We start from the raw sequence: 144179 nt of genomic DNA, 5'->3' as shown, positions 1-144179 counted from the left end.
GCCCATCCAGTTGATGCTGAACCATTTAAACAGCCTTGCCTCATGAACCTGCACCCGGAACACAACCGTCAATCTCTCACATCCATGTACCAACCAAACTTCTGTTAAACATTGAAATTGAAATGGCATCCACCACTTGCTCTGGCAGCTCGTTCCACACTGTAGTTTCCAAGATAACACCTAATTCCTGACATTTTTTCCACATTTGAACTGAAGATAAATCTGTTTTTTTTATTTATCCATCTATCTATTCAGCGATAAAGCGTGGAGTAGGAGTTCTGCGCCCTTCGAGCCACATCACCCCAGTAACCCTCGATAACTTCAATTAACCCCAACCTAACTGTGGGAAAAGTAACAATAACATATTAATCCTCCCGGTATGTCTTTGGACAGTGGGAGGAAAACGGAGAACCCGGGGAAAACCCATGTATTCCATGGGGAGGACGGACAGAGACACCTTACAGATGACACTGGAATTGAACTCTGAACTCCGACACCCCAAGCTCTAATAGAGATGTTACTATGGCAACCATCAATTTATCCCACTAATTGGTGAACAATGATGTCTGCAGACTCCCCCAACTCCCTGGAGAATGCCCCACCACTGAAATGATTCTGGAGTCGTTGAAACTCCTCCGGGTCGTATCCGGAATGGGGTCAGTGGGCAGATCAGTTCTGTAACCCAACTCCAGGAAGTTGTCACTCCTCCACCGGACTCCATGACGATACAGGACCGTAGAGCGGTCTCAGCAACTGTGGGGAGATGACTCAGGAAGATGGGTTTCCGCAGCCGTGCTCGGGCCCTCTGCCGACATTCAAGTTGATATTCTGAGACTCCCCAAAAATAACTGAGCCCTACTGATGTAAACTCTGACCGTACCGTTTAACCAGCCTGGGGTAACCGCAGAGCAGCGATACTTTGGAACGACCGTCTCGGGAATCTTCCATCCTCCAGAACTGAAACAACAATCAGAGAGTCCGTCACTGATCTGAGGGAGTTTATTCACTCAGAGAGACATGGGAAACAGCACACAACCTATCTGTACGTTTATTCTGGTCAATAGGCACCATCCCCCAAGCCAAACCTGGGAAACTTTCCCTATTGCATCTCGCCCTTGTCTCTGCGCCATGAATGTGGGATCCCCCTCACTCCTGTATCTACTCCACGTCTCAGTGTAGCCACGGATTATCCTGAACTCCCTTCAATTCCTCTTCGCCCACCCCTTATTCTCCTGTTTACATTCCCCACTTGTGTCCAGTTTCTCAGTGATTATCTCCTCACTTTACCTGTGAAATCTGTACCATCCCACTCCAAGATTTATATCATCCTTCCACGCTCCTCCAGTGCACTCAGTTTTGGTACATTCTGTGTTCCTCCAGGGCTGATTCAGGACAGTGTGGGTTGTACACGGATCACCGAGTGTGGAGTCCGTGACTGAGGGACAGAACAATGTTCACTGTTAGTGTACAACTCACGTTCCACATCCTCTTTCTCTGCCAACCACAACTATCTGCACTTCCGCCCCTGGGCACAAACAATGTTCTTTTTATTCATCAAAGGGACACAAGTTTCAGAGGCTGAGCCAGTGCTTAACTGCTCCACCAGAGTTGCCTTTCCGAAGGCGGTGGTGATTGTGAGCTGACTTCTTGACCTGTTGCTGTCCTGGATGTGTGAGGACACCCACAATGATGTTCGGGAGTTCCAAGGTTTTAATCCAGAGATGAAGATGAATGAGCTACATATTTCAAAATCAGGCCCATGTGTAATTTGGAGGAAAACGGCCAGAAGCTTACCCAACCCCCAGATGTCTATGGCCCTCTCCCAACATCTTTCCTCCCTTCAATCCTCCTCTCTTCATCCCACCCCATTCCTCTCTCCCATCCCTGCACTCAGTCACCTTCCACTTGCCCCAATTCCCTACTCCCTCATCCCCTTAATCCCCTTTCCCTCATCACATCTCCTCCACTCTCCCTCCACTCACATCTACAACTACACCCCTCAAACCCTTCCCTTCTCCTGCACTCTTCCCCATCTCATCCGCACCTTTAAAATCTTCACGTCATCCCCAATGAGAAGACAGGGCCGATCAGGCATGGGACCCGTGGGTGGGGGTATTTCCCTGTCACCTCATTATAGGAAGGATGTGGAAGGGTCAGAAGAGATTGATCAGGATGTTGTCCGGATTCGAGTGCACGTCTCTTGAGGAAAGACTGAGCGAGTATGTGTTTTTATCTCCGAGTGACGGAGGATGAGAGGTGACTCAATCAATTGTACAAAATTATAAGAGACATAGATCGAGTGAACAGCCAAAGACTTTTCCTCAGATTATAAATGACTCACACCAGGGGGTATAATTTTAACGAGAGTAGAGGAACGTACAGGGTGGACTTCCGAAATATTTTCATTTTTTATATATATACAGAGAGGTGGGTGCCAGTGGCGTTGGCAGTTTGATAAATTTGGAGCATTTAAGAAACTCGTCGATCGGCATGTAGACAATAGAAAAACTGAAAGATGTGCAGGAAAGGTCAGATTGATCTCAGAGTTTTATAAAAGTTCAGTATAGCACTGTGGGCCGGAGGGCCTGTACAGTTCTATGGAAATGTTGTATAACACAGGTCTGGCTGGACAACTTTACTTGGAACCGCGGCTGGGGCGAATACGAGGGAGATGATCACTGACCACGGCCAGGTCAGTTAATGGACAAATACAGCGAAATCTGTGTGTTGGTGACTCGGGACGTCCAAGAATTACCCCCAACACCCCACCCCCGCACTCCAGTGTCGATGGGGAATGATGACCTACCTGTACAGTACACAACATTGCAGCAGTGTGTGGGCTTCAGCAAGTACACAAAGTAACCAGAGCAGTTTTTCACCTTGATCTCCCGGCGCCACTTACACGTGTCTTCATCCCAGGGGAAGCAGACGGTCCTGGTCACCTCCCCCTCTTCCACTTTGGGATGGGAACCTGGAACGAGGTTAATAAACTCTGTAAAATGTACCCTGCCCCTCACTACAGTGGGGAATGTGAATCAGGACACACTGAGCTGCTGCCCTCTCCTTCTCCACCCCACCCTCCCAGCAGCAGCAACTTAATCTTCTGAATGAACATCCCATGAGGAATCTTGTCAAATGCCTGGGGGATGTCATAGAAACCTATCGAATACTGAAAGGCCTAGATAGAGTGGAAAATGAGACAATGTTTCCTATAGTGTGAGGGTTGAGGTCCAGGGGATTTCGCCTCTAAACACAAGAACCTCCCTTTGGAACACTGATGAGAATGATTTTCTTTAGTCAGAGGGTGTTGAATCTGTGGAATTAATTGCCACTGACCGCTGTAGAGGCCAAGTCATTTGTAAATGTAAAGCGGACGTTGAGAGGATTTTCTGATTCGTAAGAGTGGAGAATTTGTAGAATTCAATGCCACAGTAGGTAATGACTACCCAAGCTACTGTGTATATTTAACAGAGTAGCTTGATAGGTTTTTGATTTGTGAGGACATCAAAGGATATGAGAGGATGTCATGAGAATGGGATTGAAAGGGATAATAAATCAGCCATGATGGAATGGCGCTACAGACTCAATGGGCTGAATGGCCAAATTCTGCAACCTCTGTCTGATGAGTTTATAGTGTAATATCCATGAAGACAACATCCTCAGCTCTACCTTCATCAATCATCTCTGTCAACTCCTCAACAAACTGAAAGCGTCCATAATTCACGGCCTGCCCTGCAGAAAGAGATGCTGACTGTTCCTCATTCACCCACGGTCTTCCCACTGCTCACAAGTCCCATCCATAAGAATACTCTCCTCTGTCTTCCCTACCGCTGTCGTGAGACTTACTGATCTGAGAGTCACATAAAGCTACAACACAGAAACAGGTCCTTCCCCGCAGCAGCACATTAATCTTCTGAATGAACATCCCATGAGGATTCTTGTCAAATGGCTGGGGGATGTCATAGAAACCTATCGAATATTGAAAGGCCTAGATAGAGTGGAAAATGAGACGATGTTTCCTATAGTGTGAGGGTTGAGGACCAGGGGATTTCGCCTCTAAACACAAGAACCTCCCTTTGGAACACTGATGAGAATGATTTTCTTTAGTCAGAGGGTGTTGAATCTGTGGAATTAATTGCCACTGACAGCTGTAGAGACCAAGTCATTTGTAAATGTAAAGTGGACGTTGAGAGGATTTTCCGATTCGTAAGAGTGGAGAATTTGTAGAATTCAATGCCACAGTAGGTAATGACTACCCAAGCTACTGAGTATATTTAACAGAGTAGCTTGATAGGTTTTTGATTTGTGAGGACATCAAAGGATACGTGGGGAAGTCATGAGAATGGGATTGAACGAGCTAATAAATCAGCCATGATGGGATGCGGCTACAGACTCAATGGGCTGAATGGCCAAATTCTACACCTCTATCTGACGAGACTATGGTCTAATATCCATTCAGACAACATCCATAGCTCAACTTTCATCAATATCCTCTGTCAATTCCTCACAAAACTCAAAGTAAGTACAGAAGTCACGACCTGCCCTACAGAAATAGATGCTGACTATCCCTCATTCAGCCACGGTCTTCCCAATGCTCATAACACCTATCCATAAGAATCCTCTCCACCGCCTTCCCTACCAAAGAGGTGTGATTTCCTGGTCTGAGAGTCATTGAAAGCTACAGCACAGAAATTGGACCTTCTGCCTATCTAGTCTGTGCCAAACCATTTAAACAGCCTTGTCTCATCAACCTGCACCCAGACCATAGCCGTCACTCTCTCCCATACATCGCTCCCATCCAAACTTCTCTGAAACACTGAAATCAAAATGGCATCCACCACTTACGGAGGCAGCTCGATCCACACTGTAGTTTGCAGGATAACACCTAATTCCTGACATTTTCGACACATTTGAACTAAATGCCATCCATTTTATTTATTTATTTGTTTGTTTGTTTGTTTGTTTATTTGTTTGTTTGTCTGTCTGTCTATTTGGCTGTAATACCTGGAGTTGGACTCTAGGCCCTTCAAGTCACAACATCCCAGTAACCCCCGACAACTGTGATTAACCTTAAACTACCTATGGGAGTATTAACAATGACCCATTAATATACACATTACATCTTTGGACAGTGGGAGGAAACCGGAGAACCCGGGGAAAACCCATGCATTCCATGGGGAGGACGGACAGAGACTCCTTACAGATGACACTGGAATTGAACTCTGAACTCTGACACCCCGAGCTGTAATAGCAACGTGCTAGCCATTACTTTACAATGACAACCATTAATCTATCCCGTTAATCATTGAATGATGATGTCTACAGACTCCCCCAGCTCCTTGGAGATTGACCCTCCACTAAAATACGTCTAGGGTCGCTGAAACCCCTCCGATTCGAATCCAGAATGGGATCAGTGGGCAGATCAGTTCTGTAACCCAACTCCAGGAAGTTGTCACTCCTCCACCGGACTCCATGACGATACAGGACCGTAGAGCGGTCTGAGTGACTGTGGGGAGACCTCTCAGGGAGATGGGTTCTGTGTCCATGCTAGGGTCCTCTGAAGAGATTCAGGTCGTTATTGTGACCTTCCCCAAAAATAACCAAACACCACTGATGTACATTAACACTAGAGGGCTATGGGTAAGCCTAGGTAGTTCGAAGGTAAGGACATGTTCAGCACAGCTTTGTGGGCCAACGGGCCTGTACTGTGCTGAAGGTTTTCTGCTTCTATGATGTAAACTTTGACCCTACCGTTTAACCAGCCTGGGGTCACTGCGGAGCAGCGATACTTTGGAACGACCATCTCGGGAATCTTCCATCCTCCAGAACTGAAACAACAATCAGAGAGTCAGTCCCAGATCTGAGGGAGTTTATTCACTCAGAGAGACATGGGAAACTGTACTCACCCTATCTATACTCAGCCCCTGGGAAATCCTCCCTATTGCATTTCCCCATGACTCTACCCCGTGAATGTGGGACCTCCCCTCTATCTGTATTTACTCCCCATCTCAGTGTAGTCACTGATGATCCCGGTCTCCCTGCCTTTCCCATTCACACCGCCCTTGTTCCCCCGTTTACATTCCCCAGTGTGACATGTGATGAGGATGATAGGAGAATTCAGGGTGACTTGGATAGGCTGGGTGAGTGGGCAGATACTTGGCAGATGACGTTTAATGTGAATAAGTGTGAGGTTATCCACTTTGGGAGTAAGAACAGGAAGGTAGATTATTATCTGAACGGTGTAGAGTTAGGTAAGGGAGAAATACAAAGAGATCTAGGAGTCCTTGTTCATCAGTCACTGAAGGTGAATGAGCAAGTGCAGCAGGCAGAGAAGAAGGTTAATGGAATGTTAGCCTTTATTACAAAGGGAATTGAGTACAAGAGCAAGGAAATCCTCTTGCATTTGTACAGAGCCCTGGTGAGACCACACCTGGAGTATTGTGTGCAGTTTTGGTCTCCAGGGTTAAGGACGGACATCCTGGCTGTACAGGAAGTGCAGCGTAGATTCACGAGGTTAATTCCTGGGATGTCTGGACTGTCTTACGCAGAGAGGTTAGGGAGACTGGCCTTGTACACGCTGGAATTAAGGAGATTGAGAGGGGATCTGATTGAAACATATAAGATTATTAAGGGATTGGACAAGATAGAGGCAGGAAATATGTTCCAGATGCTGGGAGAGTCCAGTACCACAGGGCATGGTTTGAGAATAAGGGGTAGGTCATTTAGGACAGAGTTAAGGAAAAACTTCTTCTCCCAGAGAGTTGTGGGGGTCTGGAATGCACCTCCTCAGAAGGTAGTGGAGGCCAATTCTCTAGATGCTTTCAAGAAGGAGCTAAATAGGTATCTTAAGGATAGGGGAATCAAGGGATATGGGGACAAGGCAGGAACCGGGTACTGATAGTAGATGATCAGGCATGATCTCAGAATGGCGGTGCAGGCTCAAAGGGCCGAATGGTCTACTGCTGCACCTATTGTCTATTGTCTATTCCCCTTCTGTGTCCAGTTTCTCAGTGATTATCTCCTCACTTTACCTGTTAAATCTGTACCATCCCTCCTCAAGATTTATATCATCCTTCCACTCTCCACCGGTACACTCAGTTTTGTTACAGTCTGTGTTCCTCCAGGGCTGATCCAGGACGGTGTGGGTTGTACACGGATCACCGAATGCAGAGTCTGTGATTGAGGGACAGAACGATGGTCGGTGTTAATGTACAGCTCATGTTCCCGAACCTCTTTCTCTGCCAACCACAACCTCCATCTGCACTTCCAGTCCTGGGCTCAAATTATTTTCTTTTGATGCATGAAAGGGATGTGAGTTTCAGAGTATGAGCCTGTGTTTAACTGCCCCTCCAGAGGAGCCCTTGATGTTGGAGAGCTGATTCTTGAACTGCTGCAGTCCCTGATGTGTGGGGACACCCACAATGATGTTCCGGAGTGCCAGTATTTTGATCCAGTGACATTCAAGGAACAGCGAAGTATGATAATGTGTGGCTCACAGGGAAACTTCCAGAAACTTTCCCACCCCCAACTATGTCTCCATCTTAGAAACCATCTCCCCTCCTGTCCACTCTCCTCATCCAACACCACAGTCCATTCTCCCAACCCCAGACACCATATTGACCATCGATTGCACAACACTCCCCAGACACCAACTTGACCATCGATTGCACAACTCCCCAGACACCAACTTGACCATCTATTGTACAACACTCCCCAGACACCATCTTGACCGTCTATTGTACAACACTCCCCAGACACCAACTTGACCATCTATTGTACAACACACATCATAGACTGGAAAAGAAGAAATCTGATACAAGAGGAGAGAGTCCATGGGAAAGCGGCCAGTGAGTGAGTGGGCCAGTGAAGGAGTGGAGCTTTGAGGCGTTTACTCGAGAGGCTTTGATGAGAAGAGGCTGAGGACAAACGTTCCCATTTAGTCTTTACAATGCCTCCTGAGACGGTGATGTGCCTCTCCTGTGAGATGTGGCAGTCTTGGGGGAACTCCCCTCTCCCGCAAAGTCACATCTGCCAGAAGTACATGTGGCTGGGCAATTTGAAAGACCGTGTGAGGAATCTGGAGCAGCAGCTGGATGACCTTCGACTCATAAGGGAGAATGAGGCAGTCATAGATGAGAGCTACAGGGAGGTAGTCACACCTAGGCTGCCGGAAGCAGGTCGTTGGGTGTCAGTCAGAGGGGGGAAAGCAAAAGTGTGTAGACAGGTAGTGCAGAACACCCTTGTAGCCATTCCCCTGAATAATAAGTTTACCGTCCTTGATACTGTTGCTGGGGACGACCGACCAGGTGTGAGCCACGGTGGCAGGGCCTTTGGCACTGAGTCTGACCCTGTGGTGCAGAAGGATGGGACGGAGAAGAGGAGAGCTGTCGTCATTGGAAACTCTATAGTCAGGGGAGCAGAAAGGAGATTTTGTGGACGTGAGAAGGAAGTATGGTTTGTTGCCTCCCGGGTGCCAGGTTCCGGGATGTCTCTGACCGGGTGCATGACATCCTGGTACGAGAGGGAAAGCAACCAGAAGTCATGATACATTTTGGTACCAACGGCATAGGCATGAAGAGGGATGAGGGTCTGAAGTGTGAGTTTCGGGGACTAGCCAAAAAGCTGAAGAACAGGACCTCAAGGGTGGCATTCTCAGGATTGCTGCCAGTGCTACGTGATAGTGATGGTAAGAATTGGAGGAGATGGTAGTTGAATGCGTGGCTGTGGAGTTGGTGCAGGGGGCAGGGTTTTAGATGTTTGGATCATTGGGATCTCTTCTGAGGAAGGTGGGACCAGTACAGATTGGATGGGTTGCACCTGAACTCGAGGGGGAGCAAAATCCTTGCAGGTATGTTTGCTAACATGGTTTGGGAGTGCTTAAACTAATTTGCAAGGGCATGGGACCCGGAGCGATAGAGCAGTGAAAGAAGGGCCTGGAGTAAAGCCAGATCTAACATATAAGAGAGGCTTTGAGGAAAGAGAAGCAGAATAAAGGGTGTAAAGGTAGTAAGGTAGAAGGGCTAAAGTGTGTGTACTTCAATGCAAGAAGCATCAGGAACAAACGTGATGAACTGAGAGCTTGGATACATACATGGAATTATGATGTAGTGGACATTACTGAGACTTGGCTGGTACCAGGGCAGGAATGGATTCTCAATATTCCTGGATTTCGGTGCTTTAAAAGGGATAGAGAGGGGGGAAAAGGGGAGGAGGGGTGGCATTACTGGTCATGGATACTATTACAGCTACGGAAAGGGCCCCCTGGTAGCAGCAGAGATACCGAGCAGCAGATTGGGAGGCAGATTTTGGAAAGGCACAAAAATAACAGGGTTGTTATCATGGGTGACTTTAACTTCCCTAATATTGATTGGCATCTGATTAGTTCCAAGGGTTTGGATGGGGCAGAGTTTGTTAAGTATGTCCAGGATGGATTCCTGTCACAGTATGTTGACAGGCCGACTAGGGGGAATGCCATACTAGATCTAGTATTAAGTAAAGAACCGGGTCAGGTCACAGATCTGTCAGTGAGTGAGCATCTGGGGGACAGTGATCACCGCTCCCTGGCCTTTAGCATTATCATGGAAAAGGATAGAATCAGAGAGGACAGGAAAAATTTTAATTGGGGAAGGGCAAATTATGATGCTATAGGCTAGAACTTGCGGGTGTGAATTGGGATGATTTTTTTGAAGGGAAATGTCCTATGGACATGTGGTCGATGTTTAGGGATATCTTGCAGGCTGTTAGGGATAAATTTGTTCCAGTGAGGAAGATAAAGAATGGTAGGGTGAAGGAACCATGGGTGACGTGGGGTGGAAAATCTAGTCAGGTGGAAGAAGGCAGCATACATGAGGTTTAGGGAGCAAAGATCAGATGGGTTAATTGAAGAATATAGGGTAGCAAGAAAGGAGCTTAAGAAAGGGCTGAGGAGAGCAAGAAGGGGGCATGAGAAGGCCTTGGCCAGTAGGGTAAAGGAAAACCCCAAGGCATTCTTCAATTATGTGAAGAACAAAAGGATGACAGGAGTGAAGGTAGGACCGATTAGAGATAAAGGTGGGAAGATGTGCCTGGAGGCTGTGGAAGTGAGCGAAGTCCTCAATAAATACTTCGGTATTCACCAATGAGAGGAAACTAGGTGACAGTGAGGACAATATGAGTGAGGTTGATGTTCTGGAGCATGTTGATATTAAGGGAGAGGAGGTGTTGGAGTTGTTAGAATACATTAGGACGGATAAGTCCCCGGTGCCTGACGGAATATTCCCCAGGCTGCTCCACGAGGCGAGGGAAGAGATTGCTGAGCCTCTGGCTAGGATATTTATGTCCTCGTTATCCACGGGAAAAGTACCGGAGGATTGGAGGAAGGTGAATGTTGACTCCTTGTTCAAAAAAAGTAGTAGGGATAGTCCGGGTATTTATAGACCAGTGAGCCTTACGTCTGTGGTGGGAGAGCTGTTAGAAAAGATTCTTAGAGATAGGATCTATGGGCATTTAGAGAATCATGGTCTGATCAGGGACAGTCAACATGGCTTTGTGAAGGGCATATCGTGTCTAACAAGCCTGATAGAGTTCTTTGAGAAGGTAAACAGGTTTATAGATGAAGGTAGTGCAATATAAATGATCTACATGGATTTTAGTAAGGCATTTGACAAGGTTCCACACGCTAGGCTTATTCAGAAAATCAGAAGGCATGGAATCCAGGGACTTTTGGCCAGGTGGATTCAGAATTGGCTTGCCTGCAGAAGGCAAAGGGTTGTGGTGGAGGGAGTACGTTCAGATTGGAGGGTTGTGACTAGTTGTGTCCCACAAAGATCTGTTCTGGGACCTTTACTTTTCGTAATTTTTATTAACGACCTGGATGTGGGGGTAGAAGGGTGGGTTGGCAAGTTTGCAGACGACACAAAGGTTGGTGGTGTCGTAGATAGTGTAGGGAATTGTCGAAGATTGCAAAGAGACATTGATAGGATGCAGAAGTGGGCTGAGAAGTGGCAGATGGATTTCATCCCGGAGAAATTTGAGGTGGTGCACTTTGGAAGGACAAAGTCCAAGGCAGAGTACAAAGTAAATGGCAGGATAATTGGCAGTGTGGAGGAACAGAGGGATCAGGGGTACATGTTCCCCAGACAGGTAGATAGGTTAGTTAAGAAAGCTTATGGGGTGTTAGCTTTCATAAGTCGAGGGATAGAGTTTAAGAGTTGCGATGTAATGATGCAGCTCTGTAAAACTCTGGTTAGGCCACACTTGGAGTCCTGTGTCCAGTTCTGGTCGCCCCACTGTAGGAAGGATGTGGAAGCATTGGAAAAGGGTACAGAGGAGAATTACCAGGATGCTGCCTGGTTTAGAGAGTGTGGATTATGATCAGAGATTAAGGGAGCTAGAGCTTTACTCTTTGGAGAGAAGGATCAGAGGAGACATGATAGAGGCGTACAAGATATTAAGGGGAATAGATAGAGTGGACAGCCAGCGCCTCTTCCCCAGGACACCACTGCTCAGTACAAGAGGACATGGCTTTAAGGTAAGGGGAGGGAAGTTCAAAGGGGATATTAGAGGAAGGTCCATTTGGACCGTCGGGATCACTAATGTAGCGATGTGCTATACACAGTGCTGAAATAACAACACGCAGTCGGTAAGCCGTTTCGAGACTAGTTTATTCAAACTTCACGGCGCTGGCATTTAATCCCTAGCGCCCGCCCTCTCCAGGCGGAAATGACGTCAGAGGTGCATTACCAAAGTCTCTCCCCGCACGCTGGCTATTTGTGAGCCGGTTCGCCTGCGCAGAAAGTGGGTCGTCACAGAAGTTTGATAACTTTCCAAAGGATTGGGTGAATTAGCGGCACACAGTGAGGCAAAGTAGGGAGATCATGGACGGTATAGAGATTACAGAAGAAGAGTGGTTTGCTCTCTTTAAGCAAATTAGGCTGCACAAATGCCGAGGGCCTGACAAGCTATTCCTTTGGATCTTGTGAGATGCTGCAGAAGTAATTGCAGCGGCCCCACCAGAGACATTTAAAACATACTTAGCAACAGGTGAGATGCCAGCCAACTGGCAAATAGCAAATGCTGTTCTATTCATTAACAATGGATCTAAAAATAAACCAGGAAATTATAAGCCGGTGAGCGTGACATCAGTATTGGGTAAGTTATTGGAAGCTTTTCTAAGCAACCAGGAATGCAAATATTTGGATGGCAGGGACTGCTAGGGATAGTCCAAATGGCTTGCTCCGTGGTAGGTCAGGACAAACCAATCATACAGAATTTTTGACGAATTTACCATGAAAGATGTTGAGACCAAGACAGTAGATATTGTCTACATGGACCAAGCAGTTTCAGTTGCTTGGCTTTCAGGATGAGATAGTAAATTGGCTCTCCCACTAAAACAATGTCTCATTCAAATAGCGGTAGAAAATAGTTGCCTCTCTGGCTGGAGGCTTTTGACTAATGGTGTGCCACAGGGATCAGTGCTGGGTCTGTTGTTGTTTGCCATCTATATCAATGATCTGAATGATAATGTGGTAAACCAGATCAGCAAATTTGCGGATGACACCAAGATTCGGGGTATATTGGACAGAAAGGAAAGCTGTCAAAATTGACGCAAGATCTGAACCAGATAGAAAAAAAGATTTAAAACTGGCAGATGGATTTTAATGCAGACAAGTGTGAAGTGTTGCTTTTTGGTAGGACAGACATGGGTAGAACTTACACAGTGAGTGGTAGGGCACTGAGGAGTGCGGTCGATCAGCAGCATCTGGGAATACATAGAACAGTGCAGCACAGTACAGGCCCTTCGGACCACAATGTTATGCCAACCCTTAAACACTGCCTCCCATATATTCTCCCACCTTAAATTCCTCCATATACCTGTCTAGTAGTGTCTTAAACTTCACTAGTGTATCTGCCTCCACCACAGACTCAGGCAGTGCATTCCATGCACCACCCACTCTCTGAGTAAACAACCTTCCCACCTCTTACCTTAAAGCCATGTCCTCTTGTATTGACGAGTGGTGCCCCGGGGAAGAGGCATTGGCTGTCTACTCTATATATTCCTCTTAATATCTTGTATAACTCTATCATATTTCTTCTCATCCTCCTTCTCTCCAAAGAGTAAAGCCCTAGCTCCCTTAATCTCTGATCATAATGCATAATCTCTAAACCAGGCAGCATCCTGGTAAATCTCCTCTGTACCCTTTTCCAATGCTTCCACATCCTTCCTATAGCGAAGCGTCCAGAACTGGTCACAATACTCCAATTGTGACCGAACCAGAGTTTTATAGAGCTGCATCATTACATCGCGACTCTTAAACTCTATCTCTCAACTTATGAAAGCTAAGACCACATAAGCTTTCTTAACTACCCTATCTACCTGAGAGGCAACTTTCAGGGACCTGTGGACATGTACCACCAGATACCACTGCTCCTCCACACTACCAAGTATCCTGCCATTTACTTTGTACTCTGCCTTGTAGTTTGTCCTTTCAAAGTGTACCACCTCACACTTGTCCGGGTTGAACACCATCTGCCACTTCTCAGCCCACTTCTGCATCCTATCAATGTCTCTCTGCAATCTTCGACAATCCTCTACACTATCCACAACAACCAACCTTTGTGTCATCTGCAAACTTGCCAACCCACACTTCTACCCCTACATCTAGGTTGTTAATAAAAATCATGAAAAGTGGACATCCCAGAACCCATCCTTGTGGGACACCAGTAGTCACAACCCTCCAATCCGAATGTACTCCCTCCACCACGACCCTCTGCTGTCTGCAGGTAAGACAATTCTGAATCCACCTGGCCAAACTTCCCTGGATCCCATGCCTTCTGACTTTCTGAATATGCCTACCATGTGGAACCTTGTCAAGTGCCTTACTAAAATCCTCGCAGATCACATCCACCCTTATCTATATGCCTGGTCACCGCCGCAGCAACAATGCAAAGAGGGAATGCCCATGGTGGCGTGCATGGTTAAAGAGGGACACCATCTTCCTTTGGCACAGCTCCTTGAAGATGTCTTGGATACTACGGATGTCAGTACCCATGATGGAGCTGACTAACATTACAAGTTTCTGCAACACACAGGTTCCTGAGCAGTAGTACCACGCCCCCTTCCTCACCCCCATAACGAACGGTCAGTCAGAATGCCCACATTTGTAGAAATGTTTGAGTGTTTTAGTTGATAAACCAAATCTTAACTTCCACCAAATGTGATCTGTGTTTATGGTGTGAAAACCCCTCTGTTCTCAGTTTGTTTGCATCTGATGGCAAACAGGAGAAGAGAACAGGGCAGAATTAACCAGAGGGATGTTGCTATTGGAACTGTAATGGCGACAGAAGCAAGAGTGAATAATTTCTAATATTCTGCAGACAGACTGAATGTTCAGCCCGACAAGCTACATGGTATCACACGGACCATCACACCCCACCCCATACATTTTGTATCCTCCTCTCTCTCTCACTCACTCACTCTATCTGTACCGCCTATCACTTCCCAGCTTCTCACTTCACCCTCCCACTCACTTACCCTCCCCCTCGCCTGGCTCCACCTATCACCTCCCAGCTTCTCACTTCACCCTCCCACTCACTTACCCACCCCCTCGCCTGGCTCCACCTATCACCTCCCAGCTTCTCACTTCACCCTCCCACTCACTTACCAACCCCCTCGCCTGGCTCCACCTATCACCTCCCAGCTTCTCACTTCACCCTCCCATTCACACCCTCCCCCTCGCCTGGCTCCACCTATCACCTCCCAGCTTCTCACTTCATCCTCCCACTCACTTACCTTCCCCCTCGCCTGGCTCCACCTATCACCTCCCAGCTTCTCACTTCACCCTCCCACTCACTCACCTTCCCCCTCGCCTGGCTCCACCTATCACCTCCCAGCTTCTCACTTCACCCTCCCACTCACTTACCTTCCCCCTCGACTGACTCCACCTATCACCTCCCAGCTTCTCACTTCACCCTCCCACTCACTCACCTTCCCCCTCGCCTGGCTCCACCTATCACCTCCCAGCTTCTCACTTCACCCTCCCACTCACTCACCTTCCCCCTCACCTGGCTCCACCTATCATCTCCCAGCTTCTCACTTCACCCTCCCACTCACTCACCTTCCCCCTCGCCTGGCTCCACCTATCACCTCCCAGCTTCTCACTTCACCCTCCCATTCACACCCTCCCCCTCGCCTGGCTCCACCTATCACCTCCCAGCTTCTCACTTCACCCTCCCACTCACTTACCTTCCCCCTCGCCTGGCTCCACCTATCACCTCCCAGCTTCTCACTTCACCCTCGCACTCACTTACCCTCCCCCCCCCCCCGGCACCACCTATCACCTCCCAGCTTCTCACTTCACCCTCTCACTCACTTACCCTCTCCCTCGCCTGGCTCCACCTATCACCTCCCAGCTTCTCACTTCACCCTCCCACTCACTTACCCTCCCCCTCGCCTGGCTCCATCTATCACCTGCCAGCTTCTCACTTCACCCTCCCACTCACTTACCTTCCCCCTCGCCTGGCTCCACCTATCATCACCCAGCTCCTCAATTCACCCTCCCACTCACTTACCATCCCCCTCGCCTGGCTCCATCTATCACCTCCCAGCTTCTCACTTCACCCTCCCACTCACTTACCTTCCCCCTCGCCTGGCTGCACCTATCACCTCCCGGCTTCTCACTTCACCCTCCCACTCACTTACCTTCCCCCTCGCCTGTCTCCACCTATCACCTCCCAGCTTCTCACTTCACCCTCCCACTCACTTACCATCCCCCTCGCCTGGCTCCATCTATCACCTGCCAGCTTCTCACTTCACCCTCCCACTCACTTACCTTCCCCCTCGCCTGGCTCCACCTATCACCACCCAGCTCCTCAATTCACCCTCCCACTCACTTACCATCCCCCTCGCCTGGCTCCATCTATCACCTCCCAGCTTCTCACTTCACCCTCCCACTCACTTACCTTCCCCCTCGCCTGGCTCCACCTATCACCACCCAGCTACTCAATTCACCCTCCCACTCACTTACCCTCCCCCTCGCCTGGCTACACCTATCACCTCCCAGCTTCTCACTTCACCCTCCCACTCACTTACCTTCCCCCTCGCCTGACTCCAACTACCAACTCCCAGCCTGTGTTGCTTCTCTTCCCCCCACCCTTTCCAGTCCTGATGAAGGGTCTCAGCACAAAATGTCCTCTGTTCATTCCTCACCATGGATGCTGCCTGACCTGCTGAGTTTCTCAGCATTTTCTGTGGATTTTCGGCATCTGCAGAATCTCGTGTGTTTGTAACTGACATGGGCAGTAGGTAAGCACCTCTTTCACCTCAGATGGTTGAAGAAGCTTGGTGTGGGCCCCCAAATCCTAAGGGGCCCGATTGAGAGCATCCTGACTGGCTGCATCACTGCCTGGTACGGGAACTGTACTTCCCTCAATCGCAGGACTCTGCAGAGAGTGGTGTGGACAGCCCAGGGCATCTGTAGATGTAAACTTCCCACTATTCAGGACATTTACAATGACAGGTGTGTAAAAAGGGCCCGAAGGATCATTGGGGACCCGAGTCACCCCAACCACAAACTGTTCTATCTGCTACCATCCGGGAAATGGTACCACAGCATAAAAGCCAGGACCAACAGGCTCCGGGACAGTTTCTTCCACCAGGTCATCAGACTGATTAATTCACACTGATACAACTGTATTTCTATGTTCTATTGACTGTCCTGGTGTACATACTGTTTATTACAAATTACTATAAATTGTACATTGCCCCTTCAGACGGAGACGTAACGTAAAGATTTTTACTCCTCATGTATGTGAAGGATGTAAGAAATAAAGTCAATTCAATTCTCCTTCTCCCTCCCTCCACAGTCACTCTGTACCTCCATCTCCCCTCTGACTTTCATAAACTCCCTCTCCCCTCAGTCTCTCCCTACCTCCCTCACACCTCGATCTCTCCCTACCCCCTCCCTCCCCTCCTTCATCTAGCCGAGATCACTCTGCCACCCTCCCCCCCTTGGTCTCCCTCTCTCTATCTCCACCTCCCCCAGACACCACAACCTCACCCTCGCCTCCCTCATTTCTTCATCCTTTGGCTTCCTCCAACCTTCCTCTACCCTCAGTCTCTCCCTACCTGCTTCTCCCCTAGGACATCCCAACCTCCCCATCCCCTTAGTCTCTGTGTACATCTCTCTTCCCTCGGTCTCTCATTAACCACATCTCCCCTCGGTCCTTCCCTACCTCACTCTCCCCCTGGTTTCCCCCGTCCTCTACCCTCGGTCTCACCCCAACACCTCCCTTCCTTGGTCTCTCCTCATGTTCTCCCCTCAGTCTCTCCCTACATTATTCATGCCTCAGCCTCTCCCTACTACCCTCTCCCCTTGAACTCGCTGTACCTCCCTCTCCCCAACTCTATACGTTGCCTCCCTTCGATTTCTCCCTACCACCATCCCCTCTGGTCATTCCCTACCTTCCTCTCCCCTTGTCTCTTGCTAACCCTCTCCTTCTTGGTCTTACCCTACCTTCCTCTCCCGAGTCGCTCCCTACCTCCCTTTCCACTCACACTCCCTACTACCCTCCACCCTCAGTCTCCCCCTCCCCTCCGTGTCTTCCTACCATAGCCAACTCTCGGTTACACAGTAACTCCCTCTCGTCTCAATCTCTCCACCTACCCCTCTCCACCTCCATAACCACCAAACTCCTACTTCCCTCAATCTCTCCCTTCAGATTCCTCCAACCCCTTTCCCTCAGACTCTCCCTACCTCCCTCACCCTTCGGTCACTCGCTACCTTCCTCACCCCTCGGTCTCTGCCTCCCTCTCTATTCGGAATCTACACAATACCCCCTCCACTCGGTCTCCTCCTAACCCTTGGTCACTCTCCACCTGCCTTCCTCCTTCGGTCTCCCTCAGCCACCCTTTCCCTCAGTCTCTCCCTACCCACTCCTTCCACAGTCCCCCCAACCTCCCCCTCCACTCGATCTCTGCATACATCCCTCTCCCCTTGGTCACTTCCTACCTCCAACACCTCTGTCTTCCCCTTATTCACACTACCCTCAGGCTCTCCACTTGGCTTCTCCCTACCTCCCTCAGCTCTCAGTCTCCCTACCTCCTTCACCCATCAATCTCACCCTAACTCACTATACCCCTGGTGTTCCTCATGCTCTCTCCCGTTGGTGCCTCCCTCCCTTCCTCTCCCCAAGGTCTCACCATTAGGACACTCCCTACTTCCGTCTGTCCTCGTTCCTTCCTTATCTTGTACTCGCCTTGAACTCTCCCTTACTCCCTCTCCACACGGGGTCTCCCTCCCTCTTACCTCATACTCTCCTCACGTCCAATCACTCGGTCTCTTTCTCCCTCGCAATCTCTCCCCTTGGTCTCTCCCTCATGCTCTCTCAGTCTGGGGTGCATCTCCCTTCCTCTCCCCTCATCCTTCCTGAGTCCCTCTCCCCTCCGAGTCTCCTTTACCTTCCCCTCCCCTCGGACCTTCCCCACATATCCCACCTCCCCTCAGTCCTCCCCCGCCTCACCCTCTCCCCTCGGACCGTCCCTGCCTCACCCTCTCCCCTTGGCCGTCCCTACCTCTCCATCTCCCCTCCGTCCATCACCACCTCCCTCTCCCCTTTGGACTCTCGCCAGCTGCCTCTCCGCCCGGTCTCTTGGCACCTCCCCCCTCCCAGGTCTCTCCCTACATCCCGTTCCCCTCAGACTCTGACTACCTCACACTCTCCCCTCACTCTCACTAACTCCCTCTCCCCTCAGATCACTGGACCCGAAGTGCTCCCCAACACATACCTCGGTCACCTGACCTATCTCATTCCCTAACAGGAGATGAAACACTGCCCCTTCTCTAGTTGGTACCTCTATGTATTGCTGCAAAAAACTATCCTGCACATATTTTACAAACTCCAAACCATCCAGCCCTTTGACAGAATGGGCTTCCCAGTCTATGTGTGGAAAATTAAAATCTCCCACAATCACAACCTTGTGCTTACTACAAATATCTGCCATCTCCTTACAAATTTGCTCCTCCAATTCTCGTTCCTCATTAAGTGGTCTATAATACACCTCTATAAGAGTTACTACATCTTTCCTATTCCTCAATTCCATCGAAATAGCCTCCCTAGATAAGCCCTCTAATCTATCCTGCCAGAGCACCGCTGTAATATTTTCTCTGACAAGCAATGCAACACCTCCCCCTCTTGCCCCTCCAATTCAATCACACCTGAAGCATGAAATCCAGGAATATTTAGTTGCCAATCACATCCCTCCTGCAACCATGTTTCATTAATAGCCTCAACATCATATTTCCAGGCATCAATCCATGCTCTAAGCTCATCCACCTTTCTTACAATGCTCCTATCATTAAAATAGATGCGTTTAAGAAACTCTCCACCTCTTCCTCTCTGTTTATCCCTGAGAGTGCAAACAACTATATTATCATTTTCTTCCTTCTTCCTTACATCTTCGGTCTGAGTGCTCCCCTTCTCTATCACCTGCCTATCCTCCCTCACACTGTCTACTAGCTTTCTCTATTTGTGAACTAACCTCCTCTCCCCTAGTCTCTTCAAATTGATTCCCACTCCCCAACCATTCTAGTTTAAAGTCTCCCCAGTAGTCTTAGCAAATCTCCCCACCAGAATATATTGGTTCCCCTAGGATTCACGTGTAAACTGTCCTTTTTGTACAGGTCACACCTGCCCCAAAAGAGGTCCCAATGATCCAGAAACTTGAATCTCTGCCCCCTGCTCCAATCCCTCAGACACGAATTTATCCTACACCTCATTCCGTCCCTACTCTCTCTGTCATGTGGCACAGGCAGTAATCCTGAGATTACTACCTTTGCGGTCCTTCTTCTCAACTCCCTATATTTTCCCTTCAGGATCTCTTCCCTTTTCCTACCTATGTCATTGGTACCTATATGTACTGCGACCTCTGGCTCCTCACCCTCCCACTTCAGGATATCTTGGACGTGATCAGAAACATCCCCGGACCCCGGCACCAGGGAGGCAAACTGCCATCCGGGTCTCCTGATTACGTCCACAGAATCGCCTATCTGACCCCCTAACTATGTAGTCCCCTATTACTACAGCCTTCCTCTTCCTTTCCCTACCCTTCTGAGCTACAGGGCCAGACTCTGTACCTGCTTCCCCCAGGTAGGCTGTCCCCCCCCAACAGTACTCAAACAGAAGTACTTATTGTCAAGGGGTGCAGCCACAGGGGTACTCTCTAGCACCTGACTCTTCCCCTTCCCTCTCCTAACCGTGACCCACCTGTCTGCCTCCCGTGGCCCCGGTGTGACCACCTGCCTGTAACTCCTCTCTATCAACTCCTCACTCTCCCTGACCAGACGAAGGTGATCGAGCTGCAGCTCCAGTTCCCGAACACGGTCCCTTAGGAGCTGCAGCTCGGCGCACCTGGCGCAGATGTGGACGTCCGGGAGGCTAGGAGACTCCAGGACCTCCCACATCCGACACCGAGAACAACAAGCTGCCCTCACACTCATACTTCCCCTTTCCTCAAATAACAGGAAAAACTGAAACCTAAACCTATCTTGCCTCGCCCTTTTCCACTTAAGCCCTTAAGCCTTCACTCTGTTCCCGGCTCACTCCGCTGCCCGCTGTATAAGACTGTGTCCTTTTTAAATCTTCCCCGCTTCACTGCCCGACGTCACACGCCTGCGCAGTCCCGCCTCTCTTAACTCCGATGAGAAGAAGAAAAAATCAAAATGGCTGCCACCACACTCTCATTCTGATCCTCCAATTTCCTTCTCCAAAAATAAGTTTAACTTCGGTCTCTTCCCATCTCGCTCATCCCCTGGTCTCACCGTAACTCCCTCTCTACCAGGTTTCTCCTCACTTCATTCACCCCTCCTCCACTCCCTACCTCATTCCCTCCTCGGTCTCTGCTTACCTCACTGTCTCCAACTCACTCTGCCCTCAGGCTCTCCCCAAGTCATTTGCCCCTCACTCTGCCAAACCCCTTGTCCCCATGTTCTCTGTCTGTCTCCATCTCCCCTCGTCCCTCCCTACTATCCTCTGCCTCGGACTCTCCCTACCTTCCTTTTTCCTCATTCTCTCCCTACATTCCTCTACCCACTGTGTCTCATTACCTCCCTCGGTCTCTCACTACCACTGTCTCCCTTCGGAGCATCCCTACCCCGTCTCCCTTGGTCACTTTCTAACTCTCCCTCCACGGTCTCTCCCTACTACCATCCACCCCAGGTCTACTCCCGTCTCCCTCTCCTCTGGGTGTCATATACAGTGCTTTGAAAAAGTATTCAGTCCCCACAACTATTTTCATGTATTACCTACTCTGTTTCTAAATTTAAAATATATCGAAGTAGGATATTTTGAGCTAATCCATGAAACAGTGTGCATCGTGTCAAATCAAATCAAAATTCCAAATCTGGTCAACAATTTGCTGAAAATTAAAAACCAAAGTAGTGAGGCTGAAAAAGTATTCATCCTCAACTCACCCCATTTGCTGATGGAGAAAATTGGAGTATCATTTGAATAAATACCCCCTCTCCTGGTATAGGCCAACAGTATGGTAGATTTTCAACAGACCAAACCAAAATGAAGACTAAAGAGCATTCAAGACAAGTGATAATATGGAAGCACAAATCTGGGGAAGGGTACAAAACCATCTCAAAGGCACTGAACATTCCTCAGAACTCAGTGTTGTCCATCGTGAAACAGTGGAAAAAATACGAAACCACAGCCACACTGCCCAGGTCAGGCAATCCCTCTAAACTTAGTCACCGGAGAAGATTGGCACTTGTAAGAGAAGCTACTGCGACAACAACAGTCACTCTGAGTGAGCTGCAGGATTCAGTGGCTGCAACTGGAGATGAAGTTCATGGCTCCACAATCTTTAAAGCTTTCCACAAAACAAGTATTTATGGAAGAATGGCAAAGAAGCAGCCCGGCTAAAAAAAAATTATCCTTGCCTGTAAATACTGCAAAGAATCACAGAACAGAAACTGTAAAGGTGTGGAAGACGGTCTTGTGCTCGGATGAGACTAAAGTGAAATTTTTTGGCCTCAACACTAAGCACAAATCCAATATTCTGCATCAGCCAGGTAACCCAATCTGTACTGGAAAGTATGGTATCCCATCATGCTATGAAGATGATTTTCAGCAGCAGAGACCACAAATCTAGTCAGGATTGATGGGACGATGAATGCTGTTAAATACAGAGAGATCCTGGATAAAAACTTGCTAGCCTCTGCTAGAAAGCTTAAACTGGGAGAAGTTCATCTTTCAGCAGGACAACAAGCCAAATCACACTGCCTGAGAAACCATGGAGTGGCTTCAAATGAAGACAATTGATGTCCCTGAGTGGCCCAGTCAGAGTCCTGACCTTAACCCCATCAAACATCTCTGGCAAGACGTCAAGATTGCTGTCCACCAGCACTCCCAACTAACCTGGCACAGCTTGAGAAAATTTGCAAGGAGGAATGGACAAACCTTGCTCCGTCACATTGTGCAGTTAATAGAGACTTATCTAAAAAGACTACTGGCTGTAATAGCTGTGAGAGGTGGTTCAACTGAGCACTGAACAAAGGGGAATGAATGCTTTTGAACTGCTGACATTTCAGTTTTAGAATTTTTAGGTTTTTCATGCTTTACAACTTTCCCGGTTGTTTGGGCACTACTGTGAAAAAGGAGCATGTGATTCACAAATAAAAATTCTCAGTTAAATTGATCAAAATCACTGGTTGTCATATTTGATCACGGAAGTGATCAAAGGGTTGGGGGCTGAATATTTTTACTGAGGCAGTATTTCCACTGCCCCAACAAAGCAACCAGTATAATCAAAGACTCCAACCACCCCGTCTTCTCCCCCCTTCCATCAGGCAGAAGATACAAAAGCCCGAAAGCATGTATCACGAGACTGAAGGAGAGTTTCTTCCACGCTGTTATAAGAATCCCGAACACATCCCCAGTATGATAACATGGATTCTTGACGTCACAATCGTTTTTATTATGATCTTGCACCTCATTGTCTGCCTCCTCTACACTTCCTCATTGGCTGTGACACTTTATTCTGCATTATGTTACTGTTTGACCGTGTTCTACCTCAATACACTGTGTAATGATGTGATCTGTGTGAATGATATACAAGACAAGATTGTCACTCTATCTCGGTACACGTCAACAATAATAAACCAATTCCATTTCCGTTATTGTTTGACCTTGTTCCACCTCAATACACTGTGTCATGATGTGATCTGTGTGAATGATATACAAGACAAGATTGTCACTCTATCTCGGTACACGTCAACAATAATAAACCAATTCCATTTCCGTTATTGTTTGACCTTGTTCTACCTCAATACACTGTGTCATGATGTGATCTGTGTGAATGATGTACAAGACAAGATTGTCACTGTATCTCAGTACACGTCAACAATAATAAACCAATTCCAATTCTGTTATTGTTTGACCTTGTTCTACCTCAATACATTGTGTAATGATGTGATTTGGAGGTCTCAAGATGGCGCTTATGGAGTGAGACTGTTTTAGGCTTCGCTCCAATCCTTTTACTTTTTTCTGCCTACAAACACCCCCTAATTGACCTGTTTATACCTATTCTAAAGGGGTTCATACTTATTAAATCTTTTTCAACTGTTTGAATCATTTTCAACTCGTTAAAATGTCTAAATCACGAGAACCTAAGAAATCGAAACAGACGAAAGACCCGTTAACTTTGGAAGCAATGGCAAAACTTATGGACGATAGACTTGAAAAACTGGAGAATAAATTAACCCCAAAGATTTCTGCACTGGATGAAATTTTAAAGACAGTCGATGCAAAACTTCAATCACTTACACTGGATTCACAACAACAACAAGCAAGAATCTTAGTTCTTGAAGATGCCGCTCGCCAGAGAGATCGTAAAATTGAAATTCTGCAACAACAGCAAGCTTCGACTTTTCAACTGCTGGATCATTATAAATCTAAAATCACTGATCTTGAAAACCGCTCTGGAAGACAAAATCTCCAGATAATTGGGCTTCCGGAAAATGTTGAGAACTGTGATCTGACTGTATTTTTCTCTAAAATTTTAATGGACGTCTTCAGCTCAGAAGTACTGGATACCCCTCCAATAATCGACCGTGCACATCGCATTTCTCGTTTTCAACCAGCTTCAGGTACGAAACCACGACCAGTGATCCTCCGGATTCATTACCCTCATACCAACGAACGTTTGATTCGGGCTGCCCGGAAAAAGGATATGATCAGCTTTCAAAATTTTAAATTTCGTATTCTGGAAGACAATAGTCCCAAAGTTTTAAGGGCAAGAATGGCTTTTAAATCGGTTATGTCGGAAATTCATCAGAAAGGCTACAAACAAGCGCTGTTACTTCCAGCACAATTGAGAGTTACTCTCCAAGATGCAACTTATCGGCTGTTCAAATCTCCAGCGGATGTTCAAAGATTCCTTGAAGAATAGTATTTTTTTTTACTGCGAGTTGACTAATGTATTGTAATTTTACTATTTGTATTAAATTTTCTTTACTTTTCTTCATGCTAATAATTAGCCTATAGATTTGGATCTTTTATAATTTGATGATTTTTGTTTGATGGCTAACAGTGTATTTCTTACACACGGTAAAGGTCTGTTTTTGGTTTATTCTGAGTCCGTTCTTTTTATATTATTATTTTGTTAGTTTTGAAAGTAACTCATTAGGTTCTTATTTTAAGTTCATATACATTTTTTAAATATTTTTAACGCTTAAGTATTAAGGTTTTTTTAATTAAAAACTTTTCTAGGATGTCGTTTCTTTTCCCCAAAAGACCTTAGTGTTTGGATATGTCACATCCGTTTGGATGTGTCTGAATAACTTTAATGACTTTCTTTTAAAATACTAATACAATATTATCCATTTATGGGTTTTAACGTTTTAATTTTTTTCTTTTTTTCTTTTAATCCTTTTGTTTTATATATATATATAACACTAATTTTATAGTTTAATCTTTGTTATATTAACCCTTTCTTAAAATATGGGTTTTGTATCTTTTTTAAAAACTTTTTTATTTGAGTTGCAGTCTTGAGACATGGGGGTAAAATTAGTTTTATATTGCCTGCTTGCCTCTTTTTGGCTTTTTTTCTGGGGTTTTGAGGGTCGAGGGAGGGGGACTTTTCTTTTTGCTTGCTTCACGCTTAGTTTTACTTCATGGGCTGACTTTCGTCCTTGAACTTACTTCCCTCTTCCGGATTCATGAGGTCATCTTTTGTTTAACCTTACATGTTAATTGTAATAAATATTGTCAATATGGATAAGATTATTAATTTTGTTTCTTGGAATACTAATGGTTTAAATCATCCGATCAAACGGAAAAAAATATTCAAAGTATTCCACAGAATGAATGCTAATATTATCTTTCTACAAGAGACTCATGTGAGGAAGGTGGATAGTCAACGTTTTTTTAGGTTTTGGAAAGCCCAACAGTATCACTCGAATTCCCAAGCCAAAGTAAGAGGCGTTTCCATTTTTATAGATTCTTCAACCTCTTTTATTCACTATGAAACAATTTCGGACCCAGAAGGTAGATTTTTGCTTATTACTGGTTCACTTTTTAATCAAAAACTTGTTTTAGTTAATGTTTATGCTCCGAATACTGATTGTCCTGAATTTTTAAAGTGTTTATTTACATCCTTTCCTAATTTAAATGAGTACATGTTGATAATGGGTGGGTATTTTAACTGTTGCTTCAACCCTTCGATGGATAGATCTTAGCCCACCAAAGCTCTTCCGAATAAATCGGCCTCTCTTTTTAATTCCTTTATGGTTGATTCTGGAATCTCCGAAATTTGGCATTTTTTACATCCCAATGACAAATAATTTTCATACTTTTCCCATGTTTATCATAATTATTCAAGAAATGACTACTTCTTTATTGATCATCATTTACTTACAGATGTTATTGATTGTAAATATGATTCTATTACCATTTCTGATCATGCACCTTTGAAGTTATCTATTAAGACAATGGATTCATCTTCTAATGCTAAATCTTGGAGGTTCAACTCTATTTTATTGCAGGACCCAGACTTTCTTAATTTTATTAAACAACAAATTGATTTGTTTTTCTCAACAAATTTTACAGAAGAGATCTCTAGTGGAACATTATGGGACACTTTTAAAGCATTTATTCGTGGACAGATTATTTCATACTCTGTTGGAGTTAGGAAGTGAACTAATTCGGAAATATTAACATTGGTTGATAAAATTAAAGCAATTGATAAGATTTATTCAGTGACCCCTAGCAAAGAACTTTATAAAGAAAGGGTTGAACTTCAAATGGAGCATAGTCTGTTATTATCCTCTTCGACTGAAAATCTGTTAATTAAATCTGGAATCCAGTTTTATATACATGGAGATAAATCTGGTAAATTATTGGCTAATCAATTGAAAACTGCTTCGGTTAAACGACAAATTACTAAGATTCGTAAACGAGGTGGTGCTTTGACGATTGATCATAAAGAGATAAATAAAGCTTTTTAAGATTTTATAATTCTTTTCATCAATCAGAATTTGTTGAGGATTCTTCTATAATGGATGAATTTTTCAGAAAATTGAATTTCCCAAAATTAACTACAGAAGATAGTGTACTTCTAGACGCACCTATTACGGAAACTGAAATAAAAGAGGATATTTTTTCAATGAATTCAGGTAAAGGCCCTGGTCCGGATGGTTATACTGCAGAATTTTTTAAATCCTTTTCCTCTATACTCTCTCCTTGGCTTTGTAAAATTTTTAAAGATGTGTTAACTGTAGGTAAATCGCCACAATATTTTTATGATACTTCTATTTCTCTAATTCTTAAAAAAGATAAAGACCCCACTGAATGTGCATCCTATCGGCCTATATCTTTGCTGAATACAGACTTTAAGATTTTTAGTAAAATTTTGGCCACTAGACTTGAAAATTTATTACGTCAAATTATCTCTGAAGATCAGACTGGATTTATTAAAAATCATTATTCATCTTTTAACATCAGAAAATTGATTAATATTATTTATATTCCTTCATCCAAAATACTAGAATGTGTCATTTCTTTAAATGCTGAAAAAGCATTTGATAGAGTTGAATGGCCATATTTATTTAATACGTTGCAGCATTTTAATTTTAGTTCGAAATTTATATCATGGATTAAGTTAATATATTATAAACCTTTGGCTTCGGTTTTCACCAATAATCAAAGATCTTTTTTTCAGTTATTCCGTGGTACGAGGCAAGGCTGTCCTTTAAGTCCTTTACTATTTGACATTGCTTTGGAACCTTTAGCTATCGCCATTCGTGAATCACCTAATATTTTGGGTATTACCCGTGGGGAAGGGACTTATAAGTTATCATTATATGCTGATGACTTGTTACTATTCATATCTGACTCTGAGAGATCTACTCCTGCTATTTCGTCCTTGCTAGTTCAGTTTAGTAGCTTTTCTGGTTACAAACTGAATTTTAATAAGAGTGAATTATTTCCATTAAATATGCAAGTTCCAATTTATCAACACTTAATATTTAAAGTTGTCATATATCATTTTACTTATTTGGGTTTTAAAATTACCAAGAAACATAAGGATTTATTTAAAGTTAATTTTTTACCTTTAATTGACCAAATTAAGCAACTTGTTACCAGGTGGTCTCCATTATCTTTGTCATTGGTTGGTCGAATTAATGCTATTAAGATGATAGTGTTACCCAAAAGTTTATATTTATTCCAAGCACTACCAATTTTTATTCCTAAATCTTTTTTTGATATTATTGATTCTAAAATATCTTCGTATCTGTGGCAGAGTAAAAACCCTAGACTAAGCAAAATATATTTACAGAAGCCTAAGAAGGAGGATGGTTTGGCTTGCCAAACCTGAGATTTTACTATTCGGCAGTCAATATTCGATATTTAATATTTTGAACACAAGAATCGATTATAGCATCTTGCCCACAATGGGTAAATTTGGAATGTAAAATTGTACAAGACTTTTCATTGTTTTCAATTTTAGGATCTTCACTTCCTTTTTCTTTATCTAAATTGAATAAACAAATAACTAATCCCATAGTTAAACATACATTGCGAATATGGTTTCAATTTCGTAAATTTTTTGGCTTGAATAAGTTTATCTTATCAAGCCCTATAGTATCTAACATTTTTTTTTGGACCCTCTTTTATGGATCAAACCTTTGTATTATGGAAAACAAAAGGTATAACATGTTTTTGTGATCTACTTTTAGATAATAGTTTTATGTCCTTTGAACAGCTATCTAATAAATATAATTTACCTAAAACTCATTTTTTTAGATATTTGCAAGTTAGAAATTTCTTGAGACTTCCGGTAAGATGGCGATTGTTTAGCTGCTCCGAACTTTTGTTCCGTTACTGTCGCTATCTTTGCACTAAATGTCTCCATTTTTTTAAACCTTAGTTAGAAATTTCTTGAATAATATGTTACAGAAATTATGTCCAATGGACATTGCGGAAAAAAAGTAGATCTGGATCCTTGCCTGAAGGGTTTAGTAGCCACCATTTATAATATGATCATGAAAATACAACCAGGGGTATCAGAAAAAATTAAGAAGGAATGGGAAAAAGAACTTCATTGTCTTATACCCACTGAGCAGTGGGAGAAAATTTTACAATTAGTCAATTCCTCTTCTATTTGTGCTGAACATGCCCTAATACAATTTAAGGTTATACATAGGGCTCACATGTCCAAGGATAAACTTGTTCGATTTTACTCTCATGTTAATCCAACCTGTGACAGATGTCATTCTGAAGTAGCTTCATTGACCCACATGTTTTGGTCTTGCCCTTGTTTGCAAAATTATTGGAAAGATATTTTCGGTACTATTTCAACAGTTCTAAATATCAAATTGCAACCGCATCCTATTACAGCAATTTTTGGTTTACCAATGGTGGATAATAGTTGTTTATCCCCCTCAGCTCGACGGATGATTGCATTTGTTACATTAATGGCTAGAAGATCTATCCTATTGAACTGGAAAGAAATTAATCCTCCAACTACATTTCAGTGGTTTTCTCAAACTATCTCTTGTTTGAGCTTAGAAAAAATTAGAAGTGTTGTCTTTGATTCTTCAGTTAAATTTGAAGAAACTTGGAGACCATTTATCCAACATTTTCATATCAGTTAAACTGACTTTTCCTAAACCCTGTTTCTATTATCCTTAATTATTTGGATGGAGGTGCGGAGTTATTGACGCTACTGTGTATATTTGACATAATGCAATGGCCCATGTTGGTTAGGTTTTTTTTTTCTTCTTTTTTGGGGATTTTTTTTCTTCTTATTTACTCCCTTTTTTCGTAATTACTATGAGTTTGGGAGGTTATTATATATGGATTTTCATCTATATGAATGTATACTTAACCTATTAATTATGTACTTTCAAACTCTCTGTATTCATGTTTCATTTATGTTTGTTTAAAATTAATAAAAAGATTTAAAAAGAAAGAACGATGTGATTTGTGTGAACGATATACAAGACAAGATTGTCAATGTATCTCGGTACACGTCAACAATAATAAACCAATTCCTATTCTTTTATTGTTTGACGTTGTTCTACCTCAATACACTATGTAATGATGTGATCTGTGTGAACGATATACAAGACAAGATTGTCACTGTATCTCAGTACGCGCTTCACTTTTAATCTGCATTTTGTCATTGTTTAAAAAAAACAGCCCCATATACCTCCGTTAAACTCAGAGTTATGTCATCCATTACTGAAGGTATTAATAAGATTGAAAGAGTGCTGAAAATTTACAAGGACATTGCTGGGATTGGAGGATTTGAGTTATAGGAAAGGTTGAACAGGGTAGGACTTCATCCCCGGAAAGTAGGAAATGGAGGGGAGATTTGACAGAGGTATACAAAATTATGAGGGGCATAGATAGCGTAAATGCAAGCAGGCATTATGGCTACTCTCAGAAGCTCCAAAAGAAATCCGGACCCGGGCAATGGGAAGCTCAAGAAAGCTGACGAATTCTCAGAGGAACCCCCCTGGGTAAAGAGACTAGAATCTCAAATCAGCAATATCAGCATTGAGATAACTCAACTAAAAGAGAAATTTGAAGGAAAATTTGACTCTCTTAGCCTTGATCTTAAAGAAGTTAGTCGAAATGCTGCGGACCATTATTCTCCTTTGGAAAAAGCCCAACAACAGATCGTTGATCTCGAAGCTCAATCACGTCGGAACAATATTCGAATTGTTGGATTCAAAGAGAAATCAGAATCGGCCAACACACTGGATTATTTCGCAAAAATGTTTCAGTCTTTGTTTCCAGAGGTTTGTTTACAGCCTTCAGATATCGAAATTGCTCACAGAATCGGCAATTTAAAATTTTTGGATCAAGGTAAAAACAGACATATTGTTGTGTGTATTCTCCATTTCAGAGACAAAGACCGTATTATTAAGCTTGCGAGAGAAAAAAATACTTTTTCGGTATCAGAATTCAAACGTACGCTTTTTTGAAGATTTTCCACGTGAAATTGTTAAGAAGCGTATTGGATTTGCATCTGTTATGAAATCAGCGTATGAAAAAAAGCTCTTTCTACTGCTTCGGTATCCAGCAAAATTAAGGCTCTTTGTCAAAAAGTCTGGCTTTCATTTTTTGATGATCCAGTCGAAGCACTGAGTTTTATTTATTCTTTATCCGATGCATCCGATGACGAGTCTGAAGCCTGAAGCTTGAATGATTTATGGCTTGATTGTCTCGTGGTGTAAAGTGTGATGAGATTGGAAGATTTGATGGTTACAGTGGTCTTTACCTTAAAATACATTTTTATTTCTGAAAAAGACTGGTTTGGATGGCTTCAATTTCAGAAGATTTAGAGGGAGAACTATTGATAGACTGTAATAAGTTTGAACCATTTAGATTTTTTTTCTGCAGCATTTAAATGAATTAATTGTTTTTTTGTTTCAAATGCTTTTATAAAGATTACTTTAAAGTAATTATTTGGATTTCTTTATGTTTTAAAGATAGATCGGGCAATTTAAAGATGCTGATTGCTTTTCTTCTGTGCAAATGTTTCAAGAATTGTTTTGGATGTGTTTTTCTTCCCTTATCTAATGTTATGAGGGTTACTTTCAATTGAAGGTTGTTTTGTTTTAAAAGAAAAACACTTTACTTCCAAGTTAATTATATTGAGATATATGTCGACTGTAATGAGTTTTATGTTCGGTAGAGGGAGGCAGAGATTATTTTTCTCTTTCTTGTTTTACTTAGGTAGGCAGAGCTTGGATTTGCATCTATGCTTTTCTTGGGGCTTGCGTCGATTGATATCGACTTGTTTCTGGGCTTTGTAGTTTTGGTGGGATTTTTTTCCCCATTATGGAATCCCGGAGCATACGCCAATTATTTTTATTGTTGTTCATCTCCGCCATTTTCGACTACCCTATCCTGACATGCGTCTAACTATTGTTTTTAGATACAAAGCTCCATGATGATATCTAAACAGCTAAATGTTTTAACTTGAAATGTTTGCGGTTGGAATCATCCTATTAAGCATAAGAAAACATTTGAAGTTATTAACCAATTCCAGCCTGATATAATCTTTGCTCAGGAGACGCATATCGGGTTATGTGATAAAAATCGATTTTTTAAATTTTGGAAGGGTCTTCAGTTTCACACAAACTCCCAGAGTAAAACTGGGGGTGTATCTATTTTTATTGATTCTAATATTCCTTTTAATCAGGAGGATATTATCGCTGATATTAATGGTAGATTTTTGACTGTTAAGGGAATAATTTGTGATAGGAAAAAGGTTTTTGTTAATATTTATGGACCAAATGTTGATGACTCCTAATTTTTTAAAGCTGTTTTTGCTCTATTACCTGATTTAAATGAATATATGCTATTAATGGGTGGTGATTTTAATACTTGCTTAAATCCTTTGATGGGTAAGTGATCATCCAAATATCAACTCCCTAATCGTTCTGCATCACTTATTAATTCCTTTTTACCTTTGTAATCGATTACGGTTTAATTGAGATCTGGAGGCGTATGCACACTAGTGATAGAGAATACTCTTTTTTTCTCACATGGTCATAATAAATATTCAAGAATCGACTATTTTATAGTTGACTCTCGACTTCTATTCAATGTTCAGGAATGTGAGCATGATGCAATCGTTATCTCTGATCATGCTCCTTTAAACGTAATATTTGAACTGAAAGATGTTGTTTCTACCAGGCCATTTTGGCGTTTTCCGGAACATTTATTTCGAAGTTCAGAATTTGTTGAGTTCATCGAAGCTCAGATAAAAGTGTATTTTTCTCTTTAATAATACAGGAAACGTCTCTAAGTTAGTAATTTGGGATACATTAAAGGCTTATCTATATGGTCAAATTATTTCGTATATAGCTAAACTGAAGAAACAAACAAGAATGGAATTAGATAAAATCTCTAAACAAATTAAAAAACTAGATAGCTAGATATAACTAGATATAAAGTCAATTTTATATTTTTGGGGATAAGAATAATAAGCTCTTAGCTTCTCAATTAAGAGCAGCTAGAGCTAAAAGACAAATCTTAAAGATTCGTTAAAATAATGGAGATATAGCAGGTAATCATGAGGACATTAATAATACTTTTCAAGATTTTTACTCTGATCTTTATAGATCTCCATTTCCTGCAGATTCCTCTAAAATGAAGGCTTTTTTACATAAGATTAAATTTCCACAAATTTCTCTTGAAGATCAACAGATGCTTGATGCTCCAATTACCGAGCATGAAATTCAGAAAGCTATTTTATCAATGCAATCAGATAAAGCTCCTGGACTTGATGGTTATTCAGTGGGATTTTACAAACAATCTGAAAGATTACTATCTCTGTATCTTTTGGAAATATGTCATGAATCCTTTGAGAAAGTTAATTTACCTTCTTTTTATGAAGCATCTATTTCCTTATTTCTTAAAAAAGATAAAGATCCTGTTGAATGTTCATCATATAAACCTATTTCGCTATTAAATGTGGATGCAAAAATTCTCTCTAAAATAATGACTAATCGCTTGGAAATTTTATTAACTAAAATCATTTCTATGGATCAAAAGGGGTTTATTAAAGGCTGTTATTCTTTCTCTAATGTTAGGAGATTGAAGAACATTATATTTCATCATTATCTAAGCAACCTCAATGTATTATCTCTCTCAATGAAGAAAAGGCATTTAATAGAGTTGAGTGGCCATATTTGTTTAAAGTATTAGAAACATTTTATTTTGGTAATAATTTCAATAGATGGATTCAAATGCTTTATAAGAATCTGATTGCCACGGTCATTACTAATAACTGCAGGCCTTGTTTTTTCTCACTTTCTCGTGGCACTAGACAGGGATTTCCATTAAGTTCTTTATTATTTAATCTTGTATTGGAGCCTTTAGCTATAACACTACGTGAAGCTAAAAATATTCATGGTATCTCTATGAATGGAACCATACATAAGATTTCTCTTTATGCAGGTGACCTTTTGGTTTTTATTTCAAATCTTGAGGAACCAATTCCTAATTCTTTGGGAATACTAAAAGATTTTGGTAAATTTTCAGGATATAAACTTAACTTGAATAAAAGTGAATTGTTTCCATTAAATATCTATGTTAGTATATATAATGATATTCCTTTAAGAATTGTTAATACATTTAGATATTTGGGTATTATAATTACTAAAAAATATAAAGAACTCTATAAAGTGAATATAGTTCCTTTAATGAACTCCATGAAACAACTATTTTCTAGATGGAATCCATTTATTTTTTCTTTAAAAGGTCGTATTCATGCTGTGAAAATGATGATTTTACCTAGACTTTTATATATTTTCCAAAATATACCTATCTTTTTAACTAAAAAAAATTTCAATCAAATTGACTCTCTTATTTCTTCTTTTATTTGGAACAATAAGAGAACAAGAATTAGTAAGTATCATTTACAAAAATTTAAAAAAGATGGTGGACTTGCACTTTCTAATTTATGACTGTATTATGGGCTGTGAATATTAAACAATTATGTTTTTGGTTATATTGGCTTGATAAGAACCAAAAACCATTATGGGAATTAAAAGCTGTTAAACAATTTTATTTAACTTCAATTTTAGGAGCTCCATTACCTTTACAGCTCTCTGAAATTCCAAATTTAAATCTCTATCCAGTTATTAAACAATTCCTATGGATTTGGTTTCAGTTTTGTAATTTTTTAAAATTTTAAACAATTTACGTTGTCTAGCTTTTTTTGTATCGAAACTTTTCATTTAAACCTTCAACAAGTGACCCCATTTTTCCTCTATGGAAAAATAAAGGAATCCATTCTTATACAGATTTATTTTGTGATGGTCGATTGATGACTTTTGAGGAGTTAATTAATAACTTTTCTCTCACTCATACACATTTTTTGCAATATTTTCAGGTTAGACATTTTTTCCAACAATATTTACCTAAGTTTCCATATTTACAAGAATCTGATTTGTTGGATACCATTTTGAAATTGAATCCCTTAGTGAAAGGTTCCATTAGCAGAATTCATCATTTATTTTTGTTACAAAAAGAGAACCTATCACTAAAGATTAAACAAGATTGGGAGAGAGAACTTAATATGACCTTTGTTAATGAAGATTGGCTTCGCGTTTTGAAAAACGTAAATTCTTCTTCTGTATGTGCCAACCATTGTTTAATTCAATTTAAGATTGTTCACCATTATTACTTAACAAAGGAGGGACTATCTAAAACATTTCCTCGTATAGACAACTATTGCAATAGATGTAAAACTGAAGTAGCTACTTTGTCACATATGTTCTGGTCATGTTCTTCATTAAAATCGTTTTGGAAATCTTTATTTTCTACAATTTCTAAAGCTTTGAAAATTAATTTACAACCTAGTAGATTGACTGTTCTATTTGGAATAGTTCTGCATTATATTCAGGGTATCTCATCTTCAGATCAACATGTAATTACATTTGTTACATTTCTGGCCAGAAGGGCTATTTTATTAAAATGGAAGAATGTTTCTTCCCCTACATTAATTGAATTGTTTTCTCAAGTAATGCTATGTCTTAGTTTCGAAAAAATTAGGAGAACTTTTGACCCTCAATTTGATTTTGAGAGAAGATGGGGTTCTTTTGCCAAATATTATCATTTAATTTGAATTAAGTTATATGGTTTCCTTCCAATTTTATTTGTTATAGTTATGAAATGGCGGTTGATGACTTTTTAAAAATATATTTAGATGATGGTCGAACGTATTGCTCCAGGGGGTTGATTCCTAATGGTTTTTTTGTGTAGTTAGTGGGGTATTTTCTTAGTTAGATGGGGTTTTTTTTCCATCTTTTTCCTATATATTTTTTTTTCCATTTTTATATTTTACGATCAGTTTTTCTTCAGCTTTATTAATTGTATACATATTAATCTGTTGAAGTTTTGTATCATTTTATAGCTGTTGAAGATTACATACCAATAAAAAGATTCTAAAAATGAAAATGAGACGTGTCCGATAGTGGAGGAGTCTCGGACCAGAGGACACAGCCTCAAAATACAACGATGTCCCTTTAGAACAGAGATAAGCAGGAATTTCTTTAGCCAGAGGGTGGTGAATCAGTGAAATTGATTACCACAGACGACTGTGGGGTCACGTCATTGGGGATACACTCAGTGGCCACTTTACGAAGTCCACTCGCACACTTGTCCATTAATACAAGACCAATATCTAATTAGCCAATTACAATCTATACATAATGAAGTAGACATTGAGGGCACATAGTGACACTGATTTCATTAGCAACACAAACTTGTAACCCTATGGGTTTCCTCTGGGTGCTTTGGTTTCGGTTTCCTCCCACAGTCTAAAGACATACCAGTTAGTAGTTTAATTGGTCTTTATAAATTTTCCCTGTGAACAGCAACACACACAAAATGCTGGATGAACTCAGCAGGTCAGGCAGCACAGATGGAAAAGAATAAACAGTCAACATTTCAGGCGGTGACCCTTCATCAGGTCTGGATAAAAGTACTGGGGAAAAGAAGATGGATTTCTCCTCTTTCTTTCATATCTTGATGAAGGGACTTGGCTCGAAAGATCGACTGTTCACTCTTTTGCATAGATGCTGCCGGGCTTGCTGAGTTCCTGCAGCATTTTGTGTGTGTTGCTATTCACAGGCAATTTATAAAGACCAATTAACTGACTAACTGGTACATCTTTGGACTGTGGGAGGAAACCGGATCACCCAGAGGAAACCCACAGAGGGTGGTACGTGTGCAGAATGAGCTGCCACTGGAAGTCATTGAGGCAGGTACGATAATGACATTTAACAGGCACCTCTGCCCCACTGTAATGCTTGCCTCTGTAACGTCATCCAGCTCCGCCCCTGACCCAGTCCGTCTCTCATTCACACCTTCAGCCACCTCCCACTCCTGCACTCTGCTCTCCACAAACTCTGCTGGCTGTGTCTGAAATTGTCCCGAGACCTCTTCACCCACCACGATTCACTAATCTGGTTAAGTAACATACAACCCAACTTTGCTTTCACATCCCAACATAGTTTCAGCACTTACTCCCAGTGTAATCTCCTCCAGCCTCTCAACACTCCCTCCAGTCCCAGCCTCTCGGTGTGTAATCACTGCATTTCCAGCCGTGCCTTCTCCTCAGTCTTCAAGCCTGAAATTCTCTGCTGAAACCTCTCTGCCTCCCCATCTCCCTCCACACCCTACTGTTGTTTTACCAAACCTGGTATCTGGACATTTCTGATCACCAGCTCTAATGCCGTGTGTCCCGGTGTCAAATTGGATTCATAATGTTCCCGAGGTCCCTTCAGTACTTTTCACCCATTAAATACAGGCTGTCTCTGCTCGTCTACAGAAACAATAAATAACATCTACTTCCTCTTACTGTACACAGCACGCAGTTTGTCCCTACAAGACATTACTCACCCAGAAAACCCAGGAACAGCAGCACAACCCTCAGTTCAGCCGGTGACATTCTGGAAATGAAAGATTGGAATTAACTCAGTGAGAAATGACACACTGGGGCTGAGGACAAGGTGTAAATGGGGATGGGAACTGAGGATCGAAAGGGATATCCATCTATAGTGGGATAGATTCATCACTCCCTCACTAAGACCCCACGGACAGAGGTGAGCCCTCCCTCTCTCCGTCACTGTCCCCACATACAGTAAGTTCCCCCACTCTTCCTCACTGGGATCACACATACAGTGAGATCTCCCTCTCTCCCTCACAGGGATTACAAAGTGAGATCTCCGTGACTGAGACCCCGGACAGAGCTGAGAAACCCCTTCCTGAAACCTCACAGATGGATGAGACAGAGGAGCTCCATCTACCTTCATTTATTTACACACTCCCTCTCTCTCTCTCTCTCTCTCTGCAACAGCCACACACAAACACAGAACACAAGACAAATTTTCAGGTGCAATCAGTTTCTACTGGGAATGTCTACTCACGTGTGACTCCCGATGAGGTGTTGCTGTGTGAACTGGAGGGAGATGGGACCACCTACAACCTCCTCACTCTCTGCTGTGAGTGGCGTCAGACGCAGTAACAGGCCAACGACTACCTTCCGCACCGGCTTCTCGAAGCAATGAAACCAGAGCTGGGCGGTGGAACAGTTGATGTATGATTGGAAAAAGTATGCAAAGCAAACAAACAAAATCTAGCCTGAGGCTCTGAAATGAAAAGCCTATTGTTCCCAGTCAGTGAGTTTCCTCTAACAATCATGGCTTCAGTGATGGGTCAGTATTGAGCAGAGGAACAGGAATGGACAGAAGTGCTAAAGAGAAAATATTCACAGGATTACTGTAGCCAGGGATATTGGTCCCCCTTGGGTTCAGATGTAACCCGTTTCCCTTCAACTGCTCTCCACTGTACAGGTTTAGGGTTTCCTGAAATGGATTCTCCTTTGCCAGTCCTGAAGGTGGGTTGGCCTGAAATGTGAATTCTTTCTTACTTTAGATAGATATTGCCTGACCTGTTGAGTTCCTCCAGCATTTCAGACTGTAAGACATCAGAGTAGAATTAGGCCATTTGTCCCATCAAGTCTGCTCCACCGTTCAATCATGGCTATTCCATTTTTTTACCCCTCCTGGGCCCCACTCCCCAGCCTTCCTCCTGTAACCTTTGATGCCATGTCCAATCAAGAACCAATCAAGTTGTACCTTAAATACACTCAACAACCTGGCCTCCACAGCTGTCTGTGGTAATAATTTCCACAAATTAACCACCTTCTAGCTAAAGAAATTTATCTGCATCTCCACTTGCAATGAAGAACCCTCAATCCTAAGGTTATGCCCTCGTGTCCTGGCCTCCCTCACCATGGGAAACATCCTTTCTACATCTAGTCTGTTCAGGCCTTTCAACATTTGAAAGCTTTCAACGAGATCCCCCTTCATCCTTCTAAATTCCCAGAGCTATCAAATGTTCCTCATACAATAACCCTCTCATAAGAACATAAGAGATAGGAGCAGGAGTAGGCCAATTGGCCCCTCAAGCCTGCTCCGCCATTCAACAAGATCATGGCTGATCCAATCTTAACTCTAGTTTTCACCGAATCCCACAAGGCAACAGTGCCAACCAACAGGGCACCATGCCGCCCATTTTATTTTATTATTCATCCCGCCCAAACCCATGTGATCACCCGGGGGGGAAAAAAAACCGAGTTGCCAATTGAGGAGAAAAAATCTGGAAAATTCCTCTCCGACCCATCCAGGCTATCGAAAACTGGTCCAGAAGATCACATGGCTGATCTAAACCTAGCCTCATGTCCACTTACCTGCTCGCTCACTGTATCCCCTAATGCCATTTTTATCCAGGAAAATGTCTATCTCCGTTTTGAATTTATTGAGTGTAGTAGCCTCCACAGCTCTCTGGGGCAGTAAATTCCACAGCCCCACTACCCTCTGAGTGAAGAAATTTCACCGTATCTCAGTCCTGGAACGTCATCCCCTTATTTTAAGATTATGCCCCCTAGTCCTAGTTTCACCCATCATTGGGAACATTCTCCTCGCATCCACCCGATCAAGCCCCTTCACAATTTTATATGTTTCAGTAAGATCGCCTCTCATTCTTCGGAACTCCAATGAGTAGAGTCCCAATCTTCTCAACCTCTCATCATACATCAACCCACCCATCCCCGGAATTAACCTAGTGAACCTTCTCTGCACTGCCTCGAGAGCCAGTATGTCCTTTCTTAAATATGGACACCAGAACTGCACGCAGTACTCCAGGTGTGGTCTCACCAATACCCGGTACAACTGCAGTAAGACCTCCCTGTTCTTATACTCCATCCCCCTAGCAATAAAATCCAGCATTCCATTGGCCTTCTTGACCACCTGCTGCACTTGCATACTAACTTTTTGTGTTTCCTGCACCAGGACCCCCAGATCCCTTTGCACAGAAGCACTTTCCAGTTTCTCTCCATTTAGATAATAACTTGCTCTATTATTTTTCCTGCCAAAGTGCAAGACCTCACACTTGTCAGTATTATATTTCATCTGCCAAATGTCTGCCCAATCACTCAGCCTATCTATGTCCCCCTGCAGGGTTTCAATGTCCACCGCACTCATTACACTCCCTCCCATCTTTGTGTCATCAGCAAACTTCGATACGTTGCACTTAGTCCCTTTCTCCAAATCATTAATATAGATTGTAAAGAGTTGGGGTCCCAACACCGACCCCTGCGGAACACCAGTAGTCACCAACTGCCAGTCTGAGAATAAACCATTTATCCCAACTCTCTGTTTTCTGTTAGAAAGCCAATCCTCCACCCATGCCAGAATATTATCCCCAATCCCATGATTTTTTACTTTAAGTAATAATCTTTGGTGTGGCACCTTGTCAAATGCCTTTTGGAAGTCCAAATACACCACATCCACTGGTTCCCCTTTATCTATGTCCTCAATGTTATGTCCTCAAAGAACTCCAACAAATTTGTCAAACATGACTTCCCTTTTGTAAAGCCATGCTGACTTTGTCCTATTAAGCTATGTTTATCCAAATGCCCTGTTACTGTTTCCTTAATTATCGATTCCAACATTTTGCCAGCCACAGATGTTAGGCTAACTGGCCTATAATTCACAGCCTTCTGTCTATTGCCCTTTTTAAATAAAGGAGTTACATTAGCATTTTTCCAATCTGCCGGGTCCATTGCCGAGTCCAGCGAGTTTTGAAAAATTATCACTAATGCATCCACAATCCCGACCGCCACTTCCCTTAAGACCCTAGGATGCAAGCCATCTGGTCCAGGAGATTTATCCACTTTCAGTCCCATTAATTTATCAAGTACCATTTCCTTGGTGATTTGAATCGTAGTTAGCTTCTCTCCCCCTAGAGCCCCTGTTTATCCTCATTCCCTGAATCATCCCTGACAAACTCCCCTGAACCCTCTGCAATGCCAGTACATCTTTTCTTCATTGAGGAGCCAAAAACTGTTCAGAATACTCAAGGTGAGGCCTCACCAGTGCCTTATAAATCCTCAGCATCACATCCCTGCTCTTGCATTCTAGACTTCTTGAAATAAATGTTAACAGTGCATTTGCCTTCCTCACCACTGACTCTACCTGTAAATTAACCTTTAGGGTATTTTTCACAAGGACCCACATTTCTCTTTGCTTCTCAGGCTTTTGAATTCTTGCCCTTTTAGAAAATAGTCTGCACATTTATTTCTAATACCAAAGTGCATGACCATGCATTTTCCAACAATGTATTTAATTTGCCACTCTCTTGCCCATTCTCTTAATCTACCTAAGTACTTCTGCATCCTATCTGTTTCAAGAACTTACCCGCCCCTCCACCAATCTTCGTATCATCTGCAAACTTGCCAACAAAGCCATTTATTCCATCATTAAAATCATTGATGTACAGCATAAAAAGAAGTGCTCCCAACACCGACCCCTGTGGAACACCACCAGTCGCTGGCATCCAACCAGTAAAGGATCCTTTTATTCCCAGGCGCTGCCTCCGACCAATGCTCGAACTACGCCAGTAAATTTACTAATGTCTCCACAATCTCTTCCGCTACCTCTTTCAGAACCCTACTGTGTAGTTCATCTGGTCCGGGTGACTTATGTGTCCTTGGATCTGTCAGCTTTTCGAGCACCTTCTGCCTTGTAACTGCACAATTCTCTTCCCTCACACCCTTCAACATCTGGCACACCGCTAGTGTATTCCACAGTGACAACTGATGGAAAATACTCATATAATTCACCTGCCATCTCCTTGTCCCCAGTTATTATTTCTCTGGCCTCATTTTCTAGTGACACTATATCCACTCTCATCTCTCTTTTCATTTAGACGTGTTTGAAAAAGCTTTTACTTGCCGCTTCCATATTCTTAGCTAGCATGCTTTCACATTCCATCTTTTCCCTCCTGATGATTCTTTTAGTTGCTTTCTGTAGTGTGTTAAAAGCTTCCCAATCCTCTGTCTTCTCATTAATTTTTGCTTTGACTTCCCATGTCAGCATCAATTGTTCTATTTTGCCATATCAGTATTTTTTCGTTTTTGGAATGCATCTATCCTGCAATTTCCTCATTTTTCCCAGAAACTCTCACCTTTGCTGCTCTGCTGTCATCACTGCCAGCATCTCCTTCCAATTTACATTGGCCAACTCCTCTTTCATACCACTATAGTTTCCTTTACTCCACAAAAACACTGCTTTCATTTTTCTTTTATTCTTTCTCTCCATCAAATTTCCAGCTGAATTCAATCATTTTATGATCACTGCCTCCTCAGGGTTCTTTTACCTTAAGCTCCTGGTCACCTCCAATTCATTAACATAACACCCAATCCAGTGTAGCTGATCCCTGGTAGGCTCAATGACAAACGGCTCTAAACAGCCATCTCGGAGGCATTCAACAAACTCACTCTCTGGAGATCCATTTCCAACCTGATTTTCACAATCGACCTGCATGCTGAAATCTCTCATGGCTAATCTAACACTGCCCATTTGACATGCCGCTTTCTATTTCCTGTTGTAATCTGTGGTTAACATCCCAGCTACCGTCGGGAGGCATGAATATAACTGCCATCAGTGTCCTTTTACACTTGCAGTTTCTTCACTCAACCCACAAGGATTCAACATCTTCTGATCCTATGTCACATCTTTCTACTGATTTGATGCCATTCTTTACCAGCAGAGCCACACCACCCCCTCTGCCTACCTTCCTATCCCTCCAATGTCTTGGACATTCAGCTCCCACCCACAACCATCCTTTAGCCATGATTCAGTGATGGCCACAACATCATACTTGACAATCTGTAAAAGTTCAACAAGACCATCCACCTTATTTCTTACACTCCCTGCATTGAGATATAACACTTTGAGGACTGCATTTGCTACCTTTTTGATTTTGCATCCCTCACGCACTGATACTCACCCTGCTGGCTGCAATTATGTCCCTTCATCTGCCTGTCCTCCTGACAGTCTGACTGCACACCATCTTTGTTTTTTTTAAACCATCCATCATATCCTGAGTCCCTTCATTCCGGCTCCCACTCTGCTGCTAAATTAGTTTAAACCCTCCCCAAAAGTCTAACAAACCTGCTCACAAAAATATTGGTTCCCCTCAGGTTCAGGTGCAACCCGTCACATTTAAAGAGGTCATATCTCCCCCAGAAGAGAACCCAATGATACAAGAACCTGAGGCCCTGTCCCCTGTACCAGCTTCTCAAATGCGTAATAATCTATCAAATCATCCTGTTTCTACCCTCACTGGTGCATGGCACAGGGACCAATCTAGAAATTACTATCTGGGAGGTCCTGCTTCCTAGCTTTCTACCTAGCTCTCTAAATTATCTTTTCAAGACGTCTTTGCTTTACCTCCTTATGTCACTGGTACCAATATGTACAAAGACATCTGGCTGCTCTCCTTCCCTCTCCAAAATGTTGTGGACGCAGTCCGAGACATTCCTGGCATCTGGGAGACAACATACCATTCAAGTGTCTCATTCAGGTCCACAGAACCTCGTTTCCGTTCCCGTCGATTGAGCCTCCTATCACTACCCTCTCTTCCCCTTTCCCTTCTGCACGACGGACCCATGTTCAATGCCAGTATCCCAGTCTCTGTGGCATTCCCCGGGAGGTCATCCCCCACAACAGTATCCAAACAATATACTAATTATCAAGGGAAAAGCTAACAGCCTATTCACATTTCTATTTCTCCTTAGAGTCACCCAGCTACTCACCTCCTGCAAACTCGAGGTAACTACGTCCCTCTAACTCGGATCGATTATCTCCTCACTCTCCCGTACAAGCTGAAGGTCATCCAGCTGCTGCTCCAGATCCCTAACACTGTCTTCAAGGAGCTGCAGGCGGATGCACTTCACGCAGATGTAGTTCCCCAGGAGACTCTGGGTTTCCCAGGACTCCAACATCCAGCATGAAGAACACACAACGGCCATTTACTACACTAGGTACAGTAAAGGAAAACAAAAATGGAACCTTAATGGAAGCTGACTCAGAGCCAATGACTGTTGATGTAGAAAACTGAAGAATCATCTGTTTTCCATCAATTCATAAGAATAAATACCCCATCTCTCAGTAAGTTCCAAATATCTGGAAGATTTTCAACAGACAAAACCAAAATGAAGACAAAAGTGCATTCAAGACAAGTCAGGGAAATGATAATAGAGAACCACAGATCATGGGAAGGGTACAAGACCATCCCAATGGCACTGAACATACATTGGAGCTCAGGACAGTCTATCTTGAAACTGCAGCTACGATGCAGAAGTCTGGCTGCCCCCTGAGAACTCATAAGAGAGGCTCCTGTCAAGTCAACAAAAACAAAGTTCAAAGTACATTTACTGTCAAAGTATGTATATTTTATACAGCCTTGAGATTTGTCTCCATACAGGCAGCCACAGAACAAGAAACCCAAAAGAAGCCAGAACAAAAAGACAAACCAATGCTCAAGACAGAGAGAGGGAAAAAAACACAAATCATATAAACAGTAAATATAAACAATAAAACAGTGAGCCCATGGACACGAAGCCCAGAGACGGCCCACAGCCTCAGCATCAATGCAGCGGAGAGCAGAGGAAATGTCGCAAAGCAGCGAACAGAACCAGCCGACCCTCGCCTTCTGTCCCAATACCCTGCCTTTTCAAAACATCTGGCCCCGTGTTTAAATCGTCCAATCTCCGGGTCGTGACCCACACTAGGACCCGGACTCTGTTACACCGATACCATAAGATATAGGAGCAGAGTTAGGCAGTTTGGCCCATCGAGGTTACGCTGCCATTTCATCATGGCTGATTCAAGTTTCCTCTCAGACCTAATCTCGTGCCTTCTCCCCACATCCCTTCACCAATCAAGAATCTATCAAACTCTGCTTCAAATATACATAAAGATTTGGCCTCCACAACTGCCTGTGACAAAGAATTCCACAGATTCATCACTCTCTGGCTGAAGAAATTCCTCCTCATCTCCGTTCTAAAAGGACACCCTGTATTCTGAGGCTGTCTCCTCTGGTTTTAGACTCTCCCATCAGAAAGAACATCCCCTCCATATCCACTCTATCAAGGCCTTTCACCATTTGTTAGGTTTCAATGAGGTCAACATTCATTCTTCTGAATTCGAAGGAATACAGTTCCAGAGCCATCAAACACTCTTCATACAACAAGCCATTCAATCCTGGAATCATTTTCTTCAACTTCCTTTGAACTATGAACCTCCTTTGAACCCTCTCCAATTTCAGCACTTCCTTTCTAAAATAAGGAGTCCAAAACTTGTCACAATACTCCAATTGAAGCCTCACCTGTGCTGTATAAAGTCTCAACATTACATCCTTACTTTTATATTCTAGTCCTAATATTGTCTTTGCCTGTTTCATCACAGAATCAAATTGCAAATTAACTTTTATGGAATCCTACACAAGGACTCCCAAGTCCCTTTACTCCTCTGTTTTTGGATTTACTGTTCATTGAGAAAATAGTCAATCCTTTCATTTCTTCTACGAAAGTGCATGATCATTCACTTCCCGACATAGTATTCCACCTGCCATGTGTCCAAGTCCTTCTGTAGCCTTTCCACATCCTCAAAACTACCTGCCCCTCCATCTATCTTCACATCACCTGCAAACTTTGCAACAAAGCCATCCATTCCATCATCCAAATCAATGACATAAAATGTTTAAAGACTCGATCCAAACACAGATCCCTGTGGAACACCTCTGCTCATTGAAACGACATGTACTTGACATTTCGAATAGGCCATGCACTCAGATTGATCAGATCTCCCTCTTAATTTAGGTGGACGGGCTCCGAAACTCCTCCACTCCAGCTTTTCTCCACTCAGCGCATCTTGACCTCACTCCAACTATTCCTCCTCGAACATGACTCGACCTCCCTCCAAATCCGTCTCGCACCCACACACCTCAACCCTCGAGTCAGCCTTGCCTTTGCTCACCTCTTCATTATTTATGGTGATCGTTTGCCACAATGTTCCACAGAAAAAGTGTTACTAATAAAGTATTTAGTTGTATGTCTCGCTTTATGAACCACAGGTAAGCTGTTGCACGTCTTCAGTAGAGCCATCTTAAACTGAAGCCACCCTGTCACTCTGAGTGAGCTGCAGAACTCAGTGGCTGCAACTGGAGATGAAATTCATGGATCCACAATCTCTAAAGCCTTCCACAAAAACAATAATTATGGAAGAGCGACAAGGGAGAAGCCTTGGCTAAAAAAAAACATATCCTTGCCTGCAAAGCTAATAGAGACTTATCCTTAAAGAATATTGCCAATATTACCAGCTGTGAGAGATGGTTCAACTAAGTACAGGGCAAAGTGGGATGTATACTTTTAATCTGCAGACAATTCAGTTTTAGAATTATTATTATACCACGTTTTACAATTGTATGTTTTTCAGCTCCACTGTGAAAATATGAGCATGTGATTCACAAATAAAAATTCTCAGTTAAATTGATCAAAATCCCTGGCTGCAACATTCATTTGTGTGAACAAGATGTTGGGGGCTGAATACCTTTTCAAGGCACTGTAGAAAGACAGATAGATAAATAAATAATACTGAGAACATGAGATGTAGAGTCATTGAAAGTGACTCCATAGGTTGTGGAATCAGGTTAGTATTGAGGTGAGTGAAGTTATCCTCACTGGACCAGCAGCCTGATGTTTGAAATTTAATAATAGTTCCTGAACCTGGTGATGTGAGACCCAAGGCTCCTGTACCTCCTGCCCAATGGAAGCAGTGAGAAGAGAGCACGGTCTGGATGGGGGTCACTGATGATGGATGCAGCTTTCTTGTGTCAATGCTCCTTGTAGATGTGGCCAATGGTGGGGAGAGCTTTTCCTATAATGGACTGGGTGTACCCACCTCCTTTAACAGGCTTTTCCATTCATGTGTACTGGTGTGGGACTGGGACAAATCAACCTTGAAGGGCTGATGCAGAATGCGCTCCACGTTACATTTATAGAAGATTGAATGTTTTAGTTGAGAAACCAAATATCCTTAACTTTCACCAAATATGACCAGTGTCTATGATGGGAAAACCCCTCTGTTCTCAGTGTGTTGGCATCCGGTGGCTAACGGGAGAACAGAACAGGGCAGAATTAACCAGAGGGATGTTCCTATCGGAACTGTAATGGCCACAGAAGCGGAGTGAATAATTTGGAAAGTTTTGCAGAGAAACGGAATATTCAGCCCCACAAACTACATGAGCATCTCTCTGACCCTCTCTCACACCCCCCCCCCCCTCCACCTTTCTGTCTCACTCTCTCTGTAGCAGCTCATCACATTATTCCAGGAACTACTCCCAGTTCTGTCTGTGGGTGAATTTGCATCTGTGGCTTTCAACACGTGATACCTGCGTGAGTGAAATCAAACAGTTCTTTGTTCTCAATCTGCGAGGCTTTGTTCTTTTAACTTCCTGCTGTTTCCCTTCTGCCCTTCATAAAGAGTGGAATGACATTTACAATTTTCCATTTCTCCAAAACCAGTCCAGAATCTAGTGATTGTTGAAAGATCACTACTAATGCCTCCACAATCATTTCAGCAACCTCTTTCAGAACTCTGGGGGGTAGTACATCTGGTCCAGGTGACTTATCTACTTTCCGACCTTCTTAGTAATAGCAACTGCACTCACTTCTGTTCTCTACACTCAAATTTCTACTATAACAATGGCATCTTTCACAGTAAAGACAAATACAAAATATTTATTAAGTTTGTCCGCCTTTCTTAATTCTGCAATGAACTCTCCAGTGTTATTTTCCACTCTTGTCACTATTTTACTTTTCGCATACCTGAAAAAGCTTTTGTTTTCTTCTTTTATATCAGGGGTGTCAAACTCATTTTAGGTCACGGGCCGGATTGAGCAAAATGCAGCTTCATGTGGGCCGGATCAGTCGGACGCGTGTGAACGCAGCTTTCGTTGCCTCCGTTTTTTCAGCCTGCTCTCATATGTCTCAGTCTCTGCTATAACTACAAAGTGTTTCACTTTACAAATTCTGTTTCTTATGAAGAAGACTGCCGAGCAAGACTGCCGAATAAACACTAAAAACCCTGAAAACCTGGTACCTGAATAAACTCAGCATTAGCCATATCATACGCCATAGGCGCTTTGATTACTGGGGCCAGCTTTAATAGTAATTAGATATTATCTCGCGGGCCAAAGATAATTCCACCACGGGCCGGATTTGGCCTGCGGGCCTTGAGTTTGACATATATGTTTTATATTATTGGTTAAGTAACCTTCACATTTCATCTTTTCTTGTCATTGCCTTCACTCAGTTTTTATAAAATCCTCTAGATTCTCAATAATCATTGCTCTATTGTGTGCTCTTGCTTTTGATTTTATCCGGTCTTTGACTTCCCTTTTCAGCCACATTTGCCTCACCCTCCCTTGACAATATTTCTTCATCTTTGGTATTTATCTATCCTGCAACTTCTGAATTACTCCCAGAAACTCCAGCCATTGCTGCTCTGCCAACACCCCTGATGATGTCCCATTCCAATCAACTTTGGCCAGCTCCTCTCTCATGCTGTCAGGAGGGGCCGGTTGGACCCAAACGCAGGACGCAGACACTGAAGTACTAGGGGGAGGACAGGATGGGGATGCCATGGCACTAAAGGGTAGAGCTGGGGTTCAGGTAGATAGAGTTCTGGCAGGCAGAGCGGAGCGGGCTCCCGAAGTTCGAGTTCAGGTAGACAGGTCCCCGGGTTTCAGGCAGGTAGACAGGTCCCCGGGGTTCAGGCAGGTAGGTAGACAGGTCCCCGGGGTTCAGGCAGGCAGGTAGACAGGTCCCCGGGTTTCAGGCAGGCAGGTAGACAGGTCCCCCGGGGTTCAGGCAGGCAGGTAGACAGGTCCCCGGGGTTCAGGCAGGTAGGTAGACAGGTCCTCGGGGTTCAGGCAGGCAGGTAGACAGGTCCCCGGGTTTCAGGCAGGTAGACAGGTCCCCGGGGTTCAGGTAGGCAGGTAGACAGGTCCCCCGGGGTTCAGGCAGGCAGGTAGACAGGTCCCCGGGGTTCAGGCAGGCAGGTAGACAGGTCCCCGGGTTTCAGGCAGGTAGACAGGTCCCCGGGGTTCAGGTAGGCAGGTAGACAGGTCCCCCGGGGTTCAGGCAGGCAGGTAGACAGGTCCCCCGGGGTTCAGGCAGGCAGGCTAGATAAGCTGGCGGAGGCCTGGGCAAGGCGCAAACCCCTAGGCCGGTGCGGGGCACTATCCCAGGGTTCGGGCGGAAGAGAAGGACGGGGCAGAACCACTGCCGGGCAGCGACAGGTCGGCCGGATCAGCCCGATGGAGGCAAGGGGCAGGAACGGGCATAGGTCCAGGGTGACCAACACAACAGTCATGACAACGGGAAATTCGGAAACAGCCGGCAGAAAAACAAACGAGCGGAGAAGTGGGACCAGCGCATGGGAACAAAGTTGGGGGAGCGGACCAACCTGGTAGTACTGGCACGGGGCAGAGAAGCATGATGAGGAGAAGATCTGAGCCCGGGCGGAATCACAGAATACAGAGAAGAGTTCGGAGCCGGCGGAGAAACAGGAAACAGAACAAAACGACCACCCGCCTGGTCCCAGTCCCAAGGCCCCTTATACACACCTGCAGCTCAATGAGTTACAGGTGTGCCTCCTTGAACCAGGAGGGTCCGAACTAGATCACGGGTGACGGGAGGGACAACTGCAGGACCCGGAGTCCGGAGCCCCCGGACCGGATCAAAACCCGGAACGCTGTTCCGGACCGGACCCTGACACATGCCTCTGTAGGTCCCTTTATCCCACTGTAATACCGATACATCTGATTTTTGCTTCTCCCTCTCAAACTGCAGGGTGAATTCTATCATATCATGATCGCTGCCTCATTACACAACACCAAATCCAGAGGTCTTTTCCCTGGTGGGTTCAACCACGAGCTGCTTTAAAAAGCCATCTCGTAGGCATTCTACGAATTCCTTCTTTTGTGATCCAGCACCAACATGATTTTCCCAATCTACCTGCAAATTGAAATCCCCATGGTTATCATTACATTGTCCTTTTTACATGCCTTTCCTATCTCCTGTTGCAATTTGTACTCTACATCCTTGTTACTGTTCTGAGGCCTGGACATATTTCCCATCAGAGTCTTTGTACCCCTGCAGTTTCTGAATTTTACCCGCAAGGACTCTACATCTTCCTAATCGTATGCCAACTCTCTCTCAGAATTCAATTCCCACCCCACTCCCTCTGCTTCTCCTCCTGTCCATTCAAAAGAACATGTATCCTTGCAAGATAAGCTCTCAACCGAACTTCTTTCCACCATGACTCAGTGATGCCCACCATGTCATACCTGCGTTACAAGATTGTCAACATTTTTCATTCAGTGTGAGCATTCAAAGACAACACTCTCAGTACTGTATTCAGTTTTACCCCCATGTTACCATCAGTTAAATTTATATCCCTTGCTAAGCATTTTGTCTTTTTATTTATTCTGGAAACTTTTGTAACCTCTCCTGCGCTCTCCTTCCCTTTTTATTTTATCCTCACTCTTCCAATGTTGAAATGTTGAACCTAATATTTAGTTCAAAAGACAAACTTCACCCAATCCCACTGCAATTTTGACTGGTCATCTGCCTAAATTCCACCACCATGTTGGTTTTGGTACCAGAGGTGAAAATTCACTAGACCTGGTTTACACGAACATACCAGGAGCATATAAAGCTGTTCCCCAACCCCACACTGGGCTCTCAGATCATTAACACCAAGTACACCGCAGATGCTGGGGTCAAAGCAACATGTAGAACACGCTGGAGGAACTCAGCAGGTCGGGCAACATCCGTGCAAACAAGCAGTCAACATTTCGGGCCGAGACCCTTCATCAGGACTGGGTCTCGGGCCAAAACATTGACAGTTCATTTCCACGGATGCTGCCTGACCTGCTGAGTTCCTCCAGCGTGTTGTACGTGTTGCTCTCGGATCATTGTCTGTTATGCCAATTCCAGCATACAAACCACTGTTCAAACTGGCCAAACCAGTTCTGAGGGGGCAATCTCAGCATTGCAGGACTGCTTTGAAACACAAACTGGAGAATGTTCAGAAAGGCTTAACATCGAGGAATGTGTGGATTCTGTGACCAGCCACACAGAGAAGTGTACTGAGAACGTTACCATGACAAAACAGCGCAAACCATGTCATACAGTTTGCGGACGACACAACAGCAGTTGTGTCCTCATCAAACAAAATGACGAGTTGGAGTACAGAGAGGAAGAGGAGAGGTGGACTGGTGTGAGGACAACCACCCCAGTCTGAATGTGGAGAAGACCAAGGAAATGATTGTGGACTTTGGGAAAGTGAAGATGAACCATCCCCCTCTGTGTATACATGGCTCCTCTGTAGGGAGCGTCAAGTGAACCAAGTTCCTGTGAGTTCACATCATGGATAACCTCACCTGCTCCCTCAATATCACCTCCCTGAATAAGAAGGTACAGCAGCACCTCCACTTCAGGCTGTCTCTGCACTCTGGCAGTGTGCTTTAGGTCTTCTAAAAAGACTATTGGCCATAATATCTGTGAGAAGTGGTTCAGTTAAGCACTGAGCAAAGGGGATGAATAGTTTTGAACTAATTACATTTCAGTTTTTGAATTTTTAGTTTTTCCATGCTTTACAATTTGCCTGTTTTTGAGCTCCACTGTGAAAAAAGGAACATGTGATTCACAAATAAAAATTCTCAGTTAAATTGATGAAAATCCCAAGTTGTATTTCACATTAAGGTGATCAAGGTGTTGGGGCTGAATACCTTTTCCAGGCACTGTAGAAAGACAGTTAGATAAATAAATAATACTGAGAACATGAGATGTAGAGTTCTTGAAAGTGAGTCCATAGGTTGTGGGATTTAGGTGAGTGAAGTTATCCTCACTGGTTCAGCAGCCTGATGATTGAAGGATAGTAACTGTCCTTGACCTGGTGGTGGGAGACCCAAGGCTCCTGTACCTCCTGCCCAATGGAAGCAGTGAGAAGAGAGCATGGTCTGGATGGGGATCACTGATGATGGATGCAGCTTTCTTGTGTCAATTCTCCTTGTCGATGTGCTCAATGGTGAGGAGGCCTGTTTCTGTGTTGTCTGTGTGACTCCCTCTCTCACTTCGTCTCTCATCTCCACTGTCTTTCACTTGCTCACTCCCCCCATTCCCCCCAACACCTCAGAATGTACTAATGTCTTGTGATTCAACCTGTGACCTTTCACCAATTGTGACCTGTGTCTATGATGTGAAAACCCCTCTGTTCTCAGTCTGTTTGCATCCGGTGGCAAACAGGAGAACAGAACAGGGCAGAATTAGCCACAGGGATGTTCCTATTGGAACTGTAATGGCCACAGAAGCAGAGTGAATAATTTGAAATGTTTTTCAGAGAAACTGAATATTGAGCCCCACAAACTACATGGCATCTCTCTGACCCTCTCCCCGGCCTCTCCACTCTGTCTTTCTGAACCACCTCTCCACCTTGTTCCAGGAACACCTCTCATTTCCCTCTGTGGGTGAATTTGCATCTGTGGCTTTCAACATGTGATAACTGCGTGACTGAAATGAACAACCCTTTGTTCTCAATCTGCCTGTTTCCGGTTGCAAATGTGGTGGCAGAACGAAACAGGATTAAAGCATGCACTATTATTATTCAAAATCTAGTAGCTGCAGAGTCACATTAAATTATTTAGGAGGAATCTATAAAAACAGGTCACTTGAAACAAAAACTCCTCTTTAAATCCACTGAGTGATTTGACCTCCACAACCGTCTGTGGAAACAAATTCTAATGGTCACTCACTGGCTAAAGAAATTCCTCTTCATCTCTTTTCTAAAAGGACGCCCCTCTATTCTGAGGTGGTGGCCCTCTGTCCTACCCAGAAGCATCAAATGCTCCTGATACGATAACTGTTTCAGACACCGGATAATTCTCATGAAGCTCCTCTGGACCCTCTCCAATGCCAGTGAAGACTTTTTTAGATAAGGGACACAAGACTACTCAATACTCCAAATGCACCTGACAAATGCCTTCTCAAGCCTCAGCATTTCTTCCTTGCTTTTATATTCTAATCTTCCTCACACTGTATCCTCTCTGCCACTTCCTTGTTAATTCCCATTTGCACATGTCCTTGGGCACACAGCCTGCTTCCTTAACTCTACCTCCCCCTCCTCCTACCTTTATATCATCTTCAAAGCTATCAATTCTGTCATCCAACTTATTGACATACAGAATAATGTGGGAAAAAAACTCACTCCCAACACCGACCACTGTGAAACACAGCTAGTCACTGGCAGCCAAATAGAAAAGAGCCCCTTTATTTCCATTCTTTGCTTCCTGCCTGTCAGGCATTCTTCTATCCATGTTCCTACCTTTCTTACAATACCATGGGCTTTTATCTTGTGAAGCAGCCTCATATGTGGCACCTGGTCAAAGGCCTTCCGAATATTGAAGTAAACAATATCCACAAACTCTCCTTTGTCTATCCTGCCTGTTATTTCCTCATAGAATCCCAACAGATTTGTCAGGCAAGATTTCCCCTAAAGAAAACCATGCTGACTATGGTCTATTTAATCATGTGCCTCCAAATCTTCATCCGTAATAACAGACATCTTCCATTCCCGAATCTAGTAATTGTTGAAGATCACTACTCATGCCTCCAGAATTATTTTGTTGCTTCTTTCAGAACCATAGGGTGTTGTCCATCTTGTCCAACTGATTTATCTATTTTCAGACCTTTCAGCTACCCAAACACCTTCCCCTTAGTAATGGCAACTGCACTCACTTCTGCCCCGACACTTGAATTTCTGGCAGACTGATGAAGTCTTTCACAGTGAAGACCAACAAAAAATACTTAGCAAGTTTTTCCACCTTTCTTTATTCCCAATTATGACCTCTCTGGTGTAATTTTGCACTATTTCCTGTATTTCACTGTTTGTATATATGAAAAAGCTTTTGGTATTCTCTTTTATATTATTCGCTAATTAACCTTCATATTTTTTCTTTTCTCCTTCCTTTTTTATTGCCTTTACTTGGATTTTGAAATCCTCCAGCTTCCAAGTCATTATTGCTTTGTTGTAGGTCCTCTCTTTAGATTTTCTCCTGTCTTTGACTTCCCCTTTTCAGCCACAGTTGCCTCTTCATCCCTTTACAAAACTACTTCATCTTTGATATTTATCTGTCCAGCGCCTTCTGAACTACTCCCAGAAACTCCAGCTATTGCTACAATGCAATCATCCCTGCTAATGTCTCCTTCCAATCAACTTTGGCCAGCTCCTCTCTTATGCCTCTGTAGTTCCCTTTACTCCACTGTAATACTGACACATCTGATTTTAGCCTCTCCCTCTCAGACTGCAGGGAGAATTCTTAATTTCCAGTCCTGATGAAGGGTCTCAGCATGAAATGTCGACTGTTCACTCTTTTCCACAGATGCTGCCTGACCTGCTGAGTTCCTCCAGCATTTTGTGTGTGTTGCTTTGGATTTCCAGCATCTGCAGATTGTCTCGTGTTTGTGAGTCTTCTCTTGCTCCTATTTCTATGTTCTGACATTGTACAAGATGTTGGTGAGGCCAGATTTGGAATACTATGCTCAGGTTTAGTCACACTGCGACAGGAACAATATCATGAAGCTGGACGGAGTGCAGAGGAGATTTACCAGGATGTTGCCAGGACTCGTGGGACAGAGTTATGGACAGAGGGTGAGCAGGTTGGGACTTTTTGTTTTGTCCCCACTGGAGTGTAGGAGAATGAGTGGTCATCTTATAGAGGTGTAGACAATCATGAGGGACATACACTCAGTGGTGGAGGGGTCTCGGGAGGTAATTCTAGAGCAGAGGGTCATGGTGGACAGTGTTGTAGAGATTAATTCAGGATAATAGGGGCAGGGATGGGACAGCAGTGATATCTCAGTGGGGAGTGAGACCAGAGGAAATGTTCACCCTCCCAGTCTCAGCTCCATCTCTCACCTCAGCCTGGTTTCCATCTGTTGTTCAATGTTCCCCTGTGGCTCCTCACCAGACGTTGCCTCTGCCTCTGACACAGAGAATCCATCGCTCTCAGTCTGACACCTTCCTGTAACAGACCCGTCATCAGTGGACTCTGACCATTGGGACTCTGCCCACCTCAGACTCGTCCCTCACCTTCGGGAGCTCCCTCTCAACACACCGTCCCTCACCCTCGGGAGCTCCCTCTCAACACACTATCCCTCACCCTCGGGAGCTCCCTCTCAACACACCGTCCCTCACCCTCGGGGGCTCCCTCTCAACACACCGTCCCTCACCCTCGGGAGCTCCTTCTCAACACACGATCTCTCACCCCCAGCAGCCCCCTCGCACAGACTACCCCGCTACCTCAGGAGCTCCCTCAGGTCCGTCCCTCACACCAGACCGTACCAGTACCTCAGAAGCTCCCTCAAACCCAGCCATCTCTCACCCTACAGAGATCTCTCAAGTCAGATGGTCCCTCGACTTCAGGAGCTCCCTCACATTCGATACAACATGTATCCTTGCAAGATAAGCTCTCAACCAATCTTCTTTCCAACTTGACTCAGTGATGCCCATGATGTCATACCTGCAAATGTCTGTGTTACAAGATTGTCAACATTATTCACTCATTGTGAGCATTCAAAGACAACACTTTCAGTACTGTATTCAGTATACCCCCATATTACCATCAGTTACAAACTTCAGCCGATCCCACTGCAGTTTTGACCGGTCATCTGCCTAAATTCCACCAGCATGTTGGTTTTCATGTCAGAGGTGAAAATACACTAGACCTGGTTTACACTAACATACCAGGAGCATATAAAGCTGTTCCCCTGCCCCACACTGGGCTCTCAGATCACTTGTCTGTTACGCTAATTCCAGCATACAAACCACTGATGAAACTGGCCAAACCAGTTCTGAGGGAGCAATCTCAGCATTGCAGGACTGCTTTGAAACACAAACTGGAGAATGTTCAGAAAGGCTTAACATCGAGGAATATGTGGACCAGCCACACAGAGAAGTGTACTGAGAACGTTACCATCACAAAGCAGCTCAAACCATGTCATACAGTTTGCGGACGACACAACAGCAGTTGTGTCCTCATCAAACAAAATGACGAGTCGGAGTACAGCGAGCAAGTGGAGAGGGTGGTGGACTGGTGTGAGAACAACAACCCCAGTCTGAATTTGGGGAAGACCAAGGAAATGATTGTGGACTTTGGGAAAGTGAAGATGAACCATCCACCTCTGTGTATACATGGCTCCTCTGTAGGGAGAGTCAAGGGCACCAAGTTCCTGTGAGTTCACATCACGGATAACCTCACCTGCTCCCTCAATATCACCTCCCTGAATAAGAAGGCAAAGCAGCACCTCCACTTCAGGCTGTCTCTGTGCTCTGACAGTGTGCTTCAGGTTGTTGTCCTGCTAAAAGATGAACTTCCTGCCCAGTTTAAGCTTTCTGGCAGAGGCTAACAGGTTTCTATCCAGGATCTCTCTATATTTAGCAGCATTCATCTTCCCATGAAGTGGCTTCAAATAAAAAAAAAATAGAAGGGGAGGTAAGGGGATTAGGAAGGGTTCCCCTGTGGCCATTGCCCTCAGTAACAAGTACACCTCTTTGGATCCTACTTGGGGGATGACCCACTGGGTCTTGGCAACACCAGCCCGGTTTGTGGATAATACCAAGATTGGTGAAATTGTGGATAGTGTGGAAGACGTGCAGAGAATACAGTGTGATATAGATCAGTTACAGATATGGGCTGAGAAATGGCAGATGGAGCTTAACCCAGATAAATGTGAGGTGTTGCACCTTGAAAGGAACAATACAAGGAGACAGTTCATTGTTGAGGACAAGATCCTTAGCAGTGTTGCTGAGCAGAGAGATCTTTGGATTCAAGTTCAGAGCTCCTGGAAAGTGGCTACACAGTTCAATAAGGTGGTTAAGAAGGCTTATGGAATGCTTGCTCTTATTAGTCGAGGCATTGAGTTCCAAAGTCAAGAGGTTATGTTGCAACTTTATAAAACTCTGGTTGGGCCACATCTGGACTGTTGCAAACCGTTCTGGTCACATCACTACAGGACAGATGTTGAGGCTTTGGAGAGGGTACAGAAGAGGTTTGCCAGGATGCTCCCCGGTTCAGAGGGCACGAAAGGTTGGATAAACTTGGGTAGTTGTCTCTGGAGGGGAGGAGGCTGAGGGAACATCTGATAGAGGTTTATAATATTATGAGAGGCACAAATAGAGTGGACACAGAGTATCTGTTTCCCAGGTTTGAAATGTCTAATACAGGTATGTATTGAAGGTGAGAGGAGTTAGATTCAAAGGGGATGTGAGGGGTAAGTTTTTTACTCAGAGAGACAAGGATGACTGGAATGTGCTGCCTGGTGTGGTGGTAGAGTCAAATACACGAGAGGCTTTTAAGAGATGTTTAGATAGACACATGGATGTGTGGAAGATGTTGGGATATGGACATTCTGTAGGTTGGAGGGATTAGTCTGTCTGATTTGCTTTGTAGCTGGATCGGCACAACATTACGGAATGAAGGAGCTGTCCTGTGCTTTACTGTTCTATGTCTGTGTCCTTGAGTGCCCAGTTAGAGCCCTGATCTTAACTTGATAGAACGTCTGTGGCAAGACTTCAGTAAAACTGTGCACCGCCACTGTCCAACTAATCTGGCACAGCTTGAACAAATCTGCAGGGGTTAATGGGCAAACCCTCCTCCATCACGTTGTGCAAAGCGAATGAAGACTTATCTAAAAAGACTATTGGCCATAATAGCTGTGAGAGGTGGTTCAGTTAAGCACTGAGCAAAGGGGATGAATATTTTCGAACTAGTTACATTACAGTTTTTGAATTTTTAGTTTTTCCATGCTTTACAATTTTCCCTGTTTTTTCAGCTCCACTGTGAAAAAAGGCACACGTGATTCAGAAATAAGAATTCTCAGTTAAATTGATCAACATCCCTGGTTGCATTTCACATTAAGGTGATCAAGGTGTTGGGGCTGAATACCTTTTCAATGCACTGTAGAAAGACATAGATAAAAAAATAATACTGAGAACATGAGATGTAGAGTTCTTGAAAGTGAGTCCATAGGTTGTGGATTCAGGTTAGTATTGAGGTGAGTGAAGTTATCCTCACTGGACCAACAGGCTGATGGTTGAAGGGCAATAACTGTCCTTGACCTGGTGATGTGAGACAGATGTCTCCTGTACCTCCTGCCCAATGGAAGCAGTGACAAAACATCATTGCCTGGATGGTGCTGATCCTTGATGGATGCAGCTTTCTTGTGTCAACTGTAGATGTGCTCAATGGTGGGGAGGCCTGTTTCTGTGTTGTCTGACTGTGACTTTCTCTCTCTCTGTTCATCTCTCACCTCCACTCTTTCACTTGCTCACTCTCCCCATTCCCCCAAACACCTCACATTGTACTGAAATCTTGTGTTTCAACCTGTGACCTTTCACCAAATGTGACCTGTGTCTATGATGTGAAAACCCCTCTGTTCTCAGTCTGTTTGCATCCGGTGGCAAACAGGAGAACAGAACAGGGCAGAATTAACCAGAGGGATGTTCCTATTGGAACTGTAATGGCCACAGAAGCAAGAGTGAACAATTTGAATGATTTGCAGAGAAACTGAATATTCAGCCCCATAAACTGCATGGGCATCTCTCTGATCCTCTCCCCAGCTCCACCTCTCTGCCTTTCTGTACCACCTTTCCACCCTGTTCCAGGAACACCTCTCATTCCCTCTGTGGGTGAATTTGCATCTGTGAGTGAAATGAACAGCCCTTTGTTCTCAATCTGTGTGTTTCCTGTTGCAAATGTAGTGGCAGAACGAAACAGGATTAAAGCCTTCTGCACTACTATTCAAAATCTAGTAGCTGCAGAGTCACATTAAATTATTTTGGAGGAATCTGTAAAAACAGGTCACTTGGAACAAAAGCTTCCGAACTACTCCCAGAAACTCCAGCCATTGCTGCTCTGCCATCATCCCTACTAATGTCCAATTCCAATCAACTTTGATCAACTCCTCTCTCATTCCTCTGTCGTTCCCTTTACTCCACTGTAATACTGATACATCTGATTTTAGCCTCTCCCTCTCAGACTGCAGGGAGAATTCTTTATTTCCAGTCCTGATGAAGGGTCTCGGCCTGCTCCCCTCCCCCTTTCTTTCTCCCTAGACCTCCCGTCCCATGATCCTTTCCCTTCTCCAGCTCTGTTTCCCTTTAACCAATCACGTTTCCAGCTCTTAGCTTCATCTCACCCCCTCCGGTGTTCTCCTATCATTTCACATTTCCCCCTCCCCCCTCCTACTTTCAAATCTCTTACTATCTTTCCTTTCAGTTAGTCCTGACGAAGGGTCTCGGCCCGAAACATTGGCTGTACTTCTTCCTATAGACGCTGCCTGACCTGCTGAGTTCCTCCAGCATTTTGTGTGTGTTGCTTTGGATTTCCAGCATCTGCAGATTGTCACGTGTTTGTGAGTCTTCTCCTGCTCCTATTTCTATGTTCTGACATTGTACAAGATGTTGGTGAGGCCAGATTTGGAATACTATGCTCAGGTTTAGTCACACTGCGACAGGAACTATATCATGAAGCTGGACGGAGTGCAGAGGAGATTTACCAGGATGTTGCCAGGATTCGTGGGACGGAGTTATGGACAGAGGGTGAGCAGGTTGGGACTTTTTGTTTTGTCCCCACTGGAGTGTAGGAGAATAAGTGGTCACCTTATAGAGGTGTAGACAATCACGAGGGACATACACTCAGTGGTGGAGGGGTCTCGGGAGGTAATTCTAGAGCAGAGGGTCATGGTGGACAGTGTTGTAGAGATTAATTCAGGATAATAGGGGCAGGGATGGGACAGCAGTGATATCTCAGTGGGGAGTGAGACCAGAGGAAATGTTCACCCTCCCAGTCTCAGCTCCATCTCTCACCTCAGCCTGGTTTCCATCTGTTGTTCAATGTTCCCCTGTGGCTCCTCACCAGACGTTGCCTCTGCCTCTGACACGGAGAGTCCATTGCTCTCAGTCTGACACCTTCCTGTAACAGACCCGTCATCAGTGAACTCTGACCATTGGGACTCTGCCCACCTCAACTCGTCCCTCACCCTCGGGAGCTCCCTCTCAACACACCGTCCCTCACCCTCGGGAGCTCCCTCTCAACACACCATCCCTCACCCTCGGGAGCTCCCTCTCAACACACCGTCCCTCACCCTCGGGAGCTCCCTCTCAACACACCATCCCTCACCCTCGGGAGCTCCCTCTCAACACACCGTCCCTCACCCCCAGGAGCTCCCTCTCAACACACCGTCCCTCACCCTCGGAAACTCCCTCTCAACACACCGTCCTTCACCCTTGGGAGCTCCCTCTCAATACACCGTCCCTCACCCCCAGGAGCTCCCTCTCAACACACCGTCCCTCACCCCCAGGAGCTCCCTCTCAACACACCGTCCCTCACCCTCGGGAGCTCCCTCTCAACACACCGTCCCTCACCCTCGGGGGCTCCCTCTCAACACACCGTCCCTCACCCTCGGGAGCTCCCTCTCAACACACCGTCCCTCACCCTCGGGAGCTCCCTCTCAACACACGATCTCTCAACCCCAGGAGCCCCCTCGCACAGTCTACCCTGCTACCTCAGGAGCTCCCTCAGGTCCGTCCCTCACACCAGACCGTACCAGTACCTCAGAAGCTCCCTCAAAACGAGCCATCTCTCACCCTACAGAGATCTCTCAAGTCGGATGGTCCCTCGACTTCAGGAGCTCCCTCACATTCGATACAACATGTATCCTTGCAAGATAAGCTCTCAACCAATCTTCTTTCCAACTTGACTCAGTGATGCCCATGATGTCATACCTGCAAATGTCTGTGTTACAAGATTGTCAACATTATTCACTCATTGTGAGCATTCAAAGACAACACTTTCAGTACTGTATTCAGTATACCCCCATATTACCATCAGTTACAAACTTCAGCCGATCCCACTGCAGTTTTGACCGATCATCTGCCTAAATTCCACCATCTTGTTGGTTTTCATGTCAGAGGTGAAAATACACTAGACCTGGTTTACACTAACATACCAGGAGCATATAAAGCTGTTCCCCTGCCCCACACTGGGCTCTCAGATCACTTGTCTGTTACGCTAATTCCAGCATACAAACCACTGATCAAACTGGCCAAACCAGTTCTGAGGGAGCAATCTCAGCATTGCAGGACTGCTTTGAAACACAAACTGGAGAACGTTCAGAAAGGCTTAACATTGAGGAATGTGTGGATTCTGTGACCAGCCACACAGAGAAGTGTACTGAGAACGTTACCATCACAAAACAGCTCAAACCATGTCATACAGTTTGCGGACGACACAACAGCAGTTGTGTCCTCATCAAACAAAATGACGAGTCGGAGTACAGAGAGCAAGTGGAGAGGGTGGTGGAGTGGTGTGAGAACAACAACCCCAGTCTGAATTTGGGGAAGACCAAGGAAATGATTGTGGACTTTGGGAAAGTGAAGATGAACCATCCACCTCTGTGTATACATGGCTCCTCTGTAGGGAGAGTCAAGGGCACCAAGTTCCTGTGAGTTCACATCACGGATAACCTCACCTGCTCCCTCAATATCACCTCCCTGAATAAGAAGGCACAGCAGCACCTCCACTTCAGACCAGCTCTGTGCTCTGACAGTGTGCTTCAGGTTGTTGTCCTGCTAAAAGATGAACTTCCTGCCCAGTTTAAGCTTTCTGGCAGAGGCTAACAGGTTTCTATCCAGGATCTCTCTATATTTAGCAGCATTCATCTTCCCATGAAGTGGCTTCAAATTAAAAAAAAAATAGAAGGGGAGGTAAGGGGATTAGGAAGGGTTCCCCTGTGGCCATTGCCCTCAGTAACAAGTACACCTCTTTGGATCCTACTTGGGGGATGACCCACTGGGTCTTGGCAACACCAGCCCGGTTTGTGGATGATATGAAGATTGGTGAAATTGTGGATAGTGTGGAAGATGTGCAGAGAATACAGTGTGATATAGATCAGTTACAGATATGGGCTGAGAATTGGCAGATGGAGTTAACCGAGATAAATGTGAGGTGTTGCACCTTGAAAGGAAAAATACAAGGAGACAGTTCATTGTTGAGGACAAGATCCTTAGCAGTGTTGCTGAGCAGAGAGATCTTTGGACTCAAGTTCATAGCTCCTTGAAAGTGGTTACACAGTTCAATAAGGTGGTTAAGAAGGCTTATGGAATGCTTGCTCTTATTAGTCGAGGCATTGAGTTCCAAAGTCAAGAGGTTATGTTGCAACTTTATAAAACTCTGGTTCGGCCACATCTGGACTGTTGGAAACCGTTCTGGTCACATCACTACAGGACAGATGTTGAGGCTTTGGAGAGGGTACAGAAGAGGTTTGCCAGGATGCTCCCCGGTTCAGAGGGCACGAAAGGTTGGATAAACTTGGGTAGTTGTCTCTGGAGGGGAGGAGGCTGAGGGAACATCTGATAGAGGTTTATAATATTATGAGAGGCACAAATAGAGTGGACACAGAGTATCTGTTTCCCAGGTTTGAAATGTCTAATACAGGTATGTATTGAAGGTGAGAGGAGTTAGATTCAAAGGGGATGTGAGGGGTAAGTTTTTTACTCAGAGAGACAAGGATGACTGGAATGTGCTGCCTGGTGTGGTGGTAGAGTCAAATACACGAGAGGCTTTTAAGAGATGTTTAGATAGACACATGGATGTGTGGAAGATGTTGGGATATGGACATTCTGTAGGTTGGAGGGATTAGTCTGTCTGATTTGCTTTGTAGCTGGATCGGCACAACATTACGGAATGAAGGAGCTGTCCTGTGCTTTACTGTTCTATGTCTGTGTCCTTGAGTGCCCAGTTAGAGCCCTGATCTTAACTTGATAGAACGTCTGTGGCAAGACTTCAGTAAAACTGTGCACCGCCACTGTCCAACTAATCTGGCACAGCTTGAACAAATCTGCAGGGGTTAATGGGCAAACCCTCCTCCATCACGTTGTGCAAAGCGAATGAAGACTTATCTAAAAAGACTATTGGCCATAATAGCTGTGAGAGGTGGTTCAGTTAAGCACTGAGCAAAGGGGATGAATATTTTCGAACTAGTTACATTACAGTTTTTGAATTTTTAGTTTTTCCATGCTTTACAATTTTCCCTGTTTTTTCAGCTCCACTGTGAAAAAAGGCACACGTGATTCAGAAATAAGAATTCTCAGTTAAATTGATCAACATCCCTGGTTGCATTTCACATTAAGGTGATCAAGGTGTTGGGGCTGAATACCTTTTCAATGCACTGTAGAAAGACATAGATAAAAAAATAATACTGAGAACATGAGATGTAGAGTTCTTGAAAGTGAGTCCATAGGTTGTGGATTCAGGTTAGTATTGAGGTGAGTGAAGTTATCCTCACTGGACCAACAGGCTGATGGTTGAAGGGCAATAACTGTCCTTGACCTGGTGATGTGAGACAGATGTCTCCTGTACCTCCTGCCCAATGGAAGCAGTGACAAAACATCATTGCCTGGATGGTGCTGATCCTTGATGGATGCAGCTTTCTTGTGTCAACTGTAGATGTGCTCAATGGTGGGGAGGCCTGTTTCTGTGTTGTCTGACTGTGACTTTCTCTCTCTCTGTTCATCTCTCACCTCCACTCTTTCACTTGCTCACTCTCCCCATTCCCCCAAACACCTCACATTGTACTGAAATCTTGTGTTTCAACCTGTGACCTTTCACCAAATGTGACCTGTGTCTATGATGTGAAAACCCCTCTGTTCTCAGTCTGTTTGCATCCGGTGGCAAACAGGAGAACAGAACAGGGCAGAATTAACCAGAGGGATGTTCCTATTGGAACTGTAATGGCCACAGAAGCAAGAGTGAACAATTTGAATGATTTGCAGAGAAACTGAATATTCAGCCCCATAAACTGCATGGGCATCTCTCTGATCCTCTCCCCAGCTCCACCTCTCTGCCTTTCTGTACCACCTTTCCACCCTGTTCCAGGAACACCTCTCATTCCCTCTGTGGGTGAATTTGCATCTGTGAGTGAAATGAACAGCCCTTTGTTCTCAATCTGTGTGTTTCCTGTTGCAAATGTAGTGGCAGAACGAAACAGGATTAAAGCCTTCTGCACTACTATTCAAAATCTAGTAGCTGCAGAGTCACATTAAATTATTTTGGAGGAATCTGTAAAAACAGGTCACTTGGAACAAAAGCTTCCGAACTACTCCCAGAAACTCCAGCCATTGCTGCTCTGCCATCATCCCTACTATTGTCCAATTCCAATCAACTTTGATCAACTCCTCTCTCATTCCTCTGTCGTTCCCTTTACTCCACTGTAATACTGATACATCTGATTTTAGCCTCTCCCTCTCAGACTGCAGGGAGAATTCTTTATTTCCAGTCCTGATGAAGGGTCTCGGCCTGCTCCCCTCCCCCTTTCTTTCTCCCTAGACCTCCCGTCCCATGATCCTTTCCCTTCTCCAGCTCTGTTTCCCTTTTGCCAATCACGTTTCCAGCTCTTAGCTTTATCTCACCCCCTCCGGTGTTCTCCTATCATTTCACATTTCTCCCTCCCCCTCCTACTTTCAAATCTCTTACTATCTTTCCTTTCAGTTAGTCCTGACGAAGGGTCTCGGCCCGAAACATTGGCTGTACTTCTTCCTATAGACGCTGCCTGACCTGCTGAGTTCCTCCAGCATTTTGTGTGTGTTGCTTTGGATTTCCAGCATCTGCAGATTGTCACGTGTTTGTGAGTCTTCTCCTGCTCCTATTTCTATGTTCTGACATTGTACAAGATGTTGGTGAGGCCAGATTTGGAATACTATGCTCAGGTTTAGTCACACTGCGACAGGAACTATATCATGAAGCTGGACGGAGTGCAGAGGAGATTTACCAGGATGTTGCCAGGATTCGTGGGACGGAGTTATGGACAGAGGGTGAGCAGGTTGGGACTTTTTGTTTTGTCCCCACTGGAGTGTAGGAGAATAAGTGGTCACCTTATAGAGGTGTAGACAATCATGAGGGACATACACTCAGTGGTGGAGGGGTCTCGGGAGGTAATTCTAGAGCAGAGGGTCATGGTGGACAGTGTTGTAGAGATTAATTCAGGATAATAGGGGCAGGGATGGGACAGCAGTGATATCTCAGTGGGGAGTGAGACCAGAGGAAATGTTCACCCTCCCAGTCTCAGCTCCATCTCTCACCTCAGCCTGGTTTCCATCTGTTGTTCAATGTTCCCCTGTGGCTCCTCACCAGACGTTGCCTCTGCCTCTGACACGGAGAGTCCATTGCTCTCAGTCTGACACCTTCCTGTAACAGACCCGTCATCAGTGAACTCTGACCATTGGGACTCTGCCCACCTCAACTCGTCCCTCACCCTCGGGAGCTCCCTCTCAACACACCGTCCCTCACCCTCGGGAGCTCCCTCTCAACACACCATCCCTCACCCTCGGGAGCTCCCTCTCAACACACCGTCCCTCACCCTCGGGAGCTCCCTCTCAACACACCATCCCTCACCCTCGGGAGCTCCCTCTCAACACACCGTCCCTCACCCCCAGGAGCTCCCTCTCAACACACCGTCCCTCACCCTCGGAAACTCCCTCTCAACACACCGTCCTTCACCCTTGGGAGCTCCCTCTCAATACACCGTCCCTCACCCCCAGGAGCTCCCTCTCAACACACCGTCCCTCACCCCCAGGAGCTCCCTCTCAACACACCGTCCCTCACCCTCGGGAGCTCCCTCTCAACACACCGTCCCTCACCCTCGGGGGCTCCCTCTCAACACACCGTCCCTCACCCTCGGGAGCTCCCTCTCAACACACCGTCCCTCACCCTCGGGAGCTCCCTCTCAACACACGATCTCTCAACCCCAGGAGCCCCCTCGCACAGTCTACCCTGCTACCTCAGGAGCTCCCTCAGGTCCGTCCCTCACACCAGACCGTACCAGTACCTCAGAAGCTCCCTCAAAACGAGCCATCTCTCACCCTACAGAGATCTCTCAAGTCGGATGGTCCCTCGACTTCAGGAGCTCCCTCACATTCGATACAACATGTATCCTTGCAAGATAAGCTCTCAACCAATCTTCTTTCCAACTTGACTCAGTGATGCCCATGATGTCATACCTGCAAATGTCTGTGTTACAAGATTGTCAACATTATTCACTCATTGTGAGCATTCAAAGACAACACTTTCAGTACTGTATTCAGTATACCCCCATATTACCATCAGTTACAAACTTCAGCCGATCCCACTGCAGTTTTGACCGATCATCTGCCTAAATTCCACCATCTTGTTGGTTTTCATGTCAGAGGTGAAAATACACTAGACCTGGTTTACACTAACATACCAGGAGCATATAAAGCTGTTCCCCTGCCCCACACTGGGCTCTCAGATCACTTGTCTGTTACGCTAATTCCAGCATACAAACCACTGATCAAACTGGCCAAACCAGTTCTGAGGGAGCAATCTCAGCATTGCAGGACTGCTTTGAAACACAAACTGGAGAACGTTCAGAAAGGCTTAACATTGAGGAATGTGTGGATTTGTGACCAGCCACACAGAGAAGTGTACTGAGAACGTTACCATCACAAAACAGCTCAAACCATGTCATACAGTTTGCGGACGACACAACAGCAGTTGTGTCCTCATCAAACAAAATGACGAGTCGGAGTACAGAGAGCAAGTGGAGAGGGTGGTGGAGTGGTGTGAGAACAACAACCCCAGTCTGAATTTGGGGAAGACCAAGGAAATGATTGTGGACTTTGGGAAAGTGAAGATGAACCATCCACCTCTGTGTATACATGGCTCCTCTGTAGGGAGAGTCAAGGGCACCAAGTTCCTGTGAGTTCACATCATGGATACCCTCATCTGCTCCCTCAATATCACCTCCCTGAATAAGAAGGCACAGCAGCACCTCCACTTCAGACCAGCTCTGTGCTCTGACAGTGTGCTTCAGGTTGTTGTCCTGCTAAAAGATGAACTTCCTGCCCAGTTTAAGCTTTCTGGCAGAGGCTAACAGGTTTCTATCCAGGATCTCTCTATATTTAGCAGCATTCATCTTCCCATGAAGTGGCTTCAAATTAAAAAAAAAATAGAAGGGGAGGTAAGGGGATTAGGAAGGGTTCCCCTGTGGCCATTGCCCTCAGTAACAAGTACACCTCTTTGGATCCTACTTGGGGGATGACCCACTGGGTCTTGGCAACACCAGCCCGGTTTGTGGATGATATGAAGATTGGTGAAATTGTGGATAGTGTGGAAGACGTGCAGAGAATACAGTGTGATATAGATCAGTTACAGATATGGGCTGAGAAATGGCAGATGGAGTTAACCGAGATAAATGTGAGGTGTTGCACCTTGAAAGGAAAAATACAAGGAGACAGTTCATTGTTGAGGACAAGATCCTTAGCAGTGTTGCTGAGCAGAGAGATCTTTGGACTCAAGTTCATAGCTCCTTGAAAGTGGCTACACAGTTCAATAAGGTGGTTAAGAAGGCTTATGGAATGCTTGCTCTTATTAGTCGAGGCATTGAGTTCCAAAGTCAAGAGGTTATGTTGCAACTTTATAAAACTCCGGTTGGGCCACATCTGGACTGTTGCAAACCGTTCTGGTCACATCACTACAGGACAAATGTTGAGGCTTTGGAGAGGGTACAGAAGAGGTTTGCCAGGATGCTCCCCGGTTCAGAGGGCACGAAAGGTTGGATAAACTTGGGTAGTTGTCTCTGGAGCGGAGGAGGCTGAGGGAACATCTGATAGAGGTTTATAATATTATGAGAGGCACAGATAGAGTGGACAGAGAGTATCTGTTTCCCAGGGTTGAAATGTCTAATACAGGTATGTATTGAAGGTGAGAGGAATTAGGTTCAAAGGGGATGTGAGGGGTAAGTTTTTTACTCAGAGAGACAAGGATGACTGGAATGTGCTGCCTGGTGTGGTGGTAGAGTCAAATACACGAGAGGCTTTTAAGAGATGTTTAGATAGACACATGGATGTGTGGAAAATGTTGGGATTTGTAGGTTGGAGGGATTAGTCTGTCTGATTTGCTTTGTAGCTGGATCGGCACAACATTACGGAATGAAGGAGCTGTCCTGTGCTTTACTGTTCTATGTCTGTGTCCTTGAGTGCCCAGTTAGAGCCCTGATCTTAACTTGATAGAACGTCTGTGGCAAGACTTCAGTAAAACTGTGCACCGCCACTGTCCAACTAATCTGGCACAGCTTGAACAAATCTGCAGGGGTTAATGGGCAAACCCTCCTCCATCACGTTGTGCAAAGCGAATGAAGACTTATCTAAAAAGACTATTGGCCATAATAGCTGTGAGAGGTGGTTCAGTTAAGCACGGAGCAAAGGGGATGAATATTTTCGAACTAGTTACATTACAGTTTTTGAATTTTTAGTTTTTCCATGCTTTACAATTTTCCCTGTTTTTTCAGCTCCACTGTGAAAAAAGGCACATGTGATTCAGAAATAAGAATTCTCAGTTAAATTGATCAACATCCCTGGTTGCATTTCACATTAAGGTGATCAAGGTGTTGGGGCTGAATACCTTTTCAATGCACTGTAGAAAGACATAGATAAAAAAATAATACTGAGAACATGAGATGTAGAGTTCTTGAAAGTGAGTCCATAGGTTGTGGATTCAGGTTAGTATTGAGGTGAGTGAAGTTATCCTCACTGGACCAACAGGCTGATGGTTGAAGGGCAATAACTGTCCTTGACCTGGTGATGTGAGACAGATGTCTCCTGTACCTCCTGTCCAATGGAAGCAGTGAGAAGACATCATTGCCTGGATGGTGCTGATCCTTGATGATGGATGCAGCTTTCTTGTGTCAACTGTCGATGTGCTCAATGGTGGGGAGGCCTGTTTCTGTGTTGTCTGACTGTGACTTTCTCTCTCTCTGTTCATCTCTCACCTCCACTCTTTCACTTGCTCACTCTCCCCATTCCCCCAAACACCTCACATTGTACTGAAATCTTGTGTTTCAACCTGTGACCTTTCACCAAATGTGACCTGTGTCTATGATGTGACAACCCCTCTGTTCTCAGTCTGTTCACATCCGGTGGCAAACAGGAGAACAGAACAGGGCAGAATTAACCAGAGGGATGTTCCTATTGGAACTGTAATGGCCACAGAAGCAAGAGTGAACAATTTGAATGATTTGCAGAGAAACTGAATATTCAGCCCCATAAACTGCATGGGCATCTCTCTGATCCTCTCCCCGGCTCCACCTCTCTGCCTTTCTGTACCACCTTTCCACCCTGTTCCAGGAACACCTCTCATTCCCTCTGTGGGTGAATTTGCATCTGTGAGTGAAATGAACAGCCCTTTGTTCTCAATCTGTGTGTTTCCTTTTGCAAATGTAGTGGCAGAACGAAACAGGATTAAAGCCTTCTGTACTACTATTCAAAATCTAGTAGCTGCAGAGTCACATTAAATTATTTCGGAGGAATCTGTAAAAACAGGTCATTTGGAACAAAAGCTTCCAAACTACTCCCAGAAACTCCAGCCATTGCTGATCTGCCATCATCCCTACTATTGTCCACTTCCAAATAACTTTGGCCAGCTCCTCTCTCATGCCTCTGTAGTTCCCTTAACTCCACTGTAATACTGATACATCTGATTTTAGCCTCTCCCTCTCAGACTGCAGGGAGAATTCTTTATTTCCAGTCCTGATGAAGGGTCTCGGCCTGCTCCCCTCCCCCTTTCTTTCTCCCCAGACCTCCCGTCCCATGATCCTTCCCCTTCTCCAGCTCTGTTTCCCTTTTGCCAATCACGTTTCCAGCTCTTAGCTTCATCTCACCCCCTCTTCTCCTATCATTTCACATTTCTCCCTCCCCCTCCTACTTTCAAATCTCTTACTATCTTTCCTTTCAGTTAGTCCTGACGAAGGGTCTCGGCCCGAAACGTTGGCTGTACTTCTTCCTATAGACGCTGCTGGACCTGCTGAGTTCCTCCAGCATTTTGTGTGTGTTGCTTTGGATTTCCAGCATCTGCGGATTGTCTCGTGTTTGTGAGTCTTCTCCTGCTCCTGTTTCTATGTTCTGACATTATTTGTTGTACAAGATGATGGTGAGGCCAGATTTGGAATACTATGCTCAGGTTTAGTCACACTGGGACAGGAACAATGTCATGAAGCTGGACGGAGTGCAGAGGAGATTTACCAGGGTGTTGCCAAGACTCGTGGGACTGAGTTATGCACAGAGGGTGAGCAGGTTGGGACTTTTTTTTTTGTCCCCACTGGAGTGTAGGAGAATGAGTGGTCATCTTATAGAGGGGTAGACAATCATGAGGGACATACACTCAGTGGTGGAGGGGTCTCGGGAGGTAATTCTAGAGCAGAGGGTCATGGTGGACAGGGTTGTAGAGATTAATTCAGGATAATAGGGGCAGGGATGGGACAGCAGTGATATCTCAGTGGGGAGTGAGACCAGAGGAAATGTTCACCCTCCCAGTCTCAGCTCCATCTCTCACCTCAGCCTGGTTTCCATCTGTTGTTCAATGTTCCCCTGTGGCTCCTCACCAGACGTTCCCTCTGCCTCTGACACGGAGAGTCCATCGCTGTCAGTCTGACACCTTCCTGTAACAGACCCGTCATCAGTGAACTCTGACCATTGGGACTCTGCCCACCTCAACTCGTCCCTCACCCTCGGGAGCTCCCTCTCAACACACCATCCCTCACCCTCGGGAGCTCCCTCTCAACACACCGTCCCTCACCCCTCGGGAGCTCCCTCTCAACACACCACCCCTCACCCTCGGGAGCTCCCTCTCAGCACACCGTCCCTCACGCTCGGGAGCTCCCTCTCAACACACCGTCCCTCACCCCTCGGGAACTCCCTCTCAACACACCACCCCTCACCCTCGGGAGCTCCCTCTCAACACACCGTCCCTCACCCTCGGGAGCTCCCTCTCAACACACCGTCCCTCACCCTGAGGAGCTACCGCTCAACACTCTGTCCCTCAACCCCAGGAGCCCCTCGCACTGACTACCCCGCTACCTCAGGAGCTTCCTCAGGTCCGTCCCTCACACCTGGCCATCTCTCACCCTATGGAGATCCATCAAGTCGGATGGTCCTTCGACCTCAGGAGCTCACTCGGATCCATCGCTCACTACAATCCCTCCCTCTACCTCAGGAGATCCTTCAGCCCATCCCTGGAGTTGCTTCAGCTGAGACCTTACACTTCCCTCAGACCCAACTCTACCTCAGGAGCTAATCAGACCATCACTCAGTGTAAGAGATCCCTTGGTCTGAGGCCCACCTCAGCTTCAGCTCATCCCTCAGCCTCAAACACTCCATCACCAAGACCATCCTCACCCTCAGACACCCTTCACCGACACCATTCTCACTGTGACCCTCCCCACTCTCAGAACCTCCCTCATCGAGACCCGCCTCACCCCAAAACCTCCATCACCTACAGACCCTCCACACCTCCAGTAAATCCAAACACACTTGGACACCCTCACCAAAACACTCCTCACCCACTGACCCTCCCTCACCCTCAGAAGCTCCAAACAGACACTCCGAGATGCATAGACGGAGCTAGAGCCTCGGGCAGTTTAATTGACTAATGACGGAGTGAGGGAGTCGGGGATAGCAGGATTGGTGACCAATAAAGAAGCGAGGAAGGTGGGGCTCACGCTGTGGGCAAACATATCGACCAGAGGAGGGGGGAGGAGCTCGTGAGGAGATGGTTTACCTGAACAATGACGTATCCTGGGGGTGGGCAGAGTTACCTGAGCAGTGATGTAAGGCGAGGTGCGCGCGGCGAGCAGGCGAATTGACCAATGACAGAGCGGGAGGTTCGGAGAGATTAAGTGATCTGTGAACTCAGCCCAGTGTCCAACACTGACACATTGCTGGTGTGGGGGGGATTTATCCCGTGAACTGTCCCTCTCTCACCCTCTCTGTCCATTATATCCCTGTGAACTCAGCCCAGTGTCCAACACTGACACATTGCTGGTGTGGGGGGATTTATCCTGTGAACTGTCCCTCTCTCACCCTCTCTGTCCATTATATTCCTGTGAACTCAACCCAGTGTCCAACACTGACATTGCTGGTGTGGGGGGATTTATCCTGTGAACTGTCCCTCTCTCACCCTCTCTGTCCATTATATTCCTGTGAACTCAGCCCAGTGTCCGACACTGACACATTGCTGGTGTGGGGGATTTATCCTGTGAACTGTCCCTCTCTCACCCTCTCTGTCCATTATATTCCTGTGAACTCAGCTCAGTGTCCGACACTGACACATTGCTGGTGTGGGGGGGATTTATCCCGTGAACTGTCCCTCTCTCACCCTCTCTGTCCATTATATTCCTGTGAAATCAACCCAGTGTCCAACACTGACATTGCTGGTGTGGGGGGATTTATCCTGTGAACAGTCCCTCTCTCACCCTCTCTGTCCATTATATTCCTGTGAACTCAGCCCAGTGTCCGACACTGACACATTGCTGGTGTGGGGGATTTATCCTGTGAACTGTCCCTCTCTCACCCTCTCTGTCCATTATATTCCTGTGAACTCAGCTCAGTGTCCGACACTGACACATTGCTGGTGTGGGGGGATTTATCCTGTGAACTGTCCCTCTCTCACCCTCTCTGTCCATTATATTCCTGTGAACTCAGCTCAGTGTCCGACACTGACACATTGCTGGTGTGGGGGGACTTATCCTGTGAACTGTCCCTCTCTCACTCTCTCTGTCCATTATATTCCTGTAAACTCAGCCCAGTGTCCAACACTGACACATTGCTGGTGTGGGGTTATTTATCCTGTGAACTGTCCCTCTCTCACCCTCTCTGTCCATTATATTCCTGTGAACTCAGCCCAGTGTCGGACACTGACACATTGCTGGTGTGGGGGATTTATCCTGTGAACTGTCCCTCTCTCACTCTTTCTGTCCATTATATTCCTGTGAACTCAGCTCAGTGTCCGACACTGACACATTGCTGGTGTGGGGGGATTTATCCTGTGAACTGTCCCTCTCTCACTCTCTCTGTCCATTATATTCCTGTAAACTCAGCCCAGTGTCCAACACTGACACATTGCTGGTGTGGGGGGATTTATCCTGTGAAATGTCCCTGTCTCACCCTCTCTGTCCATTATATTCCTGTGAACTCAGCCCAGTGTCCAACACTGACATATTGCTGGTGTGGGGTTATTTATGCTGTGAACTGTCCCTCTCTCACCCTCTCTGTCCATTATATTCCTGTGAACTCAGCCCAGTGTCCGACACTGACACATTGCTGGTGTGAGGGGATTATCCTGTGAACTGTCCCTCTCTCACCCTCTCTGTCCATTATATTCCTGTGAACTCAGCCCAGTGTCCAACACTGACATTGCTGGTGTGAGGGGATTTATCCTGTGAACTGTCCCTCTCTCACCCTCTCTGTCCATTATATTCCTGTGAACTCAGCCCAGTGTCCGACACTGACACATTGCTGGTGTGGAGGGATTTATCCTGTGAACTGTCCCTCTCTCACTCTCTCTGTCCATTATATTCCTGTGAACTCAACCCAGTGTCCAACACTGACACATTGCTGGTGTGGGGGGATTTATCCTGTGAACTGTCCCTCTCTCACCCTCTCTGTCCATTATATTCCTGTAAACTCAGCCCAGTGTCCAACACTGACACATTGCTGGTGTGAGGGGATTTATCCTGTGAACTGTCCCTCTCTCACCCTCTCTGTCCATTATATTCCTGTGAACTCAGCCCAGTGTCCAACACTGACACATTGCTGGTGTGGGGTGATTATCCTATGAATTGTCCCGCTGTCACGCTCTATCCTTCTCCTCTGCCCCCACCCCCAACATCTCTCAGACTCGTTCCACTGACCCTTCTCTTTGTTTCCAGTTGCAGATTAATTTGCATTGGTGAACTAACAACGGAGTTTACCCGTCCCTCTGGAGTAAAGATCCTTTGTTCTCAGTCTGTGTACTCCTGACAGACACAGGACAGGAGGATGCAACAGAGTTATGGACAAGAAAGTCTGCAGATGCTGGAAATTCAGAGTAAAACACACCAAGGCACGCGCACGCACACACACACGCACGCACGCACGCACGCACACACGCACGCACGCACGCACGCACACACACGTGCTCAGGCAGCATCAATGCAGGGGAAAACACAGCCAATGTTTTGGGCTGAGACCCTTCATCTGGACTGGGAAGGAAGGGGGAGGAAGCCAGAATAAGAAGGTGGGGTGGGGGTGTGGGGGAGAGGAGGGGGAGTACATGCAGGCAGGTGATGGGTGAGTCCATGTGAGGGGGAATGTAGAGAGAAGCTGGGAGCTGATATGTGGAAAAGGTGAAGGTTCTGAAGGAGGAGGAATCTGCTGAAGGAGAGTCAATCTCTACGTGTACAGCCTCACCAGCCGGCCCTAATTAGCAATCAGCCACGGCATTATTTTTCCCCTTGAAATGTTGCATATCAGTTGTGAACTCTGATCTGTTGGCCGGTTGGTGCTGCTGCCTTGCCTACCAAGGATCTGATGTTTTGTGCATGAGGAGTTAGTGGTGAATGGAAACTGTGAAATCGCAACCATCCAGAAGAAAACAAAAATGGTGAACAGCAGATCACCCACACTAAACTCATCAGTGGAAGAAACATCTTCCAGCTTCAACATTTTCTCTATCGGCCTCTTCTTCCAACCTCCAGGTACCGGGGAGTACCCAGAGTTGAATGACTGGGCAGTCATCTCTCCTCTTTGTGGAGAGAGTTTCTCCCCGGCTTGTCTGACAGGGACACTGGACATTACCGTCACCGGGAAGAGGTGTACCAGGGGTTTCCCCTGCCTCAGGGTTTTCTCCCGTTCCCATGTTCCAGACACTCACTGTCATCACGTTCACCTGTACAACCGAGGCCTCCTGCACTTCAGACTCCACCAGTACCCCAGCAGGTAAGCCTGACTCCTCTTCGTGGTCTTCCGGAGCATCCACCGAGAGGGCCTTGGCCTCGGGGATTCCTGGAAATCTGGGGTTTCCCATCACTCTTGCTACTTCCCCAGGCTGTTAACTCGAATGGTTTTGGCTGAGTGAACCACACAGTCCCTCGTTTACGCTCATCATCCAGCCCAGTGCGGCCACGCACTTCCTCAAAAACAACTTGGAACATCGTGTGAAAGGACAATGTTTTCAGAAAGCTCCCCCCAACTTCCCCCTTGCAGACTCCCACTGGCCTCCTCACAAAAGGAGTATTCAACCCCATGAGTAATGAAGCTCCGTCCCTCTGGACCTGGTCCGGGCAAACCAGTACGAATGTATCAAGGACCTCAGCTACTCCCACATCTGCCTCCGAAAACTCCAGCTTCAATGACAAGTAACCATCGTACGGACAGTCATCCGTACTAAAACCCCAGATCTCCAGCGCACTGAGTGGCGTCAATGGTAAATGCGTCAAATACCGGTTGTGAAACAAACCGTACGGCAGAGTAACCTGAGAGCCGGTGGCAAGTGTGGCTCCAGCATAAATACCCTCTATCCGTAGCGATACACTGGAGCTTGGCCCCACTAAGCCTTCAGGAATAGGGATTTAGCTTTAGGAGGTTCCTTGATATATTGCTGGGAACGTGTTGCCCCCTGAGATGCCAGGCCATTCCCTCACTGGGTCTCTGCTTAGGTACCCGGGGGCTCACTCTCCGAGGGGTTTCCCGTCATTCACACTCCCGCCTGAAGTGTCCCTCTTCACCACAGTTATAACAGACAACACCGGCCGCTCCCCTTCTTGCGGCACCCCGGCCACTAGCAGCCCTCTGCGTGGTCCGTCCCCTTAGGGGTTCCGTCTCCCCATCAGCTCTATCATACGGGGGAAAGGGGTGCACCCTCTAATGACAACCGGGACATCTCAGTCCTAAACTCTGCCACTCCCCGGGTGGGCTATCAGTGGTCACCTCAGCCAAGGGGACCTCTACTGAGGTCTGTAACAACCGGGACATCTCAGTCCTAAACTCTGCCACGAGCTCCTTCACCACTCCCCGGGTGGGCTATCAGTGGTCACCTCAGCCAAGGGGACCACTACTGAGGTCTGTAACAACCGGGACATCTCAGTCCTAAACTCTGCCACGAGCTCCTTCACCACTCCCTGGGTGGGCTATCAGTGGTCACCTCAGCCAAGGGAACCACTACTGAGGTCTGTAACAACCGGGACATCTCAGTCCTAAACTCTGCCATGAGCTCCTTCACCACTCCCCGGGTGGGCTATCAGTGGTCACCTCAGCCAAGGGGACCACTACTGAGGTCTGTACCCTGCGGACGGAGGCCTCCCACGTCAACATCACATTCTCCTCCTCTCTTACTTCTCTGATCAGCTCGACAAACGAGGGAGGGGAGGGTCACGTCTTACGACACAGTCGGAGACCCCAAGTGATCAGGTCTGGCGAATGGGCACCTTTCACCACTTGGTCCATTCTTAACTGATTCACCTCAGCCGTTTGAATGGCCCACTACTCCGCAAGCAATTTATCTGCCTCTCCAGCCCAAAGTGTAGGCAGAAAGTTTCTCCCCCTTCTCCTGAAACATGCTCTGAAACCCCGTAATGAGATCCATTGGGCTTCCCATCGCGCCAAACACCTTTTCTAGCGTTTGCATGTGGGCCGCAGAGGTAGCAAAGGGGTTCTGTGTCTTTACATATCTCACTTCAACAGCCGGCCCCGTCAAACTTTCAACCAGTCGCTGTCTTTTTCATCATCAGGGCACTGCCACTCAAACTCCTCTTCACCTTTAGGGGTGGGGCTTCGTTCCCGAGAACAGGCTGAGCCTCCGATAGCTGGGTCTTTGAACCTGGGCATTCTGCCATTTATTCCACAGGGAGGTAAGGGCCGCTACCAACTCAGAATGCTCAGCCCTCGCTGGAGGACTCATTGGACCTTCTACATCAGACCACTCCTTCCCCTCGCTCCGCAGAAACGAGAGCAACTTGTCTTCAAAGTCTCTGTCACCAGCTACAGAAAACTCGGCTTCTGATTCCGCACACTCACCTTCAGTTCCCTCCTCCCGGGAAGTAGGGACAACCTCTGGTCCCCCTGTCCCAGCGCCCCAATAGTACCAGGCAGTTCTACTGCCGTTATGTCAGTGCTGGTCTGGACTAGAACAAAGTCTTTGCCGCCATTTTATCAAACCTCCGCTCCATCCCTGCAGCATCCATAACCACGTATCGTAATCACTTTTCCAGACTATAGCTTAACACAGACTTAAACACACAACCCACTGGATCAACGCTCAGGGCAACACTGCATCCAATGAAATCGATCCCGGACAATACCCCACAATGGAACACCCCGGTATCCTTGGCTGCATAAGTCTAGGGAAGACGACCTCCAGCCCCACCAAACTCGTGAGATTGAGGCGTGCTTGATCCCACCTCAAACCTCGGTTTGTGTGGATGCTGTGTCAGTTGCTACCCTGTCACAAATTAATGCCACAAAACAACAGACAGTACACTGCATACGATTAAAGGAATTCTATTCCTGAATCTTAACTGAAGGGTTCGTAAAGAATAACAAAAAGAAAAGGGCCCATTCTAATCAAACAGTCAAATATGCACAAGTTGGAGCTCACCTTGAACTTCTCTGTCAGTCACGCGCTGGGCCCTCAGTTCACGTGAAAGCCCACACCACCTTCTGAATGTCACTCCAATCCATCTCGCTCGATATAGAGAGAGTGCAGAGGAGATTTACAAGGATGGGAGGGAGTACTTTATGAGAATAGGTTGAGTATACTGGGCCTTTTCTCCTTGGAGTGACGGAGGATGAGAGGTGACCAGATAGAGGTGTATTAGATGATGAGGGGAATTGGTCGAGTGGATAGCCAGAGGCTTTTTCCCAGGGCTGAAATGGCTAACACGGGGGCATAGTTTTAAGGTGCTTGGAAGTAGGTACCGAGGGGATGTCAGGATTAAGTTTTTCACACAGAGACTGGTGGGTGCATGGAATGCACTGCCAGCGACGGTGGTGGAGGTAATGGAGGTTGGTCTTTTAAGAGCCTCTTAGACAGGTACATAGAGCTTATAAAAATAGAGGGCTATGTGCTAGGGAAATTCGAGGCAGTCTCTACAGTAGGTTACGTGGTCAGCACAACATTGTGGGCCGAAGGGCCTGTAATGTGCTGTAAATTTCTATGTTCTATGTTCAAACCGATCGTATGCTATAACCGGTTCTCCGAAGTATCTTCTCTCTTTTCATCTCCTCTCGAACAGAAGCCCAAGACCAACCTTATTGTCCCTCAGCAAGAAAACCTCCCGCTGACTGGATGGCACACATTCCACATCGTCCCTCATCTTCAACAATAACCCAGACAGGCCGAAAGCAGAACAGACCCTCTTACAGAGCGGTGAAACGAATTACCTACAGCATCACAGTAAAGATGTGAACCAGGGCATTACAATAGGAAGGGTGAGGAAACTTTAGAGAGGGTACAGAGGAGATTTACCAGGATGCTGCCTGGATTAGAAAGCATTTCTTCTGAGGAAAGGTTGAGGGAGCGAGGGCTTTTCTCTCTGGAGTGAAGGAGGACGAGAGGTGAATTGCTAAAGTGAATAAGATGAGAAGAGGCACAGATCGAGTGGACAGCCAAAGATACTTTTCCCAGGGCAGAAATGGACAACACATGGGGGCAGAATTTTAAAGTGACTGGAGGAAAGTATAAGGGGGAAGGTAAGTTTTTCTTTACACACAGAGTGGTTGGTGTACGGAACACCCTGCCAGGGGTGGTGGTAGAGGCAAATACATTAGGGACATTTAAGAAACTCTTAGATAAGCACATAGGAGATGGAAAGGTGCAGGACTTGTCAGAAGGAAGGGTTAGATTGATCCTGGAGTAAGTTAAACAGTTGGCAGATGGGGGCGCTGAAGGGGCTGTACTTTGCTGTACTGTTCTTCTGTTTATTCTATACTTTTGTATTTTTGTTCATGATGTATAAATTGGTGGAGTTGCGGACAATAAAGATGTCCATCAGAGGACACACCGGGATATGGATAATCTTGGGAATGAAAGGGGTACCGTATGAGGAGTGTTTCGTGGTTCTGGTCTCTCACTGGCTGGAGTTTAGAAGAATGGGGGGGGGGATCTAATTGAAATCAATCAAATATTGAAAGACCTAGATCGAGTGGACATGAAGAGGATGTTTCTTATAGTCGGGGAGTCTAGGACCAGAGGCCACAGCCTCAGAACAGATAGATATCTCTTTGGGACAGATACGAGGACGATTTTATTTATCCAAAGGGTGGTGAATCTGGAGAATTCATTGCGATAGATGCCTGTGGAGGGCAAGTCATTTGGTTTATTTAAAGTGGAGGCTGATAGGTTCTTGATTAGTAAGGTTACGAGGAGAAGGCAGGAGAATGGGGATGCGAGGCATAACAAATCAGCCATGATGCAATGGGAGAGCAGAACTGATGGGTCGAATGGCCTAATTCTGCTCCTATGCTTTCTGGTAACCTTAGACTACCCTCACTGTCACCAATATCACCACTGTCATCTGTGCAGGTTGGTCTCCTTTGTCAGCAAGTTATCTGGCAACATGTGTATGAATGTTGTGTCTTCCTTCTTCTTTCTTTGTCAATCTTTTTATTGATTTAAAATGAGCATAGATACAGACAGGAGGAGTATGATCTCAAATATGTATATCGATAATAATACAGAAAGAGAAATAGACATTATCAAAATCATACATAGTGATAAGCTAGTATGTAATATATAATAAAAAAGACAACTAATTCTCTTATCAGTTCATGAAGAAAGAAAAGAAAACTTTAAATTATTGATTGAAAAAGGAAAAAAAAACACTACACTAAACATAAAAGATAAAAAAAGGGACTGGGCAGTCCATTCTGAGGATACGACCAAAAAAAAAAGGAAGAAAGACTTTCTGATCAAATCTAAAACTTCAAAAAATAAATTGGAAGAGTATTAAATCAAATCAAATGAAAATATTGAATAGAAGGTCTCCAGATTTGCTCAAATTTAAAGGATGTATCAAATGTCCGACTTCTTATTTTCTCTAAACTTAAACAGGACATAATGGAGGAAAGCCAATAAAAGACAGCAGGTGGATTTAGAATCCTTCCAATTCATTAAAATGGCTCTCCTAGCCCATAAAGTTGAAAAAGCTATCATACGTTGAGTGGAAACAGAAATATTTCCTGCTTCTGATGGGATAATCTCAAAGATTGCCATAAGTACATTAGGTTGCAGGTCCAGATCCAAGACTTTTGATAACGTTTTTAAAACATCTTTCCAAAAACTGTCTAGCTTTATACAAGACCAACACATATGAGTTAAAGTGGCCACCTGAATATTACATCTGTCACAAATAGGATTGATGTTGGAAAAAATACGTGCTAGTTTATCCTTTGACATATGGGCCCGATTCACTACCTTGAACTGTACCAAAGAATGGTGGGCACAAATAGATGAGTTATTAACCAAATAAAAAAATTTACTCCAATGATTATCTGAAAATGACTCGAGACTTCGAGATTTCAATTCCCAAGAATGTTTAATTTTATCGTTAGATATAATTCGTAAATTCAATAGCCGTTTATAAATTATAGCTATCAGCCCTTATTGAAGTAGTTTAAGCTGAAGGTGAACATCTGTCATATCAGGTGGATAAGCAGAGGGATAATTTGGCAGCAGGCCACATAAAAAAATTCCTAATTTGTAAATATCTAAAGAAGTGTACTTTAGATAAATCATATTTATCCACTAACTGAGAAAACGACATTAAACAATCACCTAAAAACAAATCTGAAAAAGTTATTCCCTTGGTTTTCCAAATAAAAAAGGCCTTATCCAAAGTTGACAGTTTAAAAAATAATTAAATGTCTTCATTGTATTAATTTTAATAACTGATCAATGTAGAAGTAAAACAGTGGTACATCCTCCAGTAACACAATATCATTGGATGCATAAGAAATACAGAAATAATTGGAGCCACATTACAGGAACACAAATGGGTCTTTCATTACTTGGATTAAAGCCATTATTACATTGAACTGAGAAATAATTCAAATCGGTAACTAACAGAAGACTAACTTGTTTGTTAATAAGCTACAGAGATGACAGAACAACCAGATACATGCTCATGCAGATATTTCACTGACATTTAGATTTCCCACCATCTTCCCACACACCCCACAACAACCACCACCTCGTGCCCCACTCCACACCCCACGAACACCTCACACACATCACCACCGTCCATCAGCCTGTGATACGTTGGAAGACCACAATCTGACACCTGCCTTCTCACTTCCCTCCCCCATTGTCGTGTTCACTCTTGGACAGGACGTGCTTGCAGGGGAGCTGTTCGATCAACATCTCACGCACCTGTGGACAGGGGTGTCAATGGTGAAGAAACACAGTTAGACCGCACTGTGTGGGGATCAGGACAACAGAGAGTCCCTCCCCTCATCACCTACAGAATCCATCACTTACCACCAGGAGATTCTCTTCTCCTCCACACCAAGAACTACACCAGGAAAACTCCATTCCTTCCAAATCAGACAATTCCCATTCGTGTAAAATAACCATCCGCCCCTCACCCCCACCCACAGGAATCATTTTCCCCCACACCAGGGGAACCCTCTTCCTCACAAACATGCAAATCGGTTTGTCTGGACAGTGTGGGAAATCGCCCCCACCCGCTCCCCCAGCACGTCGAGTGGAATCCCGTTCACTCCCTCCCCAGCAGCCAGACCAGGTGAGGGGAGCAGCTTAAGGAAAAGCTGTTTCTGGTTAACCCAGTTGCCTCAACAAAAGGCATAAAAGTTCAATGTTCAAAGTAAATTTATTCTCAAAGTAGGTATATGTCACCATATACAAACCTGAGATTCATTTTCTTGATGCAATTTAGAGTCAAACAGCAAAATACAACAGAATTAATGAAAAACTACACACAGACTGACAATGAACTGTAAATGATATTCTGTTCAAATAAAAAACGTAAATAAATAATACTGAGACACGATGGGCCAAATGGCCATTTCTGCTCCTATGTCTTACAGTGTTATGGCAAACAACCAGAGGTCACTGTACAATCTGTTACCAACGACATACAGTTTGTAGAAGAAGGGATGAGATCCTGTGGAATGAGCAGAGGGTGTTGGGTAAGTAGGAGGATCTCGAGGGTAATGATCTCCGGTTTACTCTGCCAGTGAGGACTGAAACAGAACGGTAGGTCAGATGACTTTGTGGCTCTGCGGCGTGTACACTCGGTAGGGATTCAGGTTCCTGGATCTCTTCTGGGACAGACACAAACTGTACAAGAGAACGGGTTGAACTTGGACCCAAGAGAAACCAATATCTTTGCAGGGAAACTAACACAGAAGGTCTAAACTAGACTGGTGGGGTGGGTCTCTGAATAACCGGTGGTCATGGGGTAAATGCCCAGAAATGGAAAAGCCTGTGAAAAGTGTTGAATACAGCCTGGTCCATTAAAGGAAAAGCTCTCCCCGTCTTCGAGCACATCTACAGGAAGCACTGCCACAAGAAAGCAGCATCCACCATCAAGGAGCCCCACAATCCAGGCCAGGCCGCTTCTCGCTGCTGCCACCGGTAAGGAGTTACAGGAGCGTTTTGTCCCATACCACCAGTTTCAGGAACAGTTATTACTCTACAACCATTAGGCTCCGGAACCATAAGACATTGGAGCAAAGTTGGGAATTTTAGTCCCTTGAGTCTGCTTTGCCATTCCATCATGGCTGATTTATTGTCCCTCTCAACCCCATTCTCCTGCCTTCTTTCCATTACCTTTGATGTTCTGCTTCGTCAAGAACCTATCAACCTCCTCCGTAAATATACTCAATGACTTAGCCTCCACAGATTCACCACCCTCTGGCTAAAGACATTTTTCCTGTTCCCTGTTCAGAACGGATGACCTCAATTTTGAGGCTGTGCTCTCTTGTCCTACACTCCCCACAATAGGAAACATCCTCTCCACATCCACTTTCTCTGGGCTTTTCAATATTCGATAGGTTTCAATGAGATTCTCCCCTCATTCTTCTAAACACCAGTGAGTATAGGTCTGGAGACATCAAACATGCCTCAAAGTGTTAACCCTTTCATTCCTAATATCAATCTTGTGAACCGCTTCTGGGTCCTCTCCAATGGTAGTACACCTTTTGTATAGTCTAAGTGTAGTCTGACCAATGTCTTATAAAACCTCAGCATTACATCCTTGCTTTTGCATTCTTGTCCTCTTGAAATGAATTCTAACATTGCATTTGCCTTCCTTACCACCGACTCAACTTGCAAGTTAACCTCTGGGGAATCCTGCAGGAGGTTTCCCAAGTCACTGAGTTTTCAGTTTCCTCCCTGTTTAATAAATAGTCCATGCTTTTATTCCTTCTGCCAATGTGCATGACCGTGCACTTCCCTACATTATATCCACAAATCTCAGATTCCCCCTTAAATCTGGGAAATAATACCCACTGCATCCCACAAACAATGGACTCACTTTCAGGGACTCACTCTTCACCTCATGTTCCTGATATTTATTTATTATTGTTATTATTTCTTCTTTTTACATTTGCACAGTTTGTTGAGTTCTGCACTATGGTTGAACACCCTGGTTGGGCAGACTTTCACTGATTCTGTTATTATCCCATAGATTTATTGAGTATGCCCATAAGAAGACAAATCTCAGGGGGTGACAGAGACGTACAGTACTTTGATCATAAATTTACTTTGAACTTTGAAACTCAGTGACGTCTGGGAACAGAGCAAGGATAAATGGTGAAGGGCACACTTTGTAAATGTGGAGCAGTGACAGGGAGTTGGGGGAGATTAATCCCAGGAATGAAAGGGTTAACTTATGAGGAGTGTTTGAGGTCTCTGGGCTGGAGTTCAGAAGATGGGGGGTGGGGGGGGGTGAAATCTCACTGATACTACCGGATATTGAAAGGCCTGGATGGGGCGGATGTGTAAAGGGTTTTGATGTGAGTGAGGGACTCCCGGATCCAAGGACACACCTCTCAGGAAAGGGACGTCTCTCTGAAACTGAGATAAGGAGGGATATCTTGAGCCGAAGGGTGGTGAGTTTGTGGAATTTTTTGCCACAGTTGGTGGTGGAGCCAAGTCACTTGGTGTATTTATGACAGAGATCGATAGCTTCTTCATCAATAAGAGGGTTAGGGTTATGGAGAGAAAGCGTGAGAAAGGGGTTGAGGGGAGACGTGATGGGGTCAAAGGCCTAATTCTGCTCTTATCTCTTACGTTGGGTGGTGATGGAAAACAGAGAGTTGCCGGTGACTCAGGTGTTACCGTTTCTGGGTTGAGTCATTCACCGTTTATCGGGAAGGGACAGTCACTGCTCATTGAACAGGAATGACCAAAGCCACATGAACCACAATCTCCAGCCTGGGAATAAATGTGGACTACATCTCTCACCTGACGGAGGTAGGCCTCTCGCTCCTCGGGGTTTCCCAGGTTGTTCTTCCCAATGATGAACACTTGGGCACTGTTGATCATCTCCTCACACTCGTCCTTTGACGGGAGCCCCTTCACTGGAAGATTGAGAGAAGTCCTCAGTCAGACCTTTGCCGGAGCAGGTCCAGAGGCAGCAAACCCCCAGTGTGAGGGTGGTGGTGGGGGTGAGGTCGGTGAAACAGGCTCATCTACTCCAGAGAATGCAAGACCATGACATCTGTACAAACCTCAGGTGAGGGAGAGGGGGTAGGGGATGGAGTGGAGTGGGGAGGAGCTGGGGTAAGCTGACTTTGGCAGCGGGTGAACAGGGAGGTAGACTGTCCGGGTCTAATGCTGAGCATCAGTGACCCTCGGAGATGAGACGCACAGACTGTCAGAGAGGGAAGGTGGAGTGGAGTGAGGTAGGTGTGGAATGAGGAGCTGTACACACCTGTACACAAAGGTGGGGCCGAGAGATTTACACAAACTACGTGAAGGGTTTAAGGAGGCCTCTCCCAACACTGACTGTATTTGCTCCTGAATATTGCGGGTGGTGTCACAGGGTGTGACTGGGATCCAAATTGGACTGAAGACAACCCCACCCTCCCCTCTATCAAACAAGACCTGATACCTGAGCATGTTTCTTCCTCTGGGCCAGAGGGCGGCTTCTGGCTAGTCCCTTTGGAATTCGGCGGATCTGAAAATTAAATGAAGAAATTAAAAGCGGTTGGTAGAGTGTAATCGTCAAATTTGGATGTCAGACTGGGACAGGAGGTGGGGGAGAGGGGTTAACTCAATGACCCTGACACACTCAGTTCCCTCCACTGACTCTCCCTCCTGAACATCAGTCATTGTCCTCAGCCCGAGTCAGAATGAAGTTCAGGGATTGAACAGGGAGAGGAACATTCCCTTCGACAATCTCCTCCACTGACACCAGATCGTGTGGTGGACAAACCCAGCCCAGGTTCTCCAGTCACTGCTTCCTGGATTCCCACGAGTTCAAACCTCTAACCCCACACAGTCTGTCCGTGTCATTCACTCCTCCCTCTTTAGTCAACCCTCTTCTTTCATATCACTTCCCATCCCTCACTCTTTACCATCCATCCCTCCTGTCTGAGACACGCAAATCCCTCCACTCAAATCTACCCCACTCCACAGACACAACTCTCGCCATTCACTCCATCTTTCTCCTGCTAGACACTCCATCCCTCCCTCTCCCAGACACCACCACACCGTCTCCTCAGTTCATCTGCTACTCACCCAGTACATCCCACTTTCCTCTATTACTCTGTCCAACAACTGGGGTCCACTATCCCTCCACCTTCCCTCTCCATCCTGTCACAGTTCCTGCCTCTCCTCTCTCATTCCTCACCAGTTTCTTCCCACTGATCTGTCAGTCTTCCCCTCTGACCTCTTTCAGAACATCTCTCTGACTGTTACTCCATCACTCTCTGCTCAATGATCGCTTCTCACTCTGTCCACAAGCCAGAGTTCCTCACAACCCCCCCCCCCCCCACCCACAGTCCATCAAACCCAACCCCAACCCTGAGGAAGGGTCCCGGCCCGAAACGTCGACTGTTTACTCTTCCCCATAGATGCTGCCTGACCTGCTGTTCCTCCAGCATTTTGAGTGTGTTGCCCCGATCCTGAACCTATTCATCAACCCACGATACAACATTTTCACAAAGACTCATCAAACCTCCACCATTCTCCGATGCCCAAGTCCCCCAACACCCTCTGATGCCCAAACACTTCAAATACCACCCAATAACCTGACGTATCATAGCCCTGCCCAATCTCTACACAACGTCCCACATTCAGCAGGTGTCCAGTGTATTCCCACCCTCTATCTGGGCTACGGTTCTCCAGACATCCATTCCGATCCCCACACAATGACCAGTCTCCAATCGCTTGGCCACCTCATCCCAACTCCACCCATCTGACCAGTCCAGTGTCAGCCAGTGATTCCCTGAACCCCACTGATCCCTGTCACATCCTCGCTGCCTTTCTTAAACAACGGAACAACATTCCCCACTTTCCAGGCACCAGTGGAGAGTGAAGAAACAAATATTCCCACAGTGTTTCCTTCAATCATCCCCACCACTGATTCCTGATCTGCACTGTCCAGCTGTGGACCTGTGAATCTTCAGCATCACCATCTTCTTCCATCTCTTCCCCCTTTCTCATCCCTCATTCTCCCTTCCAGTCTGCATTTCTCCTCCACTCAGCCCTCTCTCCCACCCACTTTGCCATACATTTCTCCCACTTCCATCTCTCCAATAACCATTCCACCCCTCCTCTCCCTGCCACATTCCCCTCTATTTCATTGTTTGCACTCCCTCCTGCCCTCCCCTTCCTTCCCAACTATCCCTCTTTCCCTTACAGTCACCATGGCTAATGATGAAGCAAATGCCTCCACAAGGGCTTCTGTTTATTTCTTCCCCACCCTGCTACAAAGTCCAAGCCTGGCCCCTGGGGATTTATCCAAGTCAATATGCTCTGAGGCTGCAAATACACTGGCCTACTGGACCAGCCTCCAGACAAGGAAACGTGTACCATTTCCTGAGGCTGTGAACGCTACTCTAATCAGAAGCAGGGTTTGAACTGACCGCATCGTTTACATCCACTGTACCGCACACCTAACAAGTGAACCAGGCTGGGAAACAGCATCTTCCCCCAGGCTGTTAGACCTTTTAACACCCCACTGCCATCCAGCACACATGTACACCCTGTCTAAATGCCCTGCCGCCTCAAACCCCCAAACTCCCTAATTCACAGATACACTCTCATCCTACACAGGTCACTTTTCATCTTTAACATATTGATATTGCTGTTTGTTCTAATATCACAGTGTCAGTAACAATATAGTGTTTTACATAAACATTCACCTCTTTACCTTCAGGACATGAAACTCAGGGTCAGAGCTGGATTGCAACTGTGTGTACTGTGTATGGATATACAGGACTGTGTAGAGGAATTCAGCACACATATATATCTCAGGTGCCCAAGACTTTTACAAAGCACTGTATTTGTCAATGCCAGGCAGAGAGTGAGTTTGTAAATCTGACGGGAGCACAGGATGGTGGGGCTGGAGTGCCATGGTAGAGGTGTGGGACAGGTGGCACAGGAGCAGTGTTGAGGCGGGTGGAGGGTGTAGATCTGTGGGTGAAGACACACACAGCCACAAAACACCAGGCAAGGTCGAATTCCAAACAATTGGTTTATTAATCCAAACAGCATGTCAATTTGGTGCTTCCCTCCCATGTCCCTTGTCTTTCTCCCTAATTATGATTCCCCTCTTACTGTATTTTACAGTGTGAGATTGAATCCATACAGACAGAAGAATTCACACCTGGGCTCGTGTCTCCTGCTGGGACAGAGGATAATTTCTGGGTGTGTTCTCCAGACACTGACCCATCGGTCTGTTTCCCTGTGGAACTACCTGTGTGTAGAATAGAGGAACAGAGAGAGTGAGAGAGTGGAGACACTGAAGCAATCATCATGAGTCAGAGGAACAGAGGAATAGGTGTGTGTAGAAACCAACATCACACAGGGTCTCTCCACTGTCTCTCCCAATTCCCTGTCACACCTGATCATTCCCTTCAGTGGGAGTTGGGATGAAGTTCAGGGATCAACATGGGGATCAGGGTTTCCTTCAGTGATCCCCACCACTGATTCCTGACCTGCACTGTCCAGCTGTGGGTCTGTACACTTCCAGTATCACTCCATCTGTTTCCTGTTAGATACTCCGTCTCTCTCCCCCCCCCATTCACCACCACACTGTCTTTTCAGTCTCCGGCTGCTACTCACACAGTACATCCCACTTTCATCTAGTGGGTCCACCATCCCTCCACCTTCCCTCCCCATCCTGTCACAGTTCCTGCCTCTCCTCTCTCATTCCTCACCAGTCTCTTCCCTCTGATCTGTCAGTGTTTCTCTCTGACCTCTCAGAACATCTCTTTGACACTTACTCCATCACTCTCTTCTCAATCATCCCTCTCACTCTGTCTAAAAGTCACAGTGGCTCACTACCTCACCCACATCCATCAAACTCAACCCAGTCCTGACCCTATTCATCACCCCATGATACAACCTTTTCACAAAGACCCATCGAATCTCCAATATTCTCTGATGACCAAGTCCCCCAATGCCTTCTGCCCAAAAACTTCAAAACCCAATACGAGGAGGAGAAAATGGCGGTGTGACGCAGTGAGCACGGCCTCTCTGGAGATGGATATCCATTACTTATTAAGTAGGGATCCGTGCACAATCCTGATTTGATGGATGCAGACGTGCGAGCAACATCTGGAGAAATTTCTGAAATGCCCGCTTCGCTGCCGCTGCTACTGTGTGGTCCGGAATCTGCGGAGGAAAAGGCCTCCGAGACCTCGGCTTTGCTTGTTTCGGCATCCGGGACGAGGTAGAAGGTGCTCAGCAGGGGATGGCGCTCAGGAGGCTGTATCGGAGGGGCTGGTCGGAGGCTTGAAGTTTTCAGATGGACTCAGAGTCTGCTGTCATCAGTTGTCAGTGCCTGGAAGTTTATGGCAGGGAGAGTTTCTCCCTTTTGCTGCCGATATCGGGACTATTGGAGTCGATTGGGACGAGACTTTTTCTTAAACTATGCCCATGGTCTGCTCTTTATCAAATTATGGTATTGCTTTGCACTGCTGTAACTATATGCTATAATTACATTAATTATGGCACCCTGCCCTACCCGTCTCCCATCCAGCCTCACTTCCACTCCTATTAGCCCTCCTTCCTGTCCACTTCTCCATTAACACTCCCTGTTTCCACCCTTCCATTCACCATTCTCCCTCCCCTCCTCTCCCTGATACACTGTCCTCCATTTCCTTGTTTACACTCTCTTCTGCCCTCCCCTGCCTCCTCACCTTCCTCCTCCCCTTCTAGTCACCATTTCCCAATGACCATAAAACCATATGGTACAGGAGCAGAATTAGGCCATTTGGCCAATAATTTTCCTCCTCCTGCCTCTCTCCCTTCTTGGAGTGACAGTGGAGTGGAGGACAGCTTTTCCTTCTTCCAGAACCACGCCAGAATCAACTGATTTTTGAAAGATCATTACTAATAACTCCACAATCTCTCCAGCCACCTCGTTCAGAACTCTGGGCTATATATGATCTGGTTCTGGTGAATTATCTGCCCTCAAACCTTTTACTTTCCCAAGAACCTTCTCCCTCGTGTTGATGACTTCACATACTTCTGCCCGTTGTCACTCTCCACCCTATGGCATACAGCTATTGTCTGCCACAGTGAAGACTGATGCAAAATATGTCTTCAGTTCATCCATTTGTTGAGCAAGTTTGTAAATCTGGATGTAGCAAAGGATCTGGGGAATGGCAATGGTGGACTGCCATGGGAGGGGGGTGGGACAGGTGGCAGAGAAGGATGGCTGGGGGTGGGCGGGGTGCAGTCAAGCCAGCCCTGAGGCAGCATGCAATATAATTTGATTCCAAACAATTGGTTTGCTGATTACAGAATGTCTCTCGTGCTTCTTGCTCCCTCCTCTCTTCCTTCACCCTGTCCCAACCATGATTCCCCTCTCCCTGCCCCCTTTCCACTCTCAGTCCACACAGACCATCAGGTTTATTATCACTACGTCAGGATTTTTTCTGCGGCAACAGTACAAGTCAACACGTAATATTACTACATTACATTGTCTTGTACCTTCGTCCCACAGGAGTGATGATTCATTTCACTTCATACATGTACGACATTGAATGACAATAAATTTGAACTTGAAATGGCTCATGAAACCTTCCAGGTCAAAGAGTTATTCAATGACATGCTTTCATGAGACTTGGTACCTGAGGTATTCCCTCCAGCTGGGATAGAAGTTGTGTCCTGGGAAAAATCTCCAGTGGATGACCCTTCAGACTGTTTCCCTGTGGAAGTCCCAGGATCTGGAATAGAGGAATGGAGAAACAGATCATTAGTTAAGACATGAGTCTGAGGAAAATGGGACTGGGAGTGTGAAGAAACCAACGTTATCTGTCTCCCTTCACTGACTCTCCCTCCCAAACCACCATGACTCCAGGTCTCTCACCTCAGAGAGTCAGGGTGAATTTCTGCAAACAAACATGGTGATGAGAGATCCCTTCAGTGACCCTCACCACCAATTCCTGAGCTTGCAGACTCCTCTGGGCTGATGGTCAAACTTGCATTTGCTTCTCACCTTCAACCTCTCCACTCCATCCTCCACCTCTTTCTGCTCTCTCATCTTCTCCAAGACCTACAGTGCCTCCTCCCCTCAAAGCCAAACCAAACCCAACCACAATCCAGACCCTTTTCATCACACCATGAAGGTAATCTTTACTCAGAGATACTACGTTACTTCAAACATTCACCATTCTCCATTGACAAGTCCAACAATGCCCTCTAATGCCCCAACTCATCAAAAACACCCCTGAACACTGACACAGTGCTCCCCAATATCACTAACCTCCATAGACTCACCAGGTATCCAGTTAGTTCCCACCTGGCCACTGGGGCCTTGGCCCTCTCGGTGTTTCCCACCATCCCCAACACACAATGATCATTGTCCTATCCATTATCCATCCTATCCTAACACTACCCATTTGATCAGTCCAGACCCAGTCAGTGATCCCTGAAGCCCACGTTTCTAATTCCCGTGACACTGACCACGTAACCCTCCCACTGGCTGTCAAGATAGATAGATAGATAGATAGATAGATACTTTATTCATCCCCATGGGGAAATTCAACATTTTTTCCAATGTCCCATACACTTGTAGTAGCAAAACAAATTACATACAATACTTAACTCAGTAATAATATGATATGCATCTAAATCACTAACTCAAAAAGCACCAATAATAGCCTTAAAAAAAAAAGTTCTTAAGTCCTGGCAGTTGAATTGTAAAGCCTAATGGCATTGGGGAGTATTGACCTCTTCATCCTGTCTGAGGAGCATTGCATCGATAGTAACCTGTCGCTGAAGCTGCTTCTCTGTCTCTGGATGGTGCTATGTAGAGGATGTTCAGGGTTTTCCATAATTGACCGTAGCCTACTCAGCGCCCTTCGCTCAGCTACCGATGTTAAACTCTCCAGTACTTTGCCCACGACAGAGCCCGCCTTCCTTACCAGCTTATTAAGACGTGAGGCGTCCTTCTTCTTAATGCTTCCTCCCCAACACGCCACCACAAAGAAGAGGGCGCTCTCAACAACTGACCTATAGAACATCTTCAGCATCTCACTGCAGACATTGAATGACGCCAACCTTCTAAGGAAGTACAGTCGACTCTGTGCCTTCCTGCACAAGGCATCTGTGTTGGCAGTCCAGTCTAGCTTCTCGTCTAACTGTACTCCCAGATACTTGTAGGTCTTAACCTGCTCCACACATTCTCCATTAATGATCACTGGCTCCATATGAGGCCTAGATCTCCTAAAGTCCACCACCATCTCCTTGGTCTTGGTGATATTGAGACGCAGGTAGTTTGAGTTGCACCATATCACAAAGTCCTGTATCAGTTTCCTATACTCCTCCTCCTGTTCATTCCTAACACACCCCACTATGGCCATGTCATCAGCGAACTTCTGCACATGGCAGGACTCCAAGTTATATTGGAAGTCTGATGTGTACAGGGTGAACAGGACCGGAGAGAGTACGGTTCCCTGTGGCGCTCCAGTGCTGCTGACCACCGTGTCAGACCTACAGTCTCCCAACCGCACATACTGAGGTCTATCTGTCAAGTAGTCCACTATCCAATCCACCATGTGAGAGTCTACTCCCATCTCCGTTAGTTTGTGCTTTAAGATCTTGGGCTGGATGGTGTTAAAGGCACTAGAGAAGTCAAGGAATGTAATTCTCACAGCACAACTGACCCCATCTAGGTGAGAGAGTGATTTGTGCAGCAAATACGTGGTAGCATCCTCCACTCCCACCTTCTCCTTATACGCAAACTGAAGCGGATCAATCCCACTGTCCCCTCAGCGAGGACCCTGTCCATCCCTCACCCAGATCCTGACCCTTCCTGAAGGTGACTCAGACATCCCCAGTGACCACTCACATCCCTCACTCAGCAAAGCCAAGGGGCTCAGTCCTCATGCTCTGGCCACCAACCCACCTCACCCGGCCCCATGAACTAAACTCAGACCAAGGGCATTACTGCCCACGTTATAATTGTACAACACCCTCCCTTGTAGTGATCCTGGATGGTGCTGAAATTTGTCACAGGGAGGAGAGAGGAACCTCTCACTCCATCATTCACCCCCCATCCCCTGCATCCAGCAGGTAAACTGATCGCTGAGACGCTGTACTTTACAGTGTGAGATTGAATCCATACAGACAGAAGAATTCACACCTGGGCTCGTGTCGCCTGCTGGGACAGAGGATGGATTCTGGGTGTGTTCTCCAGACACTGACCCATCGGTCTGTTTCCCTGTGGAACTACCTGTGTGTAGAATAGAGGAACAGAGAGAGTGAGAGAGTGGAGACACTGAAGCAATCATCATGAGTCAGAGGAATAGGTGCGTGTAGAAACCAACATCACACAGGGTCTCTCCACTGTCTCTCCCAATTCCCTGTCACCCCTGATCATTCGCTTCAGTGGGAGTTGGGATGAAGTTCAGGGATCAACATGTGGATCACTGTTCCCTTCAATGATCCCCACCACTGATTCCTGACCTGCAATGTCCAGCTGTGGGTCTGTACACTTCCAGTGTCACTTCCTCTCCAGCCACCTCTTACCCTGTCCAGTCATTGCCCCTTTGTAGCCCCCAATTTCCCCTCCATGCAGTTCAACTCTTTAAGTGATTATGCAGAAAGTTTGAAGTTAATAACTGATCATGGGTGATTGATATGTTCGTAGCCTAAATTAGAAGGAGATGAGTTATTAACTTCAAACTTTCTGCATAATCACTCAAAGAGTTGAGCTGCATGTGAATGTAACGAGAGCTGTATAACTCATCTCCTTCTACCTTAGGCCACGAACCTATCAATCACCCCTGCTGTGGACACTTTCTGGAGGTCCAAGATCCGTATGCTCCACGACCGCTGGACTAAGTGTGTACATGTAGGAGAATACTGTGTTGAAATATAAATGTGCTCGGTTTTCTAAAGTTGACTCCTTCTACCTTAGGCCATGAACTTATTGATCACCCCTCATATACACAGCTAGAGGTTTGTGTGCCTGTCGATGTGGAGCGGAGAGTGAGTTTGTAAATCTGGTGGGAGCCAAGGATATTGTGAATGATGAGATGGAGAACTGCGGTAGGTATGTGGGAGAGCTTGCAGTGAAGGAGTGCTGGGAGGAGGTGTGGGGGGGGATGTTGTGGAGTGGGTGAAGACACACCGAGCCCTAAAACACCAGGCAAGGTAATTTGATTCCAAATAATTAGTTTATTGATCATTACAGAATGTCTCTCTGGTGCTTCCAGCTCCCTCCCCTTTTTTTCCAGCCATGATTCCCCTCTCACTGCCCCCTTCCCATTCTCAGTCCAGAATGGAGACCCATCTCGAGAGTCAGGTTTATCATAGCTCACAAAATATGTCATTAAATTTGCTGTTTATTTTCTGCGGCAGCATTGCAGTGCAATACATAAAATTATGACATTAAAATAACTGTCTATTGCACCTTGACCCAGAGGAATGAAGTTTAATTTGCTATTTTCATGTACATGGTTGATTGACAATAAACTTGAAATTGAATCGGCTGATGAGAGCTTCCAGTTACAGATTTACTGAATGACACACCTGCATGAAATTTGATACCTGAGGTTGTGTCTCCTACTGGGACAGAAGATGTTTTCTGGGAAAAATCTCCAGTGGATGACCCTTCAGACTGTTTCCCTGTGGGAGTCCCAGGACCTGGAATAAAGGAATGGAGAAACAGGAGAGTGGAAACACAGAAACAGATCATTCGGCAAGACATGAGTCTGAGGAAAAGGGGATGGGGAATGTGAAGAAACCAGCATTATCTCTCTCACTGTATTCAAACCCATATCCACCACTTGACTGACAGCTCATCCCACACTCACAGTACTCTCTGAGTGAAGAATTTGATGCTTAAGTTGACCCTGAACTACATCACCTTTCACCCTTAACCCATAACCTCTAGTTCTGCACTCACACAATGTCAGTGGAAAACCCAGATTGTATTTACACTAATAAAATGCCTCATCATTTTATATACTTCCATTCAATCTCCCTCCATTCTCCTTCACTCCAGAAAGTGAGGTTCCATCCTATTGAACCTTTCCCAGTAACCAGGTCCTCAAGACCCAGCAATATCCGTGTAAATTTTATTTGCACTCTTTCCAAACTTATTGATATCTTTCCTGTAGGTACGTGACCAGAACTTTACACAATATTCCAAATTCAGCCTCACCAATGTCCTATACAATTTCAACATAACATCACAACTCCTGTACTCAATACTTTGATTCATGAAGGCCAAACTCCCAAAAGCTCTCCACGACCCTATCTACCTGTCATGCCATTTTCAAGTAATTATGAACCTCTATTCCCAGACTGAACAGGGAATGATCCTCCACTGACACCAGATCGTGTGGTGGACAAACCCAGCCCAGGTTCTCCAGTCATTGCTTCCTGGGTTCCCACAAGATTAGTATGAATATGAACCAGTCAGAGAACTGCGGTGTGGGGTAACGGCACTGGGGAGATGGGCAGAAACCATCGACCAGCATCAAAGGGGTCAAACCTCTAACCCCACACAGCCCACCCCGTACTATTCACACCTCCCTCTTTAGTCAAAGCTCTTCTTTCACCTCATATCTCCTCCTTCAGTCTTTACCATCCATCCCTCCTATTAGAGACACAGAAATCCCTCCTCTCAATTCTCCCCCACCCCAGATACAACTCTCACCATTCACTCCATCTTTCTCCTGTTAGACGCTCCATTCCTCTCCAGCCCAGTCACCACCACACTGTCTCCCCAGTCCGTCGGCTATCACCCAGTACATCCCACTTTCCTCTCTGTCCAACAACTGGGGTCCACCATCGCTCCACCTTCCCTCTCCATCCTGCCACGGTTCATGCCTCTCCTCTCTGATTCCTCACCAGTCTCTTGCTTGTGATCTGTCAGTCTTTCTCTCTGACCTCTCTGAACATCTCTTGCACAGTCCAATATTCAGGTTTCCTGTGAATTCCAGCCCTCCAACTCGGCTACATTTCTCCAGGCATCTCCTCCGATCCCAACATGATGACCGGTCTCCATTCCCTTAGCCACCCCATCGCAATTCCACCCATTTGATCAGCCCAGTGTTACCCACTGATCCCCCGAACCCCGCTTATCGCTGTCACGTCCTCACATAAGAACATAAGAAATACGAGCAGGAGTCGGCCATCTGGCCTGTCGAGCTTGCTCCACCATTCAATAAGATCATGGTTGATCTGGCCATGGACTCATCTCCACCTACCTGCCTTTTCCCCATCACCCTTAATTCCCCTACCATGCAAAAATCTATCCAACCTTGTCTTAGAACCATTTACTGAGGTAGCCTCCACTGTTTCATTGGGCAGAGAATTCCACAGATTCACCACTCTCTGGGAAAAGCAGTTTCTCTTCATCTCTGTCCTAAATCTACTCCCCCAAATCTTGAGGCTGTGTCCCCTAGTTCTGGTCTCACCTATCAGTGGAAACAACTTTCCTGCCTCTATCTTATCTATTACTTTCATGATTTTATATATTTCTGTATGATCTTCTCTCATTCTTCTGAATTCCAGCAAATACTGTCCCAGCAACTCAATCTCTCCTCACAGTGTAAACCCCTCATCTCTGGAAACAATTTGGTGAATGTCCTCTGCACTGCCTCTAAAGCCAGTATATCATTCCTCAAGTAAGGAGACTAGAACTGCATGTAGACTCCAGGTGTGGCCTCACCAGTACCCTGTACAGTTGCGTGCTCCCTGCTTTTAAGTTCAATCCCTCTAGCAATGAAGGTCAACATCCCATTTGCCTTCTTGATAGCCTGCTGCACCTGCAAACCAACATTCTGTGATTCATGCACAAGCACTCCCAAGTTTCTTGGCTCAACAGCATGTTATGATTTTTTAATCATTTAAATAATCTGCTTCTCCATTTTTCCTTCCAAAGTGGATGACCTTGTATTTACCAGCATTATATTCCATCTGCCAGACCCTTTCCCACTCGCTGAACCCATCTATATTTCTCTACAGACTCTCCGCATCTTCTGCACAATTTGCTTTTTCACTTAATTTATTATCATCTGCAAACTTAGACACACTGCACTCGGTCCCCTCTTTCAGATCGTTAACGTATGTTGTGAACAGTTGTGGGCCCAACACCAACCCCTGTGGCACACCGCTCACCACTGATTGCCAACTAGAGTAACACTCGTGTATCTCAACTCTCTGCTTTCTATTAGATAACCAATCCTCTATCCATGCTAACACATCACCCCCTACTCTATGCATCCTTATCTCATGGATAAGTCTTTTATGTGGTGGCTTATCAAACACCTTCTAGAAATCCAAGTAAATAACATTTATCTGTTCCCCTCTATCCACTGTGCTCGTCCTTGCTGCCCTGCTTAAACAACAGAACAACATTTGCCACATTTCAGGCACCAGTGGAGATCGATGAACCATCATCGCCACAGTTTTTCCTTCAATGATCCCCACCACTGATTCCACTGATCTGCACTGTCCAGCTGTGGACCTGTGAATCTTCAGCATCATCATCTCCACCCATCCCTCCCCAACTCTATGGGACCATCTCATACCCAATTCTCCCCTCCAACTTCCCTTTCCACTCCATTAGCCCTCCTTTCCACGCACTTCTCCATTCACTCTCCCCATTTCCATCCCTCCACTCACCATACTCTCCCTGACACATTCCCCTCGATCTCCTTGTTCACACTCTGTCCTGTCCTCCCCTGCCTCTTCCTCTTCCTTCCAACTATCCCTCCTTCCCTTCCGGTCACCAGTAGCTAATGATGAAGCAAATGCCTCCTCAAGGCTTCATGATTATTTATTGTCCAGTCTCCTACAAAGTCCAGGCCCCTGGGGCTTGTATGTGAGAGTGGGGGGATCATCGATCAGAGTTACAGTGAAGTAGTTACCCCTAAGCTGCAGGAGCTGAGAGCTGGGTGACTGTCAGGAGAAATGGAAATGTGAACAGGCAGTTAGCACAGAACACCCCGTGGCCATTTCCCTCAATAATTAATATACAATTTTGGATACTGTTGTGGGGGATGGCCTCCCAGGGGAATGCCATGGAGACCGGATTACCGGCACTGAGCATGGGTCCGTGGTGCAGAAGGAAAAGAGGAGAATAAGGGAGTGGTACTGAATGGGGACTCATAGTCAGGGGAATAGCCAGGAGATTCTATGGACGTGAACAGACACCTGAATGGTATGTTGCCTCCCGGGTGCCAGGGTCAGGGACATTTCAGATCGTATCCACAGCATTTTGGAGGGGGAGTGAGAGCAGCCAGATGTCTTGGAAGGAAAAGGAAAGAGATCCTGAAAAGAAAATTTAGAGAGCTCGGCAGAAAGCTGAGGAGCAGGACCTCCAGGGTAGTAATTTCTGGATTGCTGCCCGTGCCACACGCCAGCGAGGGTAGAAACAGGATGATCTGGCAAATTGATGGGTGGCTGAGAAGCTGGTGAAGGGCACAGGGCTTCAGGTTCTTGGATCACAGGGCTCTTTTCTGGGAGAGGTATGATCTGTACAAAAGTGACAGGTTGCACCTGAACCCAAGGGGGACCAATATTCTCGTGGGCAGTTATGTTAGAGCTGTTGGGGAGGGTTTAAACTAATTCCACAGCGGGGAGGGAACTGGAGTGAAGGGACTCAGGATAGGATGGAAAGTAAAAAAAAGTAAAGATGGCTTGTAGTCAGACTGTCAGGAAGGGCAAGCAGATGATGGGACGTAGTTGCAGGGAGCAGGACAAGTACCAGTGCATTAGGGATGCAGAATTAAAGAGGATAGCAAATGCAATACTCAAAGTGTTATGTCTCAATGCATGGAGTAAAATAAATAAGGTGGATGCTCTTGCTGCAGTATTACTGATGTTGTGGCCATCACTGAATCACGGCTGAAGGAGGTTGTAGTTGGGAGCTGAATATCCAAGGTTATATGGTGTATCGGAGGGATAGGAAGGTAGACTGAGGGAGTGACGTGGCTCAGCTCAAATCAAATGGCATCAAATCAGTAGAAAGATGGAAGATGGGACTGGAAGATGTTGAAATCTTGTGGGTAAGTTAAGAAACTGCAAGGGTAAAAGGACTTTGATGACTTCCCAACAGTAGCAGGGATGTGGTCCACAGATTGCAATGGGAAATAGAAACATTGTGTCAAAAGGGCAATGTTATGATAGTTATGGGAGATTTCAACATGTACATCAATTGGGAAAATCAGGTTCATAATGTATCCTAAGAGAGTGAGTTTAGTAAATGCTTTCGAGATGGCTTTTTAGAGCAGTTTGTCGTTGAGCCTACTGGGGATCAATTAAACTGGATTGGGTGTTATATCATGAACCGGAGGCAATTAGGAGGCAGTGATCACAATATGATCAAGTTCAGCTTGAAATTTGATAGGGAGAAAGTGAAGTCTGACACAGCAGATTTTCAGTGGAGTAAAGGAAATTACAGTGGTATGATAGAGGACCTGGTCAGAGTAAATTGGAAAGAGACACTGGCAGGGACGACAGCAGAGCAGCAATGGAGTGAGTTTCTGGGAAAAATGAGGAAGGTGCAGGATAGATGTATTCCAAAAGTGAAGAAACACTCAAATAGCAAAATAGCACCACCGTGGCTGACAAGGAAGTCAAAACTAATGTAAAAGCAAAAAAGAGGGCAGACAACAAAGCAAAAATTAGCAGGAAGATAGAGGTTTCATGCTCTCTCCTGCCCCCTCATGTTAGCCATTTCAGCTCTGGGAAAATGCCTCTGGCTATCCACATGATCAATGCCTCTCATCATCTATCAGGTCACCTCTCATCCTCCGTCGCTCCAAGGAGAAAAGACAAGTTCACTCAACCTATTCTCATAAGGCATGCTCTCCAATCCAGGGAACATCCTTATAAATCTCCTCTGCACTCTCTCTAAGGTGTCCACATCATTCCTGTAGTGAGGTGACCGGAACTGAATACAGTACTCTAAGTGGGGTCTGACCAAGGTCTTATATAGCTGTAACATTACCTCATGGCTCTTGAACTCAATCCCACGGTTGATAAAGCCAACACAGCATATGCCTTAAGAACACTGTCAACCTGCGCAGCAACTTTGAGTGTCTATTGGAAATTAACCCCAAGATCTCTCTGATCCTCCACACTGCCAAGGGTCTTACCATTAATACAATATTCTGCCATCATATTTGACCTACCAAAATGAACCACCTCACACTGATCTGAGTTAAGGTCCATCTTCTCAGCCCAGTTCGGCATCCTATCAATGTCCCACTGTAACCTCTGCCAATGCTCCAGACTACCCACAACATCCCCAACATTTCTGTCTTCAGCAAACTTACTAACCCACCCTTCCACTTCTTCATTCAGGTCATTTATAAAAGTCACAAAGAGGAGGGGTCCCATGACGGATCCCTGCAGACACCACTGGTCACCAACCTCCATGCAGAGTACGAACCATCTACAACCACCCTTTGCCTTCTGTGGGCAAGCCAATTCTGGATCCACAAAGGAAGGTCTCCTTGGATCCTATGCCCCTCTTTATTTTTTGAAGGAGCCTTGCACAGGGAACCTCCTTACTGAAATCCATACATCCACTGATCTACCTTCATCAATGTGTTTCGTTACATCCTAAAATAATTCAATCAAGATCATAAGGCATGACCTGCCCTTGACAAAGCCATGCTGACTATCCCTAATCAGGTTACATCTCTCCAAATGCTCATAAATCCTGCCTGTCAGGATCTTCTCCAACAACTTGCCCACCACTGAAGTCAGACTCACTGATCAATAATTTCCTGGGTTACTTCTACTCCCTGTCTTGAAAAAGGGAACAACGTTTGCAACCTTCCAATCCTCTGGTACTTCTCCCGTCCCTATTGATGATGCCCAGATCATTGCCAGAGGCTCAGCAATGTGCTCCCTCTCTTCCATCTGTGGCCTGGATCATATCTCATCCGGTCCCAGCGACTTATCTAACTTAATACCTTTCAAAAACTCCAGCACATGCTCTAATGTTTATATGCTCGTGGTTCAGTCCGCTGTAAGATATCCCCACAATTGCCAAGGTTCTTTTCTCTAGTGAATACTGAAGCAAAATATTCATTAATTACCTCTGCTACCTACTCTGGCTCCATGTACGTTTCCACTATTGATCCTATTCTCACACGGCTCATCCTCTTGCTCTTCACATTCTTATAGAATGCCTTGGGGTTTTCCTTAATCCTGCTCACCAAGGCCTTCCCATGGCCCCTTCTAGCTCTTCTAATTCCATTCTTGAACTCCTTCCTGGCACCTTTGTAATTTTCTAGAGCTCTAATAGCACCTAGTTTCTTGAACCTTTCATAAGATTTTCCTTTCATCTTAATTAGATTTTCTACATCCTTTGTCCAGCATGGTTCTTTTACTTTCCCTGACTCAATGGAACATACCTATGCAGAACACCATGCAAATGTTCCCTGAACATTTGCCACATTTCTGCTGTGCTTTTCCCTGAGAACATCTGCTCCAAATTTAATGTCCCAAGTTCCTGCCTAATAGCATCATATTTCGCCCTACCCCAATTAAATGTTTTCCCAAATTGTCTGCCCCTATCCCTCTCCAGCGACATGGTAATGGAGATAGTGTTGTGATCACCACCTCCAAAATGCTCTGCCACTGAGAGATCTAACAGCTGACCAGGTTCATTTCCCAATACCAGATCAAGTACAGCCTCTCCTCCAGTTGGCTTATCCATATCAGGAAACCTTCTAAATAATCTCCACCCCATCTAAACTCCTTGCTCTAAAGAGAATGCCAGTCAATATTAGGAAAGTTGAAATCACCCATCACAACAACCCTATTATTATTGCACCATTCTAGAATCTGCCTCCTTAGCTGATCCTTGATGTCCCTGTTAATATTGGGGAGTCTATAAAAAAGTTATTGTCCTTTTCCTGTTTCTGGCTTCCACCCATAATGACACAGAAGACAATCCCTCCCTGACTTCCTCCTTTTCTGCAAACATGATACTTTCCCTGATTAGCAGTCCCACTCTCCCACCTCTTTTGCTTCTCTCCCCGTCCTTTTTGAAACATCTAAAGCCCAGCATACTCAGCAGCCATTCCTGCCCCTGAGACTTTCTAAGACCCTGTAACAGTCACAACATCATAGTTCCATGTATTGATCCACGCTCCAAGTTCATCCACCTTGTTTATGATACTCCTTGCATTAAAACAGACACATCTCAAACCAGGCTGAGTGCTTCTTTGCTCTATCATCTGTCTATCCTGCCTCATAATTCCCGACAAGCTGTCACTACTTGTGCACCAACCATCCCATCCTCTGCCTCTTCACTAGTTTAAACCCTCAGCACCTCCCTCCCAGGATACTGGTTCCCCTCCAGTTCAGGTGCAACCTGTCCCACTTGTACAGGTCACCCCTTCCCTAGAAAAGATTCCAAAGATCCAAGAACTCGAAACCCTGCCCCTGCACCATCTCCTCAGCCACTCATTCATCTGCACTATCTTCCTGTTCTGATCCTCACGAGCTCTTGGCACTGGGAGTAATCCGGAGATTACCACCTCGGTAATTACCACCTCCTTCTTAACTCCCTAAACTTACTGCGCAGGACCTCTACCCCTCTCCTGCCTCTGTCATTGGTACCAACATGTACCACGACTTCCGCCTGGCGTCTCTTTTGCTGCCACAGAATCTCCTATCTGTCCCCCTAACTATCGAGTCCCCTATGACTTGTGCTCTGCCTGACTTCACCCTCCCCTTCTGAGGCTCAGAGCTGACCACTGTGCTACTGGTCTGGCTGCTGCAGCAGTATCCAAAGGGGTATACCTGTTGCTGAGGGGAATTGCCACAGGGTGACCCTACACTGACTTCCTTCTCCCTTTATCTCTCTTGGTGATCATCCATCTGCTACCCGAATTCTGCACTCAGGGTGTGTAACACCTGTTCAAACGTTGTATCTATCAATTGCTCTGCCTCCCGGATATTCTTAGGTTCACCCAACTCCAGCTCCAGCTCCTTAATGCGGTCTTTCATCAGCTGGAGTTGGCTGCACTTCCCGCAGGTGTAGTCATCAGGGAGACTATCCGGTTCCATGAATTCCCACATCCTACAGGAGGAGCATTCCGCTGCCATATCTGCCTTCCTGCCTGTACTGTACAATGGGCAACTGAGACAGAATCTTCTCACCTGTTTCGTCGGCCTCACCCTCTTCTCATCGCAGCCTCTTGAGACAAAGCCTGATGCTCCTACTCTCACCACTGGCCCACTCCCAACAACAGCTGCCCCGTTTGCCCCTTCTGTACTTTTATTTAATTCTCAGTGCTCAGCTCCCAACGCTGATTGGACCTCTGGAGTGTCCAAATGCCCACAAAGCTCTCCTTGTATACAAGCTTCACCGGACTGTGAGGAACCTCTGAAGTTTTCTGCTCCTGACACTGATTGGACCTCTGGAATCCTGGTGGTGTGGGTCCTGAGGCTCCGGTACCTTCTTCCTGATGGCAACAACATGAAGAGAGCATGTCCTGGGTGGTGGAGGTTCCTGATGATGAATGCTGACAACGCTCCATGTCGATATGCTCAGTGGTGGGGAGGGCTTTATCCGTGATGGACTGGGCCATCAATTATTTAGAGATTCAGCACAGTAACCGGCCCCACGAGCCCCACCACCCATGTGACCAATTAACCTACTAACCCAGACGTCTCTGTAATGTGGGAGGAAACCGACACAGTCACAGGGAGAATGTACAATCTCCTTACAGACAGCGGTGGTAACAATTAAACAAATAGTGAAAATATCCTGCCTGAACGTCACTCCAAACCTCACCCACCGGACACTTTCATTTCCCCACCCCTGAGCACCAGGTCTCAGCCCCCCTGCCCTGTCACTGAGCCGTCTCCACATGTCTTCCAGACCGGCCTCCATCCAAGGCAGGTCATTCCGGATGAGTGAATCACCCTTTCCCATGTACTCCTGAGATTGTCAGTGGGGATAGAACGGACTCCATCGTTCACATCCCACTGAGAAACACAGATAACCACTGAATCAGCTCACGAGAGCCTGTAGACCACAGAGTTGTGGAATGACTCCCCTCCCCACTGTCACAGGACTTGCTACCTGAGGACGTGTCTCCCGATGGGACAGAGGGCGGTTCCTGGGTGGACCCTCCAGTCAATCACCCTTTGGCCTGCTCCCTTGGAGAAATCCCCAGGTCTAGGGTAAAGGAACAGAGATGTGGGAGAAAGAAAATCACCGGAACATCGTACCTCTCTGCCACCACTGAATCTCATCCAAAATCTTCATCACTACGGGTGACTCTCACCATTTGGAGTCGGGATGAAATTCTGGGACTGACCACCGTGATCAGATTTCCCTTCGATGATCCCCACCACCAATTCCTGAGCTGTGGACAGTCCAGCATCCATTGTCTCTCCAATCATCACCCCCACAACTGTCTACAGCTCCCTCTCAGCACCGCTCCTCCCTCCAGTCCCCATCTTGTACCCTAGACCTCTCTCCCATCCCCACCCACACTCCCAATATTGTCCTCATTCCCCTGTCTCTCCCCACCACTGTCCCTCCTCACCACTTTCCCACTTTCCTCCACCCCAGTCATTCCCATCCTAACTCCTTCATTCTCCTCAATGTCCCTTACCCCCACCCCATTACAATCTTCACATGGTCCCTATGTGTGACAGGGCAGCCCGGGAGTCTCAGGTCACCTCATTGTAGGAAGGATGTGGAAGCTTTAGAGAGAGTGCAGAATAGATTTACCAGGATGACGTCTGATTAGAGAGCAGGTCTTGTGAGGAGATGTTGAGGGACTGAGGGCTTTTCTCTTTGGAGTGAAGGAGGATGAGAGGTGGTTGATGGAGATCAAGAAGGTAAGTGGCATAGATCGAGTAGACAGCCAGAGACTTTTTCCCAGGGAGGAAGTGGCTGATACCAGGGGGTAATTTTAAAGTGACTGGAGGTAAGTGTGGGTGGATGTTAGAGATAAGATTCTTTACACAGAGAGTGGTGGTTGTTTGGAACAACCTGCAAGGTGTGGTGATACAGACAGATACATTAGGGGCATTTAACGAACGCATAGACTCATGGATGACAGAAACATGGAGGGTTATGTAGGAGGGAAGGTTTAGATTGATCTCAGAGTATGTCTGCACAACATTGTGGGCCGAAGGGCCTGTGCTGTGCTGTACTGTTCTCTGTTCTATGATCTCTGTCACAGGTCAGACTGGGCAGTTTCATTCTGACCCCGGTGTGAAGGGGGATACGGGAAAGGTGATCACAGACCACGGGCAGGGCAGCCAACTGGAAAACTCAGCCCGTGGTGTGTGTTGGTGACTCAGGACGTCCCAGAATTTCCCCACAACTACCACACTGCTGTGTCACTGGGGAACGGTGACCTACCTGTACAGTAAACAGCATAGTAACTCGAGGGAGTCGGCACCAGCCAATACACAAAGTAACCGGAGCAGTTTTTCACATTGATCTCCAGACTCCAGTAACAGGTGTTTTCATTCCAGGTGAAGCAGACGGTCCTGGTCACCTCCCCCTCTCCCACGCTGGGATGGGAACCTGGAATGAGATTTATAAACACTGTAAAATGTACCCGGTCCCACAGTACAGCGGGGAATGTGAATCAGGACCCACTGTAAATCAGTGGTTCACAACCCACGGTCCGGTCCGGCCTCAGTCAGCACTGAGCTGCTGCCCTCTCCCTCTCCACCCCACCCTCCCCACAGCAGCACCTTCATCTTCTGAATGAGCCTCCCATGAGGGACCTTGTCAAACGTCTGGGGGATCTCACTGAAACCTATCGAATATTGAAAGGCCTGGATAGAGTGGACATGGAGAGGATGTTTCCTATAGTGGGGGAGTCTGGGATCAGAGGGCACAGCCTCAGAACACAAGAACCTCCCTCTAGATCTGAGATGAGGAGGAATTTCTTTATCCAGAGGGTGGTGAGTCTATGGAATTCACTGCCACAAATGGCTGTGGAGGTCACATCACTGGGTATATTTCAAGCTGAGGTTGATAGGTTCTTGATTCATGAGGCTGTCAAAGGTTACAGTGAGAAATCAAGAGAATGGGACTGAGAGGGATAGTAAATCAGCCATGATGGAATGGTGTTGCAGACTCAATGGGCCAAGTGGCCTCATTCTGCACCTCTGTCTTATGAATTCATGGTGTAAACTCCATGAAGACAACATCCACAGCTCAACTCACAGACCTCCGTTGATACCCCTGCCCTCCCCCCCCTTACCCCATCCCTATCTATAATTTTAGACTGGTTCTCTTTCTCTTTATCCCCCCTCACTACAATCTCCCCCCAGCCCTACCTTTCTTTCTCTATTATATCCCATAATTCTCCATCTTCCCCTAGCCCATTTCCCTCCAGCCTATCACTTCCCAGCTCTCTACTTCATCCCTGCCCCCACTTCTTATACCCCCTCGACCATCCCATGTTACTTCACTCCTGATGAAGGGTTTCGGCCCAAAACGTCATTATTTCCTCCTCCCATAGATGCTGTCTGGCCTGTTGAGTTCTGCCAGCATTTTGTGTTTTTATTAATTTCCAGCATCTGCAGATTCACTCGTGTTGCTCTGCTTTCATCAATCACCTCTGTCAACCCCTTGAAAAACTCAACTAAGTCAGTAAATCATGATTTACCCCACACAAAGAAATGTTCATTGTCCCTAATTCACCCATGACCTTCTGAATGATCATAAATTGAATCCATATGAATCATCTCCACTAGCTTCCCCATCACTGACCTGAGACATACTTGTCTGTAGTTTCCAGAATGATTTAGTTTCCCCGATATTTTCTCGACAATTGAACTGAATGTTTGCTCATTTTAACTAATAATTTATTTATTTATTTAGTGATACAGTGTCAGACATCCCACCCTGCAAAAACTCATTTCAGGGAGGTAGCACCATCACCCCCGGCCCCTGCAACCCCATATCCCCCCCCCAGCCTGGTCAACCGCCAAGGGTGTATGTATACAGGACATTTGATTATGAAAGAACACAACAATTTATTTGATCACATATTAAAACTATTTACACATAGATATATATATACATATACAAACTTTGTATATTTTTTTTCCTTTTTGAGTATTCTGTTGGCAGTCTCAATGCTAATAGCTAAATGCTAATGCAAATAGCTTTTCTATTTCTTTTGCAAACTTTCCTTGTACTGTGATGTGGCTTGCTTGGCAGATTTGAGCATTTTGCCAGAAGTCTCAACCTCATAGCAGTCTGTGTCAATGAATTTGTTAATTTTACAAGACATCAGATTCACAAGATTCACAATCATATTATATTATCATGGAGTCTTTATTTATATTATTATAACTTTAAACAAGTCTACAGGAAGTTTGGCCTCATCACGTAGGACATCAATAGAGTAGCTCCTTAGCAGCTAGCCAGCTGGATTAAATAATTTTAGCTATGCTAATGAACGAATGACCCTTGTTAAACTCACCTCAACATGTCATTTACAGTCATTTAACCCACCATGGGCAGTAGAAAAGTCTCTGTTGCAAACAGTGCAGCCAGCAACACTGTCATTATTTTTGACCCCTCTTAGGCAGGAGTACACTTTAGTGTAGTCCGGGGTGAAGTACGTTTTATATTTTTGGAACACTCTGCCATGGCGCTGCAGGACACTAAACTGAACTGATGGACAATGAAAGAGAGCTAGAGAGAGGTCGACTGTAAAGCCCACCCACAGAGAAAACTGATAGCTCTGCTGAGCACAAAAAGAGACCACTATGGATGGATGGATGGATTTTCTCTCTCTCTCTCTCTCTCTCTCTGATTAACCCTAACCTAATCATGGGAGAATTTACAATGACCAATTAACCTACCCAGTATGACATGGGACTGTGGGAGGACAGATGACGCTGGAATTGAACTCTGTAATAGTGATGCACTAACCGCTACGTTACCATGGCAACCATTAATTTATCCCACTAATTGGTGAACGATGAGGTCTGCAGACCCACCCAACTCCCTGGAGATTGTCCCACCACTGAAATGAGTCTGGGGTCGTTGAAACTCCTCCGGGTCATATCCAGAATGGGGTCAGTGGGCAGATCAGTTCTGTAACCCAACTCCAGGAAGTTGTCACTCCTCCACCGGACTCCATGACGATACAGGACCGTAGAGTGGTCTGAGTGACTGTGGGGAGACCTCTCAGGGAGATGGGGTTCTGTGTCCATGCTGGGGCCCTCTGAAGAGATTCAGGTCCAGCTGCGGCTGACAGATGCTGCTGTCCCACTCCTGATGTGATGAACATCTGGTGAGGCCCTGCTCCAGATGTGACTGACAGCTGTTGAAACCCCACCCCTGATGTGAGTGACAGCTGGTGAAATCCCACCCCTGATGTGACTGACATCTGGTGAAACCCCACCCCTGATATGACTGACAGCTGGTGAAACCCCACCCCTGATGTGACTGACAGCTGGTGAAACCCCACCCCCGATATGACTGACATCTGGTGAAACCCCACCCGATATGACTGACAGCTGGTGAAACCCCACCCCCGATGTGACTGACATCTAGTGAAACCCCACCCCCGATATGACTGACAGCTGGTGAAACCCCACCCCAGATATGACTGACATCTGGTGAAGCCCCACCCCTGATGGTCCCAACTTCAGATTTAGCTGCAAAGCCCAGACTCAGCCACTGTAAACATTTCACCGACATTCAGAGAATTCAGCAGCCCTGAATCCATGGAACCACAGACCAACTCCAGGGAAACTCCAGGAAGCTGGAACTCCTTCAGTGGACTCTACGAAGATGCCGGGACGGAGTGTGGTCTGGGTGACTGTGGGAAGTCCTCTTAGGGAGTTTGAGTTCTGTGTTTGTATCTTAAGAGATCTGGGTAATCAATCTAACCCTCCCCAAAAATAACCAAGCCCCACTGATGTAAACTCTGACCCTACCGTTTAACCAGCCTGGGGTCACCCCGGAGCAGCGACCCTGTGGAACGACCGTCTCGGGAATCTTCCATCCTCCGGAACTGAAACAACAATCAGAGAGTCAATCCCTGATCTGAGGGAATTTATTCACTCAGAGAGACATGGGAAATTACACTCACCCTGTCCGTACCCTGTCTCTGGTCAATAACACCCCAATCCTGGGAATTCCCTCTCTGTTGTACCTCCCCCTTGTCTCTACCCCGAGAATGTGGGATCTCCCCTCTCCCTGTATTTACTCCCCATCTCAGTGTAGTCACTGATGATCCCGGTCCCCCTGCATTCCCCATCCACACACCCCTTGTTCCCCTGTTTACATTCCCCTTCTGTGTCCAGTTTCTCAGTGATTATCTCCTCACTTTACCTGTTAAATCTGTACCATCCCACTTCAAGATTTCCATCATCCATCCATTGTCCACCGGTACACTCAGTGTGGGAACAATTCGTGCTCCTCCAGGGCTGATCAAGGACGGTGTGGTTTACACACGGATCACCGAGTGCGGAGTCTGTGACTGAGGGACAGAACCATGTTCAGTGTTAATGTACAGCTCACATTCTCCATCCTCTTTCTCTGCCAAACACAACCCCCATCTACACTTCCACCCTCAGCAACCCCTGGGGAACAATAATTTTGGGTTTTTTTTATTCATCGAAGGGACGTGAGTTTCTGAGACTGAGCCAGTGTTTAACTGTCCCACCAGAGGTGCCCTGGAGAAGGTGGTGGTGGTGAGCTGACTTCTTGAACTGCTGCAGTCCTTGATGTGTGGGGACACCCACAATAATGTTCAGGAGTTCTAGGGTTTTGACCCGGTGACACTGAAGGAACAGCAATGTATTTTCAAGTCAGGGGTGTGTCTGTTTTCGAGAGAAACTTGCAGAAACTTCGTACCCGCTCCTCCCTAAGGAAGCTCCCTTTCAGCACCCCTCCTCCCATCCAGTCCCCTACATACTACACACCAGACTTTTCTCCCATCCCCACCTCCGGTCTCCTTCTGCTCCCCCTTCCCCTGTCGCCTCCTCTCCACTCTCCTTCTCTTGTCCTTCCCACTTCCCTCCGTCCGTCTTTCCTCTTCTGCTCCTCCATTCTCCTTCACTTCCCCATTCCCTTCCATCTCCCTGAAGAAAAGAGGAGAGCATGGACTGGATGGTGGGGTCCTTGATGATGGATGCTGCTTGTAGATGTGTTTAATGGTGGGGAGGGCTTTTCCTGTGATGTAATGGGCTGCATCCACTACTGTTCTGATCTTGGTCATTGGTGTTTCCATACCAGGCTGTGATACAACCAGTCAGAAATACTCTCCACTGTGCATTTATTGAAGTTGGTCTGTTTTAAGTGACATACTGAATCTGTGGAATTTTTTTCAGAAAGTAGAGGAACTGCCATGCCTTCTTTGTAATGGCACTTGCATACTGGTCCCAGAACAGATCCTCTTATCGTACAAGATGTCTGTTCAAGAGTCTGATGACAGTGGGGTGAGATTCACTAGTGTATAGTTCCCATGATTTTCCCTTGTTTCATTCTAGGCACAACATTAGCTTCTCACCAGTCCTCTGGGAACTCATCTGTGGTAAGAGATGACATGAAGCTACTGATCAATACCCCAGCAATCTCATCTCTTGCCTCCTACAATAACCTGGGAGAAATCCCATTGGGACCTGGGGATTTATCCACCTTAATACCCATCAGGAGGCCCAACACTTCCTCTTCCTTGACCTCTAAACGCCTTAACATATTTATACACTCAGCAGTGATCTCCTGGTCCTCCCTTTCCTTGGTAAATACTAAAGCAAAGTGATCATTAAGTACCTCACTCACATTCTCTGCATCCAAGCAAAGAATTCTTGAGTGTTCCTACCCTCTCCCTAGTTATCCTCTTCCTTAATGTATGTATAGAATGCCTTGGGATTCACCTTAATCCTACTTGCCAAGGACTTTACTTTGCCCCTCCTGGCTTTCCGAATTCCTTTCTTTAATTCTTTTCTGGTTTCTTTATACTCCTCATGTGCTTCATTTGATCCTGACTTCAGAAGCTTTACATACTTTTCCTTTTTCTTCTTGACAAAAATTATCACCTCTCTGATCATCCAAGTTTCTCTTGTCTTTCCACCTCTATCCTCCCTTCTAACAGGTACATATCTTTCCGGTACTCTGTCCAATTGATCTTCAAACAGCCTCCATGTGTCTGATGTGGACCTGCCAGAAAAAAAGGTGTTCCTGCCGAATCCCCACACAATTTGCCCTACTCCAATTTAAATCTCTCCCACAAGGACTGTACCTATCCTTATCTATAACTATCCTGACAGCTGAGGAGTTGTGGTCACTGTGCCCGACCTGCTCACCCACTGACCAGGTTCATTACTCAACACCAGGTCCAGTACAGACCCTCCTCTCGATGGACTGCCCACATATTGATTTAAGGAACCCTCCTGGATACACTTAACAAATTCTTCTCCATCTCACCCCTTGAATGAAGAAAATCCCAGTTTACAATAGGGAAGTTGAAACCCCCATGACAACAACCCTATTATTTTTACACATTTCCTTAATTTGATTACATATCTGCTCCTAAATGTCCTGGTGACTATTGGCGAAGGTGGGGGGGGGAGGTGGCCTGTGGTACAATATGTGGTACAATCCCGTCAGTGTGATTGCACCCTTCCTACTCCTGAGTTCCACCCAAATGGACTCAGAGTCTGACCCCTCCGTTATGTCTCCGCTGAGTGCAACTGTGATACTGTCCCTGAGTAGTAGTGCAACTCCTGCCCCCCTCCCCCCACCACCAACACAAGCACCACCACCTTCTCTATCTTTGAAAACCTGGTACATAAATCATTCCTGCCCCTCCTTCAACCGAGTTTCAGTAATGGCCACATCGTAATTCCATGTACTGATCAATGATCCAAGTTCATCACCTTTACCCATAATACTCCAAGCATTAACATGTACACACTACAGACAACCTGACCCATCATACCTGTTATTTCGAGTCTGCCTTTCAATATTTCCCTTAACATCTACCTACTGGTCCAATGTTTCCATCACTGACCTGGGGCTTCAGTTCCCAGCCTCCAGCAAAACTTGTTGAGACACTCCCGAGTAGCATCAACAAACCTCCCGGCCAGGATATTGGTTCCCCTCCAGTTCAGGTACAACCTGTCCCTCTTGTACAGGTCATCCCTTCCCCAGAAAAGATTCCAATGATCCAAGAACATGAAACCCTGTCCCTGCACCATCTCCTCAGCCACTCATCATCTGTGTTATCACCCATTCCTACCTGCACTAGCCCGTGGCACTGGGAGTAATCCGGAGATTACCTGCTACCCTGGAGGTCCTTCTCTTGAAGGCTCTTTCCTAACTCTATATACTCACTGCGTAGGACATCTTCCCCTTTTATGCTTCTGTCATTCGTACCAATATGCACCACGAGCTCTGGCTGTTCACCCTCCCCCTGGAGAATATCCTGCAGCCGCTCCAATACATCCCGCACCCTCGCACCAGAAAGTCATCACACCACCCTGGTCTCTCTTCGGCAGCTGCAGAATCTCCTTTCTGTCCCCCAGTCTTCGAGTCTCCTACAACTGCCATACTGCCTGACGTTACTATTCCCTGTGGAGTCTCAGAGCCAGCCAGTTCCACCAGCCTGGCTACTGCTGCTGCCGTGCCCCGATGGGTCGTCCCCCAGCAGGATCCAAAGAGATATACTTGTTGCTGAGGGGAATGGCCCCAGGGGAACTCTGCACTGACTTCCCCATCCCCTTACCTCTCCTGGTGGTCACTCATCTACTGTGCAAATCCTGTACTCTGGGTGTGACCACCTTTCACAATTCTCATCTGTAAAACCTTCAGCTTCCCGGATGATCCTAATTACATCCACATCCAGCTCCGTGACCCGGTCAGTCAGGCACTGAAGTTGGGTGCACTTCCCGCAGATGTAGTCATCAGGGAAACAGTCAGGTAACCTGAATTCCCACATCTGACAAGAGGACCATTCCTTCCTAAATACTCTGTACTGAAAGAAAAGGCTCATCTCTTCTTCTCTGTGCCTCTGTCTGTTCACACTGAAACCTTCCCACTCTTTCACTGCACAGTCTGACAATGGCCGCTCCACTTGACCATCCCTTCCTTTTATTTCAAGCTGAGTTTCAGCCTCCAACACCGACACTTACCGCACCTGCACAGCCGAAAATGACCGGCCCGACCCAAATCTGCTCCTTTTACACTCTCTCTCCTGACCTTTGCTCGGGCTCTGACAGACGGAACATTGATCTCTCCAGCACAGTACAGGCCCTTCAGCCCACAGTGTGGTGCCGACATTTTAACCTGCACAGCTCTGCCAGGGTCTGCAGGCCATCACTTCCTACAAGGCAAAACCCAACATCAAGAATGGCCGTGATGCTTCACTCCCAGATGAGCTTCGAAAGGGAGAATAAAACTACCCCGGTGGCTCGTGGTGACCCTGTGATCTCAGACTTGAAGGTCGACATCAGAACATCGTTAGACAGGGTGAAACCTCACAAGACATCAGGCCCTGATGGTCTAGCTGGTAGGGAACTGAAAACTTGTGCCACCAACAGTGGGAGTGTTCAAGGAATTCTTCAATCTCTCCCTGCTGGAATCGGAGGTTCCCAGCTCCTTCAAAAGGGTGACAATCGCACCAGTACCCAAGGAGGACAGAGAGAGTTTAATGTCAATGAAACGAAGGAACGGATCATTGATTTCAGGAGGAGGAAACCAGAGGTATGTGAGCTGGTCCTCATTGAGGGATCGGAGGTGGAGAGGGTCGACAACTTTAACTTCCTCGGTGTTATCATCTCAGACGATCTGTCCTGGGCCCAGCACATCAGTGCAATTACAAAGAAAGCAAGGCAGCACCTCTACTTCCTCAGAATCCAGTGAAGATCCAGCAAGACATCTGATACTCTGACAAACTTCCAGAGACGTGTGGTGGAGAGTATAGTGACTGGCTCTTCACTGCCTGGAATGGAAACACTGATACCTTTGAACAGAAAATCCTTCACAAAGTTGTGGATTTGACCCTCACCCCATATCCACAGGGTCTGTCACAGGAAAGCAGCATCCATCATAAGGACCCACACTACCCAGGCCGTGCTCTCCCCACATCCACAGGGTGTGTCACAGGAAAGCAGCATCCATCATAAGGACCCACACTACCCAGGCCGTGCTCTCCCCATATCCACAGGGTCTGTCACAGGAAAGCAGCATCCATCATAAGGACCCACACTACCCAGGCCGTGCCCTCCCCGTATCCACAGGGTGTGTCACAGGAAAGCAGCATCCATCATAAGGACCCACACTACCCAGGCCGTGCTCTCCCCGTATCCACAGGGTGTGTCACAGGAAAGCAGCATCCATCATAAGGACCCACACTACCCAGGCCGTGCTCTCCCCATATCCACAGGGTCTGTCACAGGAAAGCAGCATCCATCATAAGGACCCACACTACCCAGGCCGTGCTCTCCCCATATCCACAGGGTCTGTCACAGGAAAACAGCATCCATCATAAGGACCCACACTACCCAGGCCGTGCCCTCCCCGTATCCACAGGGTGTGTCACAGGAAAGCAGCATCCATCATAAGGACCCACACTACCCAGGCCGTGCTCTCCCCATATCCACAGGGTCTGTCACAGGAAAGCAGCATCCATCATAAGGACCCACACTACCCAGGCCGTGCTCTCCCCATATCCACAGGGTCTGTCACAGGAAAGCAGCATCCATCATAAGGACCCACACTACCCAGGCCGTGCTCTCCCCCTATCCACAGGGTCTGTCACAGGAAAGCAGCATCCATCATAAGGACCCACACTACCCAGGCCGTGCTCTCCCCATATCCACAGGGTGTGTCACAGGAAAGCAGCATCCATCATAAGGACCCACACTACCCAGGCCGTGCTCTCCCCATATCCACAGGGTGTGTCACAGGAAAGCAGCATCCATCATAAGGACCCACACTACCCAGGCCGTGCTCTCCCCATATCCACAGGGTCTGTCACAGGAAAGTAGCATCCATCATAAGGACCCACACTACCCAGGCCGTGCTCTCTTCTCGCTGCTGCCATCAGGAAAGAGGTACTGCAGCTTCAGCACCCACACCACCAGGTTCAGGAAGAGTTATTACCGTCAACCATCAGGCTCCTGAACCAGTGTGGATAACTTCACTGAACTCATCCCACAACCTATCGATTCACTTTCATGGACTCTTCATCTCATGTTCTCGATATTTATTGTTCATCTATTTATCATCAGTATTATTTATTATTTTTCTTTCTGTTTGTATTTGCTCAGTTTGTTCTCTTTTAAACACTGGTTGTCCCCCCTGTTGGGCAGACTTTCATTGATTCCTCTAGGGGTAGTGGATTTATTGAGTATGCCCGCAAGAAACTGAATCTTGACTCCCTCTCCCCGAGGAGTCTCCCTACCTCCCCTCCCCTCCATCTCTCCCCACTTGCCCCTCCCCTCTATCTTTCCCCAACTCCCCCTCCCCTCGTTCTCTCCCTACCTCGTTTCCTCCTCCCCTTAGTCTCTCGATGAAACCCTCAACCCTCAGTTTCTCCCTACCTTCTCCTCTCCTTTCTTTCTTGACTTCCCTCTGCACTCGAACCCTCCCTAACACTCTCCTTAACTCCCTCCACCCAACAGACTCTTCCTATCTACCTCTCTCGTCAGTCTCTCAATATCTCCTTCTCCCCTCGCTCTCTGTAATTGCCTGACACCTGTCTCTACCTACCTTCCTCTGCCCTCAGCCTTTCCCCGACTCACTCCCCCTTCGTTCTGTCCAAAGGTCACACCTCCGTTGTTCGCTGCTGATCTCCCTCTCCCCTCAATGTCTCTAAATCCCTTGCTCCCTCCCCCCTCTCTCTCTCTCCACTCGATCTCTGCCTGACTTACTCCTTCCCTCAGCCTCTCCCGACTTCCCACTCTCCTTGGTGTCTCCCTACTTCCCTCTGCCCTCAGTGTCTCCCTACCTCACTCTCCCCTCAGTCACTCCCCAGCTCTCTCTCTCCTCTCAGACTTTCACTACCTCTCTTTTCCTCAGTGTAATGCTACCCCTCTCTCTCCTCAGTCTCTCCCTAACTCCCACTAACCTCTGTGTCTCCCTCCCTTCTTCACTCAATCTCCCCCTAACTTTCTCTCCCTTCAGTCATTCCCTACATCCCACTTCCCTTCACCTCTCCATATATACCCCTTCCCTCAGTCTCTTCCGACCTCCCCCTCTCCCGGTCTCTCATGATGACACTCTTTCCCCATTCTCCTTATCTCCCTCATCCTTCAGTCTCCCAGCCTCTCTGCCTTAGGTCCATCTGGACCTCTCACTTCCCTTGTTCTCTCCATCTGTTCCTCCCCCCTCAGTCTCTCACCTCCACCCTCTCCAACCCGTCCCTCACCGCCACCCTCCACTCCATCTCTCACCTCCACACCATCTCTAACACCCACCCTCTCCGCCCCGTCCCTCACCCCCAACCTCTCCACCCCGCCCCTCACCCCCACCCTCTCCACCCTCTCTCACCCCCACCCTCTCCTCCCCGTCCCTCACTATCACCCTCTCCATCCCGTCCCTCACTGTCACCCTCTCCACTCAGTCTCTCTCTGCCTACCTGTCCCCACAGTCTCTCCCTACCTCCATTCCTATGTATGTGCATAGGTACTTGGCGATTAAAGTCTGATTCTGATTCTGATAAAGGACTAAGAGGGAAACCCTGACAGGTTCCTCTATATAATCTAAAATAAGGAGATTTTTGATTGTTAGTTATAACCGCAGCCACCAGGGCTTGATAAATCAGTTTGATCCAGGAAATAAATCCTGGACCGAAATTAAACCTCTTCAAAGCCTGAAACAAATAAGGCCATTCCACCCTGTCAAAATCTTTCTCTGCATCCAGAGACACAATACATTCAGGTACTTTAACTGAGGGGGAGTAAATAATATTAAACAATCTTTGAATATTAAAATGTGAATACCTATTTTTAATAAATCCAGTTTTATCATTTGAGATAACAGCAGGCAAAATATTCTCAAGTCTATTGGCTAAAATCTTAGAGAGAATTTTAAAATCCACCTTTAGTAAGGAGATAGGTCTATAGTAGTGGTCACCAACCTTTTTAAGCCCAAGATCCCCTACCTTGGCCTCAGTAAAAGGCAAGATTGACCACACATCAATTAGTTACATGCATGCGCACCGGGGCAGAAAAGACCGCAAGTAAAACCCCGCAACCCGGAAGTAGAAATAATGTATAAACGCCGGGGATACCCACCCCTTTTTTTTGCACCGCGGACCAGTTTAATATTGACAATATTCTTACGGACCGGCCGACGGGGGCGGGGGAGGTGTTAAATACGACGGGAATACAGCGATACTTGAAGCAGGTTCCTTATGTCCAGTCTATTCTGCAATTTAGCTTTCGCAGCTCTTAGCTTCTGTCCCGTTTGCTCACATTTTTTCCGCTGAAAAAACTCAATGGGTTTGTCTTTAAGAGCGGGGTGCTTGGACTCAGGGTACCGAAGCAGATTTGAGGGTTTCATTGCCTCATTAGACAGCTGCCGGGCCAGAACTCCAGCCTCCCCGCCCGCCCGCCGTCAGCCACCTTGGCCAGGTGGGGTGGGGTGAGAGGACAAGGTCAGGGCCAGAGGTCCCCGTACCGGGGCCACGGCGGTCGCAGTCTGGAGAGAGCGACCGACTGAGTGAGGAGTGCCTGTCACCCTTGTAGGATCTATCGGCCAACAAAAGTTTGTTTCAGTAGATCGCAGCGTGGTAGCTGCTCTGCTACCTACGAAACGCTGAGCCTGAATTAGGTTGTCTGCGAATATTTTAGCACTGGGTTCCCCACAAACATTCGGTGTGGTAAACAGGTTCAGAGGCAGTGCTCCAGGCCAGTAGCGACGGCACTTCCCGCCGGCCGGTTACCCGAGGCCAACCAGTGATCCCTGCCGCGAGGGTGTCACTGCGTTTAGGCGACTGATGACTTTGCATGGGTTCAAGTTCAACAGGTTATGAGGAAAGCTGCAGCCGACTCGTATCGTTTCCTCACGGCCCGGTGGTTAGGGACCATTGAATTACACTGTGTAGTGCGGGGGAGCTACACGCATGCGCACTGGGCAGAAAGAACGGAACTAAAACCCCGCAACCCGGAAACAGTCTCTCAACAGTATTTGTGTATTTATTTTTCATTATTTTTCAGGATCAGCTGGGAAATTCTCAAAGATCGACGGGTCAGCGACCACTAGTCTATAGGATGCACATTCAGATAGATCTGTTCCTTTTTTTAGGAATCACTGAAATTAATGCCTCATAAATTTCGGGAGATTCACAAAAGATATAGAATCAGTGAAAGTTTGACGAAGATGTGGTATAAGCATTTCATTGAAGGTCTTATAAAATTCCACTGTATCTCCATCTGGTCCTGGAGCTTTCCCTGGTTGCACAGAGGAAATAGCCTTAGATATTTCCTCTTGTTTAATAGGTGCATCTAGTATATTAATATTTTGAGTTGAAATTTTAGGTATATTTAACTTTTGCAAAAATCTATTCATGATAAAAGTATTGTCAGAGAATTCAGATTTATAAAGATTGGAATAGAAATCCATAAATATCTTATTAATTTCATAAGGGTCTAACGTTTCAGTTCTAGCTGGTCTGTGTAGTTTCAAAATCTGTCTTCTGACCATGTTTGCCTTTAACTGACCAGCCGTAGTTTACCTGATTTATCTCCATGTATATAAAATAAACTTTTAGATTTAAAAATTTGCTGTTCAATGGGAAAGGTCAAAAGCAGATCATACTGTGATTGAAGTTCAACCCTTTCCTTATACAGATCTTCAGTAGGTCTTACTGAATATGCTTTATCTCCCTCTCTCTCATTTTATTAGTAATCACTAACAGTTCCACTTTGGTTTTCCTTCTTAAAGCTGCTGAATATGAAATTATCCGTCCCCTAAGAAAGGATTTCATTGTATCCCATATAACCAAATTTGACATTCCTTCAGTTGTATTAAGTTCAAAAAATATAGAAATTTGCTCCTTGATAAAACTAACAAAGGCTGTATCCTGTAACAATAAGGGATTCAATCTCCACTGTGACATTTTCAAAAGACTGTCAGAGAGCTTCAGAGTTAATTTCACAGGCGCATGGCCCGACAGCGCAATGACATCATACGCACACTCAACAACGGAGCATAGCAACTGTGTATCTAGAAAAAAATCAATTCTTCAGTAGTTATGATGAACGAGTGAAAAAAAAGAAAAATCTTTGTCATGAGGGTGTTTATATCTCCAGATATTGACCAGGCCATATTCTAATAGAAACGAGTTAATACAGGTCGCCGTTTTATTAGGGAGCGTCAGATTGGTTGATGACCTGTCAATCACCGGATTCAGGCAACAATTGAAGTACCCGCCCATGATCAACTTCTCGTCATTTAGATTCGGTAGCTAAAACTTCTTAAAAAATTCAGGACTGTCTGAATTAGGTGCGTATACACACACCAAAGCTACCTTTTGATCACATAATAAACCAGTGACAATTAAATATCTTCCAATCGAATCAGTAATAGTATTTAAATGTACAAAAGGGATTTTAGAGTTAACAAAAATAGATACCTCTCTAACTTTATTTGTCGATAAAGAATGATATAAAGGTACCTTTCCAAAATTTGAAAAATCGATCTTCATCCTGTCTCCGTACAAGAGTTTCTTGCACAAAAATAATATCTGCATTGTGTTTTTAATTTCTTATATATTGCACAAGAGCACATTAATCCAAAAGGGAAAAAAGCACTGATTTGACCAGAAGTGATGACAAAAATGAGAAAAAATGACCCTCATTAGAACCGCCCAGTGAGAAAAAAACCTATTCTAATAGCCCCCCTCCCCCAAAGCCCGAAAGAAAAAAGCGACCAATAGGATAGTCGCATGCTAAATCGAATGACCCTTGACCCCATCCTCTATTGTGCAGCTATATTAAAAAATATAATATTTATCCCACTGATTCTAGCCATAATAAAAGAAATAAACAAATTTCAAATACTGTAATGTTATGTCTAACACTAATGAAACCGTAACTGGCAACGGGCATCTTAAATTCATCTGAAGCATATTAATCACGTATTCAAAAAGGAATAAAACCAAGCAAATAATATTACAACTGAAGTTCTTTCTTTCAAAATAAACTTACAAGTCGTACAAAAAAGTGAATATATATATATATATATATATATTAAACCTAAGACTATATTAATATTGAGACAAGCAAAAAGACAGAGAAAAAATAATTCAAACCAGGTCCTATACGGACTATAATATGAAACAGATTTCCTTCAAAGCATCTCTGAATATATACTAATTATTAACAAATGAAGATTAAAATTAAATCAGCCAAGTCCCATATTGACATCCAAAAAGCATAGAATAGACTTTCCTCAAAGCATCTATGAACATCTCATAGACCAGAATTACCTATTCAGGTTACAGTCGGCTTAACTTTGAAGTTCTTAATAAACACCCATCCTTTGTCAGGGGAGAAAATCCTCTGCAGCTGAGAGTCGGGGGGAAGATTATCAGCCGCACTGGGTACCGAGATGATGGATGGCAATTTTTCTTATACAATTCAATCATCACTTCCCACTATTCCCTTCTTTCAGCAAAATCCTCAGGAGGGAAATCTTCAACTATACGAATTTCAGTTGAAGTAAAAATTAGCTTCCGCTTTCTTTTGACCTCTTAAAGTATGGCTTCTTTAGTTGTATAATAATGCAAACAAAGTACAATTGGCCGGGGTGTAATTCACATGAACGCCGAAATCCTGGAATTCTGTGGACCCTGTCGAGTTAAGGGCTCGCTTCAAGAGTCTCACTAAAAAGTGAGTACAGCATATCTGAGAAGAACTTTAACAGGTCACCAGTTTCAGTATTTTCAGGCAAACCTAATATATGTAAGTTCCTCCGACATGTTCTGCTGTCTTAATCAATCATTTTATTCTTCGTTCTTAATAGCTCTGAGGTAATTTCATTAATTTTCTTTTCCATAGATGACATCTTCAATTCTCGTTCGTTGATAGTTTCCCTGAATAGTTCCTGTTCCTTCTCAATTCGATGAGTAGTCTGCTGAAGCGTCTGAAATTGAAAGTCCAAATTCTTCAAAGATTCTTGAACATTAAAGATGGATTTTTCGAGCTTCCCATTAGCATCCGTCAGCCTATCAATCTTAGTGTTAAGCAATCAAAATTCAAACTTCATATCTTGTATTGAGGAGAATATTCCTACTAAAGTAATAGGTTCCTCCGATTTCTTTATTTGTTCAGTTTGTTCCGTTTCAGGAAAGGTCTTGCAGCTTCTCAATTCAATACCAGATCAACTTCTGGCCATCGTAATTAAATCATAAATCCTTCAACAAAAGTAATAAATCTTCAGACTTAAAACGAGTCTGTCAGTGGGATGTAAAATATATAAAAAAGTGGAGCCGCGGTAAATCGCGTCTCACTCCATTCGCTGCAAAATGGAGTCCCTTCTTATGCCTTCTTAACCACAGAGTCAACCTGCATAGCAGCTTTGAGTGTCCTATGGACTCGGAACCCCAAGATCCCTCCGATCCTCCACACTGCCAAGAGTCTTACCATTAATACTATATTCTGCCATCATATTTGACCTTACCAAAATTAACCACCTCACACTAATCTGGGTTGAACTCCATCTGCCACTTCTCAGTTCAGTTTTGCAACCTATCAATGTCCCATTGTAACCTCTGACAGCCCTCCACACTATCCACAACACCCCCAACCTTTGTGTCATACTACATTGATTGGCCTTATCTCAAATAATAACAAGGCAGCCTACAGAGAATAAGTCATCACCCTGACACAGTGGTGTCAAGAAAATAACCTCTCCCTCAATGTCGCAAAAACAAAGGAGTTGGTTATGGACAACAGGAGGAATAGAGACAGACTAACCCCTACTGACATCAATGGATCTGGGGTTAAGTGCCTCGGCATAAACATCACTGAGGATCTCACAATGTCTGTACATACCGGCTGTGTGGGGAAAAAAGCACAACAGCGCCTCTTTCACCTCAGACAGTCAAAGAAGTTCAGCATGAGTCCCCAAATCCGAAGGACTTTCTGCAGGGGCACAATTGAGAGCATCCTGACTGGCTGCATCACTGCCTGGTATGGGAACTGTACTTCCCTCAATCGCAGGACTCTGCAGAGAGTGGTGTGGACAGCCCAGTGCATCTGTAGATGTGAACTTCCCACTATTCAGGACATTTACAGTGACAGGTGTGTAAAAAGGGCCCGAAGGATCATTGGGGACCCGAGTCACCCCAACCACAAACTGTTCCAGCTGCTACCATCCGGGAAACGGTACCGCAGCATAAAAGCCAGGACCAACAGGACAGCTTCTTCCACCAGGCCATCAGACTGATTAATTTACGCTTACACAATTGTGATTCAAAGCTATATACTCTGTTTTGTTGTATATCTTACTGTATTACTTATTACAAATTACTATAATTTGCACATTACACATTCAGAGACGTAATTTAGATGATTTTTAGTCTTCATGTATGTGAAGCATGTAAGAAATAAAGTCAATTTAGTTCAAACTTATTTAATTTTTTAAGCAGTGATATTAAACCTGATTCTTACCCTGATTCCACTCCTCTTCCCCTTCTATCCGCTCCATCACACACTCCAGACCTCTCTCCCATCCCCACCTCCAGTCCTCCTTCAGTGACCCCCCCATCCCTGTTTCCTCCTCTTCCCCATCACACCTCTTTCACTCCCTCCTTCCTTGACACCATGATCTGCTCACTCCTAGTTATTGAGAGTAATAGAGCACTACAGCATAGGAACAGGCCCTTTGGCCCATCTAGTCCATTCTTAACTAATATTCTGCATCGTCCCATGAACCTGCCCTCAGAACAGAGCCGTCCACTCCCTTCCCATCTGTGTATTCATCCAAACTTCTCTTTGATGTTGAAATCAAACCCACATCCACCACATCTGTCGGCAGCTTGTTCCACACTCGCACCACCCTCAGAGTGAAGACATTCCCTCTTATGTTCCCCTTAAACATTTCACCTTTCACTCTTAACCTGTGTCCTCTAGTTCTGGTCTCACTCAACCTCAATGGAAGTAGTCTGCTTACATGTACCCTATCTATACCCCTCATAATTTAGTAAACCTTATCCCCTCATTCTCCGAAGCTCCAGACCTCCACCCGTATTCCGTGATCTTTGCTCCACAAACCCCTGATGTCAGTCAGTAAACACACCCCTCGAATGGTGAACCAGATCTCTGTCGTTCCAAAGGTTGACAGACACTTCCCCAGTGAACCCCTCCCTCATTAAAACCCCGGGTTTCTGTCCTCATCCTCTCCCTGACAACCCATCTTACCCGGCTCCATGGATCACCTCAGACAAAGAGGCTTATTCTTCACCACAACAAAGCACACCAACCGTGAGTAATCTTGGACAGAGCAGAAATTTCACACAGACAGGAGGGAAGGAATAACTGAACACTCATTGGCAGCCCGTTACGACTCACATCCAACAGCTGAATTGGTCTGTGAGAAGTTCGACATCACAGAGCGAGAGACTGAGATGGACACAAGACACAAGATCTAATACCTGAGGATCTCTCTCCCACAGAGACAGAGGATGGTGATGGGGTGGGTTGTCCTGTAGATGATCCATTGGGCTGATCCATTGTGGAAGCCTCCAGGTCTGGAACAAAGTAACAGAGACATGGGAGAGTGGCAGAGATTAAACAGGGACAATAATTCATAAAGATGAGAGGTTCTGCAGACGCTGAAAATCCAGAGCAACACAAACAAAATGCTGGAAGATCTCAGCAGGTCAGGCTGCGTCTCTGGAGGGGAATAAACAGTGAATGTTTTGGGCTGAGACCCTTCATCAGCACTGGAGAGGAAGGGGGAAGAAGCCAGAATAAAGAGGTGGGGAGGAGTACAGTTGGCAGGTGACAGGTGAAACCAGGTGAGTGGGAAGGTGGGTGGGTGAGGGACGGGGTGATTTGAGAAGCTGGGAGGTGATGTGTGAAAGAGGTCAAGGGCTGAAGAAGGACTAGTCCAATAGCAGAGGACAGTGGACCAGAGAATAAATGAATGGAGGAGGGGGATCAGAGGGAGATGATGGGCAGGTGAGCAGAAGAGAAGGGCTAAAGAGTGAGCCAAAAAGAGATAGAAAGAGAGGAAATTGATAATGGTATAAATTACCGCGTTAGAGAAATCAACGTTCATGCCATCAGTTTGGATGCTACCCAGTCACAATATGAGGTGCTGCCCTCCAGTCAAAGTTTGACCTCATCAGGTGAGTGCAGGAGTCCTTGGACAGACACGTGGGAATGGGAATGGGAAATTGAATTGAAATGGGTAGCCACTGGGACAACAATTTGAAAAGGAGGTCTCTTATCTGAAGAGATACCAAAACCATCCAGTCCCTGTTCAGCAACTCTCCCTCGTGAATGTCTGTGACCGGTCACTACTCTCAGCCAAAGCCCAGATGAATATTGAGGACTGAAGAAGGGAAACATGACCCCACCATGGAAACCTGAGTTCACAGACCCTGCTGGTGTGTTGGTCAAACCTGAACCAGGGTCTCCCATCACTGATCCCTGGGGTTCCCGAGTTGTGTGTGACTGGGGTTCTGCTTCTGAGCTTGAAGACCACGCTGGGGTGGAGGATAAATCTGGACTAGGTTCTCCGGTTGTTGATGCCTGGGGTTCCCCAGTTGTGTCCAATAAGAAGATATAAAAAGGAAAGGTAAAGTAGTAAACAAGTTTTCCGTTTGATCAGGAAGGAATTCAATGGCAGGAACAGGAGGTTCAAATCCAGGTCAAATCTGTCCTCTGAAATACACACACTCCCCTCTCCTTGTGACCATCCTCCTGTGTCACTCTCAGTCTCTACACCCTCTGTGTTCATTCCTCCCACGCCACTCTCTCCAACCCTCAATAGAGCCTCATCCCTCACGACTCACCAAACCCAACCCAACAGACAGGAGAGAGGAACCACTGACTCCATCATTCACACCCCTACCCACAATGCACTGTACATCCAGTAGGTGAACTGGTCCATGGGAGGTTCAACCTCACAGAGTGACAGAGACTGAACGAACACAGAGATGAGACTTGGTACCTGAGGATGTGTCTCCCGCTGGGACAGAGGACAGTTCCTGGGTGTGCTCTCCAGTAGACAATCCTGTAGACTGTTCCAGTGTTGAAGTCTCCAGGTCTGGAACAAAGTAACAGTGACATGGGAAAGTGGTAGAGATTAAACAACACAGCAGGGACAAGCAGTTGTACAGACGAGCATTTCTCCGGATGCAGGGAATCCAGAACAATGCACAGAAAATGCTGAAGGTCCATCAGCATCTCTGGAGGAGAATAAACAGTCGAAGTTTTGGGCCAAGTTACTTCTTCAGGACTGGAAAGGAAGGGGGCAGAAGCCCGAATAAGAAGGTGGAGAGTGTACAAGCTGGCAGGTGATAGGTGAAGCCAGGCTGTGAGAAGATGTCTGGGAACGTGAGCAGGATGATGTGAGAAGCTGGGAGGTGATATGTGGAAGAGGTAAAGGGATGAAGCAGGTGAAATCCAACGAGACAGGACAGTGGACAATGGAGTAAATAGATGGAGGAGGGGGACCAGAGGGAGGAGATGGGCAGATGAGGAGAGGGGAAGGGCTGAGAGGAGAGCCAGAATGGGAATGGAAAAAGAGGGAAGTGGGAGGGAGAAGAATTTACAGGATGTAAGAGAAATCGATATTCATGCCATCAGGTTGGTGGTGACCCTGACAGACTACGAGGCTTTGCTCTTCAAACCTGGGGGTGGTCTCATCAAGTTAAAGGAGGCCGTGGACAGTAATATCAGAAGGGAATGGTAAGTAGAATTAAATTGGGTAGCCACCGGAACAAGAATTTAACAAAGAGGTCTCTAATCTGAAAAGAAACAAAAACCATCTAGTCACCATTCACCACCTCTCCCTCCCAAAGTTTCTGTGAGTGGACACGTCTCTCAGACAAAGTCCAGATGAATATCGAGGACTAAAGGAGGGAAAGATCGTTCTATTCATTGACCCTCACAAACCCCATCACGAATACCTGAGCTCAGAGACCCTGCTGGGCTGCTGGTCAAACCCAGACCAGGCTCTCCTGTCGTTGTTTCCTGGGCTTCCCAAGTTGTGTCTGACTGGGAATCTGTACCTGAGCTCACAGACCCTGCTGGGGTGGTGGTCAACCCTGGACCAGGCTCTCCGGTCACCGATCCCTGGCGTTCCTGAGTTGTGTCCGACAGAGGTTCTGCAATAAGTAAAGATACAAAGGAAGGGTAAAGTAGTAAACAAGTTTTATGTTAGATCAAATAAAAACATAAAATGCTGGCAGAACTCAGCAGGCCAGACAGCATCTATGGGTGGAGGTAGTGATGACGTTTTGGGCTGAAACCCTTCATCAGGAGAGAAGTAACATGGGATGGTCAAGGGGGTCCACATGGGTCCTAGCTATGCCTGCCTTTTTGTTGGCCATGTGGAGCAATCTAAGTTCCAAGCCTACACCGGTATCTGTCCTCCTCTTTCCTTACGCTATATCAACGATTGCATCGCCATTGGTTCCTGCACACATCGCCACTGCTCGTCGACTTCATAGATCAGGTAGGAACTCAATGGCAGGAACAGGAGACTCAAGTTCAGGTCAAATCTGTCCTCTGAAATACACACACTCCCCTCTCCTTTGGTCTTTAATATCTCTACCTTTGTCTCTCAAATCCCTCTCCTCACATCTCCCTCTCTTGGCACTCACTCTCTTTTCAGTCTCTCCTTCCCTCCCTCCAGTTGGAGCGTCACTCTCACTGATCTCTCTGTCCAACTCTCCTTACACAGTCATCACTCTCTCTTCAGTCACCTCATTCATCCCACCTCTCTCTCCATCTCTCTCTCCTGTGTGTTTTCACCCATTTCCTTCTGTCCATGTACTGAATTACTCAAATCCCACTCCGGTCGTTTCTATGTCTCATCAGTCACCGTGTAACTCCTCACAGTCATTCCTCCCTTCCTCTCTATGACCATCCTCCCCTCCCACCTCCATCACTCCTCCCCTCCCTCCTGTGTCACTCTCAGTCACTCCACCCCTCTCTGTTCACTCCTCACTCCTACATTGCACCTCCCTCTCCATCCCTCTCACCCATTTTCTGCTGTCCACGTACTGAATTACTCATGACTAGAATCAACTCGTGCCAGAGAGAGGACCTGGACCCACTGTGATTTGCCTATCACAATAGGTCTACAAATCACATCAAATTCAGCTTAATTATCATTCAAACCATACATGGATACAGCCGAACGAGACCGCATTCCTCTGGGGACAAGGTACAAAACATTCAAAATAGCAAGCAAACATTCAAAAACATTGAGTAACAGAGTTCAGAATATCGAGCAAAGAAGCATCTTCACTTGAAAAGGAAATCATACACAGTCCAAGACCCTGAGAGACAATGTCCAGCAGTCGATGGTACTGTCTCCCGGCAGTGTACAGACACACGCAATCCAGCCTGTCAGTCCACCACTCAAACACGATAGGGCAGAGAGGGGTGGAGTGACTGAGTGACACAGGAGGGAGGGGAGGAGTGATGGAGGTGAGAGGGGAGGATGGCCACAGAGAGGAAGGGAGGAATGACTGTGAGGATTTACACGGTGACTGATGAGACATAGAAACGACCGGAGTGGAGTTTGAGTAATTCAGTACGTGGACAGTAGGAAATGGGTGAAAACACACTGGACAGAGGGATGGAGAGAGAAGTGGGATGCTGGAGTGGGAGGAATGAGGCGAGTGAAGGGAGAGTGATGACTGTGTGAGGGGGACTGATTAGAGTGATGCAGACAGAGTGAATGCCGAGAGAGAGGGATGTGAGGAGAAGGATTTGAGAGACAAGTGTGGAGGATTAGAGGAGGGGGAACAGAGGGAGATGAGGGACAGGTGAGGAGAAGAGAAGGACCAAGATGGGAGCCGGAGTGGGGATGGAAATCGAGAGAAGTGGTAGGGGTAGAAATTACTGGAAATTACAGAAATCAATGTTTATGTCGTCAGGATGGAGGCTACCCAGAAGGAATGTGAGGTGTTACCCCTCCATCCTGATTCTGGCCTCATCAGGTGAGTGCAGGAGTCCTTGGACAGACATGTGGGAATGGGAATGGGAAGTTGAATTGAAATGGGTAGCCACTGGCACAACAATTAGGAAAGGAGGTCTCTGATCTGAAGAGATACCAAAACCATCCAGTCCCTGTTCAGCAACTCTCCCTGGTGAATGTCTGTGACCAGTCACTACTCTCAGTCAAAGCCCAGGTGAATATTTGGGGCTGAAGGAGAGAAAGATTGTTCCCTTCAGTGATCCCCACCACAGTTACCCGAGCTCGCAGACCCTGCTGGGGTGGTGGTCAAACCCAAATCAGGCTCTCCAGTCACTGATATCCGGATTTCCTGAGTTGTGTCCGACTGGGAATCTGTACCGGAGCTCGCAGACCCTGCTGGGGTGATGGTCAAACCCAGACTCAGCTCACTTGTCTCTGATACCCTCTAATTTCCTGTTTAATACCTCCAACCCTTGTCTGCCAAATCCATCTTGTCATGTGTCCCTCTCTCTGTCTGAATCACTCTCCGGTCAGTCACTCCTTCCTTCCTCCAGTTGGAGTGTCCCTTTCACTAATCTCTCCCTCTCTCCCCCTCCCCTTAGCCTCTACCTCACTCCCCCTCCCCTCGCCCTTTCCGTCACTCCCACTGCCCACGGCTCACCTTCACTCCCCCTCTTCTCAACTTCTCAACGTCACTCCCGATACCCTCGGACTCTCCCCCCCTCCCACTCCACTCTGCCCCTCACTTTCTCCCCATCCCCTCAGTCTCTCCCCATCTCTGCCCCCCTCGGCTCCTCAGTCACTCCCTCATCACTCGACCTCTGCCTGTCTCCCTCTATCCTTGGACTCTCACTATCTCCACTCCCATCGGCCTCTCCCTGGCCCCCCACACACACAGCCCCTCCCCTACCTCCCATTCCCTTGGCCTCTCCCTCTCTCCCCCTCCCCTCAGCCTCTCCTTGTCTCCCCCTCACCGTCTCCTTATCCACACTTCCCCTTGGGCAATCGCTCTCTCACCACCCCCTCAATCTATCACTGTCTCTACCTCCCCTCAGCCTCTCCCAGTCCCCCTCACCCTCTCTCTGACTTCCATCCCCTTGGCCACTCCCCGACCTGCATCTCCCCTCAGACTCTCCCTCTCTCCCCATCTTCATCTCCCTGCCTCCCCCTCCCCCTGCCTCTGCCTATCTTCCCCCACTGGGCCTCTCCCTATTTGCCCCTCTCACTGTCTCCCTCTGCCCTCAGCCTGTCCCTGTCTCCCCCTCCATTCGGCCTCTACCTGCCTCGCTCTCGCTTCGGTCTCTCCCTATCTTCCTCTCCATCTCCCTCTCTGCTTGGTACCTCACTCCCCCCTCTCCCCTCACTCTCACCACTGCTCCCTCCATTTCCTGTCAGCCTCACCCTCCCTCACTCCAGGTGATGGATAGACTCTCTCCCGGCAGCTGACACAGCATTGTGGGCCGAAGGGCCTGTGCTGTGCTGTACTGTTCTGTGTTCTATGATCTCTGTCACAGGTCAGACTGGGAAGTTTCATTCTGACCCCGGTGTGAAGGGGGATATGGGAAAGGTGATCACAGACCACGGGCAGGGCAGCTGATTGGAAACCTCAGCCCGTGGTGTGTGTTGGTGACTCAGGACGTCCCAGAATTTCCCCACAACTACCACACTGCTGTGTCACTGGGGAACGGTGACCTACCTGTACAGTACACAGTGTTCTGGTAATACCAGGGTGTCGGCCACAGCCGATACACAAAGTAACCGGAGCAGTTTTTCACCCTGATCTCCTGTCTCCAGGAACAGGTGTATCCAGCCCGGGTGAAGCAGACGATCCTGGTCACCTCCCCCTCTCCCACGTTGGGATGGGGACCTGGAATGAGATTTATAAACACTGTAAAATGTACCCGGTCCCACAGTACAGCGGGGAATGTGAATCAGGACCCACTGTAAATCAGTGGTTCACAACCCACGGTCCGGCCTCAGTCAGCACTGAGCTGCTGCCCTCTCCCTCTCCACTCCACCCTCCCCACAGCAGCACCTTCATCTTCTGAATGAGCCTCCCATGAGGGACCTTGTCAAACGTCTGGGGGATCTCACTGAAACCTATCGAATATTGAAAGGCCTGGATAGAGTGGACATGGAGAGGATGTTTCCTATATTGGGGGAGTCTGGGACCAGAGGGCACAGCCTCAGGACACAAAATCCTCCCTCTAGATCAGAGACGAGGGAGAATTTCTTCAGCCAGAAGGTGGTGAATCTGAGGAATTCATTGCCACAAACGGCTGTGGAGGTCACGTCATTTATAAATGTAAAGTGGAGGTTGAGAGGTTTTTTGATTTGTGAGGGTGTCATTTGTGACTGTCCCTCATTCACCCTCGGTCTTCCCAATGCTCATAAGTCCCATCCATAAGAATCCTCTCCACTGCCTTCCCTACCACTGACGTGAGACTTACTGGTCAGAGAGTCACAGAAAGCTACAGCACAGAAACAGTCCCTTCGGCCCATCCAGTACATGCTGAACCATTTAAACTGCCTTGTCCCATCAACCTGCACCCGGACCACAGCCGTCCATCTCTCCCATCCATGTACCAACCAAACTTCTCTCAAACATTGAAATGGAAATGGCATCCACCACTTGCTTAGGCAGCTAGTTCCACACAAACTGTAGTTTCCAGCATTATTCCTAATTCCTGACATACTCTCCTCATTTTACAAAAATTTAAACCTGTTTAATTTATTTATCTATTTGGCAATAAAACACGGAGGAAACCGGAGAACCCGGGGAAAACCCATGCATTCCATGGGGAGGACGGACAGAGACTCCTTACAGATGACATTGGAATTGAACTCTGAACTCCGACGCCCTGAGCTGTAATTGTGACATGCTAACTGCTACATTACCATGGCTAGGGCCCTCTGAAGAGATTCGGGTTCTCAGTTTGACCTTCCCCAAAAATAAACCGAGCCCCACTGATGTAAACTCTGACCCTACCGTTTAACCAGCCTGGTTTCTCCCCGGAGCAGCGATCCTCTGGAACAACCGTCTCGGGAATCTTCCATGCTCCGGAACTGAAACAACAATCAGAGAGTCAGTCCCTGATCTGAGGGAGTTTATTCACTCAGAGAGACATGGGAAATTACACTCACCCTGTCTGTACCCTGTCTCTGGTCAATAATCCCTCAATCCTGGGAATTCCCTCTCTGTTGTACCTCCCCCTTGTCTCTACCCCGAGAATGTGGGATCTCCCCTCTCCCTGTATTTACTCCCCATCTCAGTGAAGTCACTGACGATCCCGGTCTCCCTGCATTTCCCATTCACACATCCCTTGTTCCCCTGTTTACATTCCCCTTCTGTGTCCAGTTTCTCAGTGATTATCTCCTCACTTTACCTGTTAAATCTGTACCATCCCACTGCAAGATTTCCATCACCCATCCATTTTCCACCGGTACACTCAGTGTTGGAACAATTCGTGCTCCTCCAGGGCTGATCCAGGACGGTGTGGGTTACACACGGATCACCGAGTGTGGAGTCTGTGACTGAGGGACAGAACGATGTTCAGTGTTAATGTACAGCTCACGTTCCCCATCCTCTTTCTCTGCCAATCACAACCCCCATCCTGAACTAAATGGTGGGGGGAGGGGAGGGAGGCTAGCTGGAAGGTGATAGGTGAAGCCAAGTGGGTGGGAAAGGTCAAGGGCTGGAGAAGAAAGAATCTGATCAGAGAGGAGAGTGGACAATAGGAGAAATGGCAGGAGGAGGGGACCCAGAGGGAAGTAATAGTTTGGTGCTGAGAAGTAAAAGGTCACATTGGGGAATAGATGAAGGGGGAGGAGAATTTTGTTCACTGGAAGGAGAAATCGATATTCGTACCTTTAGGTTGGAGGCTACGCAGAAGGAATATAAGGTGTTGTTCCTCGACTTTAAGGGGATTCATCTTGGCACAAGACAAGGCTATAGATCAACAACATTGGAAAGGGATTGGGAATCGGAATTTAAATGTTTGACCATCAGGAAATCCCGTTTAGGGTGGATGGTGTGGAGGTGCTGGAGAAGTAGTCCCCCAGTTTACGATGAGTCTCATCAATGTAGAGGAGGCCACATTGGGAACAATAGACAGCCCCAGCAGATTCGGTGAAGTGATGCCTCACCTGGAAGGAGTGTTTGGGGCCCTCAATGGAGGTGAGGGAGGAAGTGAATGGGCAGGTGCAGGGATAAGTGCGTGGAGGGAGATTAGTGGGGAGGGACATATGGACAAGGGAATCGTGGAGAGAGCGATCCCTGCCGACAGTGGTGGGCAGGGGGAGGAAAGGATATGTTTAGCAGTCGGACCCTTTGGAGAGTGAGGAAATTGTGGAGGATAATGTTTTGGATGCGGAGGCTGAAATGCTTGTAGGTGAGGATGAGGGACTCGGGAAGATGGAGTGAGTGGAGATGTATGGGAAATGGAGGAGATACGATTGAGGGAAACATCAATAGTAGAGGGAGGGAAACCCCATTCTTTAAAGCAGGAGGACATCTCTGATACCCTGGAATGGAAACCACATCCTGAGAACAGACGTGGTGGAGGCACATCTTGTACCAAGATGAGGCCACCCTCAAGGTGGAAGAGCAACACCTCATATTCCATCTGGGTACCCTCAAACCTGATGGTATGAATATCGATTTCACTGTCCGGTGAACAAAATTTACTCCACTCCCTTCCTATATTCCCATTCTGATCTTTTTCTTCTCACCTGCTTTAAACTTCCCCGGGTCTCCTCCTCTTTCCGTTTCTCCAATTGTATCAGTTTCTTTCTTCTCCAGCCCTTGCCCTTCCCACCCACATGGCTTCACCTGTCACCTTCCAGCTAACCACTCTGCCCCCCCCAACCTTTGTTCTGGCATCTTCCCACTGCCCTCTCAGTCCTAAAGACCAAATTATCAACTAACTATTCATTTCCATAGATGCTGCCTGACCTGCTGAGTTTCCCCAGCATTGTGTGTGTGTGTGTGTGTTGCTACATATTACTATATAATACCCTGAGATTCAGTTTCTTCCCGGCATTCACAGTGGAACAAAGAAATACAACAGAATCAATGAAAAACTACACACAAACAAAGACTGACAAGCAACAAATGTGCAATAGAAATCAACAAAGACAGTATCCATCAGTCAGGACCCCACCACCCAGGACATGCCCTCTTCCTATTACCACCATCAGAGAGGAGGGACAGGAGCCTGAAGACACACACTCAACATTTCAGGAACAGCTCCTTCCCCTTCACCATCAGATTTCTGAACGGACAGTGAACCCATGAACATCACCTCACTATTTTTGCTCTCTTTCTACACTACATATTTATTTTCTATATATTTGTTATTGTAACTTGTGTATTGCACTGTACTGCTGATGCAAAACAACAAAATTCATGACATTTGTCAGTGATGATAAACCTGATTCTGATTCTGTGTTCTAGTACATGGAACATAGAACAGTACAGCACAGGAACAGGCCCTTCGGCCCACAATGTTGTGCTGACCCAGCTAAAAAACAAATCAGAAACATCCAAACACTAATCCTTTGAGATGTTCCCACAACCAATGATCTCACTTTAAGGACTTTATCTTGTTATTTCATGTTCTTGTTATTTATTGCTATTTCGAGAGTCTCAGACCCTCCTCCCCCCTTCATTGGATCCCTCCCCACTGTGGTGAACTACATATACCTGTCTGGACACGCCCCTCTGCTGACTGCTCCTGTGGCTCCTCTCACATACCTCTGTATAAAGGCAATTGGGACACTACTCCTCCCTCAGTCTTCGAGATGTCATGCTCCCTTTTTGCTGTTAATAAAAGCCTATCATTCACTTCCAGTCTCCTAGAGTTATTGATGGTGCATCAATTTTATTAACAGCAATTTTAAAACATGGAGAGCATTTTACGACCCGACAGATTGGATCTCGACCCTCAATCCCAGGAAGCCGGCAACGCTTTTGAACTCTGGCTGGTATGCTTCGAATCGTACCTGGGGGAGATTCAAGTGACCGAGCCTGCCACGATGCGCAGTGTTCTCCTCTCCAGGGTCAGTCCACGGATCTACTCGATGATCAGGGACCAGCCGAACTACCAGGGTGCGATGGACGCACCCAAACGACAATACTTGCGGCCGGTGAACACCGCCTACGCAAGACATCGCTTAGCGACACGGCAGCAGCGGGCAGGAGATTTGAGCGCTGAGTTTGTCCGGGCCCTACAGACACTCGTGCAGACCTGTGATTGCCAGGGGCTGACGGCCGAACAGCATGCGGAGCTCGTAGTGAGAGACGCCTTCGTTACGGCGATGAGCTCAGTGTATGTGCGCCAGCCACTGCCGATCTTACTTTACATTCGGCGATCGAGCTGGCCGACACGCTGGAGGCTGCTCTGCACAACACTGACGCTCTCCAGGCGCGTGAACTCCCGCCGGCCTCGTGAACGCCGCAGACCCCGCAACCCGCCGGCGAATCGACCACGGCTGCTGCCATTTGCAAGTCCGCGAAGTGTTACTTCTGCGGACTCGAGAAGCACCCCCGAACACACTGCCTGGCCCGAATAGCTACCTGCTCCAGCTGCGGAAAGAAGGGCCACTTCGCCAAGGCCTGTGACCCTCAACTAAAGCGCCCCACACCAGCTTGCAAGGTCAATGATGGACATCCTGGTGGAGGGGCACAGGACTAGATGCCTGTTTGACATGGGCAGCACTGAGAGTTTTATTCACCCGGACACGGTGCAACGCTGCGGACTCGTGACACGGCCGGTAAGCCAGAGGGTCGCCATGGCTTCTGGGTCGCATTCCACAGACATCCAGGTGGGTTGTGTAGCGACACTGGTGGTGCAGGGCACAGAATATCGGGACTTTGCGTTACTGGTCATGCCTCAACTGTGCGCGCCTGTGCTATTGGGGCTGGACTTCCAGAGCCACCTCGAAAGTGTGACTATGGCATATGACGGGCCCCTCCCACCGCTCACTGTCAGGAATCCTCAGTTTTGTGGGACTTCGTCATATACCCTGCTACTGACCACACACACACACCGACCCGCACATCCCACCCAGCACCATGCCAACAGCTGCGCTACTGACACCACTTGCAGCCTCTCCACCCTCAAAATCCCTCCCCCACCACTGTTCGCCAACCTGACCCCCGACTGTAAACCTGTGACAACTAAAAGCAGGAGGTACAGCGTGGGGGACAGGGCCTTCATTCAGTCAGAGGTGCAGCGGCTGCTCAGGGAGGGGATCATTGAGCCAAGCACAAGCCCTTGGAGGGCCCAGGTGGTTGTTGTTCGGACCGGGCAGGAAAATAGGATGGTCGTGGACTATAGCCAGACCATCAATAGGTTCACGCAGCTTGACGCGTACCCCCTACCCCGCATCGCGGATATGGTCAATCAGATAGCTCAGTACAAGGTGTACTCAACAATAGATCTGAAATCCGCTTATCACCAGCTCCCCATCCGCCCAGAGGACTGCCCCTACACTACCTTCGAGGCAGGCGGCAGGCTCTATCACTTCCTGCGTGTCCCCTTCGGTGTCACAAATGGTGTCTCTGTCTTCCAGAGGGAAATGGACCGGATGGTGGACCAGTACAACCTGAAGGCCACATTTCCCTATCTAGATAACATCACCATCTGTGGTCGCGACTGGTCGGATCACGACGCCAACCTCCAATGATTTTTCCAAGTGGCCAAAGCCCTGAACCTTACTTATAACAGGGACAAGTGTGTGTTCGGAACCACCCGACTCGCTATCCTTGGGTATGTTGTGGAAAACGGGGTCATTGGCCCTGATCCCGACCGTATGCGCCCCCCTGTTGGAACTCCCTCTTCCCACCACCCTCAAAGCCCTCAGACGGTGCCTGGGCTTCTTTTCCTACTACGCCCAATGGGTCCCTCATTACGCAGACAAGGCCCGCCCCCTGGTCAAGTCCACCGCATTTCCCCTCTCTGCCGAGGCCCGCGCGGCCTTTAGCCGCATTAAAGGGGACATTGCCAAAGCAACGATGCATGTGGTGGACGAGACCATTCCCTTCCAAGTAGAGAGTGACGCCTCCGATTTCGTGCTGGCTGCTACCCTCAATCAGGAAGGCAGGCCAGTAGCATTCTTCTCTCGTACCCTTCAAGGCTCTGAAATTCGGCACTCCACGGTGGAGAAAGAAGCCCAGGCCATAGTGGAAGCTATTAGGCACTGGAGGCACTATCTCGCCGGCAAAAGGTTCACCTTGCTGACCGACCAGCGCTCAGTTGCGTTCATGTTCAGCAACCAACAGCGGGGCAAAATCAAAAATGATAAAATTTTGTGGTGGAGAATAGAACTCTCCACCTACAACTATGATATCCTGTACCGGCCTGGAAGGCTCAATGAGCCCCCTGATGCCCTATCCCGGGGATCGTGTGCCAGTGCGCAGCTCAACCAGCTATATGCCTTCCATGCAGATCTTTGCCACCTGGGGGTCACCCAATTTTACCATTTCGTGAAAGCCCGGAACCTGCTGTACTCCCTGGAGGACATCAGGACGATGACCACGGACTGCCAAGTCTGCGCTGAGTGCAAACCGCACTTCCACCGTCCTGAACAGGCACAACTTATCAAGGCCACCCTCCCCTTTGAGTGACTGAGTGTCGACTTTAAGGGCCCCCTTCCCTCCACCAACCGCAATGTCTACTTTCTCAACATAATCGACGTGTACTTGCGGTTCCCCTTTGTCATCCCCTGCCCTGACACCACTGCCACGTCTGTCATAAAAGCCCTGCGCCAGCTCTTCACTCTGTTCGGATATCCCTGCTACATCCACAGTGATAGAGGGTCCTCCTTTATGAGTGACGAGCTGCGCCAGTACCTGCTGGCTAGGGGTATTGCTACTAGTAGGACCACGAGCTATAATCCCCGGGGGAATGGACAGGTGGAGAGGGAGAATGCCACTGTGTGGAAGGCCACACCCTTAGCCCTTAAGTCAAAGGGATTGCCGGTCTCTCGCTGGCAGGAGGTCCTCCCCAAGGCACTCCACTCCATCTGCTCCCTGTTATGCACGTCCACCAATGCCACCCCTCATGAGCGACTCTTTTCTTTTCCCAGGAAGTCGACCACTGGGACCATCCTACCAGTTTGGCTGACGTCCCCAGGGCCAGTGCTGCTCTGGAAACATGCGAAGAGCAATAAATACTCCCCGATGGTCGAGAGGGTTCACCTACTTCATGCGAACCCCCAGTATGCCTACGTGGTCTTACCTGATGGGCGGGAGGACACGGTCTTCGTACGCAACCAGACACCCGCAGGAGCCCCAGGCCCCTACCCCGAACACTCCACGGTGACTATGAATCCCGTACCCACCGGGGTGTATACCCACGAGACACCGCACACACCAAGCCCTACACAAACTCCTCACGACACTCCCATACCGGGCGCCATGCACACACATGAGGGATTACTGATGCCTCAAGTCAGGCCGGAACCAGCACAACCACCGTCTCTGGTGCAATCACCACCGGCACCTGTGCAATCACAGCCGGTGCTACGTAGATCGCAGTGACAGATTCGACCACCTGATAGACTTAACCTGTAAATATACTTGTAAGAAACTTCGCCCCATGGGGACTCTCTTTTAAAACAAAGGGGGGGGGGGGTGAATGTGGTGAACTACATATACCTGTCTGGACACTCCCCTCTGCTGACTGCTCCTGTGGCTCCTCCCACAGACCCCTGTATAAAGGCGATTGGAGGCACTGCTCCTCCCTCAGTCTCTAGGATGTTGTGTGGTGGTCTCTTGCTGCTAATCGTGTCTCTTGCAGCTAATAAAAGCTTAACGTTCACCTCCCGTCTCCGAGAGTTATTGCTGGTGCATCAGGGACCTAAGGCTCCTGTACCTCCTTCCCGATGGCAGCAGTGAGAAGACAGCATGGACTGGATGGTGGGGTCCCTGATGATGGATGCTGCTTGTAGATGTGTTTAATGGTGGGGAGGGCTTTTCCTGTGATGGACTGGGCTGCATCCACTACTGTTCTGATCTTGGGCATTGGTGTTTCCAGACCAGGCCATGATGCAACCAGTCAGAAATACTCTCCACCACACATCTATAGAAGTTGCTCAAAGCTTTAGGTGACGGACTGAATCTGTGCAAACTTCTCAGAAAGTAGAGGAGCTGCCATGCCTTCTTTGTAATGACACTTACATACTGGTCCCAGAACAGATCCTCTTATCGTACAAGATGTCTGTTCAAGAGTCTGATGACAGTGGGGGTAGAAGCTGTCCTTGAGCCTGGTGGTACGTGCTTTCAGACTTCTGTATCTACTGCCCGATGGGAGGGGGAGATGAGAGAATGTCTGGGGTGGGGTCTTTGATTACGCTGGCTGCTTTACTGAGGCACCAAGAAGGGTAAACAATGTCTGTCTGTACTTCTTGCCATAGTAATTCTAATATTCTAATAATTTGTGTTTTAATGATCTAATAATAATCAGTTTATAATAATAAATTATAACTGAAGACACAGCAGATTTCTATAGAGAGCATTGTAACTGGTTGCATCACAGTCTGATATGGAGATGCCAAAGCACAAGATTGAAAAAAGCTACTGAGGGTTTAAACTCAACCAGCTCCATCAATGTCACTGGTCTCCCCACCATCGAGGACATCTTCACAAGGCCTCAACTCCTCATGTCACTTTGAACATGGAGTGGAGACCTAACCTCGAAATCCTCCACATCCCTCTCCTAAACTCTAACCTGATAACTAACTTCCCACTCTGTCCCCAATATCATCTCTACAAACTTATAAAAACAACTAAACCTGAGGCATGATGTTGATGGAGAGCTCAGCCGGGCACCATCTTGACCATCGATTGTACAACACTCCCCAGATACCATCTTGACCATCGATTGTACAACACACCCCAGACACCATCTTGACCATCGATTGTACAACACACCCCAGACACCATCAAAAACTGTCAGAGGGCTGCGGGGCTGGTTTACGTGATGAAGGTGAGAGGGGAGGATGGCCACAGAGAGGAAGGGAGGAATGACTGTGAGGAGTTGCTTGGTGACTGATGAGACATAGAAATGACTGGAGAGGGATTTGAGTAATTCAGTACGTGGACAGAAGGAAATGGGTGAAAACACACTGGAGAGAGGGATGGAGAGAGAGGTGGGATGCTGGAGTGGGAGGAATGAGGTGAGTGAAGAGAGAGTGATGACTGTGTGAGGAGAGTCAGGCAGAGAGATTAGTGAGAGTGACACTCCAACTGGAGGGAGGGAAGGGGGGACTGACAAGAATGATGCAGACAGAGTGAATGCTGAGAGAGGGGGATGTGAGGAGAAGGATTTGAGAGACAAGGGTGGAGGATTGGAGGAGGGGGACAAGAGGGGGATGATGGACAGGTGAGGAGAAGTGAAGGGCCAAGAGGGGAACCAGATTGGGAGTGGAAATAGAGAGAAGTAGTAGGGGGTAGAAATTACCGGAAGTTACTGAAATCAATGTTCATGTCGTCAGGATGGAGGCTACCCAGAAGGAATGTGAGGTGTTACCCCTCCATCCTGATTCTGGCCTCATCAGGCGAGTGCAGGAGTCCTTGGACAGACATGTTGGATTGGAAATGGGGAGTTGAATTGACATGGGTAGCCATTGGGACAACAATTTGAAAAGGAGGTCTCTGATCAACTCTCCCTCGTGAATGTCGGTGACCAGTCACTGCTCTCAGTCATGAAAGAAAGCCCTGAACTCCGAGCAGAGTCATTGGGACATCGTCGTGACAGCGTATATTTAGCAGGCTTTCTTGTTTTTATGAGGCTCGACACTCAACCCAGCACGGATGGAAAGCGTGCAAGGGAGCCAGCTGGATTTGAAGGAGAGAAAGATCGTTCCCTTCAATGATGCCCACCACAGTTACCCGAGCTCGCAGACCCTGCTGGGGGGGTGGTCAAACCCAAATCAGGCTCTCCAGTCACTGATATCCGGATTTCCTGAGTTGTGTCCGACTGGGAATCTGTACCCGAGCTCGCAGACCCTGCTGGAGTGGTGGTCAAACCCAGACTCGGCTCACTTGTCTCTGATCCCCTCTAATTTCCTGTTTAATACTTCCAACCCTTGTCGGCCAAATCCATCTTGTCACGTGTCCCTCTCTCTGTCTGAATCACTCTCCGGTCAGTCACTCCTTCCTTACCCCAGTTGGAGTGTCCCCTTCACTAATCTCTCTCCGTCTCCCCTTCCCCTCTGCATCTCCCCGTCTCCCCCTCTCCTCGGACCCTCACCATCTCCCCCTCCCCTCGGCCTCAACGTCACTCTGCCCCTCCCTTTCCCCTCACCTCGGTCTCTCCCAGACTCCCACACCCTCAGCCTCTGCCACACCTCTCTCCCTCCTCGGACTCTCCCTTTCTCCCCTTCCCCTCGGGCGCTCCCTATCTCACAGTCCTCTAGGCCTCTCCCCGTCTCCCACTCCCCTGTGCCTCTCCTCTCGGCCTATCACTGTCACCACCCTCCTCTCGGTCTCTCCCTGTCTCCCACTCGCCTCGGTCTCTCTCTATCTTCCTCTCCCCTCGGTCTCCCTCCATCTCCCTCTCCACTTGGTACGTCACTCCACCTCTCTCCCCTCACTCTCACCACTGCTCCCTCCATTTCCTGTCAGCCTCACCCTCCCTCACTCCAGGGGATGGGTAGACTCTCTCCCGGCAGCTGACACAACATTGTGGGCCGAAGGGCCTGTGCTGTGCTGTACTGTTCTGTGTTCTATGATCTCTGTCACAGGTCAGACTGGGCAGTTTCATTCTGACCCCGGTCTGAAGGGGGATACGGGAAAGGTGATCACAGACCACGGGCAGGGCAGCCGACTGGAAAACTCAGCCCGTGGTGTGTGTTGGTGACTCAGGACGTCCCAGAATTTCCCCACAACTACCACACTGCTGTGTCACTGGGGAACGGTGACCTACCTGTACAGTACACAGCGTTACTCCCGGGTGTCGGCCACAGCCAATACACAAAGTAACCGGAGCAGTTTTTCACATTGATCCCCCGTCTCCAGTCACAGGTGTCTCCACCCCGGGTAAAGCAGACGGTCCTGGTCACCTCCCCCTCTCCCACGCTGGGATGGGGACCTGGAATGAGATTTATAAACACTGTAAAATGTACCCGGTCCCACAGTACAGCGGGGAATGTGAATCAGGACCCACTGTAAATCAGTGGTTCACAACCCACGGTCCGGTCCGGCCTCAGTCAGCACTGAGCTGCTGCCCTCTCCCTCTCCACCCCACCCTCCCCACAGCAGCACCTTCATCTTCTGAATGAGCCTCCCATGAGTGATCTTGTCAAACGTCTGGGATTTCTCACTGAAACTCTGAACTCCAACACCCCGAGCTGTAATAGTGACATGCTAACCGCTATGTTACCATGGCAATGATTAATTTATCCCACTCATTGGTGAATGATGATGTCAGCAGACTCCCCCAACTCCCTGGAGATTGCACCACCACTGAAATGAGTCTGGGGTCGTTGAAACTCCTCCGGGTCGTATCCAGAATGGGGTCAGTGGGCAGATCAGTTCTGTAACCCAACTCCAGGAAGTTGTCACTCCTCCACCGGACTCCATGACGATACAGGACCGTAGAGCGGTCTGAGTGACTGTGGGGAGCCCTCTCAGGGAGATGGTGTTCTGTGTCCATGATCGGGCCCTCTGAAGAGATCCTGATCATCAGTTTGACACTCCCCAAAAATAACCGAGCCCCACTGATGTAAACACTGACCCTACCGTTTAACCAGCCTGGTTTCTCCCCGGAACAGCGATCCTGTGGAACGACCGTCTCGGGAATCTTCCATCCTCCAGAACTGAAACAACAATCAAAGAGTCAGTCCCTGATCTGAGGGAGTTTATTCACTCAGAGAGACATGGGAAATTACACTCACCCTGTCCATACCCTGTCTCTGGTCAATAACCCCCCCAATCCTGGGAATTCCCTCTCTGTTGTACCTCCCCCTTGTCTCTACCCCGAGAATGTGGGATCTCCCCTCTCCCTGTATTTACTTCCCATCTCAGTGTAGTCAATGATGATCCCGGTCTCCCTGCATTTCCCATTCACACCCCTCGTTCCCCTGTTTACATTCCCCTTCTGTGTCCAGTTTCTCAGTGATTATCTCCTCATTTTACCTGTTAAATCTGTACCATTCCACTGTAAGATTTCCATCATCCATCCATTGTCCACCGGTACACTCAGTGTTGGAACAATTCGTGCTCCTCCAGGGCTGATCCAGGACGGTGTGGGTTACACACGGATCACTGAGTGCGGAGTCTGTGACTGAGGGACAGAACGATGTTCAATATTAATGTACAGCTCACGTTCCCCATCCTCTTTCTCTGCCAACCACAACCCCCATCTGCACTTCCGCTCCCAGCAACCCCTGGGCAACAATATTTATTTTTATTCCTCGAAGGGACGTGAGTTTCAGAGGCTGAGCCAGTGTAGAACTGCCCCTCCAGAGGTTCCCTTGAGAAGGTGGTGGTGGTGGCCTGTCCTTGGCCTGTTGCAATCCTTGATGTGTGGGGACACCCACAATGATGATCCGGAGTTCCAGGGTTTTGACCCAGTGACACTGAAGGAACAGCAATATATTTCCAAGGCATGGCAATATGTAATTTGTAGGGAAAGATCTGGAAAATTCCACAACCCCCAACTGTCCATAGCCCTCTCTCAGCATCACCCCTCCACTCCAGCCCCTCTCAACATCCCTCCTCCACTCCAGCCGCCTCCCAGATTCCCTCCTCCACTCCAGCCCCCACTCAATAGACAATAGACAGTAAGTGCAGGAGTAGGCCATTCGGCCCTTCTAGCCAGCACCGCCATTCACTGTGATCAAGGCTGATCATACACAATCAGTACCCCGTTCCTGCCCTCTCCCCATATCCCTTGACCCCGCTATCTATAAGAGCTCTATCTAACTCTCTCTTGAAAGCATCCAGAGACTTGGCCTCCACTGCCTTCTGGGGCAGAGCATTCCACATATCCACCACTCTCTGGGTGAAAAAGTTTTTCCGCATCTCTGTTCTAAATGGTTTACCCATTTCATCATCCCTCCTCCACTCCAGTCCCCTCTCAGCATCCCTCCTCCACTCCAGTCCCCCTCAGCATCCCTCCTCCACTCCAGTCCCGTCTCAACATCACTCCTCCACTCCACTCCAGTCCCGTCTCAACATCACTCCTCCACTCCACTCCAGTCCTGTCTCAACATCACTCCTCCACTCCACTCTCTGCATCCCTCCACTTTCCTTTCCCCTGATGTTTCCTCCCCATTCTCCTTCCTCTCCCCATGGTCTTCCCTCCACCCCAGTCTTTCCCTCCTACGCCTCCACTCACCTTCACTCCTCCCCATTCCCTTCCTCCCCACCGGGGCCTTTACAATGTTTCCCTGCTCCCCATGTGTGTCAGGGCAGACTGGGTTGGGTGGTTCTGCTCACCTCATTATGGGAAGGATGTGGAAGCTTTCGAGAGTGTGCTCAGGCTTTTATCACTGGAGTGAAGGAGGATGAGAGGGGACTTGATAAAGGTGTAAAGGATGGGAAGAGGAATGGATCGAATGGACAGCCAGCTTTTATTTCCCAGGATGGATGTGGCTAATACCAGGGGCCATAATTTTCAAAGCTAAGGTTTTTTCATTATATTTTTTACACACAGAGAGTGGTGGGCGCATGGATGTCCTGCCAGGGGTGGTGGTAGATTCAGATATATTAGGGGTATTTAAGAAACACTGAGATAAATATTGACGTTATCCACACTGGTTCAGGAGCCTGATGGTTTGAAGGGTAGTGTGGGAGCTAAGGCTCCTGTACCTCCTTCCCGATGGCAGCAGTGAGAAGACAGCATGGACTGGATGGTGGGGTCCTTGATGATGGATGCTGCTTGTAGATGTGTTTAATGGTGGGGAGGGCTTTTCCTGTGATGGACTGGGCTGCATCCACTACTGTTCTGATCTTGGTCATTGGTGTTTCCATACCAGGCTGTCATGCAACCCGTCAGAAATACTCTCCACCACACATCTATAGCAGTGGGTCAAAGCTTTAGGTGACAGACTGAATCTGTGCAAACTTCTCAGAAAGTAGAGGAGCTGCCATGCCTTCTTTGTAATGACACTTACATACTGGTCCCAGGACAGATCCTCCTATCGTACAAGATGTCTGTTCAAGAGTCTGATGACAGTGGGGGTAGAAGCTGTCCTTGAGCCTGGTGGTACGTGCTTTCAGACTTCTGTATCTACTGCCCCATGGGAGGGGGAGATGAGAGAATGTCCAGGGTGGGGTCTTTGATTAAGCTGGGTGCTTTACTAAGGCAGCAGGAAGGGTAAACAGAGTCTGTCTGTACATCTTGCCATAGTAATTCTAATATTCTAATAATGTATTTTAATGATCTAATAATAATCAGTTTATAATAATAAATTATAACTGAAGACATAGCAGATTTCTATTGAGAGCATTGTAACTGGTTGTATCACTGTCTGATATGGAGATGCCAAAGCACAAGATTGAAAAAAGCTACTGAGGGTTGTAAACAACCAGCTCCATCATGGTCACTGGCCTCCCCACCATCGAGGACATCTTCAAAAGCCCTGGTCTCCTCCACATCCCTCTCCCTAAACTCTAACCTGATGACTAACTTCCCACTCTGTCCCCAATACCATCTCTACAAACTTATAAAAGCAACTAAACCTGAAACATGATGTTGATGGAGAGCTCAGCCAGGCACCATCTTGACCATCGATTGTACAACACTCCCCAGACACCATCTTGACCATCTATTGTACAACACTCCCCGGACACCATCTTGACCATCGATTGTACAACACTCCCCAGACACCATCTTGACCATCGATTGTACAACACTCCCCAGACACCATCTTGACCATCTATTGTACAACACTCCCCAGACATCTTGACCATCTATTGTACAACACTCCCCAGACACCATCTTAACCATCTATTGTACAACACTCCACAGACACCATCTTGACCATCAATTGTACAACACTCCCCAGACACCATCTTGACCATCTATTGTACAACACTCCCCAGACACCAGATTGA

Source organism: Hemitrygon akajei, unplaced genomic scaffold (assembly GCF_048418815.1).
Source record: "Hemitrygon akajei unplaced genomic scaffold, sHemAka1.3 Scf000151, whole genome shotgun sequence".
Lineage (NCBI taxonomy): Eukaryota > Metazoa > Chordata > Chondrichthyes > Myliobatiformes > Dasyatidae > Hemitrygon > Hemitrygon akajei.
This window is presented reverse-complemented; position numbering follows the sequence as displayed.